Source organism: Serinus canaria, chromosome 21 (genome assembly GCF_022539315.1).
Source record: "Serinus canaria isolate serCan28SL12 chromosome 21, serCan2020, whole genome shotgun sequence".
Taxonomy (NCBI): Eukaryota; Metazoa; Chordata; class Aves; order Passeriformes; family Fringillidae; genus Serinus; species Serinus canaria.
In genome coordinates, this window is record NC_066334.1 from 2,918,438 (window position 1) to 3,026,223 (window position 107,786).

The 107,786-nt window shown below is 45.4% G+C and overlaps 5 protein-coding genes and 2 long non-coding RNA genes across 13 annotated transcripts; 4 read left to right on the top strand and 3 right to left on the bottom strand.

Annotated features, from left to right (window-relative positions):
- Positions 1 to 2,249: 2,249 nt before the first annotated feature.
- Positions 2,250 to 31,126, top strand: C21H1orf167 (chromosome 21 C1orf167 homolog). Of its 4 annotated transcripts, none has more exons than XM_050982304.1 (22): positions 2,250 to 2,339; positions 7,848 to 7,959; positions 10,789 to 17,481; positions 18,030 to 18,073; positions 18,646 to 18,862; positions 19,036 to 19,211; positions 19,689 to 19,786; positions 20,551 to 20,737; positions 21,172 to 21,353; positions 21,668 to 21,854; positions 22,031 to 22,253; positions 22,832 to 22,989; positions 23,145 to 23,241; positions 23,634 to 23,776; positions 24,305 to 24,513; positions 25,221 to 25,365; positions 27,560 to 27,824; positions 28,387 to 28,495; positions 28,739 to 28,946; positions 29,047 to 29,182; positions 29,914 to 30,024; positions 30,726 to 31,126. In XM_050982304.1, the coding sequence occupies exons 3-22, from the start codon at positions 16,189 to 16,191 to the stop codon at positions 30,783 to 30,785; spliced, it is 4,248 nt and encodes a 1,415-aa protein (XP_050838261.1). In that variant the 5' UTR covers positions 2,250 to 2,339; positions 7,848 to 7,959; positions 10,789 to 16,188; the 3' UTR covers positions 30,786 to 31,126. The 4 variants fall into 4 exon arrangements, with proteins under 4 accessions (XP_050838261.1, XP_050838263.1, XP_050838264.1 ...); XM_050982306.1 differs by having other exon boundaries at positions 20,554 to 20,737; XM_050982305.1 differs by lacking the exon at positions 2,250 to 2,339 and adding an exon at positions 7,611 to 7,633.
- AGTRAP (angiotensin II receptor associated protein) lies at positions 7,855 to 10,895 on the top strand. The gene is made up of 3 exons (XM_009095624.4): positions 7,855 to 7,959; positions 8,538 to 8,736; positions 10,789 to 10,895. The coding sequence occupies exons 1-3, from the start codon at positions 7,855 to 7,857 to the stop codon at positions 10,893 to 10,895; spliced, it is 411 nt and encodes a 136-aa protein (XP_009093872.3).
- A 954-nt stretch (positions 31,127 to 32,080) lies between the features above and the next one.
- MTHFR (methylenetetrahydrofolate reductase) lies at positions 32,081 to 43,970 on the bottom strand. 3 transcript variants are annotated; one of them, XM_030232492.2, is made up of 12 exons: positions 43,854 to 43,970; positions 40,841 to 41,092; positions 39,576 to 39,814; positions 39,165 to 39,275; positions 38,806 to 38,999; positions 38,087 to 38,337; positions 36,791 to 36,925; positions 35,750 to 35,930; positions 35,181 to 35,363; positions 33,769 to 33,870; positions 33,421 to 33,540; positions 32,081 to 32,927 (listed from the first exon to the last, which is right to left on the bottom strand). In XM_030232492.2, exons 2-12 carry the CDS (start codon positions 41,080 to 41,082, stop codon positions 32,730 to 32,732), a joined length of 1,956 nt encoding a protein of 651 aa, XP_030088352.1. In that variant the 5' UTR covers positions 41,083 to 41,092; positions 43,854 to 43,970; the 3' UTR covers positions 32,081 to 32,729. The 3 variants fall into 3 exon arrangements, with proteins under 3 accessions (XP_030088352.1, XP_030088351.1, XP_018776009.1); XM_030232491.2 differs by having other exon boundaries at positions 40,841 to 41,252; positions 43,854 to 43,946; XM_018920464.3 differs by lacking the exon at positions 43,854 to 43,970 and adding an exon at positions 40,655 to 40,741 and having other exon boundaries at positions 40,841 to 40,969.
- Positions 43,971 to 44,256: 286 nt separating this feature from the next.
- On the top strand, positions 44,257 to 61,388 carry CLCN6 (chloride voltage-gated channel 6). 2 transcript variants are annotated; one of them, XM_030232490.2, is made up of 23 exons: positions 44,257 to 44,360; positions 45,100 to 45,159; positions 46,203 to 46,268; positions 46,782 to 46,847; positions 47,496 to 47,562; positions 47,960 to 48,066; positions 48,298 to 48,424; positions 48,991 to 49,058; positions 49,155 to 49,213; positions 49,837 to 49,969; positions 50,412 to 50,525; positions 50,782 to 50,948; positions 51,818 to 51,944; positions 52,317 to 52,443; positions 52,766 to 52,919; positions 53,014 to 53,173; positions 53,308 to 53,414; positions 54,020 to 54,206; positions 54,622 to 54,779; positions 55,571 to 55,727; positions 56,421 to 56,528; positions 56,918 to 57,043; positions 58,391 to 61,388. In XM_030232490.2, the coding sequence occupies exons 1-23, from the start codon at positions 44,283 to 44,285 to the stop codon at positions 58,469 to 58,471; spliced, it is 2,604 nt and encodes an 867-aa protein (XP_030088350.1). In that variant the 5' UTR covers positions 44,257 to 44,282; the 3' UTR covers positions 58,472 to 61,388. The 2 variants fall into 2 exon arrangements, with proteins under 2 accessions (XP_030088350.1, XP_050838265.1); XM_050982308.1 differs by lacking the exon at positions 44,257 to 44,360 and adding an exon at positions 44,400 to 44,922.
- A 3,346-nt stretch (positions 61,389 to 64,734) lies between these two features.
- Positions 64,735 to 71,483, bottom strand: LOC103820846 (natriuretic peptides A). The gene is made up of 2 exons (XM_018920459.3): positions 69,425 to 71,483; positions 64,735 to 67,936 (listed from the first exon to the last, which is right to left on the bottom strand). The coding sequence occupies exons 1-2, from the start codon at positions 69,542 to 69,544 to the stop codon at positions 67,490 to 67,492; spliced, it is 567 nt and encodes a 188-aa protein (XP_018776004.3). The 5' UTR covers positions 69,545 to 71,483; the 3' UTR covers positions 64,735 to 67,489.
- Positions 71,484 to 77,018: 5,535 nt separating this feature from the next.
- On the top strand, positions 77,019 to 84,825 carry LOC127060354 (uncharacterized). Its single transcript, XR_007779295.1, has 3 exons — positions 77,019 to 77,492; positions 78,214 to 78,356; positions 79,678 to 84,825. It is a non-coding gene; the product is annotated as an uncharacterized LOC127060354 (long non-coding RNA).
- Positions 84,826 to 100,466: 15,641 nt separating this feature from the next.
- On the bottom strand, positions 100,467 to 101,010 carry LOC127060345 (uncharacterized). Its single transcript, XR_007779279.1, has 3 exons — positions 100,881 to 101,010; positions 100,721 to 100,800; positions 100,467 to 100,640 (listed from the first exon to the last, which is right to left on the bottom strand). It is a non-coding gene; the product is annotated as an uncharacterized LOC127060345 (long non-coding RNA).
- Between the last annotated feature and the right edge of the window lie 6,776 nt (positions 101,011 to 107,786).

The window sequence follows — 107,786 nt, forward strand, 5'->3', positions numbered from 1 at the left end:
CATGCAAGACACAATAATGGAAGTGAAGGCACAGCTCATGTGTCATGTGGCAATAGATGAGTTATATTTCAGTCTTTCATTTGAAAGTGACATATTCAGAGATTCCTGAGGGGACTTTCACTGCCTTTTTGGGTTTTTTACTGTTGTTCCGAGCTATGCAGCCAGTCAGTTTTATTTTGATGTTTCCTAGCATTTTCTAGGTAATTTCATTTTGGCATTTAATGCTTTGCCTTGGGAAATCTTGAAGTGTGCTGCTGTAAGCAGTCAATAGCACTCAGGACAGGTCAAGGACAAGCTGGATTGCACTACATTTGTGGCTTGTTTGAGAATGTCCGACAGTAACTTCACTGCACAATTCTCACTGCTTGAACTGGAAATGAGACTGAAGGATGACTCATGCATTTCCACATCCAACTTCTGCAATGAACCTCTGACCCAGCTGGTTCTTAGAGGCCCCATCTTTTCTTTAAGGAATAATGACAAGAAAGGAACTAACCTAGAAGACATTGCAGCCTTACACTGCAGACAGCATACATTAGGCAAGGATGGGGAGGGTAGGAGAAATGTCATCCTGACCTCTGGGTTCTGTCATTTCATTTGCTAGACCTGCAGAGAAGGCTGCTGCTATGAACTGGACAGGAAATGGTAAGTTACAGCTGAACTGTGTGGGGTTGAATTGGTCACTTACCAACTTCCCTAGCTCTAAAATGAAACCAGATTTCTTTTGGAACAAGAAATTAAGAACTTGTTATTGGTACCAGGCTTTTAGGCAGAGGGTTCAGTCATGTAGTTCTAGGAAAAAATCCAGGGCCAAAGGAAGCAACTAAGGACCTGCCAGCCATCCTAGCTACCTGGCTCAACCCCGAAGACTGACTTTAACTTGACTTAGCCTGTTGGGTGACATAGCTGAGCACAGAGAGCACCTTAAAATAACCTTTTTATTGGTGTCTATCAACAGTTTCTTTGTCACGCCTTACTTTTTGGTCACACCACTGATATATGCACAAAAATTCTCTTCCTGCAGAAAGCTGCTAAGTCCTTTGCACACATTAGCTTACCCAGACACTGGTTACAATCAAAGTATAATGTCCAACCTTGTCTCACTACATTGCATGTGCAAGCAGATGGAAGAATTTGGCTGGATTTCTGGAGGCAACAAACTGATCTGTGCACACTTTGGCTGAGTGTTTGCAGCCAAGAAACTGATATATGCATATTTTTAACTTAATGGTGGCTTTTGAAACAAAATTACTGAATTGTTAGGGTTGGAAGGGGCCTCTGGAGATTATCTAGTCCAGCTCCCAGCCACCCCCTCCTCCTGCCAAGGCAGGGTGACCAGGAGCAGGTGACACAGGAACGTGTCCAGTTGTGTTTGGAATGTCTCCAGAGAGATTCCATGCCCTTCTCGGGCAGCGTGTCCCAGTGCTCTGCCACCCTCAACGTAAAGAAGTTCTTTCTCATGTTTAGCTGGAACTTCTGGTGTTTTAGTTTATGCCCACCATGCTGTGACCACTGAGAAGAGTCTGGCACCATGCTCGTGGCACCCACCTTCGAGGCATTAAGGAGATCAGAAGCCCTGCAGTTCACATCAGGCAGGCAGAGCAGCCAGGCTGCCTGCTCTGCTGGGACATCTCTAACCAGCTGCCACTGAGTGAACTCCAACAAGGGCCCCCTGTGTCACCACATTTCCCTTCACAGAGAAAAGCAAGGCACAATTCTTCCCAAGAATATTTCTGGGTTTCACATTCTCTGAACCTCAGAGAATGGAAACACAATTCTTATCATTTGCTGTGCCTGTGTTTGTGCCAAAGTAGAATGCAATGTGGAGATTGTTTCCCCACAATGATGGAGTTTTGTTTCCTTGGCTATCAGGGCCAGGAGTGTGTGTGTGTGTGTGTGTGTGTCTGTGTCTGTGTGTGTGTGTGTGTCTGTGTCTGTGTCTGTGTGTGTGTCTGTGTGTGTGTCTGTGTGTCAGGACTGTCGGCTGACAGTCACGAGATTCAGAGCAGTGTGTGCAGAGTTGAGTGCTTAGCAGATTCAGTTTAGATGTAATGTAATGTAATATAGTATAGAATAACACAGTATAATAAAGTAATTAATTAGCCTTCTGATAAGATGGAGTCAGAGGCATCATCCTCTCCCCTCGTCGGGGGTTCCACGCAAGTTCCACACCCCAGCGCGCCCCAGCACCACCGGGCACCGCCCGCCGTGTCCGGGCCGCGGGCCGGGCGGGGCCGGGGGCGGTGTCCCGGCTCCCCCCGCCCCTCGCCGCCCCCTCGCCCGGCCCTGCCGGCGGTCCCGGGGCTGCTGCCATGGAGCTGCCGGCCGTCAGCCTCAAGGTAGGGGCTTCCCCTGCCCCAGGGCTCGGGAGCGGGGCCGGGGGAGCGGGAGGGCGGCTGGGGGCTGCTGCGGCGGGCTGAGCCGGGCTGAGCCGGCCCCGGCGCTCGAATCAGCCCCCCCTGTACCCTTCTCCTCTCGCACGTTCTCCGGCCCTATGCCTGCTCCACATCCTGGCTGAGGCCCTGCTCGGAGCTGCGGAGCCCTCTGAGGAGGAAAAACTGAAGTTTCTGCTTTTTTTGTCACATGGGCAAAGGATGCAGAAGTTCTGAACGCCATGAATCCGAGTCGGGGGGAGGTTTAGGTTGGCTGTCAGGGAAACGTTGTCCCCAGAGGGTGACCGGGCATCGAACAGGCTCCCTAGGGCAGTGGTCACATCATCAAGCCTGAGGTAAAGGAGCATTTGGACAACGTTCTCAAGCACAGGCTGGAATCCTTGAGATGTCTTGTGCAGGGGCTGGAGTCGGTGATCCTGATGGGTCCCTTCCAACTCAGTGTATTCTATGATTCTTGGTTGAATCCACCAGGTGATGACTCCAGAGTTTGCCCCTACTTCATGGGTATTGCTAAAGTGGCCAAGGACTGGGCAGAGACAACAGCTGGCTATTATCTAGTGTCCATAGAGGTTTCTAAATCAGCTGACCAGAGCTAAGCCAAGATAAACACTGCACAAGATCCTGAGGAGACAAAGCTTTTGCTTGTCAGGCAAAGTATCTTAGAAAAATAAGTCCACTTACTTGGGGCTTATCATCTGATACATAACTGCAATTGCTTCTCTGCTGGGTAGGGCAGGCTCCACTTGTGGGCACTTAGGAAATTTCACTGAATATCTGATAACCACAGAAAGGAGATATAAGAGACTTAATCAGTAACGTAACAATTTTTCACTTTTGGAAGAAGTACTTCTTTGCTTCTGGCCAGTGCATGTTAAAATCACGCTTTGTTTGCTTTTGATGGTAAAGTTTGATTCTGATGTCTTCTGTGCTACCAGACACGTGACATTTCCCTCTCTTTTTTGTCTTTCACATTTTCAGAGCCCTGAGATTTCTAGGTGTTTGTGTCCTTTCCCAGTTTCACTACTTTGTGATTTCATTTAATACAGCATGGTTCAGGTGCTTTCTTTGGTTAAAGCTTTGCCCAGAGACTGAAAGCATCACAGATCACATCAGGGCTTTTTTTGCTGATTCATTAAGCTGTGAGCAGTGGCCTTGGACCAGGCTGCCTATGGGTTGGAGGGGAGAAAAGTATTATCTCAGCTACCATTATTAATTCAGCTTTGTACAGGACAGCTTTCATGTGGCTGTATTAAGAAAAAGATTGGTGTTCATATAATGATGAATACCCCTCTTACTAGTTCACCAAGACAAGCAGCTTCCCTCATTAGAGGCAAGTAAGCAAATGGATTTTTCAAGGCCCAGCTTGTGGATTATGTTACATTCTGGAAACTAGCTGATACTTTGCTCTGACAAGTTTGGACTACTGTGTGATTCCCAGGGCACTAGGAAGATCAAAAGTTCTTACCTTCTGCTTTGTTTTTTAACTTGGTTTGATTTTTTTTTCCATGCTGAAACAACAGTAAAATCTAAGGACATTTAATTAAAAAGTTTGCCAACACGAAATACATGTTCTACTGTGGGAAATGGAGATAGGGGAGCTGAAAAATACTGACTTTTCAATGAATGAGTCACAAAGACAACAAAACTAAAATGTTACCTTTCTTCCTTGTTTCAGACAACCATTCCCCAATCTCTTGCTAGATGAATGTGAGTTTGTCTTGCTCAAACTGCTTTCAGCATTAAGAAATTCCTTGTTATCAAGTCTGCCACTTCTGCTCTGAGCTGCAAAGACTGGAATCTGGAGTTAATAGTTGTACCTACACTTCATTCTGTTCCTGAGTTAGGGCCTGACTCCCTGTAAAATACCACAAAAGTGGGGAAGATTCTTACTCAGAAGGGGCTTGGAAGTAACACACACTGCTACTATTCATTGGCATGATCTACTTGCTGGTTCTGTGAGATTATAAAGATGAGCCTTGTGATAGAAGTAGTTCCAAGAAAGCTGCATGACTGAGCTGTGTTTGTGCCAGAATGTAGCAGTATCTTAGCCTTGGGGTAGCTCTAAGCTACTTGCAGAGCTATGAAATTAAAGTAGCAGGCTTTGCCCTGGTGTGGGTGGGGAACATGCTCATTGAACAGGATCCACTGGCTTGGTTCTGACAGCCATGCTCAGAAAAACATGGGGGAAGCAGCACAGCCATGCTTTTGCCATGACAGCTTGACACCTGTGATTATTGAAATAATCATGCAGAGCCTCAAAATACAACGTTTGACTTTGATCAAGCCTGCACAGTGCCCTACAATTCATATGCCTGGAAACACACATTTTGTGCTTAGGCATTTTTAAATGCTAAGTCACAGAATCAAGGAATAGTAGAGATGTCTGTATGCCATGTGATTAAATCTCCTACTCAAAGCAAGGCAAACTGCAAAGTTAGATCAAATAGCTCAACTCAAAAATCAGCTGAGTTTTAAAATAAGAACAGAGCCATGTCAGCCCCATTGGACAGCCTGTCCCACTGCTTAAGCACTCTCATTATGATCACTGTTATAATAATGAGGAGCATCCTCACAGGTGGCCACTCAGATTCATATTTTGGTTTTGTGTGTTCTCAGGTGAATGTCACTCATAGAGTAAGTGAGCTCACTCGAAAATAGAAATTTAGATACAACAAAAAAATAATTGTAATTTGGAACTGGTTCAAAACTGTTTCATTTTTAACTTGGTCAAAATTCAATCTTGTGCTAAGCTCTGTGCTGAAGCATGTTTAAAGGAGTTCCTATTCCAGAGTTTCCCATCTAATGAGACCCTGGCAGACCTAGGCTCTTTTTATGCTTGGCAATTAGTTCCATCACATGCTGGGATTTGCAAAGGAGGTAAGAATTCTCCTTAGCTCTCCCCAGTTTCCAATGGGGTGCTTTTAATTACATAGCCATCCTTTTTCCCAGAAGAGATGGAGACAAAGGACCCACCTTTCTTATTTTCTGCTCTCACCACTAGTTCATCAATAACTTTGGAGTTATTTTCTCCAAAGAAGAAATGTATGTCTGTCTTAGCTACAGACCTAAGTCCTTGGATAGATGGAAATATTTTAAATTCTTCTGCTGTCTTATCAGGAGACTGCCTGCAAATTAACTAATCTCACATAGTAACTTGTAGTTTTTCATTAACACTATATTTTTTATGTTAAAGCATACTAACACCACCAGCCAATTCCATGGTGTGCTGAAGAACTGTCAGCTAAATTGGACTAATAACTAAAAAGGGAATATCTTGTTATTTCAGCAGTCATTCATAGTATCAGCCCTAGTTTACCTGACTTTATGCTGATGACTAAACATACTTCATAATTTAGTAACGGCAGTATTGATCTAGACAGCTTTAAAAAAACCCACCCTGTCTAATTATGTTAACTGGTGAGCCTTGAGGGGTCTTGAGGGTATGTAGCATGCAATTAAATACTACCTAATTAAGAATTTTCCTGATGTTGTGATAGTCTCTTGAGTAAATGCTATTTGCATGTCTCCATTCTTATCCAGGAACATCTTGTATTTTACTGATTAACAGCTTTTCCAGTGTGTCTGTGGTACAGTTTGGGAGAAGGGGAAGTATGAGGGGTGGTGAAGCATTTTGTAAGCTTTCATGAACAGTTTAAAAAATTTAATTAGTAAAAATCTGTTTAAATGGTGTTGGAAGTTACAGCAAAGTCTAGTGAGTGCTCAGCAGCTGTGACAGGGCACTGCAGTGAAGGAAGAGCAGGAAGTCATTTGCATTGTGGTGTCCTGGCAGAGCAGTGTGAGCCACAGCAGCAGGGCCACTCCTGTGCTTTCCTGACTGTGCTTCACTTATGTCACAGCCTCACTCTCTTCTCCAGTAACTTGTTTTGTTTTAAGTTAGAGCATAGAGAGATGTTTTAAGTCAAGGAATCTAGCAGGGTGTCAGTAGATCTTAATTTTTTTTTTGTGTCTTAATGCTTTAATGCTTCTATCTGCATACAGCTTTCCTGTGTCCACTGAGTAACTTAGGCTTTTGCTGTGTACTCATTTCCCAATTTTCTTTTTTTTTTCCCTTTGGTGGGGGTGGGGGGAATATGCTTAGAGGGGTTTGGTAGTGTAGGTTTGGTTTTTTTAATACCAAGGTCAGCAGAAATGCCAATTTGAAGCCTTTCTCACAGCTAGGAAAAAATGAAAGTGCACCTGTATCCCACAGATCCTCTGCTATGTCCAGGCTTCAGCCTTTCTTTAGTGAGGCTGTTAATAGAGCCTGTCTTCCATATTCTTGCTTTCACAAATGTTTAGAGAGCAAAAATGAGTGATCTCCCTTTGCTGGAGTGACCAACAGGCTATAGATGTAGAAAAAGCCTGAAGTGATATATTTTTGTTCCCATATGCTCTCTGAATAAACATGTAGAGTATGTTTCCTTGGTTACAAAAATGGCAAGTGGTGGTGAAGAGAATCCTTGGATCACTTATTACAGTATGATCCTTTCTTCTTGGATTTGTCCCATTAAGCACAAGGACCAGGATCATTAAGGACACTTGCAAAGTACAGAATTTGTGACAGCATTATCTTACTGCTGCTCAGGGCACTGTTGGCAATTGGACCTAGTGGCTTCCCTGGGAGTGAAAAGAGCTGTGTGCTCTGGCAGGGTCAGGTTCAGAGTCCTGGAAGAAGCCTTCAGGTCTGTTAATACTGCAGTGAGATTGGACCACTGCTCTGAACAGACTGGAAGGAGGCAAAAGAAGGATTTGCTGAGGACTGGAGGGAAATTCTGGGAGCTGTAGGCATGGCTATCTATGGGCTTTTTGATGATGGGAAGCCAGATTGGTCATGTATAAACTGTGCTAGCACAGTGTTAATCAGATTGCCTGGCTTTCTGTGCAAACTCTTTTGGAGTTCCAAAATTAATAACCCATTTAGAAAAGGCTAAGTGGTCCCTGAATCAGATGTTGACAGAGATGACAAGAAGAGTGAATGACTACAGTGTAGCACCACAGGACATACTCAGCAATAGATGTGGAGAAAAATAGCTTTGTCTTCACTGTCCCAGTTGCTTCACCATCTTTCTGCACTGGTTCATGGGTCCAAGCCACTCTTCCACCCATCCCTTAGGAACAAGATGGTGCCATTTCATGTTGATCCTCCCAGAGTTCTCCCAACATGCTAACCTGTCTTCCTGTTTGTTGTTTTTTTTTTTTCCATAGGCTATCATTCTGGTACATTGGCTGCTCACAGTGTGGTGAGTGATTAGTGTCTGGCCTGGGGGAGAAGAGGGTATTCCTTCAAACTAGGAATGGGATGTTCCCTGGGAATCAGCACTCCCTGTTTGTGCCTGTTTGCAAGAAAATCCTAAATTTAAGAGTGAGATGTTTGTATGGGAACAGGGATGAAACCAAACTGTTGCAGGCTTATTGTGAATGTGAGCTGGATATTTTTTTTGTCTCATTTGGCAGGGGATGCATGAATTACATGTTGCCACTCTCCTATGCCTGGGGAAATTTCAGTGTCCTTGCAGTGGGGATCTGGGCCATTGTGCAGCGAGATTCCCTTGATGCCATAACGATGGTGAGTGTAAGAGAGAGTACTGGTCTCCCCCACGCTGCTCACGAAAAGGGTGGAGGGCAGAGTCTTTGAGCCAGTGATGATTTTCAGCTGTTCCCAATACAGAAGCTCCCTGTTTGGGTGGGTTTGTTTGTTTTTTTTTTTTAAGACAGCATATAAATCTGTGAACTCTGTAAACCATGGTGAGAAGCATTCAGTGTCATTTATTTTTCTTCTCAGAGATGAGACATGCTTGTTTCTTCCTTTTTTTCACAATCTGCTGTTGTGACTTGTAATGCCAGATGAGGACTCAAAGTGTTTGATATGCTTCAGTTGGAGGGGCTCTGAACATTGAATAGATTGGCAAACAAAAATAATTCTAGAATAAATTATGAGAAGATATCTGACAGGAAAAGGCATGAAATACAAGATCATTCATTTAGGAGTATCTATCTGCCTGGGGCCATACCAAGAGTGCTGTGTGATACTGGGGTGAAAGATGGTTGTGCAACATAGATCTTGCAGGAAACAGATACCGACTGTTACTGTTAGTGGTTAAACCCTTGTTCTGTTCATGTCCCATTCTCTGTCCTTGTTTCCAGTTCTTGACTGGCCTGCTGCTCACAGTCCTCACAGACATCATTCACATCTCTATCTTCTACCCTTCGCACGACCTCCTCAGTGATGCCAAGCGTTTCAGTATAGGCATGGCCATCTTCAGCCTCCTCCTCAAACCCGGGTCCTGCTACTTGGTGTATCGGATGTATCGGGAGCGGGGAGGAGAGTACACCTTGAACATAGGTAGGATGCTTTTTCTGCTTCCATGTCAGTGTGGGCCACCTCCTCAGGACTGCCTTGCACTTTGGACCCTTCAGCCTGGGCTCTGTGCAACTGCATTCTGCCCTCCATTCCAGGCAGACAGGGTGCTCGCTCTGTCTTGCTCATGTTTGTTATCCCATTTTGTTGTTCTGCTATGTCTTTGGCCTTAAATTTATATTCTTCCTCTCTCCCCTTGCAGAACTGCATTTTTTGACATTTTGACATCTCAACACCATTTTGCCCACAATGGTGTTGAGAGGCTTTTCCTCTCTTCCTCCTCCTGCATTTGTTGGAAACTTTTGGGTGTCCTTTCTTTGTCAACCCTTTTTTTTCCTTCTGGGGGAAAGTAGAGGCAGTATTTCCTCTGGCTGGAATATGAACAAGAGGGAAATAAAGCTGGATTTCTAACCCCATGTGGGCCTCATATGTCCTATTTACCTTGATTGCTTTGGACTTTGTTCCTCACATGGAAAATGGGACTAATGTTTACCTGATGGGACTTAGCTTGAAGACATTTAATTTTTCCCCTGGTTGTATTTGAAAATGATAATGTGGAAGATTTGCCAGAGAGAATGGGCTGTGGCTAGATGTTCTGGGTCTTGGTCAGCTTTGCCAAGCATTCCTGGTACTAGCTCATGCCTGAACAGCTGCCAGGGATTGATTGTTTGCCAGGGATTGTTGTTTGAATTCATGATGGCAAAACCTGCAGCCTGTCACAGTTCTGTATGTCATCTTGAGAAGGCTGTGCAGGACAAAAGATGGTGCACCTGCATTACAGTGTCTGGAAGCTGTCTCTTAGACTGCTTTGGTGGTATCACACTCCTGTGAAAAGAGGTGGAAACCTGCAGGGGAGGAGAAGCCATGGAAAGAAACCATGGCTTAGGGCACTGTGTGGTATTTGCACCTCGCTGCTAGTAGAGTGTGGATGTCATCTCTGCCAGCTACTTGTGAAAATCCAGATGGATATGTCCTATGCCTCCTGGGTCAGGATTCATGCAAGTCACCTGCAGTGCCTTTTTTGTGTCAGTTTTTATTAGCTGCTCACTGTGCTTGTCATTAGGATTCAATATGTGTATAGAAAGTATTGGTACCATTGAGGAGTTCATCTCTTTGCTTGGAATTTGGCAGCACTTCTTTTCAACCACACTATGCCAAACCGAGAGTCTCCTCTCAGGCACAGGTGGGAATTAAGACACTTTGTACTTTCATATCCTCTCCTGAATTGTCTTTCTTAAAAGATTTTCACTACTGTGTGTTGCTTTGTAATGAATGTGCTTGACAAATTTCCTCTTATTTTCCTGCTATCTGGCATTTTCTTTTGAACCCACCAGTGTTGAAATTTTCCTGGCCTTTTCTGTCTTGTCTTCCTTCTACACTATGTCCCTCTTTGTTGCCTGGGAGCATCCTGGCTGCTGAGAACAAATCCCTCATAGTCTGATGGCTGTCTGTGATTCAGGTTGCCTTCTCCTCATGGCTAATGCCTGGACCACAGATAAAGAGCTGTCCATGGATATTCTCTGCTTCCTCTTTCCCTGCTCATCTCCTGGATAGTAACATGATTTTGCACAGACAAATTGTTCATGGTGCAGTTAGGAGCACCATTGGACTCAAATTTGGTACCACACTTGAGGCATAGCTGCATTGTTGAGAAGAGTGGTTCATGGATATATCATACCTTTAAATCTATGCTGTCAGCTAGCCACAGTTCCTGCAGCTTCTGGCTCTGTCTGTTCATTTTTCACATACACTTTATCTTGCTGAAAGACAGTTACAGGAACCTGTTGTGCTGCTATGGGGTATTGTGGGTTTTGCTTTCCACACAGCCATGCGGCTGCTAATAGAGCTGTTCTCAAGGAAAAAACAGGCATGTTGGAAGGATGACTTTTCTTACCTCCTGTCTAGTGAGGATCACAGACCACAGGTGCTGGGGGAGCTGGTAAAATGTGTGCTCCTGTGCTGTTAGTTTCCTCTAGAGCATTCAGTTCTTGTGCTTTTGCCTTTGTGCTGAGCTTGTTCTCTTCCATCTCCACTCAGGTGTCACCAGTGCAGGCCGGGACAGCAGCACCTATGAGCCCATTGATCAGCCAGATGCTCCTCCACAGTGGCCTTCCTCAAGCAAGGCAGCCCAGCCACCATACTGAGGCACCCTGCAGCCAGGACAGACACTGCCCTTGCCCAGCCCAGCCTCCCACTCTTCCCACTGAGCAGCACCTGCTACTGGGAAAATCGGAGAAGATCTGATATTTCTTTTGCCTACCTAAAGGTTAGGCAGATGGGTTCTGCAGTAAGTCCAGAAGATCTTGGAGGTGTCATGTTAAGCACTGCGTAATCCCAGTACTCTCCTCTCTTCCCTCCCCATAAATCCCTCCTCTGTACATGTGACTGGATGCACCTCCTGCAGTTTTCCAGTCTTCCATTGTGCTTCCTCTTCTTTATAAGAGAACCACTCAAAGTACTCCTGGACAAGCAATCTCTAAAAGGCTTATGGACTGCCCTAAAGCAATACAGTATAGCCTGATTTTATGCAGCTATATCTCCAGGAAACACCTGGGAGTTCCCAAGAGCTGTTTTTGATGGCATTATTTAACTTCTTGTGCTCCCAGTATCTGGTATTGGGTTTTATTAACTGATGCTTTTATGCAAGTTGAATGTCCTTCATGATTCTTAAAATGACTGTTGAATGTTGATTACAGATCCTTTGTGCCTTGAAATATCCTTTTGCCTTCAGCTGCTTGTCTTAACAGAACTTGAAATGTTAGACTTTTCTAAGAAAACTATAAAATCAACACAGTTTTTCTGTGTTAGAAAAAGTTACACTGGTTGCTTATGTCTCATTTGAAAACGTAGCTTTTCCTGAGGGCTTGGGACTGGAGCCAGGCAGTCTGGGAGGGTCATTATGGGGGAAGGTCTACAGGGCTCTCATGGTTTTTAGCCTAAGCTTTACTCTGAGGAGTAGAAGATACTGCATATAATTTTGTGGGTAGGAAGATGGGCTAGTAAAATGGGGATTGAGGAAAGATGGACTTATTTACGCTTTAGATGTCAGTTCCATTGGGTGTGGCAAACTATAGACTCTGTTATGCACGATAAATCTGTCCTGCTGTGGCTTTCAGGTAAGATTCTAAAAAAAGAAAACCAAACAAACAAAACCCCAGAAGCACACAAACAACCACATTTCAACAGGATTCATTTATAGAAGAAAATTAGTATGTTAGCTTTGGCAGAATTCTAGTACTAGGAAGATAGGTATTTTTCTGAAGGAAGTTCATTGTCAAAGTTTCTGTCTGTTATTTTACAACTGCATTTCTCCTGACAAGACCTTCTGCTGCACTGATTCTTCAGTAACCAAGACCCCTGTTGGCTTTGCTCTAAGCTCCAGAAACATGCCATTTGTATTTTTAAAACCAAGCAGTTTTCTTCCAACTTCAATCAATTGTAAGCAGGTGCTTCTGCTCCTCTGCTGCACAAGCACGACATTGACCTCTTGGTGTACCTGAACCAAGCACATGGTAAATGCCATACAAGTGTTGTACATTCTTTTTACAGGCTTTAAATATAATAGGGCACAAGACTAGGAATTGGTCTGTTCACGTGATTAGATGGCAAAGGAGGAAAGAGTAGGGAGAAATTGCTGGGGCTTGTGGAGTTCCAGAGCCTTTATGTGAATGGGTTTTTTCAGCTCTTCAGAACTGTACAGTGACAGCACACAGCCCTGAATAAGACATCTAAATGCTCAGGGTGTTTTTTTACCTACATCCAGGCACCAAAGACTGAAAATCATGCTTTTAATGCTGTGGGGTTTGGGTGTTGGCACAGTCAGTAGATTCTAGGGAGGCCTTCCCAGATGTTGTACGTTGGAAATACCCATCTAGCTGACCTGCCATGCGTTTTTCTGTGAAAAATTTGGTACATTTGGGAGCTCCAAGAAGCAGAGCAAGGCGTGAATAACACTGATCTTACAGTGCCTCAAGAATACCTATTTTGGGCAGTAAAGCAGAGGTGATGATAAAAACAGACCCCTTTCCTGGCTGAGGAGGAAGAGAATGTTTGTATCTGGCTCAGGAGGGCGTGAGGGGATTCACGGAGCTGCTGTGCAAGAGCACGGCCTTGCTGCCTTCTCGGTGGGGTCTCAGTGAGATCTCCTCACCCAGACAGCTGCCATGCTCCATTCGGCTGGTTTTGCTTTGTTTTTTTTTCAATCCTCGGCTTCTGCTGTGCCCGCCGTTTTGGTGGTGAGCAGCTCTCAGCATTAAGCCTAACCCGCCCAGGGCACGTGCCTCCCTCAGCGCTGGCGTTCGGGTTCCGCCTGGGGATGAAGACGTGGCGGCTGTCCTGAGGCACTGCTCGGGACAGGCACGGCTCCCGCCCGGCATGAGCCCCCCTCGCCAGGTCCGGGCCCCGGCTTTAATTAGCCATGGCCCAGAGCGGCTTTCCCCGGCCATCTGTAGCCCCGGTGACCGACCTAATCGGGGGGATAAGCTGCTTATGGAGCCGCAGCTGGAGCGGGCGCTGAGGGGGCCGAGGGTGGCTGTGGCCGCGGCCGCGAAGGAGGTGCCGGCTCAGCCGCTCAGTGTGGTCGGTCCCCGGGGCCCAGCAGTGCCGGTGCCTCTCGCAGTGGGTAAGTGGAGCCGTCGGGGCTGCTGAGCGGAGCCTCGGCCGTGGGTGAGGAGTTTCTCACTCCCAGTGCTGCGTCCTGGGCGCTTGGATGGCAGCGCTGCGGAGGGAGGAGCGCCTGTGTGTGCTTGTTGATCGCACGGGCATCGTGCGGCGGCAGCGATGGTTGGTTTGGTTTGTAACGCAGAGCAGTGTTTGGAAAAAAACTGCTTGCCAAGGCAGCTGAAGTGTGAGCTCAGAGTAATCACTGGCCCCTACTTGGAATATGAAATGGATCAGTCTTGGTCTGCAGGGATCGGGAATAAGCACTGTGTGTGTGCAGCGTAAATGTGTTTGTTATGGGTCTGGCGTTGTTACCGTATTGCTGAAATGGTATTTGCTTGAAAGAGCTTGATTTACTTTTCATTAACTGTGCTATTTATTTCCTTTGGCGTATAACAAAAGAAATAACTTGATCATCTTAATTTTTATTTGCTTAATTGAATTTGTTTCAGGTTTTAATGTGTTTGTGTGCTACTGCAAAGTGTATATGGTAAGCATGCATTAAATGTTTTATTGGAATCATAAAAACTAATATAAAATCCATTGGTCATGGATTTTGCAGTTCATAAAATGTGCAGTTTGCCTTGATTATCTTTTGGCCTCAGAAGAAGTTTTGAAAAAGATCTTCATAAGATCTTGTGACTGAGAATAACCCTACTGCTTAAAAGTTGTTATGGTAAAGATGTGAGTAGCAATTTCAGAAGGCAGACAAACGTGATTTTGAAAGGATACTATTTCTTCCAGATCTCAATGAGACTGAAATTAGGAATGAGTGAGGTGAAGGACACCACCTGAAATAGCCATGGTGATGTGTTGAGAACCTGGTACCTAGCACAAAGAATTGAAATGGAGAGCTAAAAAAACCACAAGTTATCAAGAAAATAGATTATTATCAAGAAAATAGATTATGTCCAAATTCTTGAGCATAAGGTAGTCCAGAGCCAGGTTTTGGGTGTTCACAGAGCAAAATAGCACTGAAAAACGTGGTGGGTTTAGGTCCTTTTGCTATTTAAATCCTTTGTAACACCCTTTTGTGATACATTGCTTGTCGATTGGCTATTTCTGGGATGCAAGGAGTGCTTCCATGGAACACCAGTCCACTGCATTTTGTGGTTATACTTCATACAGTGATAGGCACCCTAAGGAAGGCAGCTGTGCTTTGTCTGTTCACTCTGTAGTTGCCAACTTCAACTGGTCTGGAGGAAATAATGGGATCTTTCTGTTCATGGCACCCTTGGTGATATATGAAAGGCAGTAACAGCAGTTCCCAGGCATAATTGCAGCACCGCCTGACTGTCTCCTGCTGCTTTAGAAACTGTGTTTGCTCCCCAGATTGTGGTGATTACTGAAGGAGTTTGCATGTGAGAGGGAAAAATGAGCTGCTACAAACAGGGACAACTGAGCCTCAAATGTTCTCTTAGAAGAGAATGAGATAAACACAGCTTAGAAACAGTGCAATTTGGCAGGAGGCTTTCTGGGATTAGAGTGTGTTTGAAAAAGACAATGGGCATTGATTTCGTTGCTGTCTCTTCTCAGATTAACTAGGGGGCTTTAAGATGATAGAGATGTGTGTGTCTTTATACAATACCATTTTCATTTTTAAAAGAGAGGTGGAAAAGAATGGTGGTTAGAGTGACAGTGATTGACAACTTGCTTTTAAAATCTGAGGGAATGGAACCACAGTCCTCTCAAATTGCACTTGTCTGTTAGCAGCAACTTAAGAATCCATTTTCAGCATGAATGTTATATGTATAACCATCAGACTTAGTGGCTAGACTGCATAGTAGGTCTCCCAGCTATGCTGTAAATCTTCCGGATTAGGGGACAGTGTGGATTTTATGAATATGTAAACATGGTTTCATCCTTTAGTGCAGACAAAAAGAAATAAGTCTATATAGCCTTGAACTTGGGATAATTCAGCCTTGCTAGCAACAGACTCCTTCTGAGGCTGCTGGTGTATAATGCTGGAAGTCTTTGTTTTCCAGGTTTTTTGTGGAGAACTGAATCTGTCCTTTTCATTCATTCCTGCTCTGCCAGATACGATTGTCTGCTGAAAAACAGGAAGACAGTAGTGTCCCTAACACTTTCAGGACTGAGACTGGTGGATCAGAAACAAGAAATTCACAAGGAAAGTACCCAAAGGCTTTGGCAAACTAGGCAAGATGAGATAGGAAATACTCATGGTCCTTTGCTTATATTTCTTCTTGTTTTTCTTCAGAGCAAAGACACATTCAGAAGAACATGAATTTCAATCTGTATTTGGGCACTAGAAGTCAAGTAGACATTTCTCATCCCTGGCCTGAGGCTGCAGCATTCAGTATAAGCACAGAGGCAGCAGCACAGGGTTAGCTGTGTACCACACCTCTGTCAGATGGGAAGAGATCCCAGTCTGAAGACAGACTAATCTCTCCTGCCCTTCTCAGCCCTTCCTGGACACTGCCAGCCAGTTCTGCAGTTCCTACTTGCTGCAGCAGAATAATCTGTGCCCTAGGCTGTAGCAGCACAGCTCTATAAGTGTGTAGTTCATAGAGTCCCCATCTTGCTTTGTCACTCCTCCCTGCTGTGTATCTCCCCCAGAGGCACTTTGACCTTGAGGCTTGTATTTTGGAAGGGAGAAGGAGTGAGAGTATTGACTTGCCTCAACAACACCATCAGGAAGCCAAGACAGCTGGTAGCTGCTCCATACCCATTGTTCACCATCATTATTCAGAAAGAGGGAACAAGAATTGTGACTATCTGGTGGAAAGCCAACAGCATCAGCCTTCTGCTGCTTCTTGTATGAATCCTGTGAGCTCTTTACTGGTCAATGCACATTTGTCATCTCATGCTGCAGATTCCCCTCTTAGGCATGAATTAGTGGTGGGTCCTTCTTTAAGGAGCTCAAGTGAAAGTGTGAACACTTGTCACAAGTCAGCCCTCACTCTGGGGAATCTTGATCCATCTAATCTGGAGTCTTTTCAGTCTCTTTTGCAATCCTCACAGATTTCAGCTAGCTTGTACTGTTCAGTCCAGAGGCTTAAGCAAGAAAGTGCTTTGATGGGGATATGGGGTTCCCTCCCTCTGGAGTCTGAATCTTCTCCAGTCATTGGCCATTCATGCTTTGCTCCTGATGATTTAGGTCCCAGTATCCTGACCATGGGAGAACAGCTAGCTGCAGTAAAAACCAGTGCTCCTCAGGCAAGATTGAGATGGAGTGTCCCATTTGCTAAAGACTGGAGCCTTAGTGCAGTGACAAGAGACTTCAGTCTTGCTGAGCCTCTCTCTGGCTCTTACAGATATGGATACATTGGCTCTAACACATGGAGAACCAAAATTTCAGGGGGCATTCAGCCACAAACCCTTGCCTCTGGAGTGGGCTCTGGCAGGCTAGTGGGTAGAGAAGCAGATTTCTCCTTCCGTTGCTCCCCTTTCTTTAGATGCCAGTCCCTGGTAAAGCCATCCCTGGAAACTGGTAGTCTTTATGTTCAAAGCCAAAGTAATTCTCCTGGAAACGTTGTTAAAGGCAAACAGACATCTAATGGGGGGTCTCCATGTGCTGAGTCTTGGAAGAAAAACCTTTCAGCCAGGCTGGATCCAGAGGTTCTGCAGGTGTTACTGGAGACAGATTTGGGGGGCGCTCAGAGGAATGTTTGTGTAGCCATGTGTGGGACTCCTGCAGAAGTGTGTGTGAGCATCACTTCTCATCCTGGAGATAAAGAGTTTAGACCAGGCCAGCAGCTTAGTGTTAAATCTGTAGAAGTCAGCAGCTCTCATGTTAAGTGCAGCAAAGAGTCAGAAGAGGTGTGTCACTCCAGATCACCAGCAGCCAGAAGAACAGCTGCAGTGGGCAGCAGCCAGTCCAGTCCTTTGGGTACACCAGTTGAAGAAGGTTTTAATGAACATTCTGATGTAGATTGTATGAACATGAGCAGAGAAGGAAGGAGAAACAAATACTCCTACCAAAGCAGCCGGTGGAATTTGGAAGCTGATGGCAATCTTGAGCAGTCTGAAGAATATTCTGTAGAAAGGAATGCCAAAGAACCATGGTGCTGTGAAGAAAGGAACCAGACACAGAAAACTCTGCCCAGAGAGGTGAGGGTGTGGTCACTGTGAAGCATCTCTGTTCACAGGTATTACTTGTGCTTGTTTCTGCCACTTGCTAGAGGTGCAGAGTTGAGGTACAAGTGATGGGGATGCTTGTCCTATAGTTCTTTCTTGTCACAGAATAGCCAGAATCTCATCTCTTGCAGTCCTTCTTCATCCTAACGTATGCATCTTTCCATCTCACATGTTTCTTCCTAAAGACTAGCACGTCAACTTGGTTGTTTTGGCAGTGTAAACACCTGTTTATATTCTCTGATCTGCTTGCCAAGGGAAGGCATTAAACTGGATTTTACTCTGTGCATTGTTGCAGGGCCCTGAGATTCAGGCTTTTTGTGCCTTTTTATATCTGAAGTATATAAGAATATTCACAGAGCAGTGGTGTGGGAGCAATGTCCAAGGCATCCCACATAATACGTGATCTTGAGGCAGTCCTGCTCTGGTCTCCATCCAAAATGATGTGTGCCACAAAGACAAATTCTTCAATAGAGTGGAGCAGTGTGAATAATGTTGAATTACTGTCTTTTGTCTGTTTGCAGATCTCAGAGAACAGCTTCTGGTCGTTGAAGGTGAATGAGCAAAGGTAAAAAGACTCTGTTTAAGTGTGAGTGTGCTGGTAGTTAACCAAAAAGCACTTCTGGGAAGTGGCTAAAGAGCCATGTCCCTAGGAACATGTAGGTTTAGGACTTAGCCTTCATTAATCTGCTGTGGTTGGCTGAGGGGCTGCATCCACTTCTTTTCAAAGGGTTGTCATTTAGAATGGAGCATGACCTGAAATATAATTTCTGTATCTTTTCAATGCTGTCTTCTAAATTCCGCCTTGGTTGGTGCTAGAAATAAAGAAGTGTTGGTGTCATCAGTGCTACTCTTCAATGCAGCAAGTCCTGATGTGTTCACTGCACAGTTAGAGAAGATCAAGAGCTAGACTTATCCATGAGATGGAATTCAAATTTGTGGATAAGATGTGAATGAGGTTGCTACCTATTTAGCAACAGTGATTCTTTCATTTGGTATGAGATTGCATGTTTTCCATTCTTTAGAGAGAATGATTTGAAATAACCTCTTTACAACTTGATGGCTGAACTTTGCCACCTCCTGGCTGGTTTCACTTTCCTTTCTGTTAACAGGAACTCACCTCTGTTTTTCATTTTTAAGTTTCTGGCACTTGCGTGACAAACAAATCCTAAGAAGGTGTTTCCAAGCCTGGAGGAGATATATCCTTTGGAAGAGGGCAGCCACGCAGCTTTACAGACACCAGCTGCTTCAGAAGGGCTTTGGTGCTCTGCAGTGGCTTGTGCACCAAAGGAGGTCACAACTGGAGGTGGCCCAGCAGAGACATGCTTCAACTCTGCTAGCTGCCAGCTTCCAGAGGGTGAGCACTGGCTGGGGACAGTGGTGCCATGAACTTTCTGCTGTGCAGTCAGAGAAGGCACAAATCTTGTTTGGATAGGGAGGAGGAAGGGGTACCCTGTGTGAAATTCTGTCATGTACACCCTGGTACCAATGCTCTGTCTGCAGTTTGTTCTAATCATGTGGTTTCTTCAGTGGAAGGAAGCTATGGCAAAACAGAGCCAGAAGAAAGCTCTGCAGCCTGAGCCTTACTCCTATACCCAAAGTTTATCAGCTGGGATTTTTGGAGTAGGAAGATTAGCCACTATGACAACCTCAGCTCAGCATCAGCCTGCAACAGGGTACTCAAAGGAAGTGGAGCAGGCTTATAGGTAAGCAGAGAGGATTCTCTTTCTGTTATCTTGGACAAAGGAAGGGTTACAAACACAGGGCAAATTTTTTCTCAAATGATGGCAGACTTGTTTCCATGTCCTTGGATGTATTGCTGTGGATAAAAACTGCAAGAATAGCAGTTTAATGTTAAGAACTAAAGAGTCCTATTTCAGAACTTCTGTGCACCAGTGTTTGCAGTCTGACTGTCTGACAGAAATACTCCTCTACTACTTCTTTGCTTCAGCTGTCAGCTGCATATGTGATATGGGGTAAATGAGGTTAGAGTGAGGCAATACTAGAGTCTCTAGCAGTAGTTTGGCAGTAGAGGTGTCAAAAGAATAACCTTTTATTGAGGCTTCTAATTCTGAAAACAGACAAACAATTTGAGACAAAAAGAGAGAGGAAAGCCCTGGATTCTGTTCTGGGAGTGCCTCTTTGGACAGTTGGATGTTAAGGCATGTGTGTGGCTCTTTCAGGATGGAGGGAGAGCTGTGGACACAACTACGTCATAGGCAGAGAGGAGATGAGTTCTGCTGGGGAGTTGAAGCAATCAGAGACATGAGGCAGCTGGCTGGTAAGCACACATTCCATGGCCTTGGAACAGCTTGGAGGTATTCACTGTTTCACCAGTTTTTGTTCTTTGTGTCTAGTTGCTGCTTTGAGCTCTTTCAGAATGTGACCCTGCAAGTGTGTTGTATTTGTGTGGCTCTCAGATGATGGAAGGAATGATGAATCTGACTCCATGTTCTTAGAAGGCAGATTTATTATTTTATGATACTATATTACATTAAAGAATAATAAACTATATTATATTAAAGAATACAGAAAGGATACAGACAGAAGGTTAAAGATACTAATGAAAACTTGTGACTCCTTCCAGAGTCCCAACACAGCTTGGCACTGATTGGCCTTTAAGTCAAAACAACTCACAGCAGAATCAATGAAACAATCTCCAAACACATTCCAAAGCAGCAAAACACAGGAGAAGCAATCAGATAATTATTGTTTTCATTTTTTCTCTGAGGCTTCTCAGCTTCCCAGGAGAAAAATCCTGGGCAAAGGGATTTTTCAGAAAATGTAATGGTGACAAAAGTAGCTGGACCAGAATGTGTGATGGTGGAGGATGGCCACTCACCATGTCATACAAGTTTTGCCTCATTCCTTGTATGAATTCAGCTGCAGCATGTGTTGCTCCAGCAATGTGAGCTGCCTTCCTTAAGTGTCCTTCCTCTGGCAGCTTGGATTTAAGCCAGGGAATGCTTGCTGTGTGACACAAAGTTATTTGAAGTTCTTCTGCTATTTCTCTTCCTGTCAATCTCTTCCTGCCCTGCCACACAGCAGCTTTCAGACTGTGGCGCCTGCAGAAGGAGCTGCTGAGCAAAGAGGAAGCCAGGCTTTTGGAAGCCCATGCTCTGCTGGAAAAGAAGAAGCTACGAAACATTTTCTGGATGTGGCATTCTCAAAGCTTGGAAATGAAAGAGATTCTAAGACTGACAACTCAAATCCAAAGAAACTTGGTCTCCCGGTGAGTTGATGAGATCTGGTTTTCATGTGAAAAACCTGTTCTCTGTGAAAGTCCATGAAATAACAGAGCCAACCCAAACAGTAATAATTGTTCCATCTTAAAGCCATCTATCCTTTTGTTTTAGGAGTTAATAAAGATGAAGGTAGGAGTGGAAACATAAAAAGGAACTGCTGTGGCCAGAGATCTTGTGACTTGCACTGCCAAAACTTTTTTGTCCTGACTTTTGATGTTCTGAAAGACCAAACCCAAGACCAGCCACTGTGCTGCTGTGCTCTAAGTGTGACAGTGACTTTTTACTGAAATAAACAAATAGAAGCTCAGGGGACAGCTTGTGTCTGTCTTTCCTGAACTAAACCTAGTCTCACATAACATAAGCTTGACAGACACACAAGCTTGTATAAGTGTTTTTCAGCCTTTTCCTTTGGTATTTTCAGGTGCTTCAGTACATGGAAGGAGACTGTTGAGCAGAAGGCACTTGACAGGTGCAACCTGGCCCATCTCAGAGCAGTATCACTGAGGAAGCACTTCCAGCAGTGGGTTGAGATGCTGCAGGTCAGAGGAGGTGACAAGCTGGCAGTGGTGAACCTCTTCCTCCTACGATGGAGGCAGCATTATGGTGAGCAGTTTGGGGTCTATGCAGAATCTGAGCTTTAGAGGTGCTTAGGCTCCTTCCTCTTCTTGTACCCTGAAAACAGCCTGAAAACAGCTTGAAAACAGAGGGGCTGAGATGATACAGGGTATGAGCAAAGCAGCGTGGGCAGAGGACTGGTTCTGGGTGTGTCAATGAAGCTACAGGGAAGTTTGTTGCTCTTCATCATAAACCAAACATAAACTCTTAATCCTTGCTGAAAAGAAGCAATGTGAGGGTTGGGCTGGGCTGAGTTGAAATGCCTTGAGACAATCTCTTGTTCCTTTATGTAACTGGTTAAGGAGCAGTTATGAGCTCAGTAGCTGACAAGAGTGTGACAAAGAGGCATGAAGGTCAGACATCATGGACTGGAGAGAGACAGTTTCTGGAGAAAACAGTCTATTCTTTTGATGATTTCTGCCAAAAACTGAAGCTGCAGAGAGTATATCTGCTGTGGAAGACAAGGCTGTGTGAGCATCACAAGGCTGAGTGAGTGCACAGAAGAGCCAGTCCCTGGAGCCCTGCCCTCATTAGTAGTGTCCACTTGATTTTCTGAACCTTTTGCTAGAGCCCCTTTTACCCTACCTATTGTCCATCATGTCTGTGCTAGTCATCCCCTCTGGTGTTCTTCTTTCACTTTACTGTCTCACTACCTTCTGTCTCAGTTCTTTCTCTCAGACTTTGGAGCAGAACAAACTCAGAAAAACTCTGAAATTATGGCACCAAAAGTATCTCATGCTGAAGACAATTGAACAAAGTTCTAAGCACTTGCATAGAGCTGTCAATGAGGAACCTCTTGCCAGGCTGTTTTCTGAGGACCTCTCAACATCATCTGGCTTTGACAGCAGTGCACCAGCTACTCTGACCTCTCAAAGCTCATTGGAAAAGGTGAGAAGGTCTTGGTACGCCTAGACTGCCTTGAGGTATTAAATTGCTGGGATTTTTCAGGGGAAAATTTCTGCTTCAAAAAGATATTGTCATCAGCAAACTGTGCTTAAAATTTAGTTCTAAATCTGTGGGGTGTTCAAGCTGAAATGAAATCCTAAAGGTGTAAAGTCAATGCTCTCTGCCTTTTCTGATTCTTCAGTTAGAGATGTGGGAAGCTGAGCTAGTGAGTTTCCCTTGTACAGTTGCTTCTGTTTGTGGCTGCAAGGTGGAAGGGATGAGATATAAAGAGCTTCCTCACTGAGACAGTGCATATGCTAATTTCCCCTTTTCTCAATATAAAAAGACATGTTTTTCTGGATTCAGTATGGAAATTATTAGTATAGAAATAACTTTCCCATCACTTACATGTTTGCTCTCCAGAGGTGTCATGGCTGGCCTGCAACTCCTTTGGATGCATTTCGGATTTGCCTGAATCCTTGATAAAAAAAGGAGTAAATGGCGTGGTCAGAGCTGTTAGCTGGGTTCTTCCACTGTGAGGACACTCACCTCACAGCATGTTCCTCCCTTCATACCTGCAGGAATGCAGTCTGAGTGACAGCAGCCAGCATGGCTTCTCCTCCCCTCTGACTGCTGAGGATGTCACACATATGTCATGTCACAGTTCTTTCCTTCAACTCCACCAGTGCACAGAGCTGCCAGCTGAGCTGTGCTTGCAGAGCTCCTTCCCTGCATCTGGGTGAGTTGGAGACTGGTTTTTTGGAATGCTGGTAGGAGTGACCCCTTGTTTGATTACCCCTTCTGGATAATCCTTTATGCCATGTCACACCAGCCTTCTAGGGGACTTTATTTTCTTCTTTCTTTCCTTCTTCACCCAACACTTTTGTCTTGCAGAAGAAATTGGTTTGTGGGAAATCAGTTTCACTCTTCAGTGCTACAGAGTCCAGATAATAATTCCCAGCCTCTCACCAGTTACTCTGCATGGGAAGAGGTAAGGCTAGAAAGTGTTGTGTAAAATGTAAATATACAAGTGTTTTCAGCATATTCAAATTTAGCAAAGAGCTTTTGAGTTTCAATATCAGCATATGGAAGGTCTCACTGCTATTTTGTTGTCACTTCAACAGAAGATTTGGGAGATTGAGGCTTTTCTCAGGGTAACTCTTCCCTACCATTTGTCAGCTGAGTGGAAGTAGGGCTGGTGTCAAGGATTTAAAAAGGATGTGTTAGACCCTCATGTCTGGCTGTTCATGTGGGGTGGATGGGTTAGGGATGGAGCTGGGCAATCACAGTAGTGACAGTGGCAAGCAGAGACAGCTAAGCTGTGTGGAGTAACTGATATAGCAGCAGCTCAAGGCCTTTTTTTTTTGCCTTTCTGGATTACAGGGCTGCAGTTCTGACAAGGAGGTGAAGAGTTGCTGGCAGCAAGCAGAGCAGTGCTGCCTGCAGAGGTGCTTCATTTTCTGGTCAGCTCAAACTCGACACCATGTGAAGGCCCAGCAGCACTGCAGGCGCGTTCAGCTGTCTCGGTAGGGATCATGCTTTCCAGAAGTTTCCTAAAGCTCTCTGCTTTGAAAGCTTTACACTTGCTTTAATTAAAAAAAGAAAGAAAAAAAAAGAAAATATTCTTCCTCCAGCTGTTTTATTTTGTCTTCAGTGGGAGTTTTGCAGCCCATTATTTTGGGGTTTTTCCAGCTTCAAAATTACTATGTAGGAACACAGTAATTTCTGGTTTGATGGAATGCCTCACAAACTAGAGGAAGCCCAGCTCTGCTGATAACAAGTCCTGGTAACTTCCTATCCACTGAACTGGCCTTGCTCTCTACTGATTCCAAAGCTGAAGAGCACAACAGGCCTGGCACAGCCAGGACAGAAAACCTTACTCTGAACAGCTTGTCCTGTTCATCATTTCCCCTGACGTTTAATGGGAAAAGGATGTTTACAGATCAGATGTGTTTCCAAAACTCTCCTCGTGTATGTTTGTTGTTAAATTTACTGTTACAAAGGTGTGTGTGAGTTGTTCCTACAGTCAGTGCAGCAACCTTTGTCTTTCTCAGAGCCTTTCTCAGCTGGCACCACTGGGTCATGGAAAATAAGAACCAAAAAGCAGCAGCAGCCCTAAAACATGGAGTTCATTGTGTGCAGATGGCTTTCAGCCTGTGGAAAAGGAGGCTGGCCCAGAAAGTGGAAGTTGACCGAAGATTCAGGTGTCATGTTCACCAGATGACTGCTGATGCTCTGTGGCACTGGCATTCCTGCTGTCAAAGTGAGTTACCCCATCCCACTGCCTCACTTGTCTCTGTAGCAGAGAGCAGCTCTGGGAATAGTTGGGATGGAGAAAGTCACACTTTTGGCTGTAATTCTGTGCACTGCTCCTCTGGAAAGGCACATACCAGGAGTTAGTAGGTGCATGTGTCACTGCATTCTTCTGGCTATCAGCAGGACATGTGACCTACTGTTTTGTCATGCTTTATATTAGGGAAGATGTTCCTTTGACACTTCTACCTGCACAAAAGAGTGTTCAAGCAGTGTATTTTAGGTGCTAGGGAGTTAAATGGACTTCCATGCAGCATTCCAAGTTTGTACATGTCTCCTCAGACCAAGCAGTCAGGTTGGGAACAGAGTGTGTCTTTTGGGGTGGTTAAACAATCCTGATCCCTCAAGGAATTCCATATGCTCTAAGTACTTGCACTGTGCCAGGGAAGAAAAACTCCCAATTTTTAATGGAAAACTGACTTGCAGATAAGAGTGGAAGTAATCTGTCATCTCTTGCAGGGAAAATTTGACTGCCCTGCAGACAAAAAACTACAAGGTGAATTGAAAAGTCTCTTTAGCTGCTAAAGAGAGGACAGAGAATCTTAGCAAGTTTGGCCCCATTTGGTGTTTGCAGGAGATGTATTCTTTGCTCCTGTCTGGACTCTGCAATGGAGAAACATTCACTGGCTGAGCTCAGGGAGGTGTGCTCTCTCACAGGGAAGCGTGCTCTGGGAGAACTGCAGCAGCAATGGGCCTGGCACAGCTGCCAAGAGAAGAAGAGGCTGGTCCTGCAGACATGGTATCACCAAACAAGGAAGCAGAAATATGCTGTGTTATTCTGGGAACGTTTTCTCCTGCACAGGTTTGTTTCTTGCTCGTTGAGAGCATTTCCAAGGGAAGCTCTGCAGGAAGAGCAGTTTATGTAGTAGTATCCAGTATTCTGAGCAGAGCTTGGATTTCAGAGTGGGGATAGCTCATGTATAAATGGAGCTTCTGTAGGAGCACTTATCTGAGGATGTCTCTGTTAAGGGGTCTCTTACCTAAAGCCTCACACCCCACTTCATTTTTCCCATTCAGAAATTCTTTTCCTTCCAGATCTTGTATTCAGTCTTAGTTATGCAGGGTGGTATTTGTGCACCAAGCAAGGGAGAAATGCCAGCAAATTTGTGCAGTTTAAACTTTGAAAGCCTTATTTGCATTTCAGTATTTGCTGAAAGGAATAATGGGCAGAGAGCTTCCAGAGATCTGATGTTTACAAAGTTAGTCTTTTAGGATTCTGGACACAGTGTGTTGATTTTAATTTAATGTGAAAAATTGAGATTGATTTGTTCCTGGAGCAAGGCAGTATAAAGCTTATGAAGGGAGAATCATGATATTCAACTCATCTTGATGTTATTACAATATAGGTGAAGCTGTAGTCTGTCTTTGAATCTTATGTTTACAGGTCTCAAAACCACAAGAATTTAAATTTTTTCCTCTCTTAACTGTGTTCAGTGGTCTTCTTATTGGAGACAGTTTTGTTTGTAGTTTATGTTGTATGAGGCCAGAGCCTGCCTGAAGTGCAGAGAAGTGTCCAGCTGTAGTGAACCAGGATTGCTGAAGTGTTTCTCTAAAATAATTCAGGAGGATAAGAATGAATAAGATTATTTATGCCAAGGGTTCATTTAAGGTATGAGAAGTGCAGTGTGGCCCTATCAGGTTTTCTTTTGAATTGAAGCTTCAGACTGAGAGGACTCAAAGATCTGCAGAGGAAAGAGCAGCTAAAAACCCAGTAAAACTTGGGTGCTGTGATGTTCAGACTCTGCACTTACCCCACCCAATTCATTTTCCTCTGCAGATCTATCTGCGTGGCTCCCTCATGGGAATTGTATTCAGGAGAAGCCCTTAATGTTGCTCCTTCCTGTTGAGTATGTCTCCACCTTTAATCTTCCTCCTGAGTCTCCTTTGATGAGAGTGCTTCTAATTTCTCACTTGGATGAGCTCTCTCTCTTTTGAGGGGGGCATTTTTTGTGCTGGGATAACCTGGAACAGTTTCTTTTGATCTTCCAGAAAGCCTGCCAGGCACAGAATATTCACACCTCTGCCCTATGGTGCAGTGGGGTGATTTGCATAATGAAGGTACAAATGGAACAAGGAGCCAAAAGGATAAGCCAGAATTAAAAGCAGATTGCATTCTCTGCTTGCAGAGGAAGACTGGCCTCCTGTGCATCAGCCTGTGAGATACAGAGAGATTATTGTGGGTGCAGATTTACAGTGCTGATTATAGTAACTCCTGAAGTTGTTGACTTTTTGGAATAAAATTGTCTTTGTAAAGATTCTAGTTGTACATCCCACATACACAGGGCCTTAGTTTGTGACAGCCAAGAAACAAAATCTGAATCTTGACAGCAAGTGGCTGTCATAAATGCTGCAAGCAGGCTTCAGGAATCTGCTGGGTTCCATGCTGAAGGAGATTTTAACAGTTTTACTCTCATCCCATAATGGAAAAATGAAAAAGCCTTCATCAAGCACCATCTTTCTGGTCAGCTGGTAGCACAGAGATAGACTGAAGACTGGCTTATTAATTTTTTTTTTTTTTTTGTGTGTGTGTGGGGGACCAAGTATGTGTACTGGCAAGGCAGCCTAGGAAAAGAATTTGTTTTGTAGGCAGAGGAAAAGAGTAGTATAAGATTGGATTCAGTTTGCAGAGGCCTTTGAATAGGAGGAAATGCTAAAATGGCCAGAGGGAAGCAGAGTCTCTTGAGTAGGTGACAGGTAACAGTGCTGGGAACTTGAAGTAAAATGAGGGCAGGTTTTCAGCAGAAAGATATTTCAAGAGTCTGAACTTGCACCTCCCAGAGATGAGGCACTGGAAGAACACGTAGCATAGAGGTCAATGCATAAATCTTTATTGCAGGAATAATAGGAACAGGCTTTCTTCTTGTTGGATGCTCTTTGGCTTGCTTTGGCCATTTATGTGGGATGCTGCAGGGCAGGTGAGAAGGTGAAATTTGGTCTGACATGGAATTGTTATTTCAGGCATCTGTTTCTTTTATGTGCTTGGAACTGTTTTTCAGGTGCCTTGTCGCTTGGGCCCAGGTCACTGCATGTAAACTAAGGCAGCATGAAGCCCTCTCCTATTTTAAAAGAGTCAGAGAGCACCGTCTCCTGGTTGGGAGCTTCATTAAGTGGAGGGACAAACTCTGGAGAGCTGAACAAGTGCCAGGAGGGAGAAACCACAAGTGGCAGGAGCCCTCTCCAGGTAAAGCCTGTCACCGCTGGCGAGTGGCTGCAAGAGGACAGCAAGCCCTGCGCCTGGGATCTGTGGCTACTGTCAAACAAGTAAGAGAAGATAAAGCTCCCTAAGAATGAGAAGATAAAGGTCCCTATGAGACAGTTATTATTAACTCAGTGAGTCATGAGGCACTGAGATAGTGTGACAGGGCTTGTATAAAAACCTGGTTTGATTTGTGGTGACTGCTTAGTCCCTGCTGTGAAATTCTTCACCAACTGTGCACACAACTTCATCACCATAATCTGGCACTGATTGCAGCAACCATATGGAGCACAGCAATAAGGAAAGGGGACATTTTGACCAGAGAGATGAGAGCACTCCTTCCTCTCTGCTCAAAGATAAGATGGGATAATCACTGTCCCCGCAGAGCAGAGTGAGCTGCCAGAGTTGCAGCTTTTTTCAAAAGACTCACAGCTAGCAAACTACAAAGAGGTCCATTGATTTGGAAGGGCTGAATCAGTCCTGCTGGGATCTCATCTGTGCAGTTTCCAGCCTGGGGTCTAGCACATTAAGCTACCTGCAGAGCTGTGAGTCTGCCTCTCTGGGTTGTGTGAGTGCTGTGTGCATTGTGTTTACTCTTGGCTGCAGCTGTGTTATTTCTGTTTGCAGGCCTGCAACTACTGGACCAGAGCAGCTGCCTTTTCCCAGTGCTTACGGCAGCGCAGTACCCTCATAGGTGTCAGGAAAAGCAGAAAGATGTCCCTCTCTTGGCCCACAAGTAAGAAGATTCTCCCTCCTCTCTTCCTTTCACACACACATGTGGGGAGTGTGAGGGAAAGGGGATTGGTGTTTACCAGCTTAATGACTGGGATTCCTCTGTGGAGCAGGAGCTCATGGCAATCAAACTCAGTTGATTTCTTCTGTGTTCAGGAGTTGAAGGACTAAGCGCTCTTGGCAGCTCTGATGTCTCCCTCTCTAGCTCCAAGGTTAGCTCCTGTGTGATTCCTCTTTTATTTCTTAGAAAGCAGAAGAGGCAGAGAAGAAGATTCAGCACCAACTGGACATTTTCCCAGTGCCATTCAGCGCTGGCTGGTGATCTACAGGAGCCAAAACAGGGCTGAGAGGTTGCTGGAGAGACCTGATGTGGTAGGACCCTCTCATGCACATGCGAAGATCCAGGAGAACGCAGCAGAGGTGGACTTGGAGGAGTGGGCTAAGAAGTCACTTGGGTGAGTGGAGTGCAGGGCTCCCGGCTTCCTCTTGCTGATACCATCAGGGAAGGGCTCCTGTGTATGGCTGGTAAAGCTTATTTGCTTCTTTTGCCTGCAGGAGGAGATACCTGAAGAGGTGGCATCACACAGCGGTACTGCGCCGGTGCCAGCATGATAGGAAACTGCTCTGTCTGGCAAGGGGATGGCATCAGTGGAGGGAAGCCAGCAGGGTGGTGATACTGGCTCAGGTGCTGGTGAGTGTCCAGTGCCATGGGGGTGGCAGTGATGGGTGTTACTGGGCAAGCCTGCTCTGCCTGTAGCCTCACATACATCCTGGGAGATGACACCTGGGGGTTTAACAAATACCAGTATGCACCAAAAATCCTGTTTTACTGCTGTGGCTAGTTTTTCCATTGTTCTTGGAATGTCAGCTTGACAGACTGGCATATCCACAGATTTAGTGGAGTTTTACCCTTACAGATGAGAAGCTGAAACAGGATTTGTCTAGATTGTCTGTAAACGGTACAAAAAGTTCACAGTAGTTGTTAAAATCTTTGTCCTCACCTGTGTTCCTGATACATCCCTCTGGTGTCCACAGTTTACCAAGAGCTGTCATTTGGCTTCCCCTTCTCTTTATACCTGTGTTCTGCCTGGTTCCAGGGCATTAGCTGTGTGAGCTGTGCTCTGGCCTGCCCAGGTAACAAGATGATGCCTGTGTAGTGTGATCATATCCATAGTCACTGAGGAGCTGTGCTGGAGCACAGGGGGGCATTGTCCTCTCCCCAGGGTACTGGGACAGCCACGCTGGGCTGGAGAGAGTAGCTCAGCAAGAGCTCTGCTATTAGTCCTCTCTGGTTTGTTACCAGTGCAAAGTCTTTTAAGAGGGACTCAGGAAAGCAACTGGAACAAGGTGGGACTGGAGGGAAGTGAGGTAATTTGCCTGCCAGAGCCCAGTTAATCTGTGTGCTGCCTCTTTTCCTGGCAGGACCAGCAGCGGCTGATAGAAAAGGCCTGGAGGGTGTGGAGACAAAGATATTTGCAAAGCTGTGTGGTGCAGAATCTTTTGAAGGAGGAAGCCAGGAGCCTCCTGTCTCAGGTAAGCATTTATGCCTTCTTCAGTCGAGTGGACCTCAGTGATACAAAAAGCACCCCAAAGGGACAACTGGTGTTCCCTGTATCTCTCTCCCTGCACAATGCACTTGCTTAGGGAGAAATTGAATACATCAAGGAATGGGACTTGCCAGTAAAAAAGGAGAAAAGCTTCCAGCTTAACATGGGTTCATCTATGGGTGTTTTTCAAAGCTTTGTGTCAGGAGTCAATTTCCTTGACATGTGCCCCCTTCCCTGTTATTAGTGATGTTAATCCCCTAATCCCCTGCCTCATGAGACCCCACTCAGGGAAGAAACAGGCTCCACTTTGGTGCAGGAGGACTCTGCTGACTTGCACCCAGGGGCAAGCAAATCACTATGAATTTGAGTGAGCAGGCAAAGCCTTAGAACTCATATCCAATTGCTCCTCTGCCTGCCTCCTGAAGATTCATGCAGGATTAGGGCCTCCTTTAAGGATACAGGAGCAGCTACTGAAATTAGAGGGCATTGGTCTTTCATGTCTCACATTCATTTGTACTCTGCATGCCCCATGTTGGCTCCAGGAGAGACAGGGAAGGCTTTTGAATGAAGGGTAAGGCAGCTGGCAGAGCTACTGCTAGAAGGAAAGCCATGTTTGTGGGTTCTGTAAGAATGGCTGTAGCCCCTCAAGGGTAACCCGAGTGTTTGATTTGTACTTTCCTCTTTCAGGCCTTTGGGAGGTGGTGGCAGCTCACAGCATTCCAGTGTAAGGACAAAGGATCCTGCTGAATGGAAGGGCCTGCCTGCAGCTGCTGCTCAATTCAGGACACGTGGAGGATACAGCTCCTGTCACAACAAGGAGGTGGTCCTGTGCTGTCAAAAAAGAATACTCTGCTCTTACAGTAAAAGCAGTGCTGCCAGTCAGAAGGATGACAGCCAAAGAACAACCAGGAAGAGATTGTACCTAGTTAAAGGTTCTCTTAAAAGGACTTGTATCTTACAACACAAACAGAGCAATAGAAACAGAGAAGTTACTTACAGTTGTAAGGTTGCATTCTCTTCTTCTCTGGACCATGCTTTTGCTGGAGTTCTGATTAAAGGATGAAAAAGCCTTACAGGCTTTCCTTTTACTCAGTGTTTTTTCCCTGGCCAGGAGCTTGGTGTCAAGGGGGGGAGTATGCAAATACAGCCTTAGAGATGAGCAGGAATTTGTGGGTGCTGGATCCTTTTGATTTCGAAGTCTGGATTGGGTAGATGCAAACACAGCTCTTTATTTTTAGATTTGGCTTTTACCCTGGAAGGGGGGCAGATTTCCACATGGCTCCCACCTCCTCCCCCTGTCTAGGTCCATCAGCTCTTCATTAAGCCTTTCAGTGGGTGGCCAACCTCCTGACTGCTTCCTGCTGGTTCATTTCTGTGCTGAATGGGCAAGGTATGAAGGAACCTGCTGGGAACAGCTGAGCACCAAAAGCTTTGCTGAGGCTAGACAGGCGTGTCTGATCCCCAGCCTTCCCATTACTTGCCTCTATGATTGATGCCTTGTAATTACCCTGGATATATGAGCCCGCTCTCAGCTGTAACAAGAGGGTCTGAACAATCTGGAAAAGGCTTTTCCTCCTTGTTTGTTTCAAAGAGATGCTCACAGCATGGCAGGGATCTTGAAATCCCACTGGGAACTACTCCAAGGTAGTTTTCCTAGCCTGTGGCAGCTTTGCAGGATTGTTAAGTACACAAAGCAGCCTCAGCTTCCCCAACCCTTTACTCCAATGCCTTGGGGCCTAAGGCTGTTAAGAGTCATTAGGTCAGGAAAGATAAGCTTACTCAGGAAAGATAACCTATCTTGCCCTACAGGCATTGGAAAAGAATTCCTGACCTTACAGAATTGAGCTAAATAGTGTAGCTGCTTATTTTTGGTAAATTCTAGGATTTACACTTTCTCCACTCTGCCACGGAACCTGGGCCATACTCAGGCCATGCATTGAAAGTGAAGGCAGAACTGCCCCAGAAACAACTGATTTTCCTAAAGTTTTCCCTTGTACCAGGTGATTAATTAGCAAACAACAAGAGTCTCTGCTAGAGCCTAGTAAAGGAGACATTTGTATGCATGTATTTTATTGTATTTAAATCTAGGAAATACTATGATTCCTACTTAGTCTTATCCAGAATGGAAATTCCTGTAGTCCTATTAAAAAGAAAACAGGAAATAAAATACAAGGAGAAAAGTTAGGAATAAAATTTGAACCTTCTTATGGAGTGAGTGCAAAAGTGCCTGATGATCAACTGTGAAATGTATTTTAAGAGTGCAATATAAAAGCAATTTGACCTTCTTTTCCAGGTTGGTAACTGCTGATATCCCCTTGCATGACAGGAGTGTTTCTGTTCCCCTGCCAGCATTTCTGGCACAGGAAAGTTACCAGAGGGGAAAGTTACCAGAATCTCCTGTTCTTCTGTTACTGTAATTAGCTTAACCATGATTAGCAGCTCTTCATCCTGCAGACCCTGGCCTTTGGGCTTAGTCTGGAGCCTGAGCTCAGAGGTTCAGGTAGTTCTGGCTAATGTTCAGTAAGAATGGCTCAGGGAGCCTTAGTGTTGGGGACAAAAGAGCAGGAAGTGTGGGTAGATCAGAGAACCACCCTGGTCACAGTGTAGGAGTGTGTTCATTGTCAACACAGGAGCTGCTGCTTTGCCCGAAGTCAGTGGATGGGAGGAGGAAGTATGAGATTAGAAGACTTTTCACTGCTGAATTGGAGCATTCAACAGCTCAAAAGTATCCTCCACAACCTGCCAGAGGCAGTTTTCTAGTGGGAAGTCATTGTCCACCAGGTTGACCAAGTAATAGTTGTCATGAATGTACTGGATGATCATGCGGGAGGGCGATTCCTCTTCGTAGAGCTTGGCCCATTGCTCGATCCACAGTGCAAAGGCCTCGTCCTGCCACAGGAACAACAAAAAATTGGCACTTGTCAGACATCTTCATGTTACTGAATTTAGGATACCCAGTGTTACACTTCACTGGCCAGACTGTAGCTTGTTTCTTCACAGTAAAAATGGCAAGAGCTGAGCAAGGAGCCTTGTGCTTTCCAGTCAGCAGAAAGTGCTCAGAGCTGAAAGGAGACACGTTTGCAGTACAACGGATGGCTCAATGCTGCCCCTGTATGTGTAAGAAGGGAGGAAGAGCCACTGTCCAGCACTCTGAGGCCTGGTACAGTAACAGGAGCAGCTCTCAATCCCTGTTACTGGGTGCTTTGCGTCTGGCAACAGCTCTTGCTGGAGCTGAGGGAGCAGGAGGAACAAGACCTGTACCTCTGCAAGCCAATATAGCAACAGCCCTCAACTGTGAGGAGTGTTAGAGACTAAAACTAAACCAGACACTCTGAACTTCCAGGGCATCACAGCAAGGTATCCAACAGAAGGCAGGACTCACCTTCCAGGAGAGGAAGCTTACAGGATCCACTACAGTGGGCTGGATGATCTCCCTTCCTGGGAAGATACCCCAGGTGACAGCATTGGGTTGCAGATCTGGAGCATTGGTGATATTTTCACCCTGACAAAGGAAGGAAAACTTTTCTGAAGCAAATGCTGGAGGAAAGAATTGAGTTAGTTGGAAAAAGTGTATTTACCCTCTCCTTGTTTAGGGACCAGACAGCTGCTGCACACCACAGCTGATGTGCTTTACTCTCCCTTCCCTTATCAGCCCTTGTGTCTGAATATTTGGTATTTGTGTCTCTCCCAAGGTGGTGAAAGGAAAGTGTCCTGTGAATAATGGCCTTACCTTGACATTGACAATATGGTAGTTCACTCTCAACTCGTACTTCTTCAGCACTTTGAGCAGTGCCCTGACAATTTCACTGGAAGTGAAGAACTCTAGGTATGCCTGCAGGGAGGGATGGAGAAGGGGAAAGAGAATCAGAGCCTTAAATCACAACAGAACTGGACAAATACAGGTAAACATGACATTTGTAGAGTCTGGGCTGCCTTGTATGTTCATCCCCAGAAACACAGACTAATTTACTGTAGTAAGTGAGCTAGGGAAAAAAATAACTGAGGAGAGCAGAGGAACAGCCCAGGAGCAGTGCACTCAAGAAAGTTACACACTGCCTGATTTGCATCCATGGAAGTCCACAAGGGGGAACAAACTCCAGTGTTACCACAACTGCTGCACAAGGAAGCAGGCTACCAGAATGCTTGGAAGAAGCCTGAGCCTAATGTTCATTTTACAGCAGTATCTTGCCAAGGCAGCCCAGCCTGGTGAGAGCAGAACTCTGGGGTCTCAGCTGGCCTCTCCCAAACACCACTCCCTGTCTTCATCTTTTGTTCACAATTCTCCCCGTGTGCTTATATAACCAAATTCTGTGCTTGGCTGCCCCCAACAACTGCTTCCCCTCCCCCCAGTTTCTGGCAATTGCAGTGAGATGATGGATTTCCCTCACCTCAGGGGAATTTCTTCCTTTGAAAACATAGATGCATTTGCCATCTGCTGGTCTCTGGCTTTACCAGGTTTGGAGCCCTTTTGAACAAGGATGCTTTGTCTTCCAGTATGAGCTACTTCCTGGCATTCACCTTGATGGGATATTCCTATCACAGCCATTAGACAAGGCTCTAGTGCCTGAAATGCCTGACAGGGGGAGACAGGCATGGCAGGCATGACTGTTTGCAGGCCAGGGAAGGAACACAACCATTGTCTGAACAGCACAGTGCATTGGCTGAGGGCAACTGAGGAGAACTCTGACATACAGAAGGACAGAGGAAGTTTTTAAATATCTATTTATCACCATGAGACACTGGGTGGTAGAGATACTACCTAATTGATTCCCATTTTATGAAATCTGGGTGCTTTGTGCATCACTGAATCAGATGTACGGGACAGGCACCTGTGTGTATATACAAAATGTCACAGTCCTGCTCTAGAAGTAAGTTACCAATAATTACTTGCAGAGAATAAAACCATGAAACTCTACAGATGTTCAATAGATGTTTTGAAGTGGGGGAAAATAGCTGTGAAGTCAGCCATAGAGAGGGCATTATGGCTTTTAAGACACCAAAAGAGCTTTGCCTTATCTCACCCAGAATGCAATAAGATAAGGTGTGGACAGAAGGATTATGTGGATGTAAGCCTGGGACCTCCCAGCCTAACAGAGACCAAAGTAGGTCAAACTCTTGGGTGCCTAGCCCAGAGTACAGTACCTTTTGGAACACATAGCCTCCACTGGGCCCCCAGCCCACAATGGGGTCTGTGGATGGCTTGCCATTGATGTTTGGCTGGGAGTTGATGGTCAGGATCCCTCGTCTGTTGACCTTCTCCAGCTGCTCCTTCAGAAGGTTGGTTTCAGTAGCAAGAGGGTCATCATTCCAGGGCATACACGTGACCTACCATGAGGAGAAAGGATGGCTCACAATGGGTGTAACAACCCTTTGAGTACCACCTGGGTGCTGAAGTAACTCAGCAGTGCCTTAACAGTCTCAAACACACCTGCTTCAGGAGAGAACTCCCAGGTTTGCTTCAAGGGTTAGGACATGCTCAACAGTAAGAATGACTGCTGAACTCAATCAATACTGGTCCTGTCATACTGTAGCACCTTTTCTTTTATGCTGAGCTTTAGCTCTGGCTGTTGGACCCCCCTTCAACCAGTGTGCCAGGAAATGCTTTTGGATACAGAAGTGCTAATTCTTCTTTAGAAAAACAATGTGGTACCAGGAATAAGAGGAAAATGTGCACTATTATTTGTGGCACACTGACCTTCTTGGCCTCTCACCTTGTACCCATTTCTGTTGGGTTCTCCAGTGATGTAACATGTGAACACCTCAAAGACACTTTCCTCACTAGTCAGTTCTTCTCCCCACATCTTCAGAAGCTCCTCACGGGGAGACTTGCTCTTCAGATAAAAGAGGTAATAGTCCTTCAGTTCCCCAAAAGCTGGAGAGGAGGAGTTACCCCTGTAAGGGGAGAAGACACAGACCTGGAGTCACTGAGAAAAATGAGCTGATTTGGTGATGCAGGAAGAGAGCCAAGCAGCAAGAGAAGTACACAACAAAACCACCTTGAAACCAAAAGTCTCAACATCTTGGTGCTATTCACCTAACTCAAATCCAAGCAGCAGGGGACCATTTGTTAAAGATACCTCAGGTGTGCCCAGGACATCAGGCTTTCCTACCACAGCTCTGCCTTCCTGCACGCTGTAGAAACCCAGTGCACTGGGAATATTTCTGTGCCTGCTCTGGGGTGCCCTGACCCCCAGGGCAGCACTGACTCTGACCGTCATCCATGGAGAAAGTTTCACAGACTTCAAGAGAGACTGGGACTCACAAAATTGTGAAATAGATTATAGAGAGCAGTGCAGGTGTGTCACTGGGTGAGAAATTGAGGGTTTGGGATTTTTAGGATGTTGTGGATGGCAGCAAGGTGGAGGGCACAGGGTGCTGTCCTGGGTTTCTTCTTCATGCCTCTTCTTCCTCCTTCTCCATGGGTTTGGGTGGCATTTTGGAATTGGGCAGAAAAGTCTGCACTGCAGCTCTGTGGGATCAGTTCTGGGGTTAAAAGGGAAAATAATCCAGGTGTCAGCTCTTCATTGGACAGTTCAGTCTCACAAGCCCTTGGACCAAGAGATTGTTGGGCATTTTGTGCCTTGTAATGAAAAGCTGCTGAACTCCCAGCAGTGAGGCTGTTTGACTGATAAGGAATAATAAACACCTGAGTGTGAGCATGAACTGCTGTCTGAGTGCCTTCAGTCCAGAGCCAGAGACACCCACAATGGGTACCCCCACAGCTGGGACCCCCACAGCACGTGCCAGCTTACCATCGGCCGTTGGGGAAGTCATCCCACTCCTGGGTGCGGTAGATGTAGCTCTTTGGCCTGGAGGCCCAGAAGATCGGCCGGACATCTTCCACTCTCCTCTTGGGGTGAGCACTGACTGCCCAGGGCAGAGGCCTCCTGCATGGGATGAGCAGATGTTAACACAGTTCCTCTGCTGACTTTCCATTAAAGGCTGGAAGCCTTTCCCGTGGTTCAATTTGCCCCTGGGTAGAGGTAACAGAGGCTGTGAAGAGTTCTGATTGTCAGAAAGTAAGACAGGAAACTCTTCTTTCTTTATGGAAAATATTTCCTACTCAGTTCCCTCACAGGATGGTCAGTAGGGTCTATTTAATGTTAAGGTACAGGACTGACACCTGAAATTGGAAAAGGTAAGGGCAAAGCACTTTGGGAAGCTTCTTCAAGGAAAAACAAAAAACAGCTGTCAATCTTCCTTTGCTTCTTCTTGTCTGTGTTGAATCCTGTGGACTCTGAGAGAAGTCCATATTCCCTTTCTCAGCTGCAGAGAACCCTAGAAATCCACAGCAGGAGCCTACCCCTGGCCTATAAGGAGTTGTGATGGGCATCAAAAACAGGCTTCTTCCAAGTGGCAGCTCTAAGCTCTGGATTTTTAAAGTACCACAATGCCTGCTTTAAAGGTACTTGACTAAAACAAATTCCTCCTTTAGCTGTCTCCTCTCTTCCTCCCAGCTTTTGTTGGAGATCTGCGGGAAGGGTGAACTACTAAATGCAAAAGGTGATAAAAGAAAAAAGAAAAAAGGAGAAAAGGAGAGTAGAGGCATTGGCCCATCTGTTGTAGTGCTGTTGTGACGGTTCCCAGGATGAGGTGATAGATGAGAATTGACTCCAAGTTCTCAGAAGGCTGATTTATTATTTTATGATATTATATTAAAAGAAAATTATATACTAAAATGATACTAAAAGAGAAAGGAGACCTCAGAAGGCTAGACAAGAATGATAATAAAAACCCATGAGACTCCGAGTCTGACACAGCTGGCTGTGATTGGCCATTAACTAAAAACAATTCACATGGAACCAATCAAACATGCACCTGTTGGTAAGCAACCTCCAGACCACATTCCAAACAATCAGATAATTACTGTTAACACTTCCTTCATGAGGCTTCCTGAGGCTTCTCAGAAGAAAAATCCTGGTGAAGGGATTTTTCAGAACATATCATGGTGACCCCCATCCATTATTTGTACATTCAGTAGATGGGATGGATGGATGGACAGATGGACAGAAAAGTGGAACTAAGAGAAGCCAACACATTCTGCTCACCTTGGGTCCTCATTCCATATGCCCAGGCGCTTCAGGACCTCAGTGGTGGCCACCTCGCGGTTGAGGGTGTAGAAGTGGAGCCCGTGCACCATCCCACTGTCCAGCAGCTCCCGGCACATGGACACTGCCAGCTCCACCCCGTAGTTCCGGATAGCTGCATCGTTGTCCTTGATGGGTTCAATCACATCTTTGATCTCCTGGGGCACTTCCAGCTTGGAGAGCTTCACCAGCTGGCGCAGGGAGTGGTAACCCTGGATGAGGATGCAGATTATAATTTTTCCAAGACCCTTTTTTGCCATCCCACTAACACAGGTACTCTATCTTGATTTTTGTGGCAGGAGATTTTGAACTGGGGCTCTTGGAATCAACTCCCAGGCCTCATCTCATCTAGGATGGTAACACAGTCCAGGTCATGTCACTTTAGGTGATTTTTCCCCACATCCTTGCCTGAGCCCAGCATACTTAGTGACCTCAGGACTTGCAGGCCACTGTCCTTTACATTCCTTTTTGCCATATGGGCACAAGAAACCTTTTCAGCTTGTTATTAACTGCCTAAGAGTTTAATTTGGCGTACCACCAACAGATTTATTACATTCATAAGTCTCTCTTCCCTGAAATGTTCTGGAGGATATTTACAAACCTCTCTCAAGCCTTGACCCACAAATACCTAACATCCTAGATCCTTATTCCCTCCCTAAATCCAAATTACCAGATTTTACCTGTATAGGGAAGATGCCAGGAATAATGGGGCATGTAATGCCAATGGCTTGACAATCCTTCATGAACTTGAGAAAGGTTTCTGGTCGGAAGAAAAGCTGTGTAATGATGAAGTCTGCTCCAGCATAGACTTTCTCCTTCAGGTGCCTCAAGTCTGCCTCATAGCTCTCGGCTTCAGGATGACCCTTGGGGTAGCCTATGGGGAGAAGGGGAAAAAAAATTAAAAATGCAGTCAGGGCAACATGCAGAAATTAGGAAGTATCCAATCTGATTGTACTGTCACAGCCCAGGTTCAGGGAGGGACTGCTGAGCTGATTTCTCTCTCTCAGACCCTGCACACTCTGCAATAGAAGGCATTTACCTGCCACACAGATGTCGAAGTAATCATCAAATTCATTGCGAATATGCTTAACCAGATCAACAGCATAGTTGAAACCATGTACTTCTTCCTCCCATTCCTCACCAGAAGGATCTGAAAAGAGAACACATCCTCAGCTCTCTCCAACTGTTTGCTGAACTCAGATCTGGTAGTTCTGTAAAACCTGGTATCAAAAGAAAGACAGATGAACTCCCAAATCTGCAGTTTTATCTATGGACTGGTTTTGTCTGCCCTTGAGCTGAAGGGACTGCTAACAAAGGGCTCAGGTGAAACACAGTCTCAGCATTTAACTCCTGCAGAAGGAGCCTCTAAATCTTCTCTGGTTTTACTCTGGAATTGGACACAAGAGCAGCACAGCCTCTGCACTACACATCACAGGACAGAGGGATTCACCTCCACGCAGCGCCATGATGTTCTTCAGCCCGAGCCGCTTGGCCTTCTGCAGGTGCCCTGTGATGTCATCCTTGGTCTGGTTGCAGCATGTCATGTGCAGGATGGTCTCCAAGCCACAGTAGTTCACCGCAGTGTAAGCAATAATCATGGAAGAGGTTTCCTTGTCAGATCCTGGGTCCCCTGCAGGGTGCCACGTCACATCAACGAAGAGGGGACCACCTGCTCCCATGTGGTCAAACCTGTGGGGTTTAAAGCTGTGTTAGCCTACACCAGATAGCTAAATCCCCCCACCCCGTGCCTTGAATATCTTGCTCACTGCTAGAATGCCAGCAGCAGGCAGATGACAGCAACAGGATAGACCACAAAAGTGTTGCACTAAGAGTTTAACAAGTGGCTGATGTAAATAAGGAAAGCCATCCTTGAAGGCTGTATGGGGAAGCGCTTACAATTTCATAGAAGAAGAGGCAATGGAGGTGATCTCTGTACAACAGACTCTCTCCCTGCTTGCTCTAATAGACTGATACACCTTCTGACAGACAGCAATGCAAGTCCCATTCCTTTTGAGATAGGAGACTATGCTGCAGCCCTCTGTTGCCAGCTTGAACTGTAGAGGCCACAGGGCTTCCTGGACTTCTCTCTCCTGCTCCAAGGTGGAACAGGCCCTTCTGTTCAATATATGGCATTGGCTTATAGCAATTATAAAAAAAATTATGAAATACCCTTTTCTCCTCCAGCTAAGTCCATGGTGGCTCCTGGGGCTCCAGAGTAACTCCTAGCTCTGCTGTGATCTATCAGCTTTCATTTAGCACACAGATGTGGATACTTATGTCAGAGGCTAAAACTGTAGTACAGAGGCACAAACTGTAGTGGCTGGATGAATATTGAAAGGAAATGGGAATCTGTTTCAGAGATTTTGGCACTCTGTCCATCAAGGAATATTTTCTGCTTTTACTAGGTACTTTTCTGCCTCAGCACTGTGCTTCAGACCCAGAATATGACATTGGGGTTACTCCATCTTCCCAGGGCATGGGAGTGAGGAAACAACCTGGCCCCTTAGTAATCCCACCGTGACACTTAACTCTTCAGGGCCTCCAAGGAAGACAAGTTACTTGGTGTCCATTACCTTCCTCAGCAGGAAAGCACAGCCCCACTACCTGCTTCGTCACCTGGAAGGGGAGACAGAGCATGGAGCAGAGCCTGCCTCGTTAGCTATTTCCCTGCCCTCCACCACAGATACCTCCCCTCTCCTACCCTGCAGCCCTCACCTGGAGATGAGATTGACAGCAGCGTTGGCTGTGCGTGGAGGGAAGAACTCCAGGGAGAACCACTTGTCTCCAGCCTCCTGCCGGCGGCGCATCTTCTCCCGCAGCCGCTCGTGCCGGTCGGCATCGAGGACAGGGGTGGAGCAGCGCGAGTTGTCCTTGGAGCTCTCGCTGCCGCTGCTGCTGCCGCCATCAGACCTGGAGCTGGAGCTGGCACTGCAGCTATGCTGGGTCTCATTAACCATAGTGGGAGCTCTGCAGAGGGGAGCAGAACGAGGATGGTCGGTACGTGGGTCTCTGCACGGAGCGGGCACTGCTGGGGTGAGCAGCAGATGAATGAAGAAGCCTATGCTGAGACCCAACATTCATCACCATCACTTTTTGCCAGCTTTCACTGTAAGCTGTAGTAGGAAATCTGGAGAAAACACAGGAAAAAGCATATGTTCAGATAGTGCTGATAGTGACTGTAGATAGTGCTAGATTTAGATAGTGCTGTAGCCTTGGGCTGGGCACGCATAGGAACGTGCCCCCAATGGAGTGACAAAACTATCCTTTGTCCCCTTAAAAAGAAAATAAGCCCAGAAGTTTCTCTCCTCAATTAGGTGAAAAGACATCTCATAGGACCTGGGGGACTTCACCTCAAACTTAAGGATAGCTAGTTGGAGAGGAGCCTAAAAGTTCCCCCTGAGCAATTTACTAGAAAAAGAAGAGAACAAAGAAACAAATCTCTTTTGTGAGGTGTTTTACCAGGAGCAAGAACCTCTTGCCCTGATTTGGTTTTTCTCTGTAAAGAGTTTGTTATTTTTCCTTTTATTAAAACCCTAAATTTGTTTCCAACACTACCACAGAAGCCATCCTGCTGATTTTATGCCTTCTAAGGCAGCTGAGCTATCTTGGGTGTGAAATAGATCTCCAAGAGCTTATGAGACCTGGTTTGAGGAGACCCCTATTTCAGGCACACCAGCAGATATTTTTATTGTCTACTACAGCTGCTTCTTAGACTGCATCCATCTTCAGAGTTTCCATCCTGTTTGTTCCCAAAAGGCAGCACTGCTTTACAGTGTAGGTAGGAAAGTCAGTGCTAACGGGGCAGGTACAAACTATTGCTATGTCAGAAACAAAGCACAGAATCCCCTCTGACCAGGCCGTCCCCACAAACTGTCCTTTGTTTTCTTTGCTGGCTTCACACCAGCATTTCCAACCATCAGCCTTCTCCACAAGACACACCATCTCCACAGACAACTGTCCCCATGCCAGTCCCATTGCACACACTCAGTTCTTTACCAGCCACACTGTTCCCTTGTCAACAATTGTGGCTGCTTGGAAACAAGGCCAGCAGGGACCATCCTCATCTCACTGTCTTGCAGCGAGATCAGCTGTGCTTGTTTGGCATTACAGAAAGCAAAACAGCACTGCAAGTCAGTGGTACAAATAGGTTTAGGATGCCCAACCCACTTAGCTCTGCAAAATGTCCCATCCTGTGCCTTTAAAATGAGGTAGGGATTATGGTTACGGAAGAGCTACCACAATATTTGGATCTGTGTTATTTGCTTTAGTACCTGCCAAAATTTAAAATTCTCACTGGGAAGCAGCATGTCCAAGTATTACATAACTTTGGAGTCTGTTTTGGAGGAAGCAGTTGCGTGAACCACCACACTCTCAGTCCTTATCATAAGGTCTGTGGGTTTAGTTCAGCCAAGAAGACTTTGAGCTCATCTTCTACTGTTTACACTCGAGCTGCCAATCAAGCAAAACCCTTTGAGAGAAAGTCTAGTTTTATCACCTGAGGAACCTGTCCAGCTGGCAGGAGATGTGAGAAAGAAGCGCAGGCTTTCTGTTCCAAGAGGAACTGGGAGCTTTAGATCTCCTGTGTACCAACATAGCAGCTGCAGTAAAAATCAACACCACAGACCTACTGACAAGTGAAGCAAACCCAACTAGGTGCACAGTCACAGCCCTGACTAAGCTCAGAGGACTTTGCCTGACAGCCACATGCACTAATCTGGGAGAATTATTCCCAAGCACACGTTGATCAAGCTAACAGCTCACAATCACATGCTGCCAGCTCCCAACATTGCAATCCTAGCAAGCATGGCACAGCACTGCAGGCAAATCAAAGGAGCTTTGTTTTTTGATTTGAGATTTTAACACCCATCACATGGAAAAAGGGTTCAGGTCTCTATGTTTCTATAAAATGAGATTGGCTGTTGAGCAAAGCTCCTTACTTTACTAGCAATGTCAAATCATGAAGACATGAAAAAGGAACACTTAGATTTTTGTCTACAGGCAGCATTTGGAACAATTTCCTTACCGTGATACGCATCACAGATTTGCTGGCAGATACTTCTAGTTATTGCAAAGAGAAAAAAAGATAAGCCTAAACAATGACAACAGCAGTAAAGTAAGACCATTTGTAACACCTGTCAACACTCCTGCTCCTGTCTTTGTCACGCTGCAGAGCTCAAACATCCGTGGCTCAGCACACTTCTGATGCTTACCATGGATGTACCTGCTGTATTTTTATGATGTTGGTGGTATTCCAACACCTTCCAGCCCTGAGCTGACACCGACACACAGAGCGTGGAGTCTGCATTCCCCTAAGCTCAGTTTTACCCTCCAGACTAAACTCGGCTGCAGCAGATGCACACTTCTCACAGGGGGCACAGGCTGCACGGCGCCGCTCCAGGGCCACGGCATCAGGCTGAGGCCAGGCGGGCAACCCAGGGGCCCGTGGCTGCATCCACCGCCGGAACAGCTGAGGGGACACGGGACAGCCAAGGGGGAAGGGCCGTAGTGAGCCCGGCAGCCGGGGAAGAAGGCGAGGAGCAGCACCTGCGATCCCGAGTGCCAGGGAGGGGGTCGGAGCCAGGCAGGTCACTGCAGCCCGATGGCCCCTTCACCTCAGCTAACCCCGCCGGCAGCACGGCCCGGCTGGAGCAGCCGGCGGGCAGACGGGCCGGGGGAAGCTCCGGGCGCTGGGGCAGTGACGGAATCCCCGCTCCCGAGCCCCGCTCACCTGCGGCTGCTGTCGGGCGCTCCCCGCGCCGCCCGCCCGCCGCACTTTAAAGGCGGCCGCGGCCGGGCGGGTCACGTGTGGGCCTGCGGCTGCCCTCACCCGACATGGCGCCGCGGGCCGGGGCGGGGCTGAGGGCTGGATGGGGCCTCGGGGGTGCGGCCAGAGCGGGCCGTAGGCGGGACCGGCGGGCACTGCGGGAACTGCGGGAACGCTGTCGGCAAGGGACGGGGCGTGGCCCGTGGGACGGCGGGGGCGCGGCCGGGCCGGTTGTGGGAGCGCGGCCGTGCGCCGGCGAGGCCGATTAGGGCCGCGGGGGCCGCGGGGGCCGCGGGGGCCGCGGCCATGCTGTGAGGGCGGGGCCAGACGGGGCGGGGCTGGCGCGCGGAGTGACGCGCGCGGGGCGGGGCGGGGCGCGGTCGGCGGCGGAAGATGGCGCGGTGCGGGTGCGGGGCCGGGCTGTGCTGTTGCTGCTGCGGCGAGCGGGAGAGCCGCACCCCCGAGGAGCTGGTACGGCCACCGCCCTGCCCTGCCCTGCCCTGCCCTGCCCCAGCCGCCCTCTGACCCTCTCCGGACTCGTGCGTGCTGGCGGAGCCCTCTCACCCCGGTCCCGGCCCGGCCCCACCCGGCTGTGGGCAGCGCCTGAGGGCGGGCGGGGAGCGGTGCTGGAATGTTGGGCCCCGCGCCTCAGGGCCCTTAGGGTGCTGCTCCTGGCCCAGTCTCTGATTTGATGCTCGTCCCGGCGCCACAGCCCGTTCCCGCCCATTCTGCTGCCGGGCCTGATGCTTCCCCGCCAGTGCCGGAGCCCCGCTGTCCCTAGCCCGGCCCGCGTTCTTTGTCTGGGCCTCGCATCCCAGCGCCTGAAGCCGCTGCCCCTCGCAGTCCTAAGGGGGAGTGGTCCTGGCAGGGGCTCTCCCTGACTCTAGCACTGCAGAGTACTCTGCAAAATTGTTGTCCTGTGCTCCCCTGTAACCCGTTGCTGTGAAGGAAACGGGATATGGGTGTAGGAGTTTGCTCTCAGGAGCTCCCATATAGCAGTGATGTGTGTTCTGGCTGAGGGACAAGCTGTAAGGTAAGACCCTTTAGCGTTACCACAAAGTAAGTGATGGTCTGGAAATCCACACTCTCAATTTATAAGCAACAATGGTATAGGGCTTCTGTAATTTTTGGCTTTGATACCAGTGTTCATGAACAGCTGTAGATGGATTCGTTCCCTTCATGGTTTTCCTTTCCTGCATTTGTTTTGCAGACGATCCTAGGAGAAACTCATGAAGAGGAGGATGAGATCCTTCCACGCAAAGACTATGAGGTGGGGAATTAACTAATAGCAACTTTTGATATTAATGTGATAAGAACTGTAGACATTTTTTGATCTCTTTGAGTTTGTAATGGGGCAGATACTCAATATGGATCATTAGTTTGCATTGGCATCAGCAGAAATTAGAGAGTTGCTGTGCTTGCAAAGAGCTGTTCCTCGTTTTTGTATGTTTCTCGGATAAACCTCTGTGAGTAGGTTGAATATTTGTTCTCAAGTCAGGCTGTTGTTGAGAAAATTCACTTTCAGAGCCTTGTGCATTTTCCCACTTCTTCAGTGTGAGATTTATAGGCTCTGGTGGCCTTGTTTTCTGGTGACTATAGAAAGTATCTGTAGATAGGTGGTCACAGTTGCCTTTCTGCTGTCTGTGTTGTCATGCTGGCTCACAACAGATCTTCCCATATATTGGCTTCTGCTGCTTATAGGAGTTTTTTGCTTTTTTCATCACTGTCTGGTGGCCCTGAAGTATTTAGAACAGTTGCAGTCAGTATTGGTGTCACCAGCCCAGCCTGTTACAGCTTGGCTTTAAAAGGTGGAGATGTGGATAGAACTAGTGGAGTTTTGTGAGTGTGAGTGGGAAACTATTGCTGTTAACTCCTTGCTATGATAAACTGAAGAATTGATATGGTTCATCTGCACAGGAGTTCCTAGCTAGTGTTCCTGTTGCAGTGAGGGGGTGAATATAAAGATCCAGTGTTATCCCCTGCACTGTCAAAGTGGAGACACATAAAGAAGCCTAAAACTGTACAATGTGACTTCTCTAATATAAAGATGTGTAAATCAGTTGTGCTTCTGTTTCTTTCACTGTCTCTCTCAGCTGAAGTTGTTCTATTCTTTCACTTTGTGATTTTCAGGGTCTGACTGATTTAAATATTTAAATAAGGTTGTTTCCAGGAGTATTTTCTCCTACTGTTGTTTGCAGAATCTACTGTGGGGGTAGCAATGACTTCTGTAGTCTTTAATGAGGTCTTCTAGATGTAATTTTTTTCACAGCCTGTTGCAGCTGATTCTCCTAAATTGACCTTTTTGCATTTCAGAGCTTGGATTATGATCGCTGTATCAATGACCCGTACTTGGAAATTTTGGAAAGCATGGACAACAAGGTAGGACCTTGTTCTTTCATAAGCTAAAACCGTGGAAATTGTCCAGAGAAACTGTGGATTGGAAGTGTTCAAAACCTTTTTGTATGTGGCTTTGACCAGCCTGGAAGGAGAAGGTGTGCCTGTCCCTGGCAGGGGGGTGGAATGAGATGAGCTTTAAGGTCCCTTCCAACCCAGATCATTCTGTGATTCTAAATATGCACTGCAGGAAATTTTATGGATTTTTTTTTCTTATTTATGACTGAAATTCTATGTATTCTCCTGGTTAAAAAAAAAAAAAAAAAAAAAAAAGGAGATTATAGCTCCCAGCATCTCTTGTGATCCTCATGTTTAAAGTGAGCAAGATGTTGAGTCTTTCAGTTTGCTATTTTCAATTTGCTGTTGTCACAACGCAGTCTTCTGTTGATTTATCCTTCTGGCTGTTGAGCTCTGGAGCTAAACCCACCTTCCAGAAAATCCCTGTTTCTGTGTTGCTTTTATTTTACTTTTTTTTTTTTCCATCCTCTTTCCAAACAGAAAGCCCAGAGATACGAAGCAATGAAGTGGGTGCTGGTTTTTGCTATTGGAGTCTGTACAGGACTGGTAAGGATCATGCTGTTTGGGGAATGAGGAAAATTCAGGAGGCTAAGCAGGAATAATTTAGAAGTTAATGGCTAAGGAGTAAATTTAAGAGGGAGCATTCTCTTCCATGGTGTTGAGAGCTTAGTAAATGGAGTTGTCTTTTGGGAATGTTGTTATAGACTATTTTTCAGGAAGCCTTTTTTCTTTCAGAACTTGCTGTGTTTTCTTTGTAAGTCTGGCAAATCCTTTAATTTTGCACACAGGAAAACTTGTCCAAAGCAAACAACTTAGTAAAAAAAGATGACAGTTTATGGCTGAACTGTGAAAATCAGCTCAGCTGACTGTATAACTCAATTAAATACCAGTTTTCTTTTGTACCCTTAAGTATGTTGAGGGTGTTAAAAATGGTGCCAGATTAGTACTTTAATGGGTACTAAGGAGATGCAGAAGTGCATCTCTTCAGGAGGAATGCTAGGATGCATTCCTAGCATCCTAGTGAGAGAAAGGGAAGAAATCTGAGTTTTCAAAGCTGCTTTACTCTGAATGATGCTTTTATCTTCTTCATTTTATGTTCTCCCCTGTGTACATACTTGTGGTAGGACTAACTAGAGGGTGGTCTTCATTTGTATGTAGAAATTACTGATGGTAGTTCTGTCTTCTGTTTCCCAGGTGGGCCTTTTTGTAGATTTCTTCGTGCGGCTCTTTACCCAGCTCAAGTTTCAGGTGGTACAAAGCTGTATCTTTTACCTTGGGCCTCGCTGGACTCAAGTGACCTTTTCTTTTCTGTTCCCATCTTTTGCTCAGAATAGCTGACTTTCACAATTTTGCCATTGGGCATGTTGTTCATAATTAAGCAAGTTTTCAACTTGCTTATGTACTTCAGCCCTTTAAACCAAGAAATGTTTCCAGTGTTGGGTACATAAGCAGAGACTGAAAGAATGAGTGGTTTTCCTTCTTCCTAATTCAGTGTTGAGCTTTGAAAAGGAAGCCTGGCTTCCTGACAGGTTGTGTTAGCTGCTCTGGCTGGATTAGGAAGCACGGGCTTGGCTCTTGAGGCCAGTGGGAGGCTCAGGCATTACCAAGTAATTGTGTGTTGGTGTGGGGAATGTTGTTTTCCTTGACTATCCCTGCAGCGGTGGAGGAGTGCACTGAGAAAGGCTGCCTTGCACTGTCCTTGTTGGAGCTGCTGGGGTTCAACCTGACCTTTGTTTTTCTTGCCAGTCTTCTGGTCCTGATCCAAGTAAGCCTTCGGTCCATTGCTGCTCTTTACACAACCTTCCTTTCCTCTCACACACATCCTTGATATGAAATATCCTTGCTAGAAACACTTTCTGCCCCAAAGCATCAAACTAACATCACAGTTCTATGTGATTTAGCTAAGCAGGGTCTCTTGGTGCCTTGCTCTCTGATGAGAAGTTGTTGGTCAGGTATGAAATCAGTGCACCATAGTGCCAGTGTTTCTTTTCTGCAGCCTGTAGCAGCTGGGTCAGGAATTCCTGAAATAAAGTGCTACCTCAATGGAGTGAAGGTTCCAGGGGTTGTGCGTCTGCGGACTGTGGTGTGCAAAGCTACAGGAGTGCTCTTCAGTGTGGCAGGAGGTAAGGAGGGCTCTGGTGGGTTGAGCTTGTTGGGTGAAGGAGTCACTGAAGGGGGAAAGGTGTTTTCTCTGCTTATATAGGGCACAGAAGGCCCTGCCTTTCCAGTAAAATAATTTTGGTGATTTGGAGCAGAGTCATGAGCCCTGAATGCATTTATAGAGTAGAGAATAAACAGAAGGATCAGGACTATCAGGGAAACAGGTGATTTTCTGAGTGGGCTTGTCACATGTGACTCTTTGGGTCAGAATCCAAGAGAGAGACCTGAGAATGTTCCAGGAGCAGCCTGTGGGCAGAAGGGCAGAATAACCTGGAGAGTTCAGAGTCCTTGTAACAGTTGTTTTTCAGTTATTTCACCCGCTTGGAGTGCAGAATCTATGCAAGTCTTTGCAAACATTTGGGGTTGTTGAGTGAGCTGGAGGTCAGCACCTCCTTGTGAGGAGCTGCAGGCTTGGCACAGAGAGATGTGCCATGGCATGGGGGTGTTGTGCTGATCTCTTCTGGCTTTGTCAGCAAGGGAGGGTGGCAGTGGGGAAAGTGCATTCCCTCAATAAGCTCTGTTTTTCCAGGTCTTTTTGTCGGGAAGGAGGGTCCCATGATTCACAGTGGTGCTGTTGTGGGTGCAGGCTTGCCACAGGTTAGTGCTGGCCTTAGCCACGGTCCTAGTCACGCCACTGTTTTGTAAGAGTAAGTTCCCATCTCCTGTGTTTCTAAATCTTTACTTTGTTTGTAGTTCCAGAGCATCTCTTTGAGGAAGATCCAATTTAACTTTCCCTATTTCTGCAGTGACAGGTACTGTACCCAGGATGTGGAGGAGGGGAGAGGAGGATGAGTGAACAGACTCCCTAGGGAGAAGGGTGGTGGGCTGGGGTGAACCAGTCAGTTATTTTATCAGTTTCTTTCTAGAGTCCTGCAGTTTCATTCTGCAGCGAGACAACACCAGAGTCTCACTCTTCCAAGCTGCTCTGGTCTTCCTGTTCATAGATGCTCTCTTGTGCTGCTCAGCAGATCTCTACCCATTTCAAACCTTTAATGTGGGTGGTTGAAAGCTCACCCCTTTTGATTAGGATATACAACAGAGAAGGCTAATTCTCCTGAATGTGAACAAATTCTTCCCTTTTGCTTCTGTAATTCTTTCAAGTGATGCTGGAGTCCATGGTTTGGGATGGTTCCTCATATACTGGGCAGTTGTGTAGTACCAGAATTCTGCTCTGTGTTTGTGCTCTACAGAAAGAGCACAATGCTGCAGCTTAGTGAACAAATGGTGGTGTCTGCCATGGCCAGCTTTGCTCCCAACTCTCATTCTTGAATCCCTGGGATAGTCCATAAATGGGGATGATCTCTTACTTTGCAGAAGCCAAGCATCTCCAGAGCTCTAATTTGCTAAACTGAGGTTGTTTTTCTCTTCATTTCAGGGATAAAAGGGATTTTGTATCTGCTGGAGCAGCTGCAGGGGTTGCAGCTGCCTTTGGAGCCCCAATTGGAGGCACTCTTTTTAGTCTGGAAGAAGGTTCCTCCTTCTGGAACCAGGGACTTACATGGAAAGTGGTGAGTGGTGATTCTGACTCTTTCTGGGTGTGTCTTCTTGAGAAGAGGGCTCCCCTTGGTAGGGCTTGTCCATGAGGCCATTCTGATTGTCCTGCCTTTTCCTGAGCTGTCTTGGCAGGAGGGAGGTTGCCTGCTCTGTCAGTGTTCCAGAACTAATACCTCCAGATCAGAGGCAGAGATGAGCCTGCTGTTATCTGGAACTGTGGGACAGCTGTAGGCAGCAGATTTAGTGTACCTGGGAGAGTGAGCTTTTGTGCCTGGGCTCTCTGCAATCTGATCCCTTCCACAGTCAGTTCCTTTGCCCAGGCATAGGTCTCAAGGAAGAGCTGACTGTGCCAATCTTAATTTTGGGAACCGTTGCTTCCTCCCCACCCCCCCCCCTTTTTTTTTTTTTTTTTTTTTTTTTTTTGTTTTTTTTGTTTTTTGTTTTCTTGTTCCACAGCTTTTCTGTTCCATGGCTGCCACTTTCACCTTGAATTTTTTCCGCTCTGGGATTCAATTTGGAAGCTGGGGGTCTTTCCAGCTCCCTGGGCTGCTGAACTTCGGAGAGTTTAAGGTAAGATTTACTGTTATTTCCCCACTCCCCAGTTTCTTGTTAGTCCTGTGCTTCTGTCTGTTAGTTTGAAGGTTTATTTTGACACCTGCTTGTATTTCAAGGCACTTTATACTTAGCTGGAATACATTGATACCCTCAGACAGAATTGTCACCCTTTGATTTTAGCTACTCAGAATCTCTAGGTGTGGAGACAGAAGTGTTGGTAGGAAATTGCAGCAACTACTATAATGCTTTTTTTGTACACTTTTCTGCACAGTGCTCTGAGTCTGATAAGAAATGCCACCTCTGGACAGCTGTGGACCTGGGCTTCTTCATTCTGATGGGGATTGTAGGAGGCCTTCTTGGAGCCACCTTTAACTGCCTGAACAAGAGGCTTGCCAAGTACCGCATGCGCAATGTGCATCCCAAGCCAAAGCTGGTCAGGTATTTGTGCTCTCTCAAATTTGTAGAGGGATCTCTGCTCCCAAAGCAATAGTATCAGTCTAGAAGACCCTTTGAGTAGGATTGGAGGAAGTCTCAGACTGGTTGTTTCAAAAATCACTAAATGAATCCTCCATAGAACTTAAAAGTGAACACCAGAAGCCAAATGTTACAGTCCCTGTAATTTTTTGATAACTTTGGTGGTACAGAGAGAATTGCTATCCCTCTTATGAGGGCAGTGGAGGGAGCTCTTTATCATAAAGGCTGAACAAACCAGAGCTTTATTTCCATACAGGATTTTTTGTCACCTTGTCCAAACTTATGTGGATGGAATAGCTGATCTCACTTTTTAAAATCATGTTGGTTAATTAAATTCACAATATGCATGCTGTTTAGAGAGGGAACTTCTGTGTTATTCTGAAAGCAGCTGTTTGTTTGCTCTAAACAGCTCCTAAACACAAATCCCAGGTTTAAAGAGAAAAATAAGTGCATTTCAGCAGTTAGAAAACAGATTGAGAGGCTGTGCATCACTCTGCCCAGTCCTATCTACCCTTTTACCCTGTAAGGATGTACAGAACATTGTTTCCATATGAACAGCCTTGTTACTGAGCCCTGGGGGCTTTTCATGTGTAACTGCTGTGTGTTCTCTGGGCAGAAATAGCTTCTTTTTGGGACAACCAATTAAAAAGGGGAGCTAAGGCAATCCCTGGGAACCAAGTCAAAATTCAGCTTGATTTCCAGTGTCCCTTGTTCTGATGCTAAGCTATGGTGAGTGCTGCTTTTTGCAGCCTTATCAAAGTCATCTGCAGAGCTGGGACTAGGTTACAGTGCTGAGTGTGGCTTCAGTGTATGGTTTCTGTTGTGTCTTTCAGAGTCTTGGAGAGCTTGCTTGTGTCGTTGACCACCACTGTCATGGTCTTCGTGGCCTCCATGGTTCTAGGGGAATGCCGGCAGATACCTTCCAGCCGGCACGGTGGCAATGACACCCTGAGCCTGCAGGTGAGGGATTCTTATGTGAATATTATATTCCCTGTCACATTGTTCACCCTGCAGAGAAGCACAGGAATGCAGTGACCTTTTGACAGTGTGCAGTACGTGACAGAACTGCAGTGAGAGCCCATGGAGGGTTGCAAGAGCTTAGGGTAATAATGAAACCTACATTGTGCTTTTGTAGAAAGCATCTCAGGCTCTGAGTCAAGGAGCCCATTGATGTTATAGGCCCCATCTCTGCTAATGGTGTTTGGTGTGAATTTCCCAAAGCATGGCTGTCCTGGCCTACCAGTAACAGAAGTGTTATTTCCATTCTTCCCAAAGGCTAATGTTAGGAGAAGGTGAATTTTAACCCTTTGTGTCTTTTGTGTTCTGCATTAGGATATATCAGAGGATGTAAATTCAAGCATCAAAACTTTTTTTTGCCCAAATGAAACGTACAATGACATGGCCACACTCTTCTTCAACCCTCAGGAGTCAGCTATCCTGCAGCTCTTCCACCAGGATGGTAAGTAGTTAGGAGACTGCCTCATCCCATGCTTAAGCTTCAGAGCTGCATCTTAGCTGGAACAGCACCACAAGGCTAGCAGCATCTTCAGGCCTTCATGGCGCTGGAGGACTGCTTGTAAAACTGGTGAAAGTCTCTTTGATGGGAAGAAAAACCTGTTTTTCCTCTCTTTTCACTTACTCATTGTCTGCATGTGTGTTTGGATGGGAGACTCAGTAGCTGTTGTGAGATGAGCCTGCTGTGAGCTGAGGGGTGGATGGTGCAAGACTCTTATCTTGGACAGGCATGTGCCCCTTTAGTCATGATTCTTCTTGTGTTGCAGGTACTTTCAGCCCAGTCACCCTATCCCTGTTCTTCCTTCTCTATTTCTTACTCTCCTGCTGGACATATGGGATCTCTGTGCCCAGTGGTCTGTTTGTACCATCACTGCTTTGTGGGGCTGCCTTCGGACGCCTGGTCGCCAACCTCCTCAAAAGGTGCATCAAGTGTGCGTGTGAGGGACATGCTGCAGGTGCACCATGAGCTCTCAGGCTGGTTTTTCTAATCTGAGGGCTCTGTGCTTTGCTCTAGTTACATTGGTCTGGATCACATCTACTCAGGAACCTTTGCGCTGATTGGGGCAGCAGCATTCCTGGGAGGAGTGGTCCGCATGACCATCAGCCTGACTGTCATCCTCATTGAGTCCACCAATGAGATCACCTATGGGCTCCCCATAATGATCACCCTCATGGTGAGTGCAGGACCCTAGCTCTGGCTTTTTGCAGACTGCTTGAACATGAATCTTTGTTACTTTCAGGGCTGTCATAAGCCAAGTGGTCTTGCACTTGGAACAGAAACTCAGTAGACCTCATGTTTGCTATGCAGGTAGCCAAGTGGACAGGAGACTTTTTCAACAAAGGCATCTATGACATCCATGTGAATTTGCGAGGAGTGCCTCTTCTGGAGTGGGAAACCGGGATGGAAATGGATAAGTAAGGCTGCTCCTCTTGGCCAGGCTGTGGGTTGGAGTTTGTGGGGGGGATTCTTGCTCAGAAATGTGTTAATGTGGGGGGATGATGCATCATCTTCAACAAACCTGGTTGCTGTGAGGAGCAACTGTGAGGGCTGCTGGGAAAGGAGTCGTGCACCAGGCCTGCAGAAGGAAAGAGATGCTGAAGCCCTTTCTGAGGGGGTGGATGGATGGAAATCTGCCGGGTGGGTTTGGGAAGTTCAGCAAGAGCTTTGTGAAAACATTCCATTGGACTTTGCTTCTTATAGAATGTCATCTTCCCACCTGTTGTCTCTTCCCAGTGGCGTTTAGGAACTTTATTGTAAGTTAGAACATTCTACCATTCCTCTAGTAAATCATTGATACAATGTTATGTTATTAAAAAAAAAAATTAAAAAATCAGGTGTACCATCACTACTGATACCACAGTGAAGGTGAGCACACAGGTAAAAAGAGCTAGCAGAATTTAACTGCAGCAGACTCCTTCAGGATCTTGTTTAGGGACTGGTTTGTTTCCATGTTTGTTCATCACCAGCCTTCTGTCACTGAAGTGATACATGCAGCAATCTTGGATTTCTGTTTCTTCAGACTACAAGCCAGTGACATCATGGAGCCCAACCTGACGTACGTGTACCCACACACCCGGATCCAGTCCCTTGTTAGCATCCTGCGCACGACTGTCCACCATGCCTTCCCTGTGGTGACAGAGAATCGGGGCAATGAGAGGGAGTTCATGAAGGGAAATCAGCTGATAAGTAACAACATCAAATTCAAGGTAAAGGGTTGCTTGTTTGACAGGCTGAAGACTAGAGAGCTTTGTTTTGCATTCAGAATGGCCTTGCTTTAGTTATTTAAGCTTTTGGGCAGAATTTGGGTCAGATGTAAGCACCTACTGCAATAAAAAATTTTTAAGAACTCCCTTTAATTTTATTGTCTGGGTGCTGATAGAGACAAAAGAGTGGGCTGCATCCCTAGAGGAAAAAGTTAAGAGGAAAAAGTAATCTGTTTAACATAGACATGGAAATGTTTGGATTTGTTACTGAATTGCACAGTCCTATTGGCTATTCTTGCAAGTCCTGCAGCAGCAGTGGCTAACGAACATGTTATGTGGTGGCATAAAGCTATGATTAGTAGTTCATAGTCACTCTTGGATAACTGTTGACTTGCTGAAAATTGTTTGTTGTATCCAGAAATCCAGCATCCTCACCCGAGCTGGAGAGCAGCGCAAGCGTAGCCAGTCCATGAAATCCTACCCCTCGAGTGAGCTGCGTAACATGTGTGATGAGCACATAGCAACAGAGGAGCCTCCTGAAAAAGAGGATCTGCTGCAACAGATGCTGGAGAGAAGGTGAGGTCCTGGTAGGCACAAATGTACAGAAGCAGGGTTTTTCCATATGTTGAGTTGTGTTGTAAAGAATGTTTCATCAGTCTCTGTCATTCCATATGGCAGCGGAAACAGTGCTGGTATCCATGTTTTAGAGGTGATTTGTCAGGTCTGAGGAGCCAATGCTGTATCTCACACCTGTGACCAAATCCCAGGCAAGTGGGTTATGTCCAGCTTTTTACATTTACTTCAAACACTTACACAGACATATGTCCTTGAGAGGATGAAGTACCTGGGAAGATTTCTGTAGAAATCAATGTCCTCTTGTCTGCAAAAATGTGAGGGCTCTGGAAAGCTCCCTTTTCCCAGCTAATGACCTGGTGCCATGATACTTATCCCACCTTTCTGGTAACTGGGCTGAGTCACCAGGCTTGTGTTGCTGTTACTTCCACATAGAAGCCCAGTCTAGGGAATAATTTTCTACATCAGTGATCGTGACTTTCATGAATGGCATCCCCACCCTAATATTTTTGCCAGATGCTTCAGCTTTTATTAGAATCTGAGTAATTTGGGACTGAAAATTGCTTTAATAGCAAGTGGTGTGAAATTGAGTTAGGAGACTGTCCCGTTCTGGTGCTCTGACTACATAATGGCTCTTGACCTCTCTTCCCCTAATTTTTTTTTTGTGACTCTTGCTTGTCCCTAGCAAGAGTCCCTGAAATATTCAGAGGAAGGTTGCAAAGAGCTGAAACAGCTGCTCTTTTGGGAGTTGGGGTACGTGAACCTTGTAACACATGGTGTTAAATCCATCACAGATACACTCCTTACCCCAATCTGTACCCTGACCAGTCTCCCAGTGAGGAGTGGACCATGGAGGAACGCTTCAGACCCTTGACCTTCCATGGCTTGATCTTGCGCTCACAGCTGGTCACCCTCCTTGACCGGGGGGTTTGCTACTCTGAGAGCCAGTCGGTGAGTCTTCCTGTTCAGAAATTGCAGCAGACACATCCCTGCCTTCTCAGGAGGTTGGGAACAATATTCATGGGCTGCCAAAATGAAGATATCTATTTTTACACGTTAAGGAATGCATGTGTGTTTTTAAAGTTGCAGACGGGTAATGTGAATTCTCCCTTGCAGCTCTTAGAGGAAAGGAAGTTGAAGATATCCCCAGGAAAAGGACAGCCACTGTAAAAAAAGTAATCCAGCAGACCTCTTTGTTGCATAAAGCTGTGAAGAATATATGATATGAATATATAACTTAAAGATATGCAGAACTGGAGAATAGAGGGCAGATATTAAATGCAAATAGAGCATCCAGCAGAATATACTTTGTGTTTTACTGCTGTGTGTCCAGGTCCTAGCAGAAAAATGTCAGCTGTGTCACTGAGATCAGTGAGAGTATCTGAGGCCCAGCTCCCACAAGGCTGGTTTCTGCTGCCCTCAATGTCTAGTGTAGTTTTGACAGAGGTTGGGGAGCTGTTCTCTCTCAGCTAAAGGCCTGCATAGGTCTGGGTAACAGCACCTCTGCAGAAGGTGGATGTGTGGGTGTGGGAGGAGAAGGAGATCTGGGGGAGTGATTAGGAGGCATGGTTTGCTGTGTTGCTTGCAGCCCCTGTGTTGTCTGGAACGGTGACACATGGGTTCAGTGGGTTTCTTTGATTGCAGAGTGCAAGTCAGCCTCGTCTGTCCCATGCAGAGATGTTGGAGGATTATCCCTGCTACCCAGATATCCATGATCTGGACCTCACATTGCTGAACCCTCGTATGATAGTGGTAAGATATGCACTGCAGTGTGACTGTCCCTCCTCAGATAACTGTCTAAAGCCTTTAAAAAACATTGAGGGCATGTTTTAATATACTCTTTGGTGCAGCAACCAACATCCTGTGCTCCTCAAGCACTCAGCTTTCTCTGCATGTGGAAATCCCCTGCTATGAGGTGTCCATTGGTGCTTTACTTCTAGAATAAGGCGTTACCTGTCCAGTTTAACTTCTCAACAAACCAAACCAAAATAATGTCATATTTGTGCAGAAATAGAAGATGACCACAGTCAAATACTCTGTCCAATCATCAGTGCCATCTAGGACTTGTAGGAGTTGCATGTTAGTGATTCCCAGAGACATCGAAAATGCCTCTTGTAAATAACATCGTTTTTCTTTCTCAGGATGTCACCCCATACATGAACCCATCACCCTTTACTGTCTCTCCAAACACTCATGTGTCACAAGTCTTCAACCTGTTCAGGACAATGGGACTCAGGCATTTACCAGTTGTGAATGCAGTTGGAGAGGTGAGTCCCTGTCTTGGCTTAGCTGAGCAAGGTAGCCACAGTGTTTGTGCAACATTTTCCATCTTTAGGACAATTAAGATCTCTTTTAACATCAAACAGAAATGATTTAAAGGGATCAGAATAGGATTTTTTTAGGGCCCTGAAGGCTTGACTACTGCGACTTTGTTGGAATCTTTTGTGTCTAAGCCTTTTTCCCCTTTACCTGCAGAGAGCAGGACATGCATCTCTTCTGTCTCAGGTGTGCAGCCTATAGAAGCTGTCCCATTTTTCTATCTGTTGAGAGGCCCTGAGCTCATCAGAGGCCACTAATTTGCCTTTCCTCTCACAGCTTTATTTAAGCCCAAGAGCAAAATTTCCTATATGTTGGGGCAAGAGGTTTTTCTGTAGGAAGGGAGTTGTACTCTATTTCTACTTACAGGAACAGCAAAGCAAAGGAATGTTTAAATGGTCTGTGCTTGACTCCTGTCCTTTTGCCATCTATAATGCTCAGAAACAGTCAGTAGATGTCAGCAACCTCCTGTAACCACTATGAGGAACTGTTTCCCCTAAGCCTTACCTGGTCTCTGTGAGGCAGCACTGCTTTTTCTGCCTCAGGGTTCCCCATAGTGACTCTGCAGGGCCTGTGAGTTGCAAATGAGATGTTAGCTTATTCCATTTTAGTACAAGGTGCTCTTGCGGTACTAGAGAACAGCCTAGTTCTAAACTCTTTGCATGTGTAAAATCAGAGAGGTGTTTCACCAGCTGAAATGCCTGCTTTGACTTTAGCCACAGCAGGCTGGGAGAGGGTCCCTCTTGTCACCTGGCAGTGTGCAGTCACCTCTTAGCTAGTCTTGACCATTTCTGTTTTGGTCTTTAGAGCTTCCTTGAATGTATCTGACAGGAGCTATCTAAGTCATGCCATGTGAAATACCAGAAATGTCTTGAATGAAGCCCTAAAAGACAGCTTTGTTATTTCCAGTTGCAGTTTTTACTTCCTGAAGGATTTTACATCCTTATGCTGTCTGACATGGAAAGGATTTCTCTTCCTAGGCAGAGGGTCCTGCTGGTGCCAGACACCACAGCAATGGTGAAGCTGTTTGTTTGGGTGTTGTTGTTTGGTTGTAAGTTGTTTGTTTGGGTGTAGTTAAATCAGTGTTCTTGCCTGAAGAGTAAGTGTTGGTAGAGGGAGGAACTTTGTTTCTGTGAATTTCAACATGAATCCACTCTAACTCAGCATTGGTCAAGAACTGCTCTCAGGTTTCCTCTTTTATGGGGTGTTGAAAAGAATGAGCACTTTATGGATGTCTTTCAGTGGCACATCTCTGATACAGACTTGTATCTTTTCTTCTTCTTTTCTTCCTGTTTAAGGTTGTTGGGATAATCACTCGGCACAACCTGACCCATGAATTCCTGCAGGCAAGACTGAGACAACACTATCAGACCATTTGATGCCCCTGCCCCTCTCTCAGTGTGGCTTCCTCCCTCCTCCAAGCTGGCACACATGCTTGCATTCTGCTTGGACCGCACAAGGCCCAAGACCTCCCATTTGGCTTCTCACGTGCATATCAAGCCTGGGGAACTGGAAAACATTTTGCTAGCCAGAGAATTAGAGGAGCTGCCTGAGCCCAGAGCTGTTGATTGGCCTCAGGCATTTGGTTTGACAACTCTTGATCCAGGTGTTTTCTTCCCCTCTCCCCCAGTTATCTCCTTCTGCCGGATGTTGTCCTGACACTGTGTGTTCTGCCATTTTATTTTGGGGTTTTCTGAAGAGTTGGAAAAAAGAACCATTTCCCTCCACTGTGTCCTGGGCAAAGAACTGGGCAGTGTCTTTCCCTTCCTCCTGTGTGACTCCCTTTTCTTCTTCCTCCCTTGTTCCTGCAACTGTTGCCTTATTTGTGTGAGAAGGGAGTTACTGTCACCACTGAGAGGAGATTACTGAAGTTTGCAGATGTCAGATAGCTGCTCTCCAGGAAGGTTTCTTGCAAAAGCAGTATTAAAAAATCCAGCGTTTGGAAATATGCCTGTTTTTGCAAGTGTTCCCCTTTGCCTATATTTTTTCACTCTGGCTTCATTTGTTCTTAATTTCTCTCCTTCTTTCATGGGGAAGTGTTTCTGTTTTGATGTTTTTGACAGCAGATGACTTTTGAGAGCAGCAGATTCTGAGTTCAAAATGGTTACATTTCAGTTACTGTTTGGGTTTATAAATATTTAATACATTTGTGAACATCTCAGAAAAAGGAGATCTCTTCCCTGTTAGCTGTTGCTATTATCTCCCTGTAAGAGACTCTTCTGAGATGCTTGGTGGCACTCCACTTTGACATTCCTGCATTTCTTGGCATTTGTAGGCACTTTGTCCCTGCACTGCTCAAACAGTGAGAGCCTGGGGCACCTGTCCAGCTGGAGTCAGAGACCATGGAACTCCACAACCTGAGGGCATGGAGAAGTGTTGCTTTGTGGAAGCAAATAGAGCTGTTGGTCTCTGGGCTTGCTTGAATTATCTCTGTGTCATGAGAGGAGCTGCTGTTGTTTCAGGCTGCCGTGAGGAGGGATACTTGGTGCTGGTGACTAAGGCAGGATCTCCTGCAGGTGATAAGTGGGGCTGTCTGTGCTCTAAAAATGAGATTATGTTTGCAACTGCAGCAATCTGTAAGGGTAAAATCAGCACTCAGGAGCCAGTTGCAGCCAGTTCAGTGCTTTAGCAGGTACCATCCTGGCCAGCACCTGTATTGTTCCAGCAGGCACCTGCCCTCCTGAGTTCTCTGTGCAGATAACCCTCAGTGGGAAGCCAGTGCTGTGCCTCAGGGACTGCAGAGCTGATTGGCTTGATAAAGCACAGAGCATTCTCTCAGCCAAGATACTGGGACAAGCTACATGGGGAATGGATTCCAGAAAAGCTTCTACACAGCCTCTGAGCTCTGCAGTTAACCTGTTGTCTGCCATAAGGAGCTGCCTAGGTGGGAATTGGGACAGAAGGCAGACTTTGTTGATTTTCTGTATTTCCTTAGAGCATAGGAGTTGGCATCAGCTCCTACTCTTGATTTGAGAGTTCTTTCCCTGTAAGTAGAGTGAGGATGTCTGTTGTGTCTGGGTAGTTTCTGCAGGTGTTGTCTGAAATGCCTGTGTTCCCCGAGCTCTGGTCTTACACTGAGCTGTCCCAGCAAACTTCCAGCACCCATTTGCACTCCCTGAAGCTGGGCTGTAGGTTTGAAATATGCTTATGCTAGGTTACCTTTCATTCAAAGGATTTGGGTAATTAGGAATCACAGGAATCCTGGTTTTGTGGGATTTCAGATCAATTGGGTGGAATTGGCAGTCCTGTACTGTTAGAACACCTGTCAAGAATGTCCTGTCTCCCCATGACAAATGTTTCTCCTCTTGATCATGTTGAGGGAGAGTGTGTGGAAGGGAAGGTTCCTCCTCTTCCTGCACATAAGGCCCCTTAGGTTGTTTGCCTGGAGCTGCTCCTGTTTATTTCTGTACACAAATGGCAGGCAGTTTTGCTGCAGGATGCCTTTGTCATTGCTGCTGACACTAGAGTTGGGCAATCCAGACAAATCAGGCTGGAGAATCTTATCAAGGTTTTTCTGGGCACCAGGTGTTTCCCCATGAGAAGGCACTTTGCCTTCAACCTGTTGGCAGCGCTGTCTGCTCTGCCTGGGCATCTTATTCAAATGTTTCAGCTGAAAAACACCCTTTCATTCTTTCAGTAAAGACATTTTCAATGAGGATGGTGGATGACCCTGTCATCTGCTTTAAAGGGAAATCTCAGTGTGCAATTACTGTTCTGTAGCCTGCAGAAAAGGAATTACAAGTTCACCTGACATTTGGAGATGCAGTATTTCCCTTCTGATGAGGACTGATGCCAAGGGGTTTGTGTTGAATCAGTCTTCTCACACTTCAGTTACTTAATTCCTTTCTTACAACACACTTACTGCTTCTACCCTGGCTCTAGTTGCTAAGTGATTTACTAAGAAACCTGTTCTAACATAGGTGCCAGGAACATTTTAACAAAGCAACACTAAGGGAAAAATAACCCAGAACTGGGTTAGTTCTGATGGCAAGGTTAGGGGGTTAGTCTGGGGCCTTCCTCCTTGCCTTGTGGTTTCCTGTGCAGTGTTAATTATGCAGTTTTGAATTATTAATTACTGTGAACCATTCCAATGGTATCAACTTACCTTTCCATTTGTTTTTTTTTTTTGCACTGTTTTTGTTATGAAATGATGTAAGCTAATTCCATGGTGTGTGTATATAAATTGTATTTTTTTTATAATTTGTATGAATATATTTTTATTTGAACTATGGCACTTGGGAAGTATTCATGTAGCTGTAACATGTCTGAGAGTAAAATGTTTGTGTGTCTCCTTCAGCACTTTCAAGGCCTTTTGATGTTTCTAGTATTGTTTTATTTTTGCCCTTTATGATAATAAAACTAGTAGAACATGGCAACATCCAAGAGCATGATTTGAGGTAGCTGAGTTGTTGCTATTTATGAGCTGTCTGGATCTAACAGTTTGTACAGAAGGTTCTCTTAGACTAGGCAGAGAGGAATGGCTGTGATCCATTAGGCTGTGACCACTGTGGTTCCACATTCTCACAGCAGCTGTTTCAAAGGAGGGAATTGCCATATTTGATAAGGAGCTAAATTGTGCCCATTGTGCTGCTTTTCTTACCTGAGAACTCACCTTCCTCCCAGTAAGTTAATGAAAGAGGTTTAAACTACAGTGTGTCGCCTCTTGTTTTACACTTGGCTTCTCCAGGGGATGGAGGATCTATCTTAATCTCATCTTGAATGTTTATTTAGTTTGTGGCTGTCTTTCCTGCTTTGTCCTGCTGTCTGCCTTACAGAAAAGAATTGGTGACAATTTTTGAACTTTCATCTCATTTTGGCTTACAAGCCAAAAATGTAAGTAGTCTTTGAGCACTGTAGAAATATCTGACCCAAAAGCTCACTGCCTTTCCCTGTTTCTGTGCACTGGGGGCTGTGTTGGACAGGATTCATGCAGCACAGATGCTGTACAGAATATCCAGATGTTGTGCAGGATTCATGCAGTACAGATGCTGTACAGAAGATACAGATGTTGTGCAGGATTCATGCAGCACAGATGCTGTACAGAATATGCAGATGTTGTGCAGGATTCATGCAGCACAGATGCTGTACAGAACATGTAGATGTTGTGCAGGGTTCATGCAGCACAGATGCTGTACAGAATATGCAGATGTTGTGCAGGATTCATGCAGTACAGATGCTGTACAGAATATGCAGATGTTGTGCAGGGTTCATGCAGTACAGATGCTGTACAGAATATGCAGATGTTGTGCAGGGTTCATGCAGCACAGATGCTGTACAGAATATCCAGATGTTGTGCAGGATTCATGCAGTACAGATGCTGTACAGAATATGCAGATGTTGTGCAGGATTCATGCAGCACAGATGCTGTACAGAATATGCAGATGTTGTGCAGGGTTCATGCAGTACAGATGCTGTACAGAACATGTAGATGTTGTGCAGGGTTCATGCAGCACAGATGCTGTACAGAATATCCAGATGTTGTGCAGGATTCATGCAGCACAGATGCTGTACAGAATATGCAGATGTTGTGCAGGGTTCATGCAGCACAGATGCTGTACAGAATATGCAGATGTTGTGCAGGATTAATGCAGTAGCTCTCTGAGGCACTCTAACACAGAGCTGGCCAGCAGCTTGTCTGGCTGCTGCCCTCTGGCTCTCCCTTGGTGGGTGTGTAATGCCAGGGGAAGCCTGAGATGGGTAAAACCATCTCTTGGGAGGGAATGGCAGAAAGTCTGATTTGAGGAGCTAAAGAAATGCCACAGAGGGCTTAACTAAGCAAGGAATAGGAAGGATACCCTGGCTGGGGTGGGAAGGAGTCATCAGGAGAAAGGACTGGGGGAGCTCTGCGCTGCCTTTGGTTGTAAGTGCAGCAACATAGGAGGGAATGGGAGAGGTTTATAGACTCATTGAATCTAGCCATGCATCATTGGCCCTGTAATGACACACTGGGGCTCTAGCAGAAAAAAATTTGTGGTGTTCAGTGAGATTATTATTATTTTTTCGATTTTTGCTTTGCTAGCAGATACAAGCTGCCTCTTCAGTGTGTGTGCATTCCCATACAGGCATAGGCATTCACAGTTATGAGTCGTGCAGCAGGCACTGGGAGGAACAGAGGATGGCTGCCTGGAGCTTTGGCTGTTGCAGGGCTGTGAGAAGAGAAGCTGCTCTTGTTGTCCAGGGTGCTGAAGGGCTTGTCAGCAGCAGTGGGATACACTCAGTCTCCTCTGCATCCACTGTTCAAATGCAGTGTCTGCAAAGGCTTACTGGGAGCTGGGATGAGACATCAGTGAGCTCCCCTGCTGTCTGGGAAGGGAGGGGAGTCAGTCAGTGAGGTTTGGATGTTGAGAAAATGTCACTGTCATATATTCTGAAAAATTCCTTGGCCAGGTTTTCTTCTCCTGGGAAGCTGAGAAGCCTCAGAAAAGAATGAAAACAATAATTATCTGATTGCTTCTCCCTGTTTTGCTGCTTTGGAATGTGGTCTGGAGATTGTTTACCAACTGGTAAATGTTTGATTTGTTTCATGTGAATTGGTTTTATTTAATGACCAGCCACCATCAGCTGTGTTGGACTCTCTGAGTCAGTCACGAGTTTTTCATTATCATTCTTGTTAAACCTTCTGTCTGTATCCTTCTCTTTCTTTGGTAAAGTTTTAGTATAGTATTCTTTTAATATAATATCATAAAATAATAAATCAGCCTTCAGAGAACATAAAGTCAGATTCTCATTTCTCACCTTGTCCTGGAAACCCTCACGAATTCAACAAGATAACAGTTTAAAAGTGAGTAGGATGTCCCTTTCTCCAGGCTGTTTTGATTGCTGTGTGGGCTGTGTATGGTTTAACACACATTTTATTGATACTTTAGGCATTTTAAAGCAGAGACTGGAACTCAGTTATATACCAGTTTCAGTAGAAATCAATACTGTGTTGAAAACTCATGACTAACAGCTAAGACATTACATCCTTGAGACCTTTGACTCCCCCAGCAGCTCTTTGATGCCTATACTAGAGAATATCTCTCTAGTATATAAAACACCAGTTTTATTCTTTTCTTGTCTTCCAATTCCCAGCATAGCAGGCCTGACTCTAGTTGCCTTCCCACCACCTTCTGTTGTCATAAACTTTACCTCCTCCCCAGAGGGATTGTGCTGGTTTTCTGAGAGATGGTAATAGAGGGGGAAAGTCTTACAAATCTTCCTTCCTTCCCACACAGAAGTGTGGTGCACACTTATCAAGCAGATGTTAATCAGCAAAGGCCTTTGGGGGCCAAGATTCAGGAGAAGTAAATCAAGCAAGCTGGTTGTGGCCAGATTGGGATGTGAACTGGCCCAGCTCTACGTCTCCTTGCAGCAGTGGAGGGTGGGTACCCTGTACTTCACTTAGGATTTCTTGGAGAAACCAAGCAGTGCTGACAGCTCCTCTTGGCATTCTTGCCTGCCAGCTTGGATTTCAGTGGAAGCATTTTGTTTAGTGGGAAGCTGGATAGGGATAGTGCAGTGTCTGAGGGGCAGAGAAACCATCAAATCTAATTTGCAAATATGCTTGCTGTGCTAAGCAGACTCCTATTCCAAACAAGGCTCTTGCCTTACAGAGTGCATGGAGCATGCTAATGGAATTACTGGGTTTCAGAGTCCAAAGGAAAGCAAGCTGCTGAATTATCCATGGCCAATAATGAGTACTGCCAAGCACTGTTCAGAAGTTAGAATGAAGTCTGGCAGGGCAGGAGGTGGCAAATGTCATTACAGCTGTGTGGAGGGTGTTAGCCTGGTCCTTCTCTGGTCCCACTGGGATATTTCTTCATTTGCATGATGGCTGTCCACAAGATTGTTCCCTGCTCTCTCTGATCCAGCACTCACAGCATCAGTGGCAGCTTTTTCCATCCTTGGGGGTGATGTTCTCTGCCTGCAGAGCTGATCAGTGTCGAGTTTCTCCCATTCAGCTTTTCCCAGTGCTTCCTTCTGAGTGCAGCACTATTCTGACCTGGCTGCAAGATTTCCCTGAGGGTGCTTTACAGCTCAGTGTGTGTATGGGAGTAGCAGTAAAAATCCAGTCAGAGATGCTTTTTTCCTCGATTGCTTACCCTCAATTAGGTTCTCCCAGACTGCAGGGTCTATTAACTTACTGTCTGCAAGCTAATACAGACTTGTTCCACCAGGAACTGGCTTGCTGCTAATACTGGACCCACCTGGCTTTAGGTCAGGAAGCATTGCCTCTTCTTGCCATTTTTAGCACATTCCACTGAACTAATCAGTGGTTTGTGCCTTGAGGGACTGACAGGGAGGGACAATTTACAGTGTCTGTGCAAGTTGTGCTTGACTGGGTAAAATTCAGCTCCAGCAAGAGCTGTTACTAGAGTACATGAATTGTTTTTACTTTCAGCAGCACAGGGGAAGTCAGGCTGTTGCCCATTGCTGGTGTGGAGGGATCCTCCTGCATGGTGCTGCAGTGGGTGTGTTTGGAAAGCCTCTTAAGAATACAAAGCCCCATTGTCCCCCCGAGGGCTCCCAAGTCACCCCCATGATCTGTGAAATTGAGTAAATGCAAAGTCACTGTACCTTTCACTGCAGAGATGTCCATGGATGGTGCTGGGAAACTTAGTCTGAGAATTTATTCTTCTGTCAGGGAAACCTGTGTGGACACTATTCCCCAAAATATTTTATCTGTAGCTGGTGCTGCTGAAAGGAGAGGATTTGTATCACACTGTGGTTTCCTGTTGGAGTGTACCAAAATTAGTCCCTCAGATTGGACTTCTGCCCTTCTTCCCTAGGAAAGAATCACAAGACCCAGTGTGGAGAGGAGCACACAGATCCCACTTGGAGGCCATGTCAGCACTGCAGGGAGTGACTGGGAGGGGGCTTGTCACAAATGTGATGTGTGACATGAGCCCTATCAAAGTGTTGCAGCACCCTTAGCTGTGCCTGGCCTTGTGCAAGGAGGGGTGTGTGCTTGAATTTACCCTTTCCCTGGAGCTGTGGCCCCTGAGAGCTGTTGTCAGCAGCTCTGGAACACCTGCCTTCCAATTCCTTATCCTCACCAGGGACTGTTTCTGTCGCCATGTGCATTTGCATAAGCAAAGTCAGAATTGGACTGTTCCAGCTGGGTCTGTCCTGGTGCTGCTTTCTTAAGCCCTGAACAAGCTTCTCAGGGTACTCAGCTCCATGGGAAGGCACTGAGATTCTGGGAATGAGACTCATGAGGTGCTCAAAATAACACAGTTCCTAGCAGTACATGCAGTCAACCACAGGACAGTTGTGTTGAGCTGGGCTTGATGCCATTGCTCACATGGGGATCCAAGCTCTTTTTGGGATGCTGACTGAATGTGGTTTTGGCAATATTTCCTTCTTTGGTTGGGTGCTAGAATATGTTTTGAGTCAAATTCAGCTCCTAGGTGTGAAATCTAGCAAGGTTAAATAAAAATTAATCAGACTTCCAGTATTCCCATTAGCCTTGTTAGAACAACTTTGCAAGGGGCCACTCCCAGAAAGGGATAAATGCTCCATCCAAGCTGCTGTGTAGTTCAGTGATCCCACCTACCCTCTCATGAGGAATATCATGATAATATTCAAACCTTTGAGAAATTCTGGGAATCAGCATCTCAGCCAGGTGCAGAGTGAGACAAGACACAGTTAAGGATGGATCTTTGTGTTGATGCTCGTAACCTTTATTGGGTCACTGCTAGAAAGCATATACAATGAATTCCCTTTCCTCCCTCTGGTTATCTTGAAACTTGTCAAGTGTTATGATTTTATTTATTTCTTTTCATGTAACTTTTGCTTACTTGAGGCATTTGTGGCAGTTCCCATGACTAAATAATTTAAACCAGCAAAAGGACTCTCTTATCACTGAAACCCTGTCTATATGAGGACTCATAATGATCTTTCAATGTTATGCAAGTTTTTGTTTTTTCCTGCTAACCTATTAGCATTTCTTACTGCAGAGGAAAAGCCTCTAGTCAAAAACTCATTTTCATTTTTTCTAAATTTTCTCTGTCTCATGTAAGTAAGATCCAGGCTTGTGGGTACCAGAATATCAATAAAACTTAAGATTTTGACTTTAGGCAAATACAAGAAAATTTAATGCAACAGACAGGAGAGAGGTCCAGCACAGATGTCTAATGTGTTAGTTTTATTTAAAGATGGTCTGTCAGTGCTAACGTAAGAAATGTTCTTTAAAAAACATCAAATAAATAAATAAATAAATAAATAAAAATAGGAATAACTTTCTGTTGAGGAGCTTGGAAAGCATCTGGCTTTCATCTTGGGAGGAAGGGGTACTGTAAAGCATTCTTCAGAGCAGGCTCTAGGGAGGTTGATCCTAATTTCTCCGGGAACCTGCAAACCAAACATGAAACAAATGTTACTAGAATCTGGTTTTGTCTTGGTACGTGTCACCACTATCAGCAATGCTTTTGAAAAACCAACACTAGCTTAAATACTAGGCTCAAATTAATTCCATTCTGAAACTGTATCTTAAAGACTTTAATGAGAAGCTCCTCCCCTGTGACACAGTAGGGACACGCTCTGTGCTGGTCAGTGGAATGGCTTAGCCAGGACTCACCATTGCAGCCCATCCCACTGAGGGAGCCGATCCGATCAATCCTCCTCCCAAAACAGCCAGAATCTCTCATCATCCTGGGCATCTGCAGCCCCCTCAGTCTCTTGAGGAAGGGGTCCCTGTAGGACAGGGGGGTGTTGGGTGCAAGCCTGGGTTCAGCCTTCTGGTTGTCACCATCATCAGCAAGTTCCGACAGGATCTCCTCCTGGGTTTTGGGTTCTTGCAGGTCGGGGTTGGACTCCAGGGCTTCCATCATTGCAAACTTATCCTCCAGTCTTTCCAGCAGAGCCTATAAAAGAAGGATTAAATTAATGGAATTCCTTGCTTTGTGGTCATTTGCTAACTCTTCCAGTCATTCTGTTCTGTATTCGTCAATGGTCCCATAGCCCACCCTAGGGAGACTGACAGGTTGGATCCCAGCCTCACTGGTGGCGGTTGGGTTCTGTCCTCTGCATTATATCCCTGTTCATATTAATTCCATCTTTGGGAAGGCATAGCTTCACCTTGTGAACTGAGTGAAGCTGCTTGCCATCATGTGTATCTTACTGGCAAGTTTAGAACACATTGGCAGAGAAGAAAATGTAAGATGTGGGTTGCTCAGGGTCTACTCAGCCCACCAGTGGTACACAGTCTGAGAGAAGCTCTAGCCACATAGCCCACTCCCCCGTCCTCACATTGCTGCTTTGTCACCCCTGGCTATTCCAATGGACATCACTTGGAGAAGCTCTAGGTGTTTTCACTAATCTCTGCCCCAGGGATTACAGGATGGCTACTCCTGAAAGTAACTGAAAATACCTCTATGGTAAATTCATGCCTGCTGTGTGATTGCTTCCTGGGTACCTTTCTTTGTAATTTGTAGAGCTTTGTGTAACTGGGGTCAGATAACCTCGTCAAAGGCAGCTCAACCAATTAGAGGAATCAATTACCCAACTCTAGAATATTAATATAGAGGAATGAGCCTTATGGTTTGCCTGACAGTGAGTGCATTTGGAAGCCACTCTTCCTGGCTGCTGGAAACACCCCAGAGGCAGCTTTAGCTTCACTTTCCTTATCAACTCAGGGAGTTTGTTCTTGGGGCCTGAGAACAGCTTTGAGAAGCTGGTTACTGGTACCAACCAGCCCAAGGAAAGGTTTGAGCTTTCAGATCCCATCAGTCTCAAGCTTGCACTGTGCTGTAACAATGGATTTTCTCTATTATTTGTTAAAATGCTTAGTGGTAATTTTATAGCTCTGGAAGCTTTTCTGGATGATCCACACTAAATGATTGTGTTAATTCCTTTAGTAATATTTCTAAAAGTTTGTCTTTGGGTGCTCCATTTTACCTCCTCATCTCTCATCCATACACAACCAGATCTCTGAAATTCACAAAGCTAGAGCCATATAGCTGCCCTGTGGAGCAGGGGTAAGCACATAGACAGGACCCCAGCTCAGAGTTTTCTATTTGTTCTTACAGAGCTACTCTGATGACTTTTTCCTTCCCTACAACTTTGTTGCCAGGAAGATCTATCTTTAAAAGAAAAAGAAGCAAAACACCAAAGCAGATATCCTACAACATCACAATCTTGGTTCCCACTACTGCCCGGGAGCTTGGGTGAACCCAACACAGGAGGATATTGCCCTACAGAGCTTCTCTGAGCCCCTTTGAAAAGCTGACTCTCTGTCCCCCAGCATGTGATGGCTGATGTGGTTATTGCAATCCAGTCATGCAAAAGGAAGGCAAAGCACTACCTCACACTCTGCTAAGCACCCCAAAAGTTTGCAAAATGAGAGTCCTCACCTCCATGCTGGCCAGTTCTTTGGCAGGGCTGAGGCTGTAGATAGGGTTGGCTCTGCTGGGCTGGAGCTGGATGAGCAGCAGCAAAAGGAAGCCATAGAAAAATGAGCCTTTAGTGTCCATGGCACTGACTTCGTTGGGAGTAGGGAAGTTCAAGCTGTTTCTTCTGAGATGTCCCTTCAAGTCTCTTTCTTCCTTGTCCTGTTGTCTCTCTTCTGAAGCTTGTCTTTTATACTCTTTGGGTGATCCCAGCTTCCTAGGTTATCAGTGGGTTTATCTTGGGCACATTCCAGTCCCACTGCAGGCATGCAGCTCTGTCAAGGGAAGATTCCCTTTATTAGCTGTCATTAGGCAGCAGCTGCTGTTGCTGAGGAATGTATGTCACAAGTCAGTGATTTCATGTCACTCCCCCTCCTCTTGATACCAGGCGCTGTGATTACATAGTCCAGTTGGAAATTCTTAGCAATTCTCTTTCAAGAGACCCCTATGGTCAGATTTACAGAGATGGGAAACAATCCCAAAACTGCTCTAAACTTTGCTCAGTTAGGAGATTTCCATAAGGAAAATGCCTTTTACAGGGGAAAGAATAGGCTTTCAGATCAGTATTTGGTGAAGAGTCAAGAATGAAGAGAAATTGTCTTTCAGGACACCTAAAGCATTGTGCACACTTTCCTTCTTATATGGAATATGCACGGCCACTGCCTACCAGAAAGTGTGCTGAAAATCCCAGATTTGGGCCATTTTTCCCATTGCTGCTGAGGTGATATCAGCACTGAAACTTTGTATTTGTGTGTTACCAACAAGAGCAGCACCTCGATGTGCACCTCAGTGCAGAACTGACCGTGGGGAGAGCGAGCACGTCCAGCCCTCCGCGACACCCGGCTTCGGCACCACTGAGAAACACTAGAGTTTATTAACTGCCAAAAGCTTAAAAATGGGATTTCTTTAAGCATTCATGGTAAGGCTTGACCCTGCAGCAATAAAATTTAAAGAACAGGCAGCCAGTTTCAGCAATAATCTTATTTTACCGTCATACAAGAAAGAAACTTGTTCAATGAGAACTTATATAGATAGCTGGTTTTATTCAGAATCTGTCCCAAAGAAAGAATGGATGAATTTGTATATATATGAGTTTTGTGAGGAGTTAAAACCAACTCTTAAATTTAATGTATTAAAAACTAAAAGTAATTATTTGTTTAAGTGCTGAATGTCTTAAAATTAGCTAGAAACTGCCTGTGCTTAGATGAGAAATTGCAAAAGTACAGAAATGCTTCAAATTTCTGTTTTTGTCTTTGTACATATAACTAAAAATTAATCTTTTTACAGAAATGTGAGAGACTTCTAAATCATGAAGCAATGGCTTTTTATTTTCCATTTTCCTAAAGTTTCTTGTTATTTTAAATTGAAACAACAAATGTAGGAGTAAGTTGAATATCAGTCTAGTAATAATTTGTTGAGTTTTCATATGAACATAGATCTTGAAAGAAGCTCCTAAGTACACTTTCAAAATAATAATAGAATGATAAAGTATTGCCCATGTCTTAAATGTCTTAACATGGTGTTTATGTACAAACATGTGCACATAGTGTTCACATGATCAGCTACCAAAATTATACTAGAAAGGACATTCTCAAGGTTGTGAAGTCATGCTCAAATGCTATTTCTTCCTAATATAGCCTGAAGTCAGCCCAACTCTGTCTATGTTCTGATGAAGCCCTTTATTATAAGAGCTCTCTGTTTTTCCTCAATGCTTTTTTTTTTAGAACATAAAAGCAATACTATTTTTTGTGTTATTGTGCAATCCAACACTTTCTTATTTTGTGCTTTTAAAAATCCTGACAACTTATTTTTTATAATTAACATTCTATACTGCAGTGTCTGTATAATTCATTAATTAGTTACAAGTATTCTCATCCTGCTGCTCTTGGTTTGTGTATGTTTGTTTGTACCAAGGTGTTACTTTGTTTTGTAAACTGCAAAAGTGGGAGAAGATAAACCAGAATTATTCATTAGGATAATTAGAATCGGTTATTGTTGTATTTCTTGTTTCTTTCCTTTCACACCCCCCCACACACACACTAAGTATTCCCTAATGCTCTCTGTACAAAAACATTTTGTAGCTTGCTCTGAGATTTCATTTGTGTCTGGGTTTTTTTTTTTTTCTTTTTTTGTTTTTTTAGTTTGTGTTTGGTTTTTTTTTTTTTTTCTGTACAGCAGCCTCTGGGTCACACACGCAGCAGCAAGAAATTGAGGGACACAATATTAATCTCAGATGTGAAATATTTTGCTTTGAGTGACCTGTCCCAGTGAAACAATCTAATTGTCCAGCATTTTAGTCATTAAGTCAGACCCCAAGATAGTCCTTTAGTCCCTTCTTTACTGGTTCATTCTTTTTCATCTTCTGTGTTCCATGGCTGATAAATGAGATGCAGCAGCATGGCTTCAGCCTTGACAATATTTTTCTAAGACAGGAAGCTTTTTTGCTCTGTTCCATGTACAATGTAGTGAAGTGTAGAGATGGGATGAAATGGCTGCCTGTCACAGTAGCAGTTGTATTTTCACAGCCAAATTCTGCCCTCAATTATCCATCTTGCAGTTCTGCCAAAGCAAATGGAGTGTGAAATGTCAGAACTCAGCTCATCATTGTTAAGCTATAAAAGTCACTTGTTTATCTCAGTCTTATCACCCTGGTAAATTAATATGGACTTTAGGCTTTATAGCCCAGCAGTAGAGAGTCAAGATCTAGGCATTGCCCATGCTCAGCTGGTCATTTCCCCAGTAAAATGTCTGCCTTAACAGGGCAGCAGGTTCTTCTGAAAAGCTTACTGTGCCTTGTTTGAGGGAATCTGGCACATTTCCCCTGCTTCCCAGGGTGTGGGATGGGAGATGTGGTGACAGGAGGCTCCGTTGGAGCAGCTCTGGTTGTTCAGATCAGAGAGATGCTGCTGGCAGCCTGTGTGTGGATCCTGTGATGAGGAGCATGGACACAGCTCAGCTGAGGTGACATTGCCCCTTCCCCACCAAGATGATTCTGTATCCTTGTTTTTCAGCCCTGTTAAGGACCATAACCCTGGGGGTTGGCACAATGGGGGTTTCCATCTGCTGATGGACAGACCTGCCTTAAGTGCTGCCCTGACCTGCTGCACATCCTTCCCCTGTGTCCATTCTCCTGCTGCCATTCTGGGCTGGGGAGTGTGAACTGCTTGTACAGAGCCTCCTGTTCTGAGGAAGAGGCTAGATTTGGATTGTTTTCATCTCCCAGCGACAAAACCTTTGACAGAACTATGCCACACCCCACCCAGGCTCTCTTTCCCTGCATGATAGTTAGATTGAGAGGGAAATTAATCAATGAGGCCATCAGACAAGAATCAAAACAGAAATGTAAAAATGTCTGGAGTGGCCATCCTGCAATTAAGTGATGCCTCACTTTTTCCAAGGAGGGAAATTAATTTTCATCCTAAACACGGATTGTTTCTCCCGGTGATCATGATACATTATCTCTGTGCTGGACCCTCGAGGCTCAGTGCAGGCTGCAGGGAGCCCCGGGCAGGCGCGGGCAGCCCTGCGGGGCGATTGGCGTCTGTCCCAGGTGCTGAAGCCCTCGCGGCCCTTCGCCTACAGCTGCAGCCGCTACCCGGTGGATTTTTAAAGCGATGTTTAAAGCGATTTTTAAAGCCCTTTGTCCTAAGACGTCCCCCTATGGCGGTCTGCCGTGCCAAGCCTGGCACTGATACCAGCGGCTTAGCGCACGGCACAGCGGCGTGTGTAGGACACTGTCTGGAATTAACCCCCAGCCCCGTGCCCACCTCCGGGCAGGATTCCCCGGTGGCAGCACTGAAGCCATCGGGAAAGTCGTGCTGGCTCACTGCCACGCTCCCAGATCTGGCAGCGGTGCCTGGCAGTGCCACCTTAGTACAGCGTGGAGGGTCTGACACAGTCCTGGAAGGACGCGGCCACCATCCCTCCTGCTGCTGCCATCATCCCTCCTGCTGCTGCCACCCTCCTTCCTGCTGCTGCCACCATCCCTCCTGCTGCTGCCACCCTCCTTCCTGCTGCTGCCACCATCCCTCCTGCTGCCACCCTTCCTGCTGCTGCCACCCTTCCTGCTGCTGCCACCCTTCCTGCTGCTGCCACCCTTCCTGTTGCTGCCACCATCCCTCCTGCTGCCATCCTCCTTCCTGCTGCTGCCACCACCATCCCTCCTGCTGCTGCCACCCTTCCTGCTGCTGCCACCCTCCTTCCTGCTGCTGCCACCCTTCCTGTTGCTGCCACCATCCCTCCTGCTGCTGCCATCCTCCTTCCTGCTGCTGCCACCATCCCTCCTGCTGCCACCATCCCTCCTGCTGCTGCCATCCTCCTTCCTGCTGCTGCCACCATCCCTCCTGCTGCTACCCTCCCTCCTGCTGCTGCTACCCTCCAGCCAAAGGCTTTCCAGAACGGGTGGGATGTTCTGGCCAGGATCGGGACAGAGCCCTTAGAGCCGAGGGAGAGGAGCGCTCTGGAGGGTTTCTGTATCCTCTGACCATCTGCTTAACCGTGACCAAAAAAAAAAAAACCCTCTCAAAAAAGGCAGTGTAGGCTTGGCACAGAGTTTATTGCCCCGTAGCCCACTGCCGTGGCGGGCATGAGGGCAGCCTGGTGGTACGGCTGCTGAACGCCGGCTCGGAGACTCAGGAAACGCCTGGGAGCCGATCCTGGCTTCAGCCTCTCCATCTGCTCCAGAAATCTGTGAAATGAGCTCAGAGAGCTGCGGGGAAGCCGCTCCGAGGCTCTCAGCCGGCGGCAGCTCCCGGGGCTGCCCCGCTCCTCCCCGGCACCCGCGGGCTCGGTGCTGGTCGCATCCCAGCCCCGTCTGCGCTCCGCTCCTCTCCATCCTTGCCCCAAAGCTGCAGAAGTGTCTCTGTCTGAGGGAGGACAGGAGGCTCCTCCACTGGCTCTGTCCCTCCGCTGCCAGGGGAGGTCTGAGGGCAGGAGCGGAGCCCCCGCCCGGACGCTCTCCTCCCCCGGGAGCTCGCCCTCAGAGCAGCCGTCCTCAGCCCGGCCACCGGCTCGGCTCCCAGGCTCGCTTCCCTTTCCTCTTCCCGCTTCGGAGCCACCGAAGCGACTGCAGGAGGTCCTGGAGAAGAAAGGAGAGGGGGGATCGAGAGCGCCTCTTCTACCCCTTGGCCCCGGCGGGATGGGTGGGGGGGCCCCGGCCGCGGTTCCTGCAGAGAACGCAGCTCCGCACTGCGCCTCTGCCCGGGGCAGAGCGAGCAGCCAGGGAGGGCCGGGAAACTGCCTCCGATCCCTATCCCTATCCCTATCCCTATCCCTATCCCTGTCCCTGTCCCTGTCCCTGTCCCTATCCCTATCTCTATCCCTATCCATCTCTTGGAATCTCTGCTGCTCACAGTGACCCCCAGATGTGTCACAAAGTCTCTTTTCCCATCCCAGCAGTCAGAGAAAGAGTCAGAACTCTTCTGTTCTCATTCTCAAGGTTGTTTATTGTTTCTTATCTATAAAATTCTTTGTCTGGCCTGCTGAGGTCCGTTCAACAGGTCAGACAGAGGCACTCTGACCACCTCAGAGGCAGGGTTATCTTTTTATACTAAAAACTACGTGTACATTATTTACCACAACTTCCCAATACCTATCACCTATGTTAGACAGTGAGCTTCTACTCTGAACCAATCTAAAAATGCCATCACCCAGAAGATGGAGGCTAAGGAAGAAAAAAGAAAAAGGACAAGGCACAGCCAAATTCCTCCATCTTGGGACCTCAAGCCCCCATTCTAAAAACCTCAAAAATCTATTTTTCACCCCGTGACAAACTATTATTCTACTTAAACACTTTTGACTTGTAATTCTTCATATAAAGGTTGGTAATTGTTTTTTCATGGGTCAAGATCAAAGGCACAGGGGTCTTGGGCTTGTGCCAAGGTCTCTGAGACCCCCGGGCAGGGGCTCAAGCCCTCCAGAGCAGCCAGAGGAATTTCCTGGGTTCTGACACCTATCTCTATCCCTATTCCTATCCTTATATCCAGCCCTTTCTCTTTCCCTCTCCCTATCATCATTTCTCTCTGGGGGAGACAAGTGGGAGGAATTGAAAATGTTCATCTGTCTGCAGCAGTTTTTGGGATAACAACTTTTTCTTCTCGGTATACAAATTTCTGTGCTATGTGAGTGGACCATGTCCTGAGACTTGGGTGTAGGATATTTTTCTTTGAAAGTTCCTCTGATGATGGTTCTCTGGCATTGTCACCAAACCCTTCCTTACCTTTGTAATCCTTCCCTCTCTAAGAGGCAGAACAGCAGCCAGGGTCCCTTTCATTCACTGTCTGGTAATACTAAAGCAATTTCACTAAGGCTCTGCCTTCTGCCCTCTTCATTTGCTTTGAATGGAAGCAAACCAGCAATATCAACTGGTTTGGGACAGTGATTTTTGCATCCAGCTGTTTTAACAGCTGGCAAGTGGGTTTGTTTAAAGCAACACAGCAAAGAACCTGGCTGAGAAAGGAGATGAGTGTTTTGAAAGTGCAGTGAGTGAAGGAAGATCATGTCAGGTGGGAGGGTTATTGCTGGTAGAGAATGAAAGCAGATGTTGGTGAGGATGTGCATTATCCTCAATTTTGTGTGTACTGAAGACAGGAGTGGAAAGGGATAAAGCAGTGAGACTGAAGAGGATCTGTGTGATGATCAAGGGGAATAAATACAACTGGCCCTATTATTCTATTAATAAGCTAGCCAGAAGTGAGTCTTGGATGAGACCAAATCTCAATTACTGCCTTACATCACTTCAAAACAGGTACACCAAAAGCACATGTATTTGAGAGAGATATCTGTATGTTTCTTTCCATGTAGGAGTACTTTTATTGGAGGCTTTTGTCCTCAGCAACTTCTGTCACCCTGGTCTGTAAATTCATCTTAGCAAAGATGGAAATGGCACAGCTAGAGAGGAGCTTCGTTCATCTGACTGGCATCCTCACTTCAAAGCTTAGCTTTGATTATTTAAATGCTAATAGAACTCAGCAAATTACCTACAGTACAAACACACCTGGCTTCAGTCCTGGGGATCTAATTATAGAGCCTTTCATGTGAAATAAATTGTTCTTGCTTTGAGGAAAGTGCCTTTTTAAAATGTTCCCACAAAATGCCAGGTGATGGGATGGCACATTACCAGCCTGATCTCTGTAATTGCAACTCTTATCTGTTCCTTATTCATCTTCTGTAGGATTCTGTTCACAAGTGTTCACAGCTCAGACTTCAACCTACTCTGACCTCTGTTATTTTTCTGCAAATAAACTTCAGTAGTGCTTGTCCTCCACTGGGTTTCAGTGAAATTTCAACATTAAGAAGCCTTTATGTCTGTGACAACATCCCTGCTCTAGAGTTACTGGGAGCTAGGAACAAGCTTTAGACTCAGGATTATTAGAAAGGAGGCTGCAAACTTCCCATTAGCTCCCGGTGTCATAAGATGCTGATCTCCATTGTTTGGCACCCTGATGTCCATGGGCTGTGTGGATTAACCTTTCCACCACATGGGCTGCACCTGGGCCAGCCCTGGGCTTGCACACCTGAACAGGGACTCTTAGAAAGCTGGGTGCTTTCTGTTAAGCTCTCCCAAGTAAGCAGATCTGCTTCTTCTTAGCCTAAATAGTTGATTTAAGCCATCTATAGACTAGCTATTGGTATGGAATTATGCTGGAAGATGAAAGAATAACAGTTTTCATTCTGGACTTTAATTCTTTTTTTGATTGGTAGAAATCTTAATTTCCTTGTGATTTTTTTCTTAGGAATGGCAATTCAGAGTGTAATAAATTCATTATGAACTAACCCATCATTGGAGAGCTTGTACTCAGGGCTGTGTATGCATATGGCAACAAATGCCTGCTCAGTGCATTTTCACAGTTGCTGTTGCTTTGTTAATAAAGTTAACTTAAACAGATTAACTAGCAAACAACATAAGACCTAACAAAAAATGTTAAACAAAGAAGCCTTCAGGATATGTTTTTCAATTTTCTTCTCAGTGGTTTGAAATACCTGGATCTGCCTGTGGATGAGTGGTGTGCCTTTGAATTTCCTTCAGAGAAGGGTAGGATTGTTTTGGGGTTGTTTTTTTGTTTTTGTTTTGGTTGGGTTTTTTTTTTTGGGGGGGGTAATTTCTTTTTTTTCTTTTTTGTTAATAAAATGAGGTATACTACTAAGAAAAATTTGTTTTCTTCCATCAGTGGCAGATCTAAATGCAGAGTCACTGCTTTCTAGTGATGCCTGCTAAGAGAGCTGCCCTGTTCAAATTGTGGGTCTGAGACTTGAGGCTTTGTGTCCTGGTTTCTGTTTGCCAGACAGCAGCCCTCTGAAATGCTCCTGAATTCCAGGGTCTAACTGCAAACTAAGGCTCTGTTTCAGGAATGAAATATGAACAAATCACACAGCAAACCCTGAAGCAAACCCTGAAGCAAACTCATTACATTATGGAAAACAGTTTATTACCTGTGACATAATGAGACTTGTTTGTTTATACATCCAGTTAACAAAGAGTACAATGTAGTTTTCTATAATTAATTTTCAGATAGATGTTGACAAATAATTACTCTGATACAAACAGGCAGTAGAGCAAAGGTGCATTCTGTTGGCCAAGTATATCAGGGGAGAGGTGGGTGTGTTTGCTCAGTACAGAGCAGTTCTATAGCAGGCAAGGGGTGCTTTGAAACCCCAAAGTCAGTCCTGTCAATAGAGAAGATGAATAAGAAATAGAAAGAGAAGTGTGCAGGTTTTCACACATGGAAATTAACTGTTTTCTTCCTGTTCTTCAGGTTTAGCTCCACTGTTCTTAGAGTTTGTTTGCATTACAACAATTATCCCTGGGGAGCTGGTGGAAAACCTCTCTGCTCCTCTAAGACAAGATGAAATGCTTACAGCTGACTCAGAGGAAGGAGGGAAAGCAAGTAAAACAGAGGTATGACATTCTCAGGTTTTAAGTCTACATCTGATGACAGTGAATTCTGAGGAAGGTAAAATAATAAACTGTGTTTGTGATAGGAAGGGGAAACTTACTTCAAGGCACCATTTCCTTGAAGCTGAATTAACTCTGCTCTTTTGCATATTTCTGCAAGTTATACATGAATACATACACCAGCAGCCTCTGGCTTTCTCTTACCACAGCAGAGTCAGCATCCTAATCCACTCAGTGATCCAATTCTGTCTAGTCTGACACCAAAACAGCCCCTGTTTGGTTTGGAGAGGCCCTTTTTTCTTCTGCCTTGGTATCTACGGGGTGAGCTCAGGAGGTGGCTGAGGAATCTCTGGATGGCAGCATCACCTGTGGAAATGCTCCTGGGCTGCTCCCTGCTGCTCTGCATCCACTGGAGTTCAGTGTCTGGCTGATCAAAGACACCTCCTGGCATCAGCTCATCTTGCTCATGGTCCCACTCTTCTGAGACCAGGGGATGCTCCAGGTCCTCATCTAACAATTTGGACAGACCCTGGAAAAAGGGAAGGGTAGAAGGTGGAAATGAAGAGATGAGAAGGAGGGGTTTTGGAAACTCTCATGATTTCCATATTAACTATACTCTGTGCTTAGTTTGAGGACATATTTCTGAGCTGCCAGACTGCCATTAAAGTATTTCCTGGCACTGGCTTATGGATAAATTATGAAAAATTTGAAAAAGGCCTGATAAAGTGTGAATAAGGAAAAAGAAAAAAACAGTTGATATCTAAGAGAATTAATGCAATGGCAGGAGACATGCTGAAATTGGTTCTGAAGGATTATCTTACACATTTCTTTGCACAGTGAGAGGTTACTTCATACATGGCAGTACCAGCTCCCTAGTGCAGTAACTGAAATGTCTCTTAATGACTTTGAGTTCCTGCACAATCAAATACACATAGGTACACAAGCAGAATTTCTCTTTTCCTTATATTCTACACCTGGTAGTCACAAGCAGGGGCTGCATTGCTGCTCAGCTGAGCTGAGGAGGAGATCCTGCAGGCATAACCCCTTCATTCCTTTTTCAGCTAGAACTAGGGGGTGCATGCAGGTGACTGCTCTAGGGCTTTAGATCACAGTCCTTCCAGAATAATTTCTTTACTCCAAAATCTTTTTGCTACACTCAGTCACAGGATGACTCTAAATGTACAGTCCCCTAACTGAATCCACAGGGAAAAACAAAACAAACAAACATTTTCCTTTCAATCTCCTCCTGTGATTAGAAATTTAAATCTAGTGATCAATGACTTTAATTTCCTCTGTTTAATCACTTTGTTTCTGCCTGTCTCAGCTTCCTGCCAATCATGTTACCTCTTTAAGATGGAGTTGGAAGAAACAGAGCTCATCTGATGTGTCCAATACCTAAAGAAGCATCAGCTTCTTTCAGCTCTATTGAGCAGCCAGTCACTTACCTGGAAGCTGGAAATGGATCTGGCCCCTGCCTGGTTTTGACTGACAATAAGCAGCAGAAGGAATCCAGGGCAAAAAAGAAGTTTCAGATTCATGTTTGGTGTCTGATTCCTCTTTCCTTGAGTCTCTCCAGTTCAATGTTGCTTTGTCTCCAGCTATCAGCATTTATATCTTCCTCCAACCCCTCCCAAATCTACCTTTTGAGTTCCTGCTAGTGCAAGGATTGGTTTGAGGTTTTGATCTGGTTTCATCCACCCAGGAGGAGGAGGGAAGAAATAGTTCTCTCTTCTGGTGGTGAATTAAAGGAGCATTTTCCACTTAGGCAATGCAGCATCATTCTCCTGTCTTGGTGCCACTGATGTACATGAGTGAGCACAGCTCAAGGTTCCTTGGGCTGACTGCTGACCCTTTCTTTTTCATCAAAGAAAAATAACTGTGAGAGAGCTATGAAGTGAGAAAGGAAGTGAATGGTGTTCCCAACACATTCACCTGGCTCCTTTGTCTGTGAACTCCATACCAGAGGGATGGGTGAGAAAACATGCTGTGTAAGAACTGTTATCACACAATAATGCTATCATAACCTAATGATATAACTTATTAATGTGATGCTGTTGACTTAAGAGATAAAAGAGTGTGATTTGGAGGAGAAGGGGAAAACCAAGTATTGCAAGTGCAAGTTGCAGTGGTTATTGGCCTGAATGACAGTGAGTGTGGCCAAAACCAAGCTGACATGCACAGACAGCTTCTACAAGGCTTGAGTTGAGGAAGAAATTCCTCTTTCCCTGGATCCAGCTTAAAATAGTTCCTTTATGTGATCTTTCTCAGTCTGTTGTACACAATTTCTATTAAATCTGCAATCAGTCTGAAAGGAAGAGCAGGCTTGAAATTTGGCTTCACTGGAAAATTGAAATGCAATAATACTTCTTGCCCTTTCATGGCATTTTTGCACACATGTGATGCACAGAGTTAAAGGCCATCAAGCTGGATCTACACAGGGAAATGGAAATTAAAGACCATCTGGTATTTTTCATCTGATATTTGAGTTACTGAAAGCTTGCAAACCAATTTTCAGTATCAACTTGTTGATCCTGGAAGCTTGGAAAAAATAATTCTGTGATGTGGCAGCAGGTTTAATGTTTTCAATGTTTTTTATGTGCAGATCAGTTTGAGGTATCATTTTAAGGGTCTCTAGAAATGGGTGTTGTAAGGAGACAGCTCAGAAACATCCCTCTGTGACAGAAAAAGAAGTTTCATGTTATTGTATTGTTGGGGTTTTTTTGTTGGTGATGTTGGTGAAAACCACATTTGATATGAATCTTATTAGTAAATGAAATCATCATCCCAGAGGTTTGAGGTGTGTACTCAAGGTAACAACACAGTAAGAAAAGGTCAGGGCAGTTTCAGGTTCATCTTTTCTCCAGGATTGTTTTGTTGCTTTGATTGGCTTCTCACAGGTCTGCATAAAGTGGATAATAAATCTTCTGGACCTTGAGATCTCTGAAGTCATTTTGGGGTTCTGCAGAATTGTCTCTCTGGATACTGTTGGACATTCATGCACTAGTGCAGTCCTCATCTATGACTCTGTTGGTAAAAGAATAATTAAGGCTGGACAGAACTTCTAGGAGTCTCTGGTGCAATCTTGTGCTAAAGCAGAGCCAACTTCGATGAAATTTCTCAATGCCTTGTCAAGGTGAATTTGAAAACCTTCAAGAAACAATGATGTACTAAAATCTACTTGGAATTTTCCCATTGCCATTTGTGTCATTGCCTCTCATCCTAATGCCTTGCAGCTGGATGCTGTCCATAAGCACAAGTGAAGGATGTTCCATCTCCCCAAACAATGACATTCCATGGGATTGTATTTCAGAGAGAGCTCCATAACCCACACAGCAAGGGCAGCTTCAGCCCAGGTAACCCCCAGCAGGGTTCAGATCAGATTTGGTGCCGTGGCAAGTAGCTGGAAACAGAAAGCATTCCAGCAAATGTCTCTGCTTTACATTCCAGGTTTTCTCAGGGCTCAGATGAGCATCAAACTCAGGGTCTGAATGTTCACAGAGATTTATCATTGGGGTGGTGCAGCTAGGATGGAGACTTCAGGAGGAACCCCTGAGGCCAGCAGGAAATATTTTAGAGTTAGGAAATGGCTTTGTGTCCCTTTTTGAAGTGCTTCTTTGTAAGACAAGTCTTTCATATAGGGTGGAAGGAAGCAGGTTGATGTGTGTTGCTCATCTCCAACAACAAGTTGTTTACCAGATTCCTGAGGTATTTCTCCTGTATCATCAGAAATCTGATTAAAGAGCAAGATTAAGGCAAACTATTCCTCTGGTGTGGAGGTCCCAGCTGTGGGTGTCTCTGGCTCTGGACTGAAGGCACTCAGACAGCAGTTCATGTTCACACTCAGGTGTTTATTATTCCTTATCAGTCAAACAGCCTCACTGCTGGGAGCTCAGCAGCTTTTCATTACAAGGCACAAAATGCCCAACAATCTCTTGGTCCAAGGGCTTGTGAGACTGAACTGTCCAATGAAGAGCTGACACCTGGATTATTTTCCCTTTTAACCCAAGAACTGATCCCACAGAGCTGCAGTGCAGACTTTTCTGCCCAATTCCAAAATGCCACCCAAACCCATGGAGGAGGAGGAAGAAGAAGCATGAAGAAGAAACCCAGGACAGCACCCTGTGCCCTCCACCTTGCTGCCATCCACAACATCCTAAAAACCCCAAACCCTCAATTTCTCACCCAGTGACACACCTGCACTGCTCTCTAGAATCTATTGCACACTTTTGTGGGTTCCAGTCTCTCCTGAAGTCTGGGAAACTTTCTCCATGGATGAGGGTCAGAGTCAGTGCTGCCCTGGGGGTCAGGGCACCCCAGAGCAGACACTGAAATATTCCTGTGCCCTGGGTTTCCACACTCTGGGGATATACCTGCCTCATCCCATGAGGAAGCTGAGCACTGAAGTTGGTAGCACACCTACTAGGCTTGGTAAGGCATCATTAGGGCACTGCTGCAGTAACTCATCTTCCTCCTTCCAAGCACACTGACCCCTTTAGCCTCCCTCTCCTTCCCAGCTGCTCAGGCCAAGATTCCCTGGCTGGCTGAAAGGGCAGTGATGTTTCTGCAGCACTTTCATCACAGTGGGATCACTGAGTCTGTGAGGGAAGCTGGCACCAGGGGCCCCTCACTGAGACATTAACATTTAGCTGCAATCTCCAAGCATTTTCCTGGTGTCCCCCTGCCTCCCCTCCCTGAGTGGGCTGGAGCTGGGCTGGCAGGCTCAGTGTACAGCATCAACACCATGAATGGTTGTTTATTTAAACATTTAATTTATTAAAAGTTTCAAATGGATGGTTGAGTTCAGCGCTAAATATGTTGATCTGGACATTTTTGCTTCCCCATGATCTTTAAGTTGGATCTCAGAAATTCATAGGTTGATCTTGCACCAAACTGCTCAGAATCCAAGTTCTTCATTCTCTGTGTTTTATGAGACATCTGTGGTGTTTGGACTGAGGTCTAATTTGTCTGTGTTATTGCCTCACTGGAGCAAGGCTGAACTTGCGGTGGGAGCAGCTGCAGGCAGGAAAGTTGTGGCATTGACTGCACTTCCTAACTTCTCTCATGTCATGTCCATGCTGACCACAAAGGTCAGCATGGACATGACACATCCCCGGCTGCTCTGAGCTGGGACATTTAGCCAGGTCCCTCCTGTGAGATCCCATCTGGGCTCTTCGTTTGGTTACTGAGGTGTGTGGTGACCTCTCCTGGTGAGTGGAGAACGTGCCTCAAGACCCAGAGCAACTTCTGCTAAAACCGGAGCAAATAATAGAGCAGCCATTGAGAGCCTTCAATAAAATTATTTCTTCATCATCAAAAGCATGGTGCATGCACTGCAACAAGGTTCTGAGTGTCTCTTTTTCAGGGTTTAGTGGTGGAAGTGTGTGTGAGTGGTCATGTCTTGGGAAGGCTCTTGTTATGTCTGTGGTGAATTGTTGTTTATTTAAACATTAAATTTATGAAAAGTTCCAGTGTCACACGGGTGGCTGAGGTCAACCCTGGATATGTTGATCTGGACTCTCATAATGGATTTTGCAGAATGTAAGTTTGTGTAGGAAGAGATGGGCGTGTAGGGAGGATGTTTCTTAAACATTTTGTCTGGGATAACACTTGCCAGGTATTTCTTTGCAGCTCAGCTCATCCTGGCATAGCTGGGAACAGTGTCACCAGTGCCCATTGACCAAGGTTTGCTTGCCAAGCAGCCAAATCAAGGGGCAAGAGGTCACACTATCCCATTGTGCTATTTATTGCTGCATGCCATTTGTCAGTGTGGAGCTTGCAGAAGGTGAAGCCATTTCTAGAAATGGCTAAACAGCCACAGGAATGAAATGGCACCTCTCCTAGAAGTTGCAGTGGTTGTTTACTTCCCTTCTCTCTCCCCTCACAGACTGGTGATGAACCTAAAAATAACCTAACTAACTAAAAATGTAATCATTACATAAATCCTGTCCTCCACAAAGCCCTCAGCAGATTTTCTTTAGCCTGTGAGAGTGGCACTGTACATAACCTAAATTTTGTATTCCCAGAGCAGGATCTCAATTGTCCATTAGATTTGACATATCTCAGATTTGTGGATTGTGCTTAACTAGAGAGTGGTGTAGGCCAGTCCCTGTGTTTTGAGAATAGGGAGGTAAGCTACCCTGATTTTTGTCTGGGATTCCTGCATGTGTTCTTCTTCTTCCTGCTAACATTTATGGTCCTTTTCATCAATGCTTCTCATCAGTTCAGGTACAACTGCACACTGCATGTACCTGTTGCCCTGCTCTTCTAAAGTTCTTCTGAGCCTTCTGATGTTTACATTTTTGTAATGGAGCCTCTCACACACTTTTCATGTAAATAATGATTGTTTTACATTCCTTTTTGGAGGAGGAGAGAATTGATAGACTGTTGGTTTGACCAGTGTGGCTGGAGAGGTGGCAATTTCATCCTCCAATCCATGGTCACTTTTGAAAGTCTATAAATATTGGAGTTTGGAAATAAACTGCCCTCTTTTTACCTTGGACATCTCAGCTTGTGCGTGTCATTCATTTCGTGTCCTATTGTGACATGTACCCACTTGCTTATGGTGATTAGAAGGCAAATCCTCCATGGTGAGAACTGCAAGCAGTTGGCTGTGCCAGGATGGCCACCCTGGAATCCTGCAGTGGATGCAATCAGGCTGCATGTGAGCAGAGGCCCCTTCTTGCCTTGGGTGGGTGAGCTGCAGTGGGAAGGATGCAGCTTCACCCAGAGCTGGGAAAAGCTGCTCTCTCTCAGGACCTCAGGGTGGTTGTGGCTGCTCTTATCACCCTCTGTTCTTGATTTGACAACCTCTCTTTGTTTTCCCAGAAAATACTCACCGTGATTGCCAAGCTTCTGGAAATAGCTGAAGCCTTTTGTGGTGGTGGGTGGCATGGCTGTGGGCCAGAGGGACAGGATATTTTAGCTGTTGCTTCTCAGCACAGCGTGATTGGCAAGCAGCCTTTCAAAACCTAACACTCCTAAAGCTGTGATAAGGTGCTCAGGCTGCAGGGCTGGAGGCTGTGCTCATGCTTGAGATAAAGTCCCCTGTCAGCACCACCTTCACACCTCCCCTGTCACACCAGGCAGCCCATGGCCCTGCCATTCCCACCAGGCACTTGCAAAGCCTCAGTCCTGGGGGATCAGGCCCTGAACTGTGTCCACGGGGGCTGCACAGCTCCCTGTGCCCTTGGGGTGACATTGAGCTGCTTACAGGGAATGCTGTGGGGTGGAGGGATGTGTCACTAAGGATTGTCACCCACAGCTTTGGACTCCAGCCCTTTCCCTTGGGATGCACTGTCTGGATGGAAGAGGAGTGGGTGGAGTAAGAATGAGGGATGTGGGACTCCAGGGGCTCTTCAAAATGCAATTTATTGTATCCAAGATGTTACAGCAGCCCAGGGTGGTGGGTGACAGAGCTGTGCCTACAGCTGTCACCTCCAGCTGCAGGCAGGCCTGGAGACCCTTTAATTTTGGTTTCAGTGCATTATCTACTTTTCTTTTGGTTACAAAGCATTATCTACTTTTCTTTGCTGTGCATCTTAATACATTAGAACCAATCTATACCTGAACTTTTATCTATAGCCTATCATAACTCCTGTAATTACCATATTCATGTTACTGCTCTCCAGTCACTAAAAGTCTGTACATTACAGTTTAAGCCAGAAGTTGTTTTTCAGTTTTCTTGCAGTAGAAAATTCTGAGACTTTTTTCCTACTTGCAGCATTGACAGGCTTGTTTGCCTGTGCTCTCTTTCTCCTTGGTAAAAACATCTTCTTGTTTGAGGTGGGTTTATCCTTTGCTCTAAGCCATAAAACCCCCTTGTAACTAACAGACCCTTTGCCTCCTTGGTTATCCAGTCAGACTGGCTCAGCAATTCTTTTCCTCTATATCAAAACTTGCTTTCATTTCCATTCCTTCTTCAAATTCTACATTCAAAAATCTTTCTGCCAAGCACACACACCTGTGAGACTTTTTGTCAAACTTTCATCCCTCCCAACAGGTGGAGTGGTGTATGCCAGGGGTGAGCTGTGGGATGTACAGTGCCATGGCTGCTTCCCATGTTGGTGCAAACACCAAATGCATTCTCTGAAACAACAGAAACCGTGGGCAGGCAGGTAAATCTTCCTGTGGATGCTGAAGAAAGCAGTGATTTCTCCCAAGTTATTTACAGTCTCACTCTGTAAAAGTGAATTTGGAGTCAATTGTTTAGTGTCTATGGGCTGGCAGAGTTCTCTGGAATTACAGAAATTCATTCAATTAATTTACAGGGACAAAAGGCACTTGTGTTAAGCAGTTGAATGCCACTAGAAAACTGAAACCATTGTGGCTGTACCAATGGGCAGAAGAATCATTCCTGCAATCAAAACAGCTTAATCACTGCAAAACCCAGAGTTTAAAGCAGTCCTTTAGGATGAGGGCAGGTTCAAAGGCTTCCACCTACACTGTGGTGTCAGCTTCAGCTCACAAAAGTTCTCCTTGGTAATGGCAAGTGGTGTCATTCCCACACTTCAAATGGACTTACATGGATGGGGAAAATGATCAGATTTTTTCACCCAGGTTCTCTGCTCACCAAGCCATTGGAGAGGTGAGGCTGCTACTCAAGTTAATATGACTGTGAACTGGATTGGGAAGCCAAGAATCTGGTTACTGTTGATCAGCTGCACAGGTACAGCTGCAGTTCTCTCTCCCTCTCCTGAGGTGTTTCAGGCCAAACCTTGAAAGCTTTTCAACCTACAAGGGACTAAAATCTCTCCTGTTATAAATGTTACAGCTCTGCTGATGCAGGGAAGGCTTTGGCTCACTGCACCATTGGCTTACAGCTCCTGGTGAGCTCATTCAGCTTCATGGGTGCCAGTCAGCATTTAGCATTTTTACAGTTTGTTTGTACTCAGGGAGCAGTCAGGCTTGAGCAGCAGGTGCACATGGAAGGGTTGTGCAGTGTCCGTGTGTGCTGACAGGCTGTAGGAAATGCTGGACTCACTTTCCTCTGTGTCCTGCTAAAAGGGGGCCCCAGATGCCACCCTTAAGGCAGAACTTGAGCCCCCCAGGTAACATTGCTGCACCCCTCTGCAGAGAGAAGAATGTCCAAGCCTAAGATGGATCTGTGTCCCTTTGAACTTCTGATTTTGGGAGCAATTTATTCTGTGTATCCATCCACTCTATCCACCAAGACTGGGCTCTGTCTGCTCTGCTTTTAAGGTTGGATGGGTATCAGTTCCTCTGGCTCTGGACTGAAGGCACTCAGACAGCAGTTCATGTTCACACTCAGGTGTTTATTATTCCTTATCAGTCAAACAGCCTCACTGCTGGGAGTTCAGCAGCTTTTCATTACAAGGCACAAAATGCCCAACAATCTCTTGGTCCAAGGGCTTGTGAGACTGAACTGTCCAATGAAGAGCTGACACCTGGATTATTTTCCCTTTTAACCCAAGAACTGATCCCACAGAGCTGCAGTGCAGACTTTTCTGCCCAATTCCAAAATGCCACCAAACCCATGGAGGAGGAGGAAGAAGAAGGTGAAGAAGAACAACCTGCCTCCACCCTAAAACCACCATCTTATTTCTATATTCTAAAATCCCAAACCCTCAACTTCCCACCATGTGATATTACACACTTCTAACCAACTACACACCTGTAATCCCGGTAGTATCAATCAATTCTGGAAGCCTTCACAGCCTCAGATCAAATGCAGTGTTCTCCTGTGGGTCTGTGCCTTTAAGCACAGAAAGTTTCAAATTCTCAGTGTCCAGGGTTCCAAGAGATGGGAAAGCCATGCAAGAATAAGCAGTAATGGGAAGGTGGGATAAGAATACAGCCATACAATCTGCTTTTTATAGAAAATAGTGCTTCAGTGCTTGCTGAAACATGGGAGAGCCCTCCAAAGGGCCTTCATTTGAGCCCTCAAAACCCATCTTAGGAAAAAAACTGCTTTCTGAGTAGTTGCCTTCCCTTTAAATGCCTTAACTGCGCAGTTAAAACCAACACAACAGTGTGGGCTGCACATAGAGAGGGCGCAGAACCTTAGAGGCAGAAAATGTTTTTAGTATTCCTTTCCCACTGGAGATTCTTCACATAACTCCTGTGATGTTTGACCAAGAGGATTTGTTTTACCCTGTCACCTCCCTGAGGATAACAGCACATTTTTTGCATAGTGTTGAAGTGTGAGGACCATTGTGAGCCATGACATCATATCTCAGGCCAGAGCAGAACAGGAAATGACCATGAAGGCCAAAAATATTGGCCATGGGAAGAATGAACATTCTTTAGCCTAGATAGGTCAGATGCACCTGACAAGTCTAAGAGGACAAGGAGATCTTTCACACTGTAGCACATGATGATATTTTAGTGCTGAGAGGTGGTTTGTGAGAGGCAGAGGTGAATCAGGGTGCAAATCCTCTAGATGACATGCTAATAAAGCAGAGCTGCTCTCACAGAGTGAGGAGTAAAGAGAATATGAGCCTGAATAGCTCCAAGTCTGACCTTTATTTAACTTCAGGAGGCTTAAAATGAATTCTGGGTCCCAACTTCCAAACACAGCTAGAACAGTAATACCCCTCCAGATATATAAAAACTACCAGTGAGAAAATGGTATTATAAATAATTTAATATTAATATAATATATATTAACAAATATATTAATATTAATAATATTTATAAAATAACATATATTAATGGCTATCTATGGCTTTTTGGGGGGGTAGAAGGGAAGGAAGGTTGTCTCCTGACAATAGGAGAAAACCAGCAAGCTATATTTTCTAGAAAATTTAATGGTGTTTTGCAAAAATAAATAATTATAAATATTGGTTCATAAACGGAATAGTTTCAAAATAATTTTTTAGAAGGGAGTCAGGGAGGTTAATAAGCTAAACTATCTGTGAGGTCTTACTGGCTGGGTTACAAAGCTGAGGGCTTTTTTTGGTCCAAAGTTCCAGGAGCTGATCACTGAAGTGAGAGCCAAGACGAACCTTTGCTCTCTTTTTAATGGGCTGCCTCATTTGGACTCATTTTTCCCACAACACAGGAAACCTTCATTAAAGCTCAAAGAGAGCTGACTTCCAGATAAGTCTCATGCTCTCTTGCTGCTGTTTGGTAGGTACTCTGCTCTCTGAATTGCTCGAGCACACATCACTGTTCATCCTTCACCTTGGATCAAGAGCAGGATCACTTCAACCAAGACTGAACTGCTTAAGGTCTTTTATCCTCTATTGTATGGGGGGCATACAATTACCTTTGTGTGCCAAGGATTTCAGGATTGCTTTGAGGAGTGGAAATAGGTAACACTTTGATGACCTGGCCTGCAGTCTAAGCAGCTGTTTGTATTTCTTCCCCTACAAAAATGTGTGTGATGCACCCCACTGGCACAAAGCAAGGCTGTTGTCTCTGCATCTCTACAGTCACAGAATGAAAAAGGGCTTTTGCAGGTACTCAGTAATTGCCTCATGACCAGAAAGTTTCTACTGGAAGAGAGGGTCTGCATCTCCAGCTTTCATTCTTCCCCACTGTAACAGTGTGTGGCTTTCCAGAGCTATTTTTCACACATCCCTAACCACTGGTCTTTAAACCTCAGAACAGATCTCTGCTTGGGCAGGTCTGAGAGATCTGTCACTCCTTAGCTGAGATTCAGAGCAAGCACCTTCACTGAGGAAAGGAAACATCCCAACCCTTCAGGCTGAGCTTTTCTAGGCTTTTCTTTGTTCCCTAATGAGCCCAGCAGCCTGAGGCTGTGAAGCACAACTGTTGCTTGTGGCATTCACACTCTCTGATAAAATCCCTTCACCCAGGATTTTTCTCCTGGGAAGCTGAGAAGCCTCAGAGAAAATGAAAACAATTCTTATCTCATTTGCTTCTCCTGTGCTGTGCCCATGTGGAATGTGTTTGGGGATTGTTCACCCACAGGTGATTGTTCCATTGCATTCTGCTGGGAGTTGTTTTCACTCTTTGGCCAGTCAGGGCCAGGCTGTGTCAGGGCTCTGGAAAGAGTCAGAAGTTTTCATTATTATCTTTTTAGCATTGAGTAAGTATCCTTTCTGTATTCTTTAGTATAGTATAGTATTCTTTAATATAATATAGTATAATAAAGTAATAAATCAGCCTTCAGAGAACATGGGGTCAAACTCATCATTCCTGCCTTCCTCGAGACACTCCCAGCAAACACAAGACTTGCTGAGCCACGTGTGGAAGGCAGAAAGCTCAGAAGGCAGGAATTCCTGGAGCAGTGAGAGGAGGGGGGCATGACAGGAAGAGGAGGCTGATACTTTGCTGAAGAGGCCCTCCCAAATAGTGCAAGAATCCCAGTTCTGTGTCCTGGCTCCAGATTCCCTTATCTGGGGGCGCGGGCGGGGGGTCCTGTCCGCACGTCTGCCTCACACCCTGCTCCTCTCTCGCTGCCCCCAGATACAGAGTGCCTTGAACAAGTTCCAGTGCTCCATCCCTGAGCTTGAACAAGCTCCAGTGCTCCATCCCTGAGCTTCCCAGGAGCTCTCCATGCAGCACCCTCAGCAGCCAGGTGACATCACTGTGGAGGCGCTTCCTGTGTCACATTCCCCACTGGAGAGCCTCTTGCCAAGTCCTTGTCGTTCGACACAGACTTTTTAGGAACAAATGGTCTAATTTTAACCTGCCTGCCACAAACACCTTCCTGAAATAAGTTCTTACTCTCTCCTGCCTTGTGCATGTACTTGAGGGTTTAAAAACAAAATCCCTCACCCGTAGGGTGCAGAGCTAAGGCCTGTGAGCTGTAGGAAGGAGCAGGAGCCCGTGCCAAAAAATGCTGTCACTGTCAGAGCCATCCTGAGCTGTGAGGACAGGAATGTTCTATAGACACACATTCAGGTGATGCACATCACAAAGTTGTATGGACCTGATCCAATCTGAATGAGTTGTTCTGTATTTAAAGGATGTTGCAACAGAAGGAACTTGTTGTTTTCTGGACTGGCTGGAGCCAGATATGACATTGAAAAGTGCAATAAATGGGCTTAGTGTCCTCTGTGGTGTGCCTAGAACAATTGCTCTAATCACAGTCCTTTCATTTTTTGGGGTCTAACCTAGGAGTCAATAAACTGGTTCTGATCCTACAGTGAGGTCAGTTCCTCTCTGCCTGGGCTGTCCTTGAAGGGCATGTGCAGCAGTGACCTGCTTTGAGAACAAGTGAAAACACAGGAGAAATAGGAATTATTGAGATGAGGACAAGGAGTACAAACCACAAAATCACAGGAGACATGCTCTTGCCTTTTGCAGTTTCCATGGAGGTGAATATGTGAGCTCTTGTACTGAATGATCAATGCAAGCCTGAGCTGCTGTTTTTAATTAGCAGAGTGTAAAAAGCCACATCTTTAAAGGAGGGAAGGAAAGGGAAAGGGAAAGGGAAAGGGAAAGGGAAAGGGAAAGGGAAGGGGAAAGGAAGAGGGGAAGGGGAAAGGGAACGGGAAGGGAAAGGGAAGGGGAAGGGAAGGGGCAAGGGGCAGGGGAAGGGGACGGGGACGGGGCAGGGGCCGGGGCCGGGGCCGGGGCCGGGGCAGGGGACGGGGCAGGAACGGAAAGGAAAAAGGACCGGATATAAGGAAAAAAAAAAAACGAAATAACGCGAGCAATAAAAAGAGGGAAAAGGAAAAACAAGGAAAGGCCAAAAATAAACAACAAGGAAAAGATAAGGGAAAACATTCGGACCAACAGGCAAAAAAAAAAAAAATCACTGGTATAGGCTAATAAAGGAAGGAAAAAAGAAACAGGAAAATAATAGGAAAATTAAGGCAGTAATAAGGAATTTTCAAACAAAAGAAAAAAAAAGAGGAAAAGCTAAGAACAAAATGGAACCGTAAACCAATTAAAGCGACACTCACTCCAATAAGCCATTGGAAAGGGATAGGGAAAGGACATAACAGAAAAAGAGAATAGGTAAGGTCGTCTATAAAGGACACTTAAAGGAAAAAATAAAAAAAGCCCCCAATGCACATGCGAAACACATAGGGGATGGAGGCAAAGGACTTTGCTTTAATCAGGGGAAAAGGACAACCCCCGGAAAGAGAAAAGGCAAAGGAAAGGAAAGGAAAGGAAAAGGCAAAGATATAGGAAGGAAAGGAAAGGAATTGGACATAAGGAAAGCAGTACTAAAGGACGTAAGGGCGAAAGGAAAGGAAAGGAGACACAGGATGAGATTATACCCAAAGGAAAGGAACAACAGGAAGGGATCTACAAAGGGAAGCTAGGAAGGAAAGGAAAGGACAAAAGGAAATTAAAAGGAAAAAAGGAAGGACCAAGGGAAAGGACGAAGAATGGGAAAAGGAGTAAGGATCCGGAAGGGGAAACGGACACATAATGAGGGAAAAAAAAGGAAAGTCTGTCCTCTACTTTTTCCCTATTTTTATCTGGACAAGGAAAGTGAAAAAAGGACCAAAAAGAAAAACCTATTCGTTGGACCTTCACTGGTTTACGGAAGGAATATAGGGGGAAAATAAAAAACCGAAAGTAGGAAAAAAATCAGCAAAAAAAGACGGATAAGGATAACACATAGGAAAGGCAAAAGCCAAAGGAAAACTAATGAACGGAAAGGAAAAGGTAAACGGAGGATAAGAAAAAAAGGGAAAGGAAAGGAAAAGGAAACAAAAAAAAGGAAACATAAAAAAAAGAAAGGATTAAGAAAAAGAGGGAAAAAGGAAAAGGAAATGGAAAAGGAAAAAAGGAAGGAAAGAAAAGGAAAGGAAAGGAAAGGAAAAAAACAAAAAGAGGGAAAGGAAAAAGGACAAAAAGGAAAAAAGGAAAAAAAAAAGGATAAAAAATGTTTTCAGGCAGCTGCTGTCTTTATGTTGGCTTCTTGGGAGTAACACACAGACTTAAGCTCCTTTAGACCTGGTAATTAAGCAACTCCTTGTGCATGCAGGTCAGTTGATCAGGTGATGGACCCCCTGTGGTCTCCACTAAGACTTAAAGGATAAATAGAAAAAGTCAAAAAGTCCTTGGGGAATCTCACCAGATGCCAGCCTGACTTGTGCATGGGGCCTTTTCTGAGCAGAAATTCAAGCAGAGCAGCAGAGCAGCATCTCCTGAGGCTGAAGCCAGGGTTTGCCAGGATCCCTGTGAGGTGGCCCAGCCCCTGCAGGGTGGGGGGCTGTCAGCCACAGCAGCTGCCCAGCTTGGCCCCATGCAGCTGAGGACTAAGGCAGTGTTGGCTCACACAAGGTGAATGAAAAGTGGTTGGTGTTCCTGGGTACTCTGAGGGTCAAACCCCTGGCCCCAGCTGGGCTTCAATGTGGCAGTAGAGCTTCATGTGCTGAGCATCCCAGCAGGTGCTGGGAGCACACCAGCACGGTGGAGGGACCTGGGGACAGGACTTATCCACTCTGGGTGAGCACCTGAATTACCCCAACTCTCACACAGGCTGACAGAGCAGTTGCTCTCTACTCTAGCAGGATTATGCAGGATCTTTGAAATGTCACTGGCAAGAATTTTGTCAAACTGATTGATTTCAATGAGCTGGTTTTGTTTCCAGATTCCCATCCTCCTCTCATTTTGACACATTTTTATGAGCCAGCTCCTTGATGCCCTGAGAAGCAGTGCAGAGCTTGCAGGTTGGGGAGCTTACTAATGGGTTTGGGAATAAGGATCAGCTAGAAGCTGACAAATACTCCAGAACATGTATGTGCATTTTTCTATTTCATCTTTTCAATTTTCCTCTTTTTCCCCTGCTCTCTGGTTTCAAGTCCCCATTCCCATTTGTCTTGTCAACAAAGACTTGTTTTGGCCTTTTAGCTTCTCTGTCCTTCATCTCGAGAGGAAAATGCTGTGATGGCCCAGAGGTGTTTTCTTTGCCTTTCCCTGGCTGTGGCTGTGTGTGCTGGCAGTTCCAGGTCTCCTGGGGCCCTTTCCCTTTCCCATTCCCTTTTCCTTTCCCATTCAGTTTCCCCTTCCCTTTCACCTTCCTTTCCCTTTTCCATTCCCTTTCCCTTTCCCTTTCCCTTTCCCTTTCCCTTTCCCTTTCCCTTTCCCTTTCCCTTTCCCTTTCAATTTCCATTTCCCTTTCCCTTTCCCATTTTCCCTTTCCCTTATCCCCCTTTCCCTATTTTCCTCTTTCCCTTTCCCTTATTGTCCATATTCCCTTTCCCTTTATTCCCTTTCTCCTTTATTTCCCTTTCCCTTTATCCCCTTGTCCCTTTCCCATGTATTCCCTCTCCCTTTAGCTTCCCTTTCCCTTTATTCCCTTTCCTCCTTTCCCTTTATTCCCTTTCCCTTTATTCCCTTTCCCTTTATTCCCTTTCCCTTTATTCCCTTTCCCTTTATTCCCTTTCCCTTTAGTCCCTTTCCCTTTATTCCCTTTCCCTTTATTCCCTTTCCCTTTATTCCCTTTCCCTTTTCCCTTTCCCCGCGTCTTTGGGCCCGCACTGACACCTGGCGGCCGCTCTGGGAAGTGCCGTTTGTTACTGTATGAGGATCCAGCTGTGGCGTTTCCACATCTGGCGAGAGGAGCCGGGCACTGCACTTCCCAGGCTCTGCATCCCGTGTCCCTCAGCAGTAGGACTGATGCAGGATGGCTAAAATATCCTGTCTGGTCTGTATGGAAATGAAGCTTTTGAGAACTGGCTTTGTTTGTCAGGCTCTGTTTGTCAGACTTCATTCCTGCAGGATTTCTCTCATTGAAGGGATATATCTGTGCCTTTGGCTAGCCTGAAATCCCCCATAATAAGCTGAAGACTTTGAGTTAGCCCAATCTAGAGCAGGTTTTTCCGTCCAGAATCCATTTCATGGCATCTAAGTCAGTCTCAGAGTTAAGCCAAGCAACCTGGTACAGCCTTAACCTTCATGCAGTCCAAGCCTTGCTACATGTTAGACATAAACAACAAAAAATCTTTAGGAGCAAGCCACTATATCAGAGCATCATCCACATGCACAGCAAGGAACACATCACTTCCCTCTTGCCTGAGACAGGGAAAGGGACTGCTCAGAGTTGAACCAAAGTGGGTTTTGTTAATAAACACTAATTGCTGTCTATCCAGCACACACATTTTTTCTAATTTAAAAATCCACACTGAAGCCTCTGAAGAGATGAAGATCAGAACAGGCTCAATTTTCCATGCAAATAATTTGCTTCTGATCTTGACCCAGGATTTTCATAACAATTGGAGACAGCATGGGGCTGCTGTGCCTCTGAGCCACAGTTCCCAGCTGTCCCTCTCCCCATGGACTTCCTTTCATGCCTGTCTCTGAAGGGATATCTGCACCTGAGGCATTTTCCTGCCCTGAGCTGAAAGGCATTTCTCTTCAAACACATTTCTTCTGTCTCTCCTTTTCCTGTTTTTTTGGGATTTTTTTTCCACATTTGATCTCACTTCATGAGTGGTGACAGGAACCAGATGAAATATTCCAGCCTTTCAGTCAATGTTGGACATCAGCCTGGATTTAAATATGTTTGAGTACATGGGATTGTGTGTTTAAATCTATATGAGCACACCTCTGCAGGTTCCATACATCTCCAGTAATATCTTCATCAGGCATCTTAAAAACACACCACACCACCATCTCCCTGGATTCAAGAGGTTGACTCTAAAAAGAGGGATTTTGGGGAGTTTTGTTTGGTTTTTTTGTTTGTTTTGGAAGTGGATTTCCAGGCTGCAGCATGCTGTAATGTGATTTACCTTTGTTTTCTTTGGTGTGGAAGTATTGGAGCAACTTCCAAGCTACCTTAGTGGAAAAATCTGAACCACAGGCTTGCAGATACCTTTTAACAGGAATTAAATTGTATTTGTACAGATGTAAATATTCCATGTAGACAGGTTCTGAGATCTGGGGAGGTGGGAGGGAAAGTTGTGCTTGAGATTAGTGAAGTATTTTATTAGGTTGTTTTATTAAGTTGTAAGCCTGGAGTGACCATTGTGGCCATTGATGCAAAATCCTGCATGAATTGAAGCATTGAATTTGCCTGAAATATTTCTTCCTTGAACTGGTGAATATATTTATAGAACAACACTGACCTTGACTCATAAAACACCAATGCTGGAGTTAGTTCTGTGTTTCATTCTTTCTCATGTGGAAATATGCCTGTTCCATTTATCATGAGGACTTCAGCCTCCAATTTTATTTACTTTTGTAGAAAAGCAAACAGGTCTTCAGCTAACCTTCAGAGATCCTACTTCAGGCTGAGCTTGGAGCCACACACCCACTCCTGCAGGGACTTTCTCTGCCCTGACTTAAAGAAACAGCTCTTGGCTTTACTCTGCAAGGACTCAATTTATATAACCAACTTCCTTTGAAACTCATAAAGCCCCTTTAGTTTAGGAAAAAAGAAATTATTAAAAACAAAGACCCAGAAATTATTAAAATCAAGATGAATTGCAGCTTTCCAAGCTTGACTTCCTCCTAAATTCACACCTTCATTGTGTTGCCTTTAGCAACCATTGAGCACTGCCTTGCCTCCTTTAGAAAGAACTTCAATCTGCTCAATCTCTTTTGCTCTACATGAACCTGTCAGCTGGGAGAAGAGCCAGGCCAAACCCTCTCCCAACACTTGGGCTCCTCTTCCCTCTTCCTGGGATTGCTAAAAGAAGGCAGCAGGCAGGATGGGGTTAATTAGATGTGCAGCTCTCTTGCAAATGAATTGAACTCTGCACAGAGTCACTAATTGCCAACATGGGGAAGTAATTCAGTTTGCTTTGATTCCTCTGAGTCACACAGAGAAGAGGAATTTGCTGCTCTTCAGTACAGGGACTCTCCCTCCAACACGGAAAGAATGGCAAATTTCAGTTTAATGGGAGAAGTCTCTCTCATATCTTCCACAGAGCTGGACTGATCTTTGCCTCCAGGAGACTGATAATGGAAAATATTCATGTATGGAGAGGAGATTCCACTGTAGGGGGGAGAAACAGGGAAGACAAAGTGCTACAGAATCTTACTAGAAAAAATTCAGTGTTCTCCTTACTTCACTGGTACCTCTGAAACAATAATCAAAACCAGTTATTACCTTCTCCGTCAGGATTTTGCTACTCCCTCTCCTACTATCTAAAGTGGCACATTTGCCAAGCTGTGGTTCCCTGGAGTGGTAAAGGCCATCTTGAAATGAGCACCTTGCTGGAGTGTGTCAGGGTCTCAGAGCCCCGGACTTTGGGGGCTGCATCCTGTGGCACCTACAGGACTCAATCTGGAATGGCTTTAGAGAAGTGAAAGGGTCACTCTGCTCTGCATCTTTTACCTCCCAGTCATGCTCCTGATAGAGCCCCACCTGCACTTTTGTAGCTTCTCCTTGTTTTGAGACACCTTCCTAAATTTCTGCTGGTTTTAGGTTCCCACATTAACATACTAGCTAAAAATACCAACTGTGGCTAGGAGCAAAAGGAGAATGGTATTTAAAGGAGCTGTGTGACAGCCCAGTTGTTCTTCTACTGTCACATCTCATCTACAAATCCTGGAAGGAGCTCATTTTTCCATGATGCTGTAGTACCATGTGACCTGTGTTCTAAATTGGCACCTTTGTCACCTTCCTCCAAAGCAGGTGAGCCCAGAGAAAGGAGGTTCCCCTGGAGGCTGTGTTGGGAGCTCTGGTGAAAGCCATTCCCCTGCTCTTGGCTCACTCCATGGGTGACACTCCCAGGGCTCCAGTCTGCTCTGGAACTCCTTTGAGCAGGAGTGTCTGGGCTCTGCTCATCCCAGGACAAGGCTGGGCTCTGTGCAGCTGGAGCTGCTCTCACACCAACCTGCTGGCAGACAGAAACACACATTAGAGCAGTTTTACACACATTACAGCTGTTTTACACACATTGGAGCAGTTTTACACACAGCAGAGCTGTTTTACACACATTGGAGCTGTTTTACAGATATTAGAGCTGTTTTACACACATTAGAGCTGTTTTACACACATTAGAACTGTTCTACACACCTTACAGCTGTTTTACACACATTAAAGCTGTTCTACACACCTTACAGCTGTTTTACACACATTAAAGCTGTTCTACACACCTTACAGCTGTTTTACACACATTACAGCTGTTCTACAGACAGCAGAGCAGTTTTACACACACCAGAGCTGTCTTGCACACAGCAGAGCTGTTTTACACACATTAGAGCTGTTTTACACACATTAGAGCAGTTTTACACTCACCAGAGCTGTTTTACACTCACCAGAGCTGTTTTACACACATTAGAGTTGTTTTACACATACTGGAGATGTTTTACACACATTACAGCTGTTTTACACACATTCCAGCTGTTTTACACACATTACAGCTGTTTTACAGACATTCCAGCTGTTTTACACACAGCAGAGCTGTTTTACAGACATTCCAGCTGTTTTACACAGCAGAGCCCCCTGCTCCCAGGGCAAAGATGCCATTTCCATGCCCAGTCTGTAGTGACTGCCTTGTTGCCTAGGAAGGCTCCCCCAGATGTTCACCTCCTTACTTGTTGGACAGATCCCTGGCTACTTTCCATCTTTCTTTTCTTGGAGATTGCTGGATTCCAGTGGCACACCAGGCTGTCATTTTGAACACTGTAGTTCTTGTTTCCAAGAAGCCAGTAGGTTTTCATTTTCCCTTTGCCCTGGACAAGAAAAGGAGAGAGAAGAAAAAGCTGTTTTCATGAGATATGAAACCCAGCAGGGATCACTATGGCCAGAGCTACTCCCTGTCCTGCATTTGTTATCTCTCCTTCTCTCATAAATGGCTGCTGATCAGGGAAAGAATTATAATTGATGATTATAATTGCAGTTTGAGTGCTAATAATCTCTTCTGTTCAGAGGTCACTGCCTTGCTGGTCACTGGCAGTGTTGCTAAGGGTTTAAAATAAGCCTTAAACCCACGTGTCTGACTGGATCCTTACACTTTGGGCCACACTCCTGTGGTTCCATGCAGGTGCAGACATAGCAGCCATGTTTCAAAGCACACAGAACACTTTTTATTCAGCTTTGAGGAGCAATGTGTAGTCACATCCAACTGAAGCAGCAAAAGAACCTTGGGGACACAGCTAAAATTGATGTGCTCTTCACAGAAGAGCAATGGCCAAACTTATCATCTCCTCCCTATCCCATTCAATGCCTTTATTGTTATGAAGTTACAGAAAAACTGTTACCTTGACTTCAATTTCTCCCCTCAGCTCAATTTCATAGGCATCATCTGTGAGAAGGGCTTGGTATGTGGCAGAACTGATGTGGATCTTCTGTGCTAGGATTCAGAGCAGAGCAGGAATTAGTGATTCCCTGAATCCCAGAGAAAACACACCAGCCCTCCTGCATTCATCAGCCCAGTGTTTCCACCTCCTTGTGAAAAACCCCAATCACTTGTTTTTTAAATTTTTAAAGGTTTAATGATAATAAAATGGTTATAAAAATAGCAATATAATTAGAGTAGTAATAATTGTACAATTTAGATTAGGACAACATGAGACAATAGAAGCAAAGAGTTACAGACAGTCCAGGTACCTCTTTCTGGGCAAAATCAGCCCAAAAAGGACCCATGTTAGGAGAGGATTAACTCTTAAAAGCAACAGCCTGTTGCATATTCACACACCTCATCCATGGTGCACGAATTCCATTCACACACAGGATTCTGTCTGGGCAGTGCCAGCTCCTTCCTCTGAATCCTGATGACATCTTCAGGGCTGAGTGAGGCAGGAAAAAGTTCCTTTCTTCTGATAATGGGGCAATAAATTCCCTTTCTCTGAAAGATTCAGGTGTCCTGTGGCTGCTATCTTGCTGTGAGTTCCTCATTCCTTTCTTTAAAAAATATCCCACCTACATAGTTCCTATTTTAACTACAAAAGTTACCCTTTAACTACAAAACCACATTTACCAAACAATTAAAATGTTAATACAGCACTACTAACCAATACAACATAATACATGTAGTAAATATCTGCATAGAGCCATAGAAAATGCACTTTTCACATCCTCTTTTGGCATTAAGGGATGTGACTCCACATGCCAGTGCCAATCCACAAGAGTTTCTCTTGTCCATTTGGTAGCTGGTGCATGTGCAGGAACAGTGGGGTTGGCAGGACAAGGAAGGGCTTCTTCCTTAGATGGATGATGATGATGTGACCTGGGCTGGTCCCAGAGAGTGCTCCTGGGGGGATGCCATGGGACAGAGAGAGAGAAATGACCACGTTTCTCACAGCAGCTTGTGAGAATTTTCAGGGAGTTGTAAGGATGTGATAACTTGTTAAGTATAAACAATCTGCAGGTGGTGATTTCCTGCTTCATCTTTCTGTTCTTCTCAAGAACAGGGTGTGAGGAAAGTGCTTTTGTTAATGAGCCAATCAAACAGAATGTATGGTATCACTCTATAAAAACTGTGTGGCTCTCTTGAATAAAACCTTCTTTGCTCTTTCTACAGTCCTGCCTCTCACCTGTTCCTGTGTCACTATAAAAACTGTGTGGTTCTCTTGAATAAAACCTTCTTTGCTCTTTCTACAGTCCTGCCCCTCACCTGTTCCTGTGTCACTATAAAAACTGTGTGGTTCTCTTGAATAAAACCTTCTTTACTCTTTCTTCAATCCTGCCTCTCACCTGTTCCTGTGTCACCATAAAAACTGTGTGGTTCTCTTGAATAAAACCTTCTTTACTCTTTCTTCAATCCTGTCTCTCACCTGTTCCTGTGTCATTATAAAAACTGTGTGGTTCTCTTGAATAAAACCTTCTTTGCTCTTTCTACAGTCCTGCCTCCCGCTTGTTCCTGGCCATTCTCAGCACTCAGTGACACTCCTTCTCCTCCAGAGACTTATTTCACACTTGGCTGTGCCTGATGTGAGGGTGTTTGGGGATTTCCTTGCACTGCAGTGCCTCGAGGTGCAGGGTGCAGGTGTGGCTCTGGCTGGAGGGGGGCCCTGCCCAGGCACTTACGCAGGCTGGTGGATTCCATGCGGGAGGCTGTGTTCACAGTGTCCCCAAAGAGGCAGTAACGAGGCATTTTGTACCCCACCACTCCAGCTACACAGGCTCCTGAGAAAACACAAGGCACAGAGACCCCAAAAAGAAGCAGTGAGAAGTAAGTGCAGGGCAATGGCAAATGCCAGGGCCTTTGCCAGTCACTCTGCATCCTCAGAGAGATGTGGTGACTGGGAGAGCTCTGTGCACCTGGGGCCTGGCTGCACAGCATTCACTTAGTGAGAGAAGTCACAATTTCATTCGTGTCCTGGACTGCCAAGCAGATTGCATTCTATTTGTCATATGGATGGCACTTGTCTTCTGTTCAGGGGCAGTTTTCCTTATTTCTTCTACAACCAGGGAGACACCTGCTGATAAGAGGCCATTGACTGTCCCTGCATGGCTGATAAGAACTGCAGCATCCCAGTGGGAGATGGGAGCCCAGAGGGAGGAGCCAGGCATTCCTACCTGGATAGAATCTGAGATTCTGGAACACCAGCACAGCTTCTCCACTGGATTTCCCAGAGGAGCAGCAGCTGCCTCTTCCCCTGGCCCTTCAGAGGCAGAGTGCTCCCTTCTCCAGGATCCCTGCTCCAGCAGAACCAGCCCTGGCACTGCAGGAGGGCTGAGCCACAATTCCAGTGGCACTGCTGCCAGCCCCCTGACCCACAGGGTGTCAGGCTGTGCTCTGCCTCTGCCAGGGTTGGTTTGGTTCACTGCATTGTTTATTTTATCCTTTTATTTTCTTCCCTTCCACATCTCCCACTGGGATGCTGCAGTTCTTATCAGCCATGCAGGGACATTCCATGGCCTGTTATCAGCAGGTGTCCCCACTGTGGAAGAGATAAGAAAAACTGCCCACTAAATAGAAGAGAACTGCCATGCAGATGGCAAATAGAATACAATCTGCTTGACAACCCAGGACATTCTCACATAACTGACTGTGCCCAGCTGTGCTCTCCTGCTGCCTTCAGCTCAGCCCTGTGTGTACCTGTGTGAATCCCAGCCCGCAGCTGCAGCCTGCCCCTTGGCATGTGAGGGATCACCACCTGCCGCACGGCTGCCACCAGGTCCAGGGACATCTTGGCAATCTCATCGGCGTGTCTGGTGCCATTCCTCTCTGGCAGGCCACTCACCACCATGTAGGCATCCCCAATGGTTTCCACCTGGTAGGAAGGGGCACATGTCACCCAGGGGCAGGCACTGAGCTTGGCAGGATAGGGACAAAATGTTTCTAAAATCATGGAATATTCTGGGGAGTTGGAAAGGAAGGATAGGACTGGTAGGCCCTGGGAAAATGTTAAGGTAGGCCCTGTGAGAATGTTAGGCTGCACCTGTATAATCATTTAATGACTATGATAAATGATATGATTGTTTGGTAATTGGATATAATTATTGTTTGATCGTAACAGAATCATGAGAAACAATATTGGGGGATTTGATGGAAATTACAAAAATCCATGCTTGGATGAAATCAATGTATACAATAGAACAATATAAGTTTAATAATTAATATATATAATAATATAAGTAGTAGTTATACAAAGTTTACATAAGGGTATGAAGGCATGTTCATCCCAAACCCATGGTGGGTCAGATTTGGGTCTGTACCCCTGACACCCAGAGCTCTTCAATAAAAGCACCTGCATATAATCATTCCAGATTATGTGCTCCTGAATGCTAACAAGCTTTCCTTTGGAAAGAAAATCAGAGTAAAATCCATTTTAGCTGTCCAGCACTCACCTGTCACTATAAGACACAAAATAACACAATGTGGACACACTGCTCTTCTTGAGGTAAAAAAGGCACTTTTAATTTCTGACTCCAACATTTATAGTTTTCCAAAAGAAACAGTGGATTGGAGGGTGACAGTGTCACCTCTCCAATGACACTGGACAAACCAACAGTCCATCAAATTTCTCCTCCTCCATAAAAGAATGCAAAACAATAAGTTACTTACAGAAAGTGTGTGAGAAAATTCGTTACAAAAATATAAATATAAAAAACTTAGAAAAACTTAAAAACTTAAAGCAACACTCGCCAAAATGTGGTGTGGAGTCCCTGTAGGATGGCAGGTCTTGTATTTCATGGATTGAACTCCTGGGCTGGGGTATTTGATATTCAGCAGAAAACAGAGTAAGAAAGATTTCAGCAGCTAGCAGATCGCTTTCCTGGGGATTTGTACTCACCTTGTACACATCATAGGACTCAATCCTGGTGTCAAAGCAGACGTAGAGGTTGTTGAGCATCTCAACCACTTGCAGGGGAGTACAGGAGGCAGCAATGCTTGTGAAGCCCACGATGTCAGAGAAAAAGATGGTCACCTGTCACAGGGAGGAGAGCATGAGGCCAGGATCTCCAGGCAGCACTGGTGCAGCCTTTGGGGAGTTTGGGCATTTGTGAAATCCTGAGCCTAAGCCACAGTCTGCACCAGTCCTGCACAGCTCAATAGAAACAACCCCAAATTAACAAGTTCTGGCTCTGAATTGTTTTCTAATACTTTGAAAGATAAAGTTATTCTTATCTCCAAAGTTTAGCACCTGCACTTCTGGGAATACCTCATGCTAATGGGAGACTGAAAGTCAAATGCTTTGAATCTTTTGAGCAATGATCAAGAGACTTCTTATAGAAGTAGGGTCTCATTTTCCTTTAAAAGTGATTTAGACTGTGATAGGGATAAAATAGGTACCAAAAAACCCTGTGAAATAAAATCTCAGTTGCTGGCTCTGCTCTTGTTGAATTAGAAAATATTAACTGGGTTTTGTTTCATTCTTAAATGATGTTTGTCATGATCATGTAATTTCCAGAAAAAAATCACTTAAAAAATCAAACATACAAGAAAGAATAGAATTGAGGAAGAGAAATGAGTGCTGCAGCTGTTGGCAAAGAATTTTCTTCTCTGTGCTGTCTGAATTGTGTCAGTGTTTAAACTCAAACCACCCTTGCTAATACCAATCAATCTGGAAGGGCCAGCTTTTCACTCTGCCTTGGTTCAGCACTTTTGATGTCATGACTATTGTGGATTATAATTAATTGTGCAATTACAGGTTGTTGTTTGGATAATGATGCCTACAGATTAAATGCAAACATTTAGGACTGTGTTTCACAGCTGAAAGTAAGGGGGTACCCAGGGAAAAAGAGAGAATAGAATTGCAATTATGGCAGCATGAGGATTTGGGCTGAGGGCTCTGCAGCACAGCTGCTAAATTCAGCACTGGCAGCAGCAATTCTTTTATTCTTCATATTTTACAAGGAGGAGATTAATTTCTTGCTCCTTTGAGCTCATGATCCAGTGGTGCTAGCTGCCTGTTGTGGGTAGGCTCCTAAACACCAGGACCATTTGCCAGAATAGGATGTTTGATGTCCAAAGCTATGAATTTGGCAATCTCAGCTCTTCTTCCTTCCCCCTCAGCCTGGGTGCTCCATGGCAAACTGCTCAGCTCTTTCCAAAAGCCATCAGGAATATTTGGATTTCCACCCACACTCGACTCCAGCTGCAAACCCAGGAGCCTCAGAACTGTGGCAAGGTAGGTGCTGTTTCAGGGGAATACTTTTCTACCCTTGGGATTGAGAGGAGCAGTGGATTTGTCTTTCCAAACCAGCTGTGGGTCTGCTGGGAGATAAAACCAGCACTGGGAGAGAAAAGAAACAATGGGAAGGGTTCCACTGATTGGTGAATGGAAAAAGAGATTTGCTTTTACAAATAAACTTCAGGTTTGCTGATAAATGAAATTGGACATTGAAAGATGAAAGAAACAATGGAGAAGAAAAACCCCTGAATTCTGTAAGAGTTAAAGATGAAAAGGGAGGGTTGTACATTAGAGGGGAATCTTTGGGATCAGGTGTTCTGGGGAGTCTGAACCTCTCAAGTACCTCAGAAATGGGGAAAGAGAGAAGGGAAATGTGGCTGGAAATTGGGATAAAAAGGAGGCTGTGTCCTCCAAAAATTGGAGAGACCCCAGGGGATGCCCCATGGCCTCTGCCTTGATTGGAATGAAGCCAAAGGACTCCTCTGTCTCCTTTTTGGACACAAACCTCTGGTGCTTGTGGGTTAATTTTCCTAACAGTGGCAAAATCCTTTCCATTTGCCAACCTGGTCATAGTTTTCTGCCTCAACTTTTTGGCATCTCCTCAGCTGCTTGGCCACAGACTTGGGCAGCATCTGGTGCAAGAGGTCCTCAGCCAGGCGCCTCTCCCTTTTCAAGTCCTCTGTCTTCTCCTTGAGGTTCCTGGCATAACTGTGGATCCAATCTGTCATTTGCTTGAAGGACATCACTACAATGGGGTAAATGAGACAGGCAAGCACCAACAGACTGATCTTAAGGCTTATTGTGGACAGGAGTCCCCTGGATTTCCTGTGCAGCTTTTCCTGTCCCTCCTGCAGCAGACAGCTCTGTGCACGGTGCAGTCCCCTCCCCGTGGCTTCCAGGGACACAAAGTCACCCAGGAACTGGCTAAAGACACTCATTCCTTCATAAGGGGTGAGATGAAGGGACAGATTGACATTATCTGTCCAGCACTTCTGTGCAGTCTCTGAGGAGAAGAGAGCATAGCTCAGAGTGGCCAAATGCTGCTGCAGGGTGGTTTGAAGGCTCCCAGGTGCTGGCACTGCCTGAGCTGTGAGCACAGCTTCTCTGATTTGGAGGAAGAGTTTGAAAGCCACGCTGTCTGCCCAGTCAGGATTGTGTCTCATGGCTTGGAGGTCCTCATGGGGGCTCCTGAAACGCTCAAGCAGTTCAGAGATGGCTCTGGACAGCACCTGCCTGGCTTCAGCCACCCCTGAGATACTCAGTTTGTGTCTCAGGTCAGTTGTGTAGAATCTACAAATGGAGATTTTCTCCTCCTTGCACTGGCAATTCTCACAGTACAGCTCTGCTTCACTTGCCATGCAGAGGGAGTTTAAACTGCCCAGGAGCTGAGGATGGACTGATCTGTCCCTTGTGTCTGCTGCTGGGAGCAGCCAGCTGTGCCTCTCCTCCTGCAGCACAGAGATGAGGTGAGCAGCCCAAAGGTTCTCACAGGAGCCAAGTTCCTCAAGGGCTTTGCCTGTGCTTTTCCACATTCCCAGGCTGTTGCTCAAATCAAAAGAAATGGCCCCAAGGAGGCTGCAGAGGGAGATCAGGCATGCTGTCAGAATCCTTTGAACTGTTTTTCTACCACCAGAATTAGAAGAGGGAAAGCACCTAAAAAAAAATTAAAATAAAATTAAAAAACCACTGGCATTGCCTGATCCTGAGAGTGTTTCTTCCAGCTCCTGAAAGCACAACTGGATCTAGCAGTGCCATTTAACAATTTCCATGCATTCTGAAACAAAGCAAAAGGAGCATGCATTATCTGGATGGTTTTTAAAGATATATTTTATTGTATTTTTTTCCACCTGATATTTATTTTAAAAGAAAAGCTGTGTTTAAGAGACTGCTTCCTTGACACCCTCTGATCTGAAAAACCAGAGGAATGATACCTTTTTTCTGTGAGAAAAAAAGCTAATGAAACCATTTTCTGTAGGTTTTATTCTCTGTGATACTCCTCTCCAAATCTTAAGGAAGGTAAGACAAGATAGGTTATTTATTCCCTCAGTGATTCCAGTGATCACAAACTGGAACTGTTGATTTTTTAAAATCAGACTTTGAGAATTTGTTCTTAATAGGAATTTCCATCTGGTGAGTAATTTCTGTTGATATGTTCAAATGAGCTCAGACATTTTTTACAACATTGCCTACACATTTCAGATGGGAAATGAATCACATTTCTGTTTTCAGCTTTTACTGAAGCATTTGCACACCCAATTTTCATTGTTTGAGCTTCATGATTACCTTTCTCTGTGTCTTTCATACTGCATATAAAGGACACCCATGCTCCATACAGCAAAGTGACCTCTAATGATTTTTAATTTTCAAAACTATTAGTCCATCATTAACAATCTTACTCTAATGATGCTCATGAAAATAAAAACCTCAGGATGTTCTGCTGGAGCTGATGACTCCTGAATAACTCAATAAATAATCCTTATTTCCACTGATAAAAGAAAAGCTGATTGAAAAACGCCCTCCACAGATCCCCTGCTCTTTCAGATCTAGGAAATCACACTTTTAATCAGGCAAATAAAATCCAATAAAACATATTCTTTCTCACCAGAGGCTGATATTAAGCAAAACAAATTCTTGCTGGGCAGAATGGTGATCAGTGGTTCTAAAGTAGAAGAAAAGTGATGACAAAACTGTCCCCAACGATGATGAACAGTCATCTTTCTCTTTCTAACTTCATACAGTTTCTGTTTAATAATATATTTACTTTCAGTCCAAAGGTTAACCTCTGCAAAATATCAAACTAAAAGGAACTGCAAGCCTAAAAGAGGTGTCTCTGAGGATTTCAGTTCTCTCATCAAACTTCCAACCTTTTCTTTAACTCCTGCTTCCCTCTGGGTCACTTGCCCCCCATTTATAATCATTCATTTTACTTTTGGAAACATCTAATTCATGCTGGGGGGAGAGGAAAACCACAACAAAAACCCACCTTGATTTTAGACTGCCTGTCTTCTACAACAAAAGAAATATAAAGAGGTTCTTTAATTGAGTGCTGAGCTAAAAGTGGTGATC

Bases quoted from the DNA above. Each gene is read 5' to 3' on its own strand.
- MTHFR (XM_030232491.2), bottom strand. From the start codon at position 41,202: ATGTTGGGTCTCAGCATAGGCTTCTTCATTCATCTGCTGCTCACCCCA. The intron at 36,926-38,086 runs GTGAGCAGAATG...CATCCCATGCAG, and splicing joins ATATGGAATGAGGACCCAAG to GAGGCCTCTGCCCTGGGCAG. The intron at 32,928-33,420 runs GTGAGTCCTGCC...TTCCTGTGGCAG, and splicing joins TAAGCTTCCTCTCCTGGAAG to GACGAGGCCTTTGCACTGTG.
- CLCN6 (XM_030232490.2), top strand. From the start codon at position 44,283: ATGGCGCGGTGCGGGTGCGGGGCCGGGCTGTGCTGTTGCTGCTGCGGC. The intron at 52,920-53,013 runs GTGCATCAAGTG...GCTTTGCTCTAG, and splicing joins GTCGCCAACCTCCTCAAAAG to TTACATTGGTCTGGATCACA. The intron at 56,529-56,917 runs GTAAGATATGCA...TTTCTTTCTCAG, and splicing joins TGAACCCTCGTATGATAGTG to GATGTCACCCCATACATGAA.
- C21H1orf167 (XM_050982304.1), top strand. From the start codon at position 16,189: ATGAATCCTGTGAGCTCTTTACTGGTCAATGCACATTTGTCATCTCAT. The intron at 27,825-28,386 runs GTAAGAGAAGAT...TTCTGTTTGCAG, and splicing joins CTGTGGCTACTGTCAAACAA to GCCTGCAACTACTGGACCAG. The intron at 28,947-29,046 runs GTGAGTGGAGTG...TTTTGCCTGCAG, and splicing joins TGGGCTAAGAAGTCACTTGG to GAGGAGATACCTGAAGAGGT.
- AGTRAP (XM_009095624.4), top strand. From the start codon at position 7,855: ATGAATTACATGTTGCCACTCTCCTATGCCTGGGGAAATTTCAGTGTC. The intron at 7,960-8,537 runs GTGAGTGTAAGA...CCTTGTTTCCAG, and splicing joins CCCTTGATGCCATAACGATG to TTCTTGACTGGCCTGCTGCT. The intron at 8,737-10,788 runs GTAGGATGCTTT...ATCTCCACTCAG, and splicing joins AGAGTACACCTTGAACATAG to GTGTCACCAGTGCAGGCCGG.
- LOC103820846 (XM_018920459.3), bottom strand. From the start codon at position 69,544: ATGGACACTAAAGGCTCATTTTTCTATGGCTTCCTTTTGCTGCTGCTC. The intron at 67,937-69,424 runs GTGAGGACTCTC...CTTCTTTTATAG, and splicing joins AAGAACTGGCCAGCATGGAG to GCTCTGCTGGAAAGACTGGA.